The sequence below is a fragment of the Haliotis rubra genome, unplaced genomic scaffold (assembly GCF_003918875.1).
Source record: "Haliotis rubra isolate DU_JTF1 unplaced genomic scaffold, ASM391887v1 Scf275, whole genome shotgun sequence".
Taxonomy (NCBI): domain Eukaryota; kingdom Metazoa; phylum Mollusca; class Gastropoda; order Lepetellida; family Haliotidae; genus Haliotis; species Haliotis rubra.
Genome location: NW_025766836.1, coordinates 653,230 through 789,557, shown reverse-complemented (window position 1 = coordinate 789,557; position 136,328 = coordinate 653,230). Strand labels below are relative to the sequence as shown.

General features: G+C 40.6%; 11 protein-coding genes and 1 long non-coding RNA gene across 19 annotated transcripts; 9 read left to right on the top strand and 3 right to left on the bottom strand.

Annotated features, from left to right (window-relative positions):
- Positions 1-13,077: 13,077 nt before the first annotated feature.
- LOC124280883 (dynein light chain 2, cytoplasmic-like) lies at positions 13,078-13,368 on the top strand. The gene has a single exon (XM_046716873.1). The coding sequence runs from the start codon at positions 13,084-13,086 to the stop codon at positions 13,351-13,353; it is 270 nt and encodes an 89-aa protein (XP_046572829.1). The 5' UTR covers positions 13,078-13,083; the 3' UTR covers positions 13,354-13,368.
- A 6,566-nt stretch (positions 13,369-19,934) lies between these two features.
- LOC124280882 (dynein light chain 2, cytoplasmic-like) lies at positions 19,935-20,768 on the top strand. Its single transcript, XM_046716872.1, has one exon. It carries the CDS (start codon positions 19,941-19,943, stop codon positions 20,208-20,210), a length of 270 nt encoding a protein of 89 aa, XP_046572828.1. The 5' UTR covers positions 19,935-19,940; the 3' UTR covers positions 20,211-20,768.
- Positions 20,769-21,952: 1,184 nt separating this feature from the next.
- On the top strand, positions 21,953-30,658 carry LOC124280846 (dynein light chain 2, cytoplasmic-like). Its single transcript, XM_046716833.1, has 2 exons — positions 21,953-22,063; positions 29,821-30,658. The coding sequence occupies exon 2, from the start codon at positions 29,827-29,829 to the stop codon at positions 30,094-30,096; it is 270 nt and encodes an 89-aa protein (XP_046572789.1). The 5' UTR covers positions 21,953-22,063; positions 29,821-29,826; the 3' UTR covers positions 30,097-30,658.
- A 4,299-nt stretch (positions 30,659-34,957) lies between these two features.
- On the top strand, positions 34,958-37,843 carry LOC124280847 (dynein light chain 2, cytoplasmic-like). 2 transcript variants are annotated; one of them, XM_046716834.1, is made up of 2 exons: positions 34,958-35,078; positions 37,490-37,843. In XM_046716834.1, exon 2 carries the CDS (start codon positions 37,496-37,498, stop codon positions 37,763-37,765), a length of 270 nt encoding a protein of 89 aa, XP_046572790.1. In that variant the 5' UTR covers positions 34,958-35,078; positions 37,490-37,495; the 3' UTR covers positions 37,766-37,843. The 2 variants fall into 2 exon arrangements, with proteins under 2 accessions (XP_046572790.1, XP_046572791.1); XM_046716835.1 differs by having other exon boundaries at positions 34,982-35,078; positions 37,469-37,843.
- Positions 37,844-42,629: 4,786 nt separating this feature from the next.
- LOC124280844 (dynein light chain 2, cytoplasmic) lies at positions 42,630-54,136 on the bottom strand. Of its 4 annotated transcripts, none has more exons than XM_046716831.1 (3): positions 54,022-54,136; positions 52,545-52,808; positions 42,630-43,160 (listed from the first exon to the last, which is right to left on the bottom strand). In XM_046716831.1, the coding sequence occupies exons 2-3, from the start codon at positions 52,802-52,804 to the stop codon at positions 43,151-43,153; spliced, it is 270 nt and encodes an 89-aa protein (XP_046572787.1). In that variant the 5' UTR covers positions 52,805-52,808; positions 54,022-54,136; the 3' UTR covers positions 42,630-43,150. The 4 variants fall into 4 exon arrangements, with proteins under 4 accessions (XP_046572787.1, XP_046572788.1, XP_046572785.1 ...); XM_046716832.1 differs by having other exon boundaries at positions 42,630-43,321; positions 52,706-52,808; XM_046716829.1 differs by lacking the exons at positions 52,545-52,808; positions 54,022-54,136 and adding an exon at positions 48,569-48,674 and having other exon boundaries at positions 42,630-43,421.
- On the top strand, positions 44,810-45,453 carry LOC124280845. Its single transcript, XR_006899785.1, has 3 exons — positions 44,810-45,036; positions 45,256-45,371; positions 45,418-45,453. It is a non-coding gene; the product is annotated as an uncharacterized LOC124280845 (long non-coding RNA).
- A 4,441-nt stretch (positions 54,137-58,577) lies between the features above and the next one.
- LOC124280843 (serine/arginine-rich splicing factor 1A-like) lies at positions 58,578-62,929 on the top strand. Of its 3 annotated transcripts, none has more exons than XR_006899784.1 (5): positions 58,578-58,834; positions 59,677-59,891; positions 60,061-60,233; positions 60,536-61,062; positions 61,514-62,929. XR_006899784.1 is itself a non-coding variant. In XM_046716827.1 (5 exons), the coding sequence occupies exons 1-5, from the start codon at positions 58,659-58,661 to the stop codon at positions 60,927-60,929; spliced, it is 702 nt and encodes a 233-aa protein (XP_046572783.1). In that variant the 5' UTR covers positions 58,578-58,658; the 3' UTR covers positions 60,930-62,929. The 3 variants fall into 3 exon arrangements, 2 of the variants coding, with proteins under 2 accessions (XP_046572783.1, XP_046572782.1); XM_046716827.1 differs by having other exon boundaries at positions 60,536-60,662; positions 60,919-62,929; XM_046716826.1 differs by having other exon boundaries at positions 60,536-62,929.
- A 2,050-nt stretch (positions 62,930-64,979) lies between these two features.
- LOC124280840 (glutamyl-tRNA(Gln) amidotransferase subunit C, mitochondrial-like) lies at positions 64,980-73,785 on the bottom strand. The gene is made up of 5 exons (XM_046716823.1): positions 73,472-73,785; positions 73,087-73,137; positions 72,639-72,808; positions 69,932-70,035; positions 64,980-65,252 (listed from the first exon to the last, which is right to left on the bottom strand). The coding sequence occupies exons 1-5, from the start codon at positions 73,547-73,549 to the stop codon at positions 65,200-65,202; spliced, it is 456 nt and encodes a 151-aa protein (XP_046572779.1). The 5' UTR covers positions 73,550-73,785; the 3' UTR covers positions 64,980-65,199.
- Positions 73,786-74,120: 335 nt separating this feature from the next.
- LOC124280842 (TP53-regulated inhibitor of apoptosis 1-like) lies at positions 74,121-79,368 on the top strand. Its single transcript, XM_046716825.1, has 2 exons — positions 74,121-74,341; positions 77,989-79,368. The coding sequence occupies exons 1-2, from the start codon at positions 74,198-74,200 to the stop codon at positions 78,088-78,090; spliced, it is 246 nt and encodes an 81-aa protein (XP_046572781.1). The 5' UTR covers positions 74,121-74,197; the 3' UTR covers positions 78,091-79,368.
- A 3,759-nt stretch (positions 79,369-83,127) lies between these two features.
- Positions 83,128-85,716, top strand: LOC124280841. Its single transcript, XM_046716824.1, has 4 exons — positions 83,128-83,223; positions 84,270-84,462; positions 84,874-84,962; positions 85,532-85,716. Exons 1-4 carry the CDS (start codon positions 83,169-83,171, stop codon positions 85,630-85,632), a joined length of 438 nt encoding a protein of 145 aa, XP_046572780.1. The 5' UTR covers positions 83,128-83,168; the 3' UTR covers positions 85,633-85,716.
- Positions 85,717-92,475: 6,759 nt separating this feature from the next.
- On the bottom strand, positions 92,476-93,678 carry LOC124280875 (neuronal acetylcholine receptor subunit alpha-6-like). The gene has a single exon (XM_046716864.1). The coding sequence runs from the start codon at positions 93,676-93,678 to the stop codon at positions 92,476-92,478; it is 1,203 nt and encodes a 400-aa protein (XP_046572820.1).
- A 9,100-nt stretch (positions 93,679-102,778) lies between these two features.
- On the top strand, positions 102,779-119,634 carry LOC124280839 (nuclear speckle splicing regulatory protein 1-like). 2 transcript variants are annotated; one of them, XM_046716821.1, is made up of 9 exons: positions 102,779-102,839; positions 105,042-105,123; positions 106,829-106,897; positions 110,108-110,236; positions 111,851-112,058; positions 113,117-113,207; positions 115,016-115,162; positions 117,564-117,995; positions 118,095-119,634. In XM_046716821.1, the coding sequence occupies exons 1-9, from the start codon at positions 102,820-102,822 to the stop codon at positions 118,561-118,563; spliced, it is 1,647 nt and encodes a 548-aa protein (XP_046572777.1). In that variant the 5' UTR covers positions 102,779-102,819; the 3' UTR covers positions 118,564-119,634. The 2 variants fall into 2 exon arrangements, with proteins under 2 accessions (XP_046572777.1, XP_046572776.1); XM_046716820.1 differs by having other exon boundaries at positions 117,564-119,634.
- Positions 119,635-136,328: the final 16,694 nt, after the last annotated feature.

The following is a 136,328-nucleotide window of genomic DNA, read 5'->3' as shown; positions in this document are numbered from 1 at the left end:
ACTACAAAACACGATATTGACTTGAGTTTTCTGATAAATTACGATATTGACTTGGGTTACTAAAAATAGACAAGGAATCCCGTACGAAGGGGCTTCCCCCGCTTTTCAGCCAATCGGATCACTTGGGTAGATGGCCCAGCGTGTGCATTAAAAGTTTATGTTCCTCGCAAGCTCGGTCGATATTGTTTTACTCAGGTCAATAAAAACCGATATCAACCTCTACAAGAGTCTATAATTGTATAATATTTTCCTGTAAGTCCCTATGGAGGTTACACCTTTTGTTGAACGTTGATTGGCTGCTTCAGAAAATAAACGATGACATTAGTTAAAAACAATAATTACAGGATAAATATTCAGTTTTGTTTATTTATAAGTACATAACTGTAAAGTCTTGGAAATAACAGTTGTAGAAAACACAATGTGAAGCCTAAGAACGTCAACGTTATTGGTGACGTCACACATTGTGAGGTCACGAACCATTCTGAGGACCCAGAACCATAAGTAGTTGTGGGTGCTGATCAGAATGTGTAGGCCCTATATTTTAGCTACAATTATAAGTAATTCCCGGCAAAGAAAAATTATGACAACTAACAAACTGGGTTAAAGAGTTTAATTTAGAAATTTGAACAAGAAATTACTGAATGATATTTTCTAAAAAATAATACTCTTCCACGAGCCAGATGAGATTTGACTACCAAATTTAGGGGCAAACAGTCACTATGATTTTCATATAGCTTAAGGCTTGATGTGGGAAGACAGCCCCGACTGATACAATCCTTGGGCCAGCATTCGAAATTAACGTCGGTCCTTAGGCCCGAAGCCGACTGAAAACCACTCGGAACCACAGCTTTTGTTTTATGTAGGTCCTTATGCCGACAGCTCTTCATCCCCAATAACTAATAGTCCTTGAGCCAGACCTTAAAAATATTGATTTGACTACCAAACTGAGGGGCAAACAGTCACTATGATTTTAAGGTATGTACTCTATGAAATCGCGTGATGAACACCTCCCGTGCCCAGCTAAATAGGTTTTTGGTGGCCATTTTTAAAGATGGCCTCCATTTTCTTGAAACGGACCATCTGTCTACAAAAACAATGCTAAAGCTAAAGCTATAAGCATTAGACATAGAAATGTGGGTGAAATATGTTCAGAATTCAATTTCCCACATTTGGATATGTAATTTGTGGGGGTTCAGCATGATTAGGTTTTACAAATTGGGAAAAATGTATGAAAAAATAGGATTTTCCCCCCCAAAATGCAGATATTTTGTTATATTCTCGGGAAAATAATGATCACTAAGAGGAGAACTTACATAAGTTAGAAAGCCTATGTCTCTAAGTATACATTTGTTTCCATTTAATATTCAAATCTAAATTAAAATGGACTTTTAATCAGGTTTATAACGCAGGTCCCATTTTTAACTAAATGGCGGCCGTTCGCCAAAAATGGACTATCACCCCCTGAAAACAATGACCCAGTCCAAATTGTAAGCTTGAAGAAGGTTATGTTAGAGTAAAATGAGTTCAGTATTGAATTTCACACTTTTTTATATCTAATTGCAAGGATTTGTACATCATTGCATATATTTATATTTGAAAAACTGTTAAAAAGATAGACATAAGATTAACTTTCTTGGACATACAGAATATATTTCTGTAGGTTACAGATTCTGTACATTCAAACAATATGGTTCTGTCTTAAGGTTTAAATGTTAAGGGTTAAATTTTTTCAATTGATTGTGCGTCCTTCCAAATACGGCCTAGTGGTTAAAGTGTTGGCTTGTTACACCAAAGGCCCTGGTTCAATTTCACATATGGGTACAATGTGTGAAGCCCATTTCTAAAGTACTGTCGGAAATAGAAAAGAGCTGTTTTTAGGCTGTTACTCTGTATCCCTAAAATTTACACAACTGCAAATAGCAAATGTCGAAATAACCCACTTCGGCCTAACTTAGCATTCATTGGGATGCGTAATAGAATATCCAGAAAATCATGTTTACTCGTAAAATCGGGCAAAACTTAGAAAAAATACGAATAGCTGCTGGAAACAATAGATAAGACTATAGATGGCAATTAGGTCGCTCAGCCAGGTATGACGACGGGCCGTCGACTCACCTGGCATGAAATGCACGTGTTGCCTACAGGTACAAGGGGTCATCTCAAAGATATTTTGTGCCTTTTCATGTGTGTTGACTATGCCTCATCTATTGATTAACACCTGTCTTTCTTTCATGAAGTGTATGTTGAGATATGTAAAAGAGTATGATACCTGATAACCATAGAAACGCATCGTATTGAATGTATTAGGTGGCATGACCACCCGATCGCAAAGATCGACAGGACTGGATATTGTTTGTAAATTGTTATGACATGCCGTGTACTTCCCCAGTATAATTGCCCTAAAGGATTATCTTATCTTAGCTGATATCTCTATCCCAAAGCCCGACCCCAAAGATCGTCTGCGACACCCGTCCAGGTTTTGCTTTTGAGACAAACCCTCCTATCTGTTTCTTTTTATAGTGGCAGTGAGACTCCATGGTAGCTACATCCTTAATAGTTTCAGCATGAAAATTATTATTTTTTACGCCAGCTATCGTTTATAATGAAGATACGTCTAATTTCAAATTGGGCATTTAAAAAGTGTCCTTTGTAATACAATATCGTCGCACACTAATTTGCATAAAGCCATGGTCTGTTCCAAATAAATCGCTTTGGACTTAGAAAAAACCCGCATTGTTCATTTCTGCACTAATCTCTCCTCAGTAAAGTCCTTTTTCTACGTTTCTTATGTCCCTACCACTGAGACTTGTAATTAGGCCGAACTTAGTTTAACAGATATTTCGCACTTGCACATATCAACTACATAAATTGTAGAGATAAATGAGAAAATACAGTTTTTTTTCTATTTCCGATAGTCCTTTAGTGTTCCACGCCCGGCTATATAAGTGGTGTAAAGCATACTCCTTCACTCACTCCTACGAAATACCTTTCTCTAAATACCACATATTCACAAAATCTCAACAAGTGGTATCGTTGAAAGAGATGTTGATATGTAGATATTGAATTACTTCATGAGTCGTGAGGTTTACAATGTAATAAGCCTTACACAATAATTTTAAGGATTCTTCGCTGATTGCCATGGGTGGTTATTGACTATCATCATGATCATCGTCGTCATCATCATCATTGTTGTCGTCACCATCATCATTGTTGTCATCATCATCATCGTCGTCGTCATCATCATCATTGTTGTCGTCACCATCATCATTGTTGTCATCATCATCATCATGATCATCATCGTCATCATCATCATTGTTGTCGTCACCATCATCATTGTTGTCATCATCATCATCATCGTCGTCGTCATCATCATTGTTTTCGTCATCATCATCATTGTTGTCATCATCATTGTCGTCGTCATCATCATCATTGTTGTCGTCATCATCATCATTGTTGTCGTCACCATCATCATTGTTGTCATCATCATCAGAGTTGTCATCATCATCATTGTTGTCGTCATCATCATCATTGTTGTCGTCACCATCATCATTGTTGTCATCATCATCATCATTGTTGTCGTCATCATCATCAGAGTTGTCATCATCATCAGTGTTGTCAACATCATCAGTGTTGTCATCATTATCATCATTGTCGTCATTATCATCATTGTTGTCGTCATCATCATCATTGTTGTCGTCACATCATCATTGTTGTCATCATCATCGTCGTCGTCACCATCATCATTGTTGTCGTCATCATCATCATTGTTGTCGTCACCATCATCATTGTCATCATCATCATCATCATTGTTGTCATCATCATCATCATTGTTGTCGTCGCCTCCATCATCATTGTTGTCATCATCATGATCATCGTCGTCATTATCATCATTGTTGTCATCATCATCATCGTCGTCGTCATCATCATCATTGTTGTCGTCATCATCATCATTGTTGGAGCAGTCTACCAACTTGCATGCTGCTGGACACTTCATACCATTCAAGAGACATACACAATCCGATGGTCGACAGTTTTCTTGAACATTCCAATGAGTTCCAAAACAATTTCTCGAGCTGGAGGTCCTGTCATCCGCTTCAGTAGATTCCCACTGGTATCTTTCTCCCAGTCAAGTCCATCTGTGACGTCTGGAATGCTTGGAGAGCACATCAAAAGTATGGTAGTCGCCATGAAGATTCAGGAGGATTGCCATGACATCAAGGAGTGCAGCACTTTGTTATGGGGTGGTTTCAGCTAAAGACACTTTGCTTGCTAGCATGGCTTTGTTGGTCTTTTTAAGTGTTCCATCACTATTTGCCAGTGACCATGACAACGGTCCCAGAGGATGACAGAGGACATTTCTCATGTCCAATTTTCGGTTTGGGGCAATGAGCACCATCTTTCCAAATAAACTTTTGTCTGCCTTCCACACTATGTGTTTGTCAGGAACTTTTGGTGATTTCTTGTTCATGTCAGTGAATGTTTTCAATTTGAGTTACTTTAGTGTGTTATGAAAGCCTTCCCCCCTCCCCTAGTTTTTCCTTGAATTTGTTGTATGCATCTAGTCCTTTCTGGTGTGCAGTCAAAAGATCCAATGATACTTGAGATGTAGCTGCAGTCCTTGATGATATACAAACCAGTTCTGTGTGATTTCCAACAAATAGATTGGTCCAATACTACAGGGAATGTCAACAAGTGTTTGGACATCACATTCGTCCTTCTGTGTTCGTGTTTTCTCCAGGTCAGCATGGCACGTGCTTTGCGATTTGAACGACTCTAGATGACGAAGTTGCTACAGGGCTCTGCGCTCTGCTGTCAGATAGTATCAAGACACAGTTCCTGGTTTCATGCTGAAGCCTCGAGTTCCACCGGCCGTTTGTGTTGGCTGTTTCCTCTGTGGCTTGGTCAACAGCAAATCGTCCAAAAGGATTTCTTTTGCTAAGCTGAACTGAAAAACCTCTGTTATGGACATGGTTGTCCAATTCTGGAGATGTTTCTGTGCATAGTAAACAGGACGGCATCTTGCATAGTTTGTTTTGTTCATGGAAAAGCACCAACGTATCATGTCACGAATACAAACGAGGTGAGGTTCCAATTGCCTTCTTTTTCTACATGTATGAGCCCAAGCAAGATTTCCACCAAATCGATATTGGTCATCCAAATGGCTGCTAGGTGTCCCCTTTCATGGCGCAAAACATTGAGATAGGTTGTGAACAATGTGCAGATTTCCATCCCATCCAGGAACTTCTCTCAAGGATTTCTCTTTAGGTTTCATGACTTATACATTGATGAAGCTCACCTCGTTTTGCAAGGACAAGTTCAGTTTGTTGAACATCAGGGCGTGTTTGCTGAAGCCATTCCACGAATTCCAGCCTAATCAATCTCACCATTGCTTCATGAGTAAGTTTGTGAAGACGAACAGCTCGGTTGTAGTGCTTGCCTTCTTATACTCTTGATCGATCCTTCAGCAACTATTCCTGACTCTATAACAAGGTCGTGAAGTCCAGCAACTTTCCAATAATTGACATCAAAGTGCTAAGTGTGTGCAAGTTGCCCATCATTACCAATACCACGACATTTCTGAAGCGTTTATTGTCTCTCCGTACTAGCTCAGTTGCCTTTGCAAATAGGACTTGACCCAAAACAACTGCAACTCAAACGATGTTTGAATAGCGAGGATCCATAACAGATTGTGTTGTTGTGCTGAGAAGGTTGAGTCATGGGGAGTTTGAGAAAGATTGAGATCAGGTTTCAAGGGAGGGGGCCACTTCTTTTTTCCAACAGTGTAGAACCTTTTAGAGGGCTCAATACTACGTCTTTTCTCTCTGTTGAAAGTGACTGGTGCAGGTCTTGGAGGTGTGCGTGACACAGATGGTGGCTGGACAATTATCCCATTCACGCAATGTGTTGTTCCTGCTTCAGATGGAACTTCTTGTCTATCTATGTTGTTAAAACTGTCCTGAAAACTGTTTCGTATTTCTTCTCTCATGAACAAAGCTATATCAGTCATCTTCTTTTTGATATTCTGTCAGGTTGACATTATCAGATGCCTATGGAATCCGAGAAGGGAGATTGTCGCTATGTCGCATTGTCGCCCTCTCAAAAACAAGTAAAGTGAGGCAAAATAAACCAAAACGCGACACGCGACATCGCGACAACGCGACATATATTTTGTCGCATTGTCGCGCGTCGCGTTTTAGTCATATGTTATAATACATACTATACTCAATATTTTAACAAAGCGCGACACGCGACAATGCGATAAAATATATGTCGCGGTCGCCGCTTTTGGTAATTTTTAGGCTGTTTTTACACATCTTACATATGGCGACGCGACACACGCGACATATTTTGACCTTGAAAATTGTCGCTATGTCGCGTGTCGCCTTTGGAGGAATAAAAAATATTATTCAAAACGCGACACGCGACATCGCGACAGTGCGACAAATGGGCGAAATGTCGCGTTGTCGCGATGTCGCATGTCGCGTTTTGGTTAATTTTGCTTGTATTTGAGAGGGCGACAATGCGACAACGCGACAATGTCCCTTCCAGGATTCCATAGATGCCAGTGTTTCAGGCAATAATTTATCTGACATATACACGTCTACCTACTGTAAAGAAATGATTCAACAAACTCTGCCTCCAGGTTTCTCTGTTGATGATTTTTCGTGGAATCTTTGACAAATTCTGTTTCATTGTATTTAAGCAGAAAACAATGACATGAAAACAAGAAAATATTTTTTGCAGTTTTAAGGTCCAAACTCTTTGATACTGTAACGAAAATATTCCACATGGTGCGAACTGGAAGAACTGTGAACATATGGTTGAAACAATATCAACAAGTGCGAACTAAATATGTGTGAAATTCAATATTGAACACATTTAGAGAAAAATAGGACCTGCGTTATGAACCTGAGTAAAAGTCGATTTTAATTTGGATTTGAATATAAAATGGAACCAAATGTATACTTAGGGAATAGGCTTTCTAATTTCTGTAAGATCTCCTCTCTGTGATGATTATGTCTCTCAGAAAATAACAAAATGTCTGCATTTTTATGGGAAATCGTATTGTTTCATACATTTTCCCCATTTTTTTAACCTAATCATGCTGAACCCTCACAAATTACATGTCAAAATGTGGGAAATTCAATACAGAACACATTTCATCCTAACATAACGTACTTCGAGCTTACAATTTGAGCTGGGTCATTGTTTTCAGAAACTTACTTTACTGAAAGGCTGCCATTTAGTGAAAAATGGGACCTGCATTATAAACTTGATTAAAAGTCCATTTTAATTTGGATTTGAATATAAAATGGAACCAACTGTATACTTAGGGAAATAGGCTTTCTACTTTATGTAAGATCTCCTCTCTGTGATGATTATTTGTCTCAGAAAATAACAAAATGTCTGCATTTTTAAGGGAAATCGTATTGTTTCATACATTTTCCCCAGGTTTTTAAACCTAATCATGCTGAACCCCCACAAATTACATATCAAAATGTGGGAAATTTAATTTTGAACATATTTCACCCACATGTCTATGTCTAATGCTTATAGTTTTAGCTGTAGCATTGTTTTTGTAGACAGATGGTCCGTTTCAATAAAATGGCGGCCATCTTTAAATATGGCTGACAAAAACCTATTTAGCAGGGCATGGGAGGTGTCCATCACGTGATTTTAAAAAGTACATACCTTAAGCTATATGAAAATCATAGTGACTGTTTGCCCCTCAATTTGGTAGTCAAATCAATATTTTCAAGGTCTGGCTCAAGGACTATTAGTTATTAAGGATAAAAAGCTGTCGGCTATAAGGACCTGCATTATTTCGAATAATGGTCCAAGGTGTGTATCAGTCGGGTCTGTCTTCCAACATCAAGCTAACAACGTGAAATGAAAACTAAAAACAAACTGACGCAAGAAACAGCCAGTCACGTGGCATATCACGTGCATCTGATAAATACATCGTTTGCGTTTCAATGTGCGCGGCCACGACAGAATAATACGACCCACTGTGGTTGAATCAAGATAGGCAATCACCACACAGCCAATTTATCACACGAAACTTTCTATCACACTCTTGTTTCCTTTGACACGGTAAGGCATGGTATCAAAACCCATTTATAAAACAAATGTGAGTGAGTTTAGTTGTACGCCGCACTCAGCAATTTTCCAGCTATATGGCGGCGGAGCGAGTGAGCGAGAGAGTGAGTGAGTATAACCCGAATACATTTCAAAGCGGTTACACAACCATTCACTTTTTTATTGTGATGAATCTGCGCAATTTCAAAGCATAGCGAATAATGGATTCTTGTCAGTTCACGTTAGGACTGAGTGAGTTTAGTATTGCGCCGCTTTTAACAATATTCCAGCAATATCACGGCAGTTAGGTAGGAGCATGACGAGGATATATAACACATGGTTTACAAGCGTGTGTGATTCCGTTTGTACTCTAAACGAGAAAGAAATAAGTAGACTGAAAACAAGCATTGCTAATGACCGAAACACATGGCGACCTGATATCTTAAGGGGTCAGCAACTCTCGTGTCACGGTTATATAGGAGGTATATCACTTTCGGTGTATATCAACCACATTATAAGATAGTTCAGCTTCACGCAGCTTATTCTGAAGTTCCAGGATCATTCAAACGTTGAACATAGGTGCTTTGACACACAACCCGTCAGCTAAAGTCGAAATTTCATGCACCATACACCTAAATATTCGTCTTAGTCTGCATACAGTTCGTTGGTTGTCATGAATGAGTTTGGGGATGCGCCCGTTTAGCATGCCGGGAAGGGAAAGGGACACTGATCCAGAGGAATTCCCTGGGACTGGTTGTTGCTTTTATAATTGTTTATCCCCCGCGAGTACCCGGATGGTATCCCAGAATTCTTGACTGGGTTGCGATCTCTGATGCGCCACCCGTAAGTTCAATTGGTAGTATATGTATATGATATGTATATCCTGACAGTGATCAACAGAGAAGATGCAATCTCTTTTACTCATTAATATTTCCATCCTCATTATTATGATAAAAAATGAAAAGCAAATTGAAGTTAAACTTCATCTGCCAGTGGGAAAATATGTTAGGACTGAAAAAAAGCCCCGAAGTCAATATACGTCTTCAGATTTTTGTCATATAATCCTAAATAATTTATTCATATATTTTTATGCATTTTGGATCTTCATAAAATGTACACGATCTGTTTAGTGAATTTATAACATGACTGAAATATCTAGACATTTTATAAATTGCCTCCGTTTATCATATTTCACACACACGCCCTAAGAGCGACCTTGTTGTCTGTTGTCTGTCTCATCAAACTTCACGGCGCAAGAAATGAAGTGGAATGATTCTATTGGATGCTACAAGAAAAGAATATAAAGAAAATGAAGATATTCAAGTTAAAACCGAATACAATTATAGCAATAACATCAAGCCGTTACCTTGTTCGAGGAATGTATCCATCAATATCCACATAAAGAACGATGTGCCATTCATCTGCTGCTGACAAAGAAACATGTTCCATGTCCCTTTTAACAGTCAAATATGCAAAACATGTTTGAACCGTTATAACAGGAATGTGTTTTTATGGACAGACAACGTCTTTATTGCAATCGATGTGACGTTTCGCTGTTGATGCTAATGCCGTTAGCAAATCAGCTTCTTACTGCCACTCAAAGAAGTAATAACTAGTGATAGTTTCTCAACTGGTCACGTGACTGTTTCAGGATTTCCACATTGGTGTATAGTCTCATTGGTCACCCAAGATCGCATATGTGACAACTATTTGCATGATGTCCACCATTCTTTTGAAAGTAATTTAGTTAGACACCAATGAGCAATCAATCAACGTATTTTCCGGTAATCCTTTGAAGGAAGGGCGTTGTTTTTACAGACTCATTTTACGACAGCGTGTATTCAGTATATGTTAGTAAATCTACGCACATAAACACTACATTTTGATAAATCCGTTGGATAAAAGTAATGAATCAATCAACGTGTTATCGGCTAATTCTTTGATCGATGTTTGTTTTTTAACTCAGCGAATAATTCCTCTTGCTGCACATCCTTGCGCATATTACATAACACGTAATACATTTGCCACACCAGACCTTAATTTATAATGTTGAGTATTTACTCCAGACATTTTTTCAGGAAATCTGAGTGGTGTTACTACTAATTATACCTGTTATAAGTACATTAACTGCCCATAAAGTGAATAAACAAATAAACAGGTGTAGGTTTATACCACCAAACATGGGTTACAGCAAGAGAGTAGTAATCGCTGTATTGTATAGCAATTTTAATTGCCTTGATGCTGTTTTGAGCATATGAACGGAACTTCATTGTTGCAAAAGAAATACAACATGTGCTCTAAAGTTAAAAACTGTATACTTACCTAAGCAATTTGTTTAGACTTTTCTAGCAATGGCAAAGTTAGGTTGATTTAATTTAGGGATTCAAATAAATCAAACGTTGGTTTTTAATGTAATAGGTCAAAAGACATCACATTGTTACATGAACTAGTCACATGTCAAGGTAACAAAACACAGAAATAGGATCAAATCGCATCAGTCATCATACAATAAACGCATAAAAAAGCTTACTCTGCTAGAATACATTAGACTAGAACTACCGGGGATATTTTCAAATAACGGCATCTGATGGGCATCCACCGATCTCATTGTCCCATTGTTTAGGTTGAAGAAATTCTGCCAAGGTGGACATCTGCCCAGTCCCTGTGTCCGCCCCAAGCATGACAGCCAGTCAAATTGCAGCATTTAACCAATGAATTTCTGATATTAGCGTGATACAGATATGTAAGCAAAGGTAGCATCGAAATGAAATAATTTGGTTTCGATATCACAACTTGCCAGGCGATTTTCATAGGACTTCCATACAAATCAGGTAAGTGGACTAAACTGTCCATTCTTATATAAACACATTTAGACTGAAATGTTTTATCAATGTTGTAATATAGATTTCTAGTTCTATCGCTCTTATATCTCTGTTATTTACCGTCACGCCTATCACTGTTGTCCCGCGTCGCGTCCTTCTGTCCATGTCTGCCTCAATGATGTCTAAATGCTCATTCGCTGAAAATATGAAATTTTGATAGAAACAAATAGATCTGACTCAATCTAAACTGAAAAGGATCCCGAATAATATAGGAGATTCAAAACAGGAGGCAAATCTAAAATCGTTTCATTAGGGCTTTTTGCATTGAGAGAGGTTTGGGCGGAAGGGAAAATCATATAGTCGAGGGACAGACTACAGTGTCATCATATATACTGTACAAAATGGATAGAATGTTAGTGAAAATGCCACGTATTCGAAAATACTGTTTGAACTAAACAATCTGACGAACAATGAACAACAACTTGTGGCCTAACCAAACTGATCATCGGTTAATCTAGTTTTCTAACTGACTCTACCGGTATCTATATTGACCCGGATAGTAATGGCGGCGACACACCTAAACAGTTTTGCAGAACTGGGATTCGTCTCAACCATGACTTTCATTTTGTTTGAATGAAAAAGCCTTTACATATTTATATGAAAACAAAGGCACCTCTGACTGTTTATATTGATCCTTTTCTAGATGATTGTTTTGTTCTTGTCTGTAATAGATCTGCGTCGCCTGGTGCAAATAGAATCAGTCACCATATAGCTGAAATACTGCTGATGTGAGTTAAACTCTTAACTCACTCACGCACTCACAAACAGAATTGGTCCGCAGTGTCGGGATATCGCTGTGGTTAGGAACGGTTTGTAAACCTCAGTAACATTCATGATTCATCGAGTTAGTCCATAAATAATGTAGAATGGACCAGGCAAGCCAGTGATTCAGCTATGACGTAAAGTCGACCAGATCACTTATTACAGATTGTCTGGTCTAGGCTGAAATCTTCACAGACGGCGGTCCTATATAGCTTGATTATTGATGCGTGCGTGCAAACAAACGAACGAACGAACACAGGTCCCAGTGCTCATTTTATTGGTCTCTGATGGCAATCATTTGTAAACCCTTGCCTTTCGACTCCACACTTACCTTAGGGGCGGGGTAAGCCTGGTCAAAGTGTTCGCTTGTCACGAAAGCGGTAGCTCCATACGATTTCCTTATGTGAAACCAGTTGTAGGAATTATAACAATTTGTTGGAAATTGTGCAAAGTGCACTTTACAACCATATCCACTTATGTCTAAGGTTCGTTATAGGCTCTCATAATAAGGGAACCTTCTGGGGTAATACATGTTAACGATTAATGTTTCCGGGTGAACTAGTTCACGGAGGAAAGATCATTCATGAGAATGTTTATGAGTGTCTCCGGCGCGATATTGCTGGAATATTGCTAAAACTAAACTCACTCACTCACGAACATATACATGTACCTGATAACTTCACCCGTGTGGATTCCGGGTTAGATTTGGTCCTCAACATTTTCTGCTTGTCACAAAAGACGACAATCGAAAACGGATATTGCCGCGAGGTTTAGCGTCAAGCTCAGTTGTGAAACTGCAATTAGACTGTCTTGGTGTGTTTACTGATCACCGATTATAGTGTGATTATAATTGATTGCATCTCACCAGTAAAAACACTGAAGAATCTTAATCTGAAAGTGAGAGACGTACAGGTAGTTCATCCAGTGAAACATATGTTTTACGGAACATAAAAAAGGGGCAGGGATCTCGAATATGTTTGTGGACATTTCAATAAAACTGTGTGCTTAGTCTTTAAACTAAAGCTGAAATCGACTGTAAGGTCGATGTGGGTTATTTCGACATAGGCTATTTGTAATTGTGTGAATGTTAGGGATACAGAGTAACAGCTAAAAAACCTAAGTATTTTTGTATTTCCGATAGTACTTTAGTGGTTAAAGCGTTCACTCGTCATTCCAGGGTCGATTCCCCAAATGGGTACAATGTGTGAAACACATTTCTTGTGTCTCCGCCGTGATGTTGCTGGAATATTGCTGGAAGCGGCGTAAAACTAAACTCACTCACTCACCCACTCCTCGGTTTACAAATTAGACGCAAGCTGCATTTTGATTCGGAGAAACTGTTTTTGTTCTTCAGGAGACCATGACTGACAGAAAAGCTGTCATCACGAAGGCTGACATGAGCGAGGACATGCAGCAGGACGCTATTGATAGCGCCACTCAAGCTTTGGAGAAGTACAGCATTGAGAAGGACATCGCTGCATACATCAAGAAGGAGTTCGACAAGAAGTACAACCCCACATGGCATTGTATTGTCGGCCGCAACTTTGGCAGCTACGTCACCCACGAGACCAAGCACTTCATCCATTTCTATCTGGGACAGGTGGCCGTTCTCCTCTTCAAATCAGTTTGAGCAATGAACAATGAAGATTATGAAGACACTAGATAAAGTTACCACTGTCAAGTGCTGAAGTCTATATCTCCCATCTCGGATATAATGCATAAATATTTCACACAAATACCTTGAAATTCTTGGGAATATTGAAATACAAAATATTATATTGTCTGTATAAGTGAACAATGCAAAATCTTACAGACCATATACCATCCAATGAAGATATCATTTTGTGCCTTTCAAATGACATTTTGCACCTTTGTCATTTCTTCCTATGTCATTCCTTGATACGTCTTTAATCTCAGACTTTTATGAATGTTTGCAAATGATTATTGTGTTCGTCGTTTTGTTGTTGATCTTTCTAAAGTAAATAAACCTTTTGTTTAAAATCATGTCAACCCATTTCATATCCTAACAAGATATGTCAAAAGAAAATATTCAAATGAGTTGTTTATCTTTTATATCACAATTTCTGGTTCACCTGTTGTTGAGTTTTGGGGAAAATAAATGATTTAAAGCCAACTTTGCATAAATGTCTATGCTGTTCCATTAAGATATATTTTGATTCCGGATTCGAATAAATCCCAGCAACATTTGTTGACTATTATTGTCAAAGCAATGTTTCATTGAATGCTTGGTGACCTTTCACCGAATACACACTACTGGATCGTCTTGATCATGCTCGATTAAGGGGAGGTGGGGTAGCCTAATGGTTAGTGAGTAAGTCGGGCGAGCGAGCGAGTGTGTGAGTGTGTGAGTGAGTGAGGTTTTATACCATACTGACTGACTCAGTTAGGTTTTACGCCGCTTTTAGCAATATTCCAGCAACATCACGGCGGGGGACATCAGAAATGGGCTTCACACATTGTACCCATGTGGGGATTCGAACCCGGGTCTTCGGCGTGACGAGCCAACGCTTTAACCACTAGGCTACCCCACCGTCCCATACCATACTAACATTAAGAGGGGGCGCCGTGTAAGCGGAATGCATTTCAAGGCGGTTACACAACCATTCACTTATTCATTGTGGTGAACATGTTCAATTTCAAAGCATAGCGAATAATGGATTCTTGTCAGTTCACGTAAAGAGTGAGTGAGTTAGTTTTACGCCGCTTTCAGCAACATTCCAGCAATATCACGGCAGGAGCATTACGAGAATATATAACACATCGTTTACAAGCGTGTGTGATTCTGTTTGTGCCCCAAACGAGAAAGAAATAAGTAGACTGAAAACAAGCATTGCTAATGACCAAAACACCTGGCGTACTATTATCTTACTTTGATCATTGGATTGTCTAGTACAATATAACCGCCATCATGTAAAGTACAAATATTTGTTATTTTTGGAAAACTTTTCTCCTGTACCACCGTGGGTGGTTCTTTTTGAGAATAAAATGAATTGGATTGAATTGAACTAGATTATTTACAGACCGTCGCCATATAGCTGGAATATTGCTGAGTGCGAACCTCACTCACTCACTATTATCTCACTGCCGGCGTCAGTCAAATCTCGTGTCACGGTTATATAGGAGGTATATCACTTTCGGTGTATATCAACCACATCCTATATTGTAACACAGTTCAGCTCCGCACAGCTTATTCTGAATTGAGTGCCGGGATCATTCAAGCGTTCAACATATGTGCTGTGACACACAACCCGTCAGCTAAAGTCGAATATCATGCATCATACACATAATTATTCGTCGTAGTCTATTACCTGCATAGAGCTCGCTGGTTGTCATGAATGAGTTTAGGGATGCGCCCGTTTAGTTTAGCATGCCGGGAACTTAAAGGGACACTGATCCAGAGCAATTCCCCTGGGACTGGTTGTTGCTTTTGTTATTGTTTATCCCCCGTGAGTACCCGGACGATATCCCAGAATTCTTGACTGAGTTGCTATCTCTAAATGCGCCACCCGTAAGTTCAATTGGTAGTATATGTATATGATATGTATATCCTGACTTTGATCAACAAAGAAGATGCAATTTCATTTATTCATTTATATTTCCATCTTCATTATTATGATAACAAATGAAAACAAATTGAAGTTTAACTTCATCTGCCAGTGGGAAAATATGTCAAAGTCAATGTACGGCTTCACATCTTTGTCTTATAATCCTAAATATTTATTGATATATGTTTATGGATTTTGGAACGATCTGTTTAGTGAATTTATAACATGACTGAAATATCTAAACATTTTATAAATTGCCTTCGTGAATCATATTTCACACACGCATCCTAAGTTCGACCTTGTGTATGTTGTCTGTCTCATTAAACTTCACGGCGCAAAGAAATGAAGTAGAATGATTCTGTGGGATGCTACAAGAAAAGAATGTAAACAAAATGCAGATATTCAAATTAATACCGAATAAATTTATAACAATAACATCAGGCCCTTACCTTGATCGAGGAATGTATCCATCAATATCCACATAAAGGAACGATGTGCCAATCTGTTCCATATCATCTGTCTTTTAACAGTGAAATATGCTAAAGTTGTATAAATCGTTATAACTGGTGATAAACAGGGACGTTTTTATGGACAGACAACGTCTTTATTGCAATCGATGTGACGTTTCGGTGTAGATGCTAATGCCGTTAGAAAACAGCTTCTAACTGCCACTCAAACAAGTAATAACTAGTGATAATTTCTCTACTGGTCACGTGACTGTTTCAGGTTTTTCACATTGGTGTATAGTCTCATTGGTCACCCAAGATCGCATATGTGACAACTATTTGCATGATGTCCACCATTATTTTGAAAGTAATTAGTTATACAACAATGAGCAATCAATCAACGTATTGCCGGTCAATCCTTGGACTGACTGAGTTTTGGTTTTACGCCGCTTTTAGCAATATTTCAGAAACATCACGGCGGGGGACACCAGAAATGGGCTTCACACATTGTGCCCATGTGGGGATTCGAATCCGGGTCTTCGGCGTGACGAGCCAAAGCTTTAACCACTAGGCTACCCTACCGCCCCACAATCCTTTGAAGGAAGGGCGTTGTTTTTACACAGGCACTTTACGACAGGGTGTATTCAGTATACGTTAGTAAATCTAGATATATATACACTGTACACAACCTTTTGACAAATCCTTTGTGCAAGATAGAAGTTATTAATCAATTAACGTGTTATGTTATCGGTTAATCCTTTGATTGATGTTTGTTTGGTTTTGTTTGATAATTCCTCTTGCCGCACATCCATGCGCATATTACATAACACGTAATACATATGCCACACCAGACCTTAATTTATAATGTTGAGTATTTACTCCAGACATATGGGGACCTTTGTCGGGAAATCTGAGTGGTGTTACTACTAATTATACCTGTTATAATTTCATTAACTGACCATAAAGTGAATAAACAAATAAACAGGTGTAGGTTTACACCACCAAACATGGGTTACAGCAAGAGAGTAGTAATCGCTGTATTGTATTGCAATTTTAATTGCCTTGATGCTGTTTTGAGCATATGAACGGAACTTCATTGCTGCATAACAAATACAGCATGTGCTCTAAAGTTAAAACTGTATACTTATCTAAGCAATTTGTTTAGACTTTTCTAGCAATGGCAAAGTTAGGTTGATTTAATTTAGGGATTCAAATAAATCAAACTTTGGTTTTTAATGTAATAGGTCAAAAGACATCACATTGTTACATGAACTAGTCACATGTCAAGGTAACAAAACACAGAAATAGGATCAAATGGCATCAGTTATCATACCATAAACGCATAAACAAAGCTTACATTGCTAGAATACATTAGACTAGAACTACCGGGGATATTTTTCAAATAACGGCATCTGATGGGCATCCACCGTTCTCATTGTCCCATTGTTTAGGTTGAAGAAATTCTGCCAAGGTGGACATCTGCCCAGTCCCTGTATCCGCCCCAAGCATGGCAGCCACTCAGATTGCAGTATTTAACCAATGGAATTTCAGATATTAGCGTGATGCAGTTGTTGTAGGACGATATGTAAGCAAAGGTAACATCGAAATAAAATACTTTGGTTTCGATATCACAACTTGTCTGGCGATTTCCATAGGACTTCCATACAAATCAGGTAAGTGGACTAAACTGTCCCCACCTTCTTATATAAACACATTTAGGCTGAAATGCTGAATCAATGTTGTAATAAAGATTTCTAGTTCTATCGAGCTTATATTATATTTACCGTCACGCCTATCACTGTTTTCCTGCTGTCCATGTCTGCCCCAATGATGTCTAAATGCTCATTCTCTGAAAATATGTTATTTTGATAGAAACAAATAGATCTGACTCAATCTAAACTGAAAAGGGTCCCGAATGGTATGGGAGATTCAAAACCGTAGGCAAATCTAAACTCGTTTCATTTTGCATACCAGAGAGGGTTGGGCGGAAGGGAACATCATATATACTGTCGAGGGACAGTTGGACAGACTACAGTGTCATCATATATACTGTCGAGGGACAGTTGGACAGACTACAGTGTCATCATATATACTGTCGAGGGACAGTTGGACAGACTACAGTGTCATCATATATACTGTCGAGGGACAGTTGGACAGACTACAGTGTCATCATATATATTGTCGAGGGACAGTTGGACAGACTACAGTTTCATCATATATACTGTACAAAATGGATAGATTGTAGGTGAATATGCCACGTATTCGAAAATACTCAGTTTGAACTAAACAATCTGACGAACAATGAACAACAACTTGTGGCCTAACCAAACTGATCATCGGTTAATCTAGTTTTCTAACTGACTCTACCGGTATCTATATTGACCCGGATAGTAATGGCGGAGACACACCTAAACAGTTTTGCAGAACTGGTATTCGTCTCAACCATGACTTTCATTTTGTTTGAATGAAAAAGCCTTTACATATTTATATGAAAACAAAGGCACCTCTGACTGTTTATATTGATCCTTTTCTGTATGATTGTTTTGTTCTTGTCTGTAATAGATCTGCGTCGCCTGGTACAAATAGAATCAGTCACCATATAGCTGAAATACTGCTGATGTGAGTTAAACTCTTAACACACTCACGCACTCACGCACTCACAAACAGAATTGGTCCGCAGTATCGGGATATCGCTGTGGTTAGGAACGGTTTGTAAACCTCAGTAACATTCATGATTCATCGAGTTAGTCCATAAATAATGTAGAATGAACCAGGCAAGCCAGTGATTCAGTTATGACGTAAAGTCAACCAGATCACTTATTACAGATTGTCTGGTCTAGGCTGAAATCTTCACAGACGGCGGTCCTATATAGCTTGCCTATTGATGCGTGCGTGCAAACAAACGAACGAACGAACACAGGTCCCAGTGCTCATTTTATTGGACTCTGCTGGCAATCATTTGTAAATCCTTGCCTGGTCAAAGTGTTCGCTTGTCACGAAAGCGGTAGCTCCATACGATTTCCTTATGTGAAACCAGTTGTAGGAATTATAACAATTTGTTGGAAATTGTGCACTTTACAACCATATCCACTTATGTCTAAGGTTCGTTATAGGCTCTCATAATAAGGGAACCTTCTGGGGTAATACATGTTAACGATTAATGTTTCCGGGTGAACTAGTTCACGGAGGAAAGATCATTCATGAGAATGTTTATGAGAAAATATTCCAGAAGTACACCTGTGGAACTATGATCTGTGGTACCATATTCAACTGGAAAATTAACATGGATATTACCGTCCATGAAAAGAATCTGAAGGGGGAATAATATCCTTTAACGTATACATGCAGGGCGGTGGGTTAGCCTAGTGGTTAAAGCCTTCTCTCATCACGCCAAAGACCCAGGTTCGATTCCCACATGTGTACAATGTGTGAAGCCCATTTCTGGTGTCTCCGGCGCGATATTGCTGGAATATTGCTAAAGCTAAACTCACTCACTCACGAACATATACATGTACCTGATAACTTCACCCGTGTGGATTCCGGGTTAGATTTGGTCCTCAACATTTTCTGCTTGTCACAAAAGACGACAATCGAAAACGGATATTGCCGCGAGGTTTAGCGTCAAGCTCAGTTGTGAAACTGCAATTAGACTGTCTTGGTGTGTTTACTGATCACCGATTATAGTGTGATTATAATTGATTGCATCTCACCAGTAAAAACACTGAAGAATCTTAATCTGAAAGTGAGAGACGTACAGGTAGTTCATCCAGTGAACCATATGTGTTACGGAACATAAAAAAGGGGCAGGGATCTCGAATATGTTTGTGGACATTTCAATAAAACTGTGTGCTTAGTCTTTAAACTAAAGCTGAAATCGACTGTAAGGTCGATGTGGGTTATTTCGACATAGGCTATTTGTAATTGTGTGAATGTTAGGGATACAGAGTAACAGCTAAAAAACCTAAGTATTTTTGTATTTCCGACAGTACTTTAGTGGTTAAAGCGTTCACTCGTCATGCCAGGGTCGATTCCCCAAATGGGTACAATGTGTGAAACACATTTCTTGTGTCTCCGCCGTGATGTTGCTGGAATATTGCTGGAAGCGGCGTAAAACTAAACTCACTCACTCACCCACTCCTCGGTTTACAAATTGGACGCAAGCTGCATTTTGATTCGGAGAAAATGTTTTTCTTCTTCAGGAGACCATGTCTGAGAGAAAAGCCGCCATCACGAAGGCTGACATGAGCGAGGACATGCAGCAGGACGCTATTGATAGCGCCACTCAAGCTTTGGAGAAGTACAGCATTGAGAAGGACATCGCTGCATACATCAAGAAGGAGTTCGACAAGAAGTACAACCCCACATGGCATTGTATTGTCGGCCGCAACTTTGGCAGCTACGTCACCCACGAGACCAAGCACTTCATCCATTTCTATCTGGGACAGGTGGCCGTTCTCCTCTTCAAATCAGTTTGAACAATGAACCATGAAGATGGATTATGAAACCAATAGATAACATTACGGCTGCCAAGTCCTCAAGTCCATATCTCCCATCTAGGATATAATGCATAAATATTTCACACAAATAAATACCTTTGTTGAAATTCTTGGGAATATTGAAATACAAAATATTATTTTCTCTGTATAAGTGAACAATGCAAAATTTTACAGACCATATCACATCCAATGAAAATAATACTTTGTGCCTTTTAAATGACATTTTGCACCTTTGTCTTATCTTCCTATCTGATCCCTTGATACGTCTTTGATCTCAGACTTTTATGAATGTTCACAGATGATCAGTTTGTTTGTCGTTTTGTTGTAAAGTATTGATGTGTATCGTTCTAAAGTAAATAAACCTTCTGTTTAAAATCAGGTCAAACACCATTTAGCTGACACCAAGACGTCAACCCGTTTCAAATCCTAACAAGATATGTCAAAAGAAAATATTGAAATAAGTTGTTTATCGTTCATGTTACAATCTCAGTTTTACCTATTGTTAAGTTTTGGGGAAAATAAATAATTTAAATCTAACTTTGCATGAATGTGTATTCTGTTCCAGTAACTTTTCATAAAATATGTCCATTGCTTTGATTCCGGATTAGAATGAATCCCAGCAACATCCCAGCAATATTTGTTTGACGCCCGAGGCGACTTTTATTGTCAAAGATGCGTTTGGTGATCTTGCACCCTGTTGACCCAACACATATCACTGGATCGTCTAGTCCATGCTCGGTTACTTACATTACAAGGCGTGGATGCTGGAGTGCGGCAAGAAGCACAGACTCCCTTTCAGAATCAGCCTTGTACCTGCAGTGAGTGAGTGAGTGAGTGAGTGAGTGAGTGAGTGAGTGAGTGAGTGAGTGAGTGAGTGAGTGAGTGAGTGAGTGAGTGAGTGAGTGAGTGAGTGAGTGAGTGAGTGAGTGAGTGAGTGAGTGAGTGAGTGAGTGAGTGAGTGAGTGAGTGAGTGAGTGAGTGAGTGAGTGAGTGAGGTTTTATACCATACTAACATTAAGAGGACGCGCCGTATAACCGGAATACATTTCAAAGCGGTTACACAACCATTCACTTATTCATTGTGATGAACCAGTGCAATTTCAAAGCATAGCGAATAATGGATTCTTGTCAGTTCACGTTAGGACTGAGTGAGTTTAGTATTGCGCCGCTTTTAACAATATTCCAGCAGTATCACGGCAGTTAGGAAGGAGCATGACGAGGATATATAACACATCGTTTACAAGCGTGTGTAATTCCGTTTGTGCCCCAAACGAGAAAGAAATACCTACACTGAAAACAAGCATTGCTAATGACCGAAACACCTGGCCTACTATTATCTAACTGCCGCGCCAGCTAACTCTCGTATCACAGTTATGTAGCAGGTATATCATTTTCGGTGAATATCAACTACATCCTATATTGTAAAACAGTTCAGCTTCGCACAGCTTATTCTGAATTGAGTTCCGGGATCATTCAAGCGTTCAACATATGTGCTGTGACACGCAACACGCCGACTAAACTCGAAATTGTATGCATCATACACATAATTATTCGTCGTAGTCTATTACCTGCATAGAGCTCGCTGGTTGTCATGAATGAGTTTGGGGATGCGCGCGTTTTGCATGCCGGGAAGTTAAAACCTCCTACAGTAAACACTCGACTCAGCCAGTCAAACTGCAGTATTTAACCAATGGAATGTCTAATCATAGCGTGGTACAGTTGTTATGGGACGATATGTAACAAAAATTAACATCGAAATGAAATAATTTGGTTTCGATATCACAACTTGCCAGTTATCCGGAGATTTTCATTGGATTTTTCACACAAGTCAGGTAAGTGTACTAAACTGTCCCCACATTCGTATATAAACACATTTAGACTGAAATGTTGAATCAATGTTGTAATATAGATTTCTAGTTCTATCGAGCTTATATTATATTTACCGTCACGCCTATCACTGTTGTGCTACTGTCCATGTCTGCCTCAATGATGTCTAAATGCTCATTCGCTGAAAATATGTAATTTTGATAGAAACAAATAGATCTGACTCAATCTAAACTGAAAAGTATCCCGAATGATATAGGAGATTCAAAACCGGAGGCAAATCCAAAGTCGTTTCATTAGAGCTTTTTGCATTGCAGAGAGGGTTGGGCGGAAGGGAAAATCATATACATGGTAGTTTAGGTAATGTCACGCCAGAGGTCGTTCCGGACGATTTCCTTATGTGAAGCCGGTTGTCGGAGTTATAGTATGTTTTATTGGAAATTGTTTAAAGTGCACATACAACCATATATGGTCGATTCCAACGAAAAGTGAACAACGTAATCTGATTGCCAAATATTTCATGAATAAATCCCCTGAAATGATTTTGTCTAGGGTTTAATTCGTAATTTTGGTAATTTGTTTTCAAGTGGTATTTTTTTGCGTTACCTACGAATACAGTTTTCAATGACTCTGTCAATTTATGTGAATGCAACACAAGGTTATGTTTTGTATTACTTTTTACAGCATTAATATGTAAAGTACTCAAATGCAATGGCGTTACATAATATTTCTTAATCTGAAAAAATGTTAGAAAATCAAAGTCTGATTTGGTAAAAAAAATCAGGTTACCTACAAATACCATTGAATATGTTGCTGTTTCCACAAATGAACACATTAGTGAATGATATCCGAAGTTCAAGTGCAAAGGGCCTCAATATATACGTGTGCTACATCTGAACATTTTCTGTGCTGTGTTTACGAAGATATCACACAAAATAACCTGTATTCGTAAGTAAATTTTAACTCCCAAAAGTACCAACAATTGATCACATTAAAATAGATTGGTGGAATGACAACACGTGACATGTGTTCCATTTGGAAGTCATCATAGATGAGACCAGACAACATATTGGTAATTAGTAAGTGTATTTTACATTTTCTGCACGAATATTAATGTTCTATTCAGGGATGCACTGCAGTTCGTGGTTTAGACCTTATTATAGTGATATATAATGAATTCTTTTTGATTGAAATGTCAGAAAACAAGTTGATCTTGGTGATAAAAGTAAAAGTTTGCATGATATCACGGGATAAACGGTAGATTCGTATGTAACATGTGTATTCGTTGGTAACATTCCGTACTTGTAGGTAACATCAGTCAGTGTGTTTGAAGTTGTAACATCAGTCAGTGTGTTTGAAGTTGTAACATCAGTCAGTGTGTTTGAAGTTGTAACATCAGTCAGTGTGTTTGAAGTTGTAACATCAGTCAGTGTGTTTGAAGTTGTAACATCAGTCAGTGTGTTTGAAGTTGTAACATCAGTCAGTGTGTTTGAAGTTGTAACATCAGTCAGTGTGTTTGAAGTTGTAACATCAGTCAGTGTGTTTGAAGTTGTAACATCAGTCAGTGTGTTTGAAGTTGTAACATCAGTCAGTGTGTTTGAAGTTGTAACATCAGTCAGTGTTTTTGAAGTTGTAACATCAGTCAGTGTGTTTGAAATTGTAACATCAGTCAGTGTGTTTGAAATTGTAACATCAGTCAGTGTGTTTGAAGTTGTAACATCAGTCAGTGTGTTTGAAGTTGTAACATCAGTCAGTGTGTTTGAAATTGTATGTCTTGTTCAGGGCTGTCACCGATGCACTTGCGAACATAGGAGAATTGAGACTGTAGTAGAAGTAAGTTGCATAGGTTTAGTAATTAGATTTGTCAAAGGTATGTCTTATTCGTAGGTAACTCGTTTTTGTAGTTAAACCTTTCTGTAAATGTCTATCTAATAGCAATTGTCATTGCAAAATATGGGTAATTAAAGCAGAGTTAAAGTTCAGTAAGACGTATAATGTATTGATGGTTTTAGTGACATGTTTATCTGTACATAATTTTATATGGTATATGGTAATAGTTCAAGCGTTTTGAACATTTGTGATGTGCTTTCTTTGAATACAAATGTTAGTTGAAACATTTGGCAAATAACATTTCAGATGTAATGACTTTAGTTCAATTTCTATACTTCTCATCAACAGTTTAGACTCACTAGTGTAAATATAGCCACTTACTTCAGGCGACTGTTTTAAACTAAATTTTGCACATGGACTCATGTATTGTAAAACAAATTCGCAATGTTGAAAAGATTATTGTTATGAGTTCAATAAATGATAAAAATCATTACACCAAAACGCAGCTGTTCACATGTACGATATTTGTACATGCTTTTCAGCAATTTGATGCATGTTCCTCGTGCAATTCATCTGGATAAGGTTTGCAGTTGGTTCCTCCAAGTTAGTGGAGAAATCAATCTTTGATGTGACCATACATATACATACACACACACACACACATAACATATAGTGAGTGTTTCTAGTGTACTCTCAGTATTCTCATCACTTTCTTTATATATATATATATATATATATATATATATATATATATATATATATATATATATATATATATATATATATATACATATATACATACATACATACATACACAGTCTAAACATATAGTGAGTGTTTCTAGTGAGTCTAAACTTTTTATGAGAAGTATATTTCCATCAGTTAAAATGACATTGCTACACTGAGACAAAACAAAGAGAAAGCCTTAAACTGGTTGTGAACAATCTTCATTCACATGTCCTATGCATTTAGAAAACAATTTCCAAACTGTTCGATGTTTTTAATAAACCAGCTACGATTTAGTTTTACATATATAAACATTTATGAAATACAAGGAATTACGTGATATTTGTTACCTACAAGTAAATTTTTTTATCTTCCACCCAAACTTTAGATATTGATGCATTTTCAAATTTGTTGTACTTACCAAACGTTCCACTCGTTGTCTCTCAGATGAATAAGATAGATATGTAATAACGATTTGTTTGTGAAAAGAACACTAAGTGGTGCTATCTCACTTACATCAAACAAAGGTACCAAAATGGTTCTATTTTCGTAAAGCTTGAGGTTATAAAACATGAAAGAAACCATGGTATGGCTTCAGAGTTTCTATATTCATTAACATATTGTGCATGCAGAACAACAGTGAATTTGGATGTTAGGCAACATATAACCCATCTAATCACAAGATATACAACGTATGATGTTGGTATTTGTAGGTAATTTAGAAAATGAGCCTTCAACTTCACTGATCCACCAACTTGTCACTTTTAGAGATTAGTGATAGCAACTGATTGTCATAAGGGGCAAATGTGTTGACTTTACATTGGTAAAAGAAATTACAAGGTGCAAGCAATTCTATTTTGGACACCTTGTACCCAGCTGTGTACACTCTTCGTTGGAATCGACCATATCTGCTTATGTTAAGGATTGGCTATAGGCTCTCAAAGTAAGATTACATGGGTAATATATGTGAACGATTAATGTTTCCGGAGATGAATTATTTACGGAGGAAAGATGATTCATAAAAATTGTTTTGAGAAAATATTCCAGAAATATACCTGTGGAGATATCATCTATGGTAACATATTCAACTGAATTTTATCGTGGATATTACTCTCAGTGGAATGAATCTGAAGGGGAATAATATCCTTCAACATATACACGTGGGCGGTGGGGTAGCGTAGTTGTTTGAGCGTTCTCTGGCCACGCCAAAAACTCGGTTCTGATTCCCCACATGTTCCCCGCCGTGATATTGCTGGAATATTGCTAAAAGCGGAGTAAAACCTTTCTCACTCACTCTTTCCATGTTTTCATCCAATCTGCCTTCCATACATATTCGCATACAATTCGCATACAATCTGCCTTCAAAGCACGTTCCGAACCAATCTGCCTTTTATTCATGTTCCCAACCAATCTGCCTTCCATCCACGTTCCCAACCAATCTTCCTTCCATCCACGTTCCCAACCAATCTGCCTTCCATCCATGTTCCCAATCAAGCTCTGCCTTCCATCCATGTTCCTAACCAATCTGCCTTCCATCCATGTTCCCAACCAATCTGCCTTCCATCAACGTTCCAATCCAATCTGCCTTCCATCCACGTCCCCAACCAATCTGCCTTCCATCCACGTTCCAATCCAATCTGCCTTCCATCCACGTTCCCAACTAATCTGCCTTCCTTCCATGTTCTCAAACCAATCTGCATTTTATTCATGTTCCAATCCAATCTGCCTTCCATCCACGTTCCAATCCAGTCTGCCTTCCATCATTGTTCCCAACCAATCTGCCTTTTATTCATGTTCCAATCCAATCTGCCTTCCGTCCACGTTCCAATCCAATCTGCCTTCCTTCCATGTTCTCAAACCAATCTGCCTTCAAAGCACGTTCACAACCAATCTGCCTACCTAACATGTTCCAAAACCAATCTGCCTTCCATCCATGTTCACAACCGATCTGCCTACCTAACATGTTCCCACACCAATCTGCCTTCCATCCATGTTCCCAACCAATCTGCCTACCTAACATGTTCCCAAACCAATCTGCCTACCTAACATGTTCCCAAACCAATCTGCCTTCCGTCCATGTTCCCAACCAATCCGCTTTCCATCCATGTTACCAACCAGTCCGCCTTCCATTCATGTTCTCAACCAGTCCGCCTTCCATCCATGTTCTCAACCAACCTGCCTTCCATGCCTTCCATTCATGTTCTCAACCAGTCCGCCTTCCATTCATGTTCTCAACCAGTCCGCCTTCCATTCATGTTCTCAACCAGTCCGCCTTCCATTCATGTTCTCAACCAGTCCGCCTTCCATTCATGTTCTCAACCAGTCCGCCTTCCATTCATGTTCTCAACCAGTCCGCCTTCCATTCATGTTCCCAACCAGTCCGCCTTCCATTCATGTTCTCAACCAGTCCGCCTTCCATTCATGTTCTCAACCAGTCCGCCTTCCATTCATGTTCTCAACCAGTCCGCCTTCCATCCATGTTCCCAACCAATCTGCCTTCCATTCATGTTCCAACCAGTCTGCCTTCCATTCATGTTCTCAACCAATCTGCCTTCCATTCCATGTTCTCAACCAGTCTGCCTTCCATTCATGTTCTCAACCAGTCTGCCTTCCATTCCATGTTCCAACCAGTCTGCCTTCCATCCATGTTCTCAACCAATCTGCCTTCCATCCATGTTCTCCAACCAATCCTGCCTTCCATTCATGTTCTCAACCAGTCCGCCTTCCATCCATGTTCTCAACCAGTCTGCCTTCCATCCATGTTCTCAACCAGTCTGCCTTCCATTCATGTTCCAACCAATCTGCCTTCCATCCATGTTCTCCAACCAGTCTGCCTTCCATCCATGTTCCCAACCAATCTGCCTTCCATCCATATGCCTTCCATCCATGTTCTCAACCAGTCCGCCTTCCATCCATGTTCTCAACCAGTCTGCCTTCCATCCATGTTCTCAACCAGTCTGCCTTCCATTCATGTTCTCAACCAATCTGCCTTCCATCCATGTTCCCAACCAGTCCGCCTTCCATCCATGTTCCCAACCAATCTGCCTTCCATCCATGTTCTCAACCAGTCTGCCTTCCATTCATGTTCCCAACCAGTCTGCCTTCCATTCCATGTTCCCAACCAATCCGCCTTCCATTCATGTTACCAACCAGTCTGCCTTCCATTCATGTTCCCAACCAGTCCGCCTTCCATTCATGTTCTCAACCAGTCTGCCTTCCATTCATGTTCTCAACCAGTCCGCCTTCCATTCATGTTCTCAACCAGTCCGCCTTCCATTCATGTTACCAACCAGTCCGCCTTCCATTCATGTTCTCAACCAGTCCGCCTTCCATTCATGTTCTCAACCAGTCCGCCTTCCATTCATGTTCTCAACCAGTCCGCCTTCCATTCATGTTCTCAACCAGTCCGCCTGCCATTCATGTTCTCAACCAGTCCGCCATCCATTCATGTTCTCAACCAGTCCGCCTTCCATTCATGTTCTCAACCAGTCCGCCTTCCATTCATGTTCTCAACCAGTCCGCCTTCCATTCATGTTCCCAACCAGTCCGCCTTCCATTCATGTTCTCAACCAGTCCGCCTTCCATTCATGTTACCAACCAGTCCGCCTTCCATTCATGTTCTCAACCAGTCCGCCTTCCATTCATGTTCTCAACCAGTCCGCCTTCCATCCATGTTCTCAACCAGTCCGCCTTCCATTCATGTTACCAACCAGTCCGCCTTCCATTCATGTTCTCAACCAGTCCGCCTTCCATTCATGTTACCAACCAGTCCGCCTTCCATTCATGTTCTCAACCAGTCCGCCTTCCATTCATGTTACCAACCAGTCCGCCTTCCATTCATGTTCTCAACCAGTCCGCCTTCCATTCATGTTCTCAACCAGTCCGCCTTCCATTCATGTTCTCAACCAGTCCGCCTTCCATTCATGTTCTCAACCAGTCCGCCTTCCATTCATGTTCTCAACCAGTCCGCCTTCCATTCATGTTCTCAACCAGTCCGCCTTCCATTCATGTTCTCAACCAGTCCGCCTTCCATTCATGTTCTCAACCAGTCCGCCTTCCATTCATGTTCTCAACCAGTCCGCCTTCCATTCATGTTCTCAACCAGTCCGCCTTCCATTCATGTTCTCAACCAGTCCGCCTTCCATTCATGTTCTCAACCAGTCTGCCTTCCATTCATGTTCTCAACCAGTCCGCCTTCCATTCATGTTCTCAACCAGTCCGCCTTCCATTCATGTTCTCAACCAGTCCGCCTTCCATTCATGTTCTCAACCAGTCCGCCTTCCATTCATGTTCTCAACCAGTCCGCCTTCCATTCATGTTCTCAACCAGTCCGCCTTCCATTCATGTTCTCAACCAGTCCGCCTTCCATTCATGTTCTCAACCAGTCCGCCTTCCATTCATGTTCTCAACCAGTCCGCCTTCCATTCATGTTCTCAACCAGTCTGCCTTCCATTCATGTTCCAACCAACCAGTCCGCCTTCCATTCATGTTCTCAACCAGTCCGCCTTCCATTCATGTTCTCAACCAGTCCGCCTTCCATTCATGTTCTCAACCAGTCCGCCTTCCATTCATGTTCTCAACCAGTCCGCCTTCCATTCATGTTCTCAACCAGTCCGCCTTCCATCCATGTTCTCAACCAATCTGCCTTCCGTCCATGTTCCCAACCAGTCCGCCTTCCATTCATGTTACCAACCAGTCCGCCTTCCATTCATGTTCTCAACCAGTCCGCCTTCCATTCATGTTCTCAACCAGTCCGCCTTCCATTCATGTTCTCAACCAGTCCGCCTTCCATTCATGTTCTCAACCAGTCCGCCTTCCATTCATGTTCTCAACCAGTCCGCCTTCCATTCATGTTCTCAACCAGTCCGCCTTCCATTCATGTTCTCAACCAGCCCGCCGTCCTAGCCTTCACTAATTCTAGGCAAAGAAGTTATTGTACCTTCTCAATTTTACGCATGGAAAACGACAAGAAGAATCCAAATATCGTGCAGAAGCCTAGTGGTTAAAGCGAGCGCTCGTCACGCCGAAGATCCGGGTTCGATTCTCCACGTGGGTACAATGTGTGAAGCCCATTTCTGGTGTCCCCCCGCCTTCATATTGCTGGAATATTGCTTAAAGAGGCATAAAACTAAACCCAATCACACACTCTGTTTTCAAATCGTTCGCAAGTTACATTTTTGATTCGCAGGAAAACGTTTTTCTTCTTCAGAACACCATGTCTGAGAGAAAAGCCGTCATCAAGAACGCTGACATGAGCGAGGACATGCAGCAGGACGCTTGTGAATGCGCCACTCAAGCTATGGAGAAGTTCAACATTGAGAAGGACATTGCTGCATTCATTAAAAAAGAGTTCGACAAGAAGTACAACCCCACATGGCATTGTATTGTCGGCCGCAACTTCGGCAGCTACGTCACCCACGAGACCAAGCACTTCGTCTACTTCTATCTGGGACAGGTGGCCGTTCTCCTCTTCAAATCAGGATGAACAATGGACCACGAGGATGAATAACGGGGACAATAGATAAAGTTACGGTTTCATTGTCAAGTGCTCAAGTCTATATCTCTCATCACGGATACAATACATAAACATTTCACACAAATAAATACCTTTGTTGAAATTCTTGGGAATATTGAAATACAAAATATTATTGTGTCTGTATAATTTACAATGCAAAATCTTACAGACCATATCACATCCAAAGAATATCATTTTGTGCCTTTCAAATGACATTTTGCGCCTTTGTCATTTCTTCCTATGTGATTCCTTGATACGTCTTTGATCTCAGATGCTTATGAATGTTCGCTGATGATTATTTTATGTGTCGGTTTGTTGTAGAGTATTGATGTGTATCTTTCTAAAGTAAACAAGCCTTTTGTTTACAATCACGTCAAATATCATGTAGCTGACACCAAGATGTCAGCCCGTTTCATAACCTAACCTGATATGACGAAAGAAAAACTGAAACATGCTGTTTGTCTTTTATATCGGAATCTCTGTTTTACCTATTGTTAAGTTTGGAGGAAAATAAATGATTTAAATCTATAACGTTGCATGAATGTGTATGCTGTTTTGATTCCGGATTGGAATAAATCCCAGCAACATTTGTTTGACGTCCGAGGTGACTATTCCAGGAGTGAGTGTGAGTGAGAGAGTGAGTGAGTTTTTACAATGTTTTAATAATATTCCAGTAATATCACGACTGGGCACACCAGAAATGGGCTGCACACATTATATACATATGGAGACTCGAACCCGGGTCTTCAACATGACGATCAGACGCTTTAGCCATTAGGCTATCCGACCGCCCCGATGTTTCTGATGATATATTTCTTAACTACTTAATATTTGCAGCAAATTAGTCGGGGGTTCCGAAGCAGACACACCTACTGAAATGCTGGCCATGTGTTCTTGGGTGTAACAACAGCGTTGGCTGTTGCTCGTCCTATCAACCACCGGTTTACTTTACTCAAACTCTGTTTTGTATACACTGACTTAATCATTGTCTAACGCGATTGTTCACATTGATGCCACTGGATGGAACCACTACACGAGTGCAGTGTGATAACCCCGATTACATACAATAGATGCAAACATCTACAATAAATGTACACTGACTTACTCATTGTTCAAAGCTGGTATTCACATTGAAAACAACGGATCAAACCATCACATGAGTGCCCTTTGGGCTAAGTTACTGTCATTCGCTATGTTCGAAAGGGTCCCTTAGGTCAACATGAAATCTGTAATCGTGGTTCGAACCCCAGGTAGTCCCTGATTCGGTTTCCTGATTGTTGACTGATATTATCGTGCTCGTGGATTTCATGAGAGTCCAAGGTGTGTATCAGTTGGGGTTTCCTTCCCACATCAAGCTAACAAATGAGGTGAAATGGGGCTTAACGCTGTACTTAAGAATATTTCGCTCATATGACGACGTGCATGCATGACTGTTTGTACTAGCCCAGACTAAGCTGGTTTTATAGTGCTAGCTCACTGAGACACCATGCCGCAGTTAAGCATCAATACCCCACTCAGACAAATTATACTGACTCCGAGTTGACCAGTCCCTGTTTTACCCATTAATTCCGAGCGCCAGGTTAACGTCTTTTGGTATGACGCGGCCGGGAATCGACCCTCCGACCTTTTGTTCCCCGGGTGGACGCTCTAACCACTACACTACGGAGGCGGCCCACATCAAGCTAACAATGTGAAATGAAAACTAAAAACAAACTAACGCAAGAAACAGCCATTCCGGTGGCAAATCACGTGCATCTGATAAACACATCGTTTGCGCTTGTATATGCGCGACCACGACGGAATAATACGACCTACTGTGGTTGACTGACTGACTGAGTTTGGTTTTACGCCGCTTTTAGCAATATTCCAGCAACATCACGGCGGGGGACACCAGAAATGGGTTTCACACAATGTACCCATGTGGGGATTCGTACCCGGGTCTTCGGCGTGACGAGCCAACGCTTTAACCACTAGGCTACCCCACAGCCCCCACTGGGGTTGAACCAAGATGGGCAATACAACCAATTTCCCACACAGTGTACTTCGATATTGTGCGGTTAAAATACGGAGGTACCCTTTGATAAAACGCTATCACAACTAAATATACCCTCGCATTGCTTATTAATTCATTCTATCACAAATGCAATAGAAACAAACTGACGAAAGAAAAATATGGCAGGCCCCTGGCATATCACGTGCTTATGATGTACACATGTGCGCGGCCATGATAGAATAATACGACTTACTGTGGTTGAACAAAGATAGGCAACCACCATACAACCAATTTCCTATACGAAACTTTCTATCACACTCTTGGCTGCTTTGTCAAGGGAAGCCATATCAAAACCCATTTATAAAACAAATTGTAGTGAGCGAGTGAGTTAGTGAGTGAGTGAGTGAAAAGGGTTTGACACATTGTACCCATGCGCGGGGAATAGAACCCGGGCCCGTCGGCGTGACGAGCGAACGCTTTATCCACTAAGCTACCAGCCCCCAAAACAAATTGTAACATGGAATCACAGATTCACACCCAAACCAGATATTTACGGCGTTCTAAACAGTGTATTTATTCCCTGTGCGGTTATCTTCTAACATTAAGAGTGAGTGAATGAGTTTAAATATATATTCAAGCTATATGGCGGCAGTCTGTAAATAATCGAGTCTGGACCAGACAATCCAGTGATCAACAGCATGAGCATCGATCTGCGCAATTGGGATACGATGACATGTGTCAACCAAGTCAGCGAGCCTGACCACCCGATCCCGTTAGTCGCCTCTTACGACAAGCATGGGTTACTGAAGATCAATTATAACCATCACGGGTCTCGTCTCTAACATTAAGAGGACGCGCCGCATAACCGGAATACATTTCAGAGGGGGTTACACAACCATCACTTATTCATTGTGATGAATCTGCGCAATTTCAAAGCATAGCGAATAATGGATTCTTGTCAGTTCACGTTAGGAAGGAGCATGACGAGGATATGTAACACATCGTTTACAAGCGTGTGTGATTCCGTTTGTGCCCCAAACGAGAAAGAAATACCTACACTGAAAACAAGTATTGCTAATGACCGAAACACCTGCCGTACTATTATAGTATGACCAGAAATTATTGAGAATTTTAGGAATATAGTTAATTGGATTTCTAGTATAAACAACCTTGACCAGCTATCAAGTGCTTGGTTTCATTCAAGAGAGACAACTCCGTTCATTAGTTTGTGAAGAGTTATCCCCTTTGTTTACTTGCTAGCAGACGACATTTTCAGTGATCCTCAGTATGGATGATTTAGAGAAGAGGAAGTTGATTTTAGAGTATTATAACAAGGACATCAGATCAGCTAAAGTGATTTCAAGTAGAACAGGCATCCCTTTGTCCACTGTTTATCGTGTTTTGAAAAATATTGCAAATGGATATGGCATTGAGCACCAGGGAGGCGCAGGTAGGCCCAGAAAATTGACTGTCGGTGACAGGAGGCGGCTTGGTATTCTTGTTTCTAAAAACAAACGAAGGAGTTTAGAAAACTTAAGGCTGGGTATGATTGATAGAGGAACTGTGGCTGTGGGTAAGGAGTCAATTAGAATTGAGCTGCATGCAATGGGTTGGCAGAAACGTCGAGGAAACCCATCACCGATCATGAAATCTGAACAAAAGGTGCAAAGGTTGAACTGGTGCTTACAGCATAGAAATTTTAACTGGGACAATGTGATTTTCTCAGATGAAAGTTCTGTGTGGCTGTTTCCTAATACACTGAAATTCTGGACCAAACAAACTGAAAAACCTTTGTATCAGCGCCCAAATTTAGTACAGTCCGAAATTAAACGTGTGGGGTGGCATATCTGTGTTAGGGGCAACGCCCCTCTGTGTATTTGAAGGGAATATGAACAGTGAGTGGTACACAGATATTCTCCAAGGACCTTTACTTCCATCTGCTCACGTGTTCTATGGAAATGGATTTTTCAGCAGGACAACGACCCAAAACATCGTTCAAAGCATTCACAGGCCTGGTTTCGGACCCACAATATGACATTATTAGATTGGCCAAGCTATAGCCCTGACCTAAATCCAATAGAAAATGTTTGGGAACTTATGGAGGAAAGTGTCAATAAGAAAAATCTGACAAATATTGCTGAAATGAAAGAAGAGGTGGTCCGATATTGGGACAGCATGGACCACGACTTTCTAACTTCTTTGATCAGTAGTATGCCCCGCCGAACTGAAGCCTGCATTGCTGCCCATGGTGACTTGACAAAATACTAACTGTTCACCTGTCTTTAAATCTGGAGTTATGGGCACATTGTGTGAAGCCCATTTCTGGTGTCCCCGCCGTGATATTGCTGGAATATTGCTAAAAGCGGCGTAAAACCATACACCTCACTCACTCACTGGAGTTATGTTCTGCTAATATTCACATTTAATACGTGAGTAATGAGTGAAAAAAAAAAATTACAATCTTTAAATTCTAAATAATTTGTGGTTGTACTGTATCTTACTGCCAGCGTCAGTCAAATCTCATATCACAGTTATCTAGGAGGTACTAGTATATCACTTTCGGTGAATATCAACTACATCCTTTAAGGTAACACAGTTCAGCTTCACACAGCTTATTCTGAAGTTCGGGATCATTCAAGCGTTCAACATATGTGCTTTGACATGCAACCCGCAGGTCTAAAGTCGAAATTGCATGCACCGTAGTCTATTACCTGCTCGCTGGTTGTCATGAATGAATTTGGGGATGCGCGCGTTTTGCATGCCGGGAAGTTAAAACCTCCTACAGCAAACACTCGACTCAACCAGTCAAACTGCAGCATTTAACCAATGGAATGTCTAATCATAGCGTGGTACAGTTGTTATGGGATGATATGTAACCAAAAGTAACGTTTAGAAAGTTTCCATATCACAACTTGCCAGTTATCCCCGCGATTTTCATAGGACTTTTCACACAAATCAGGTAAGTGTACTAAACTGTTCCAATATTTTTATATAAACACACAGAAACTGAAATGCTGAATGAACGCTGTATTATAGATTTCTAGTTCTATCGCGCTTATATCTCTCTTATTTGCCGTCACACCTATCACTGTTTTCCTGATGTCTGCCCCAATGATGTCTAAATGCTCATTCTCTGAAAATATGTTTTTTTCTGACTCAGTCTAAACTGAAAAGGGTCCCGAATGGTATGGGAGATTCAAAACCGTAGGCAAATCTAAACTCGTTTCATTTTGCATACCAGAGAGGGTTGGGCGGAAGGGAACATCATATAGTTTAGGGATAATGAGAAGGACTGTGTTCGCTTGTCACGCGAGAGGTGGTTCCGGACGATTTCGTTCGGACGATGTGAAGCCGGTTGTCGGAGTTATAGTATGTTTTGCTGGAAATAGTTCAAAGTGCACATACAACCATTTATTACTCACCCGTGGAAGATATTGCAGTTTATTACATTCTTAAGTGTGAAATACTGTAAACATTGGTGAAAATAAAAATGGTGTGCTCAAGGGCTAGACAGTAGTTGGGTTGCGTAATAAAATGCAGACTTACTCGATGTCTCGATCATTTATAAACAATGATCAAAATATAATAAATAGAATATTTTGTTAATGTTGTCAAATAACATGTATTTATCATCGAATGGTCTGGCAAAGTTGATACGTTCACGAGTTTAACAAAATATCCTCTATGTATTATTTTACGGCAATATTACACTAGTGTAATACCGCTAGACGTACGACGTCATAATGGTTTACAGTTATGACGTCACAATGCTAATACCTCTGCCACAATGGTATTAGACCTTGCTTGACTCGTGGAAAGCTGAGAGTCATCACACTTCGTAGGCAGTTTCTAGCAGTTTATGTTGGAGAGTAATAAACAGAATACTAAACTTACGTGAAATACCATTTTTATTAAACTCGTGAAAGATTTAGCATCAAACTCGTAAATCATTAACTCGTTTAATAAAAATGGTATTACACGGAAGGTCGTTTAGTATCCTCTATATATCCGCTTATGTTTAGGATTGGTTATGGGTTGACACTCATAATAAGATAGCCTATACATGGGTAATATATGTGAGCAATTAATGTTTCCCGAGATGAATTGTTTACGGAGGAAAGATGATTCATGAAAAGTGTTATGAGAAAATATTCCAGAGATATACCTGTGGAAATATTATCTGTGGTAACATATTCAACTGGAATTAACGCGGATATTGCAATCAATGGAAAGAATCTGAAGGGGGAATAATGTCCTTTAACATAATTATGCATTTTTAGGCGGTGGGGTAGCGTAGTGGTTTGAGCTTTCTCTCATCACGCCGAGGACCCGGGTTTGAGTCCCCACATAGATGCAATGCGTGAAGCCCATTTCTGGTGTTCCCCGCCGTGGTATTGCTGGAATATTGCTTTCTAAACCTTTCTGACTCACTCACTTCTTCCATCCATGTTCCCAACTGGTCTGCCTTCCATCCATGTTCCCAACCAACCTACCTTCCATCCATGTTCTCATCCAATCTGCCTACCACCCATGTTCCGAACTAGTCTGCCTTCCATCCATGTTCTCAGGCAATCTGCCTTTCATCCACGTTCCCATCCATGTTCACAACCTATCTGCCTCCCATCCATGTTCCCAATCAATCTGCCTTTCATCCACGTTCCCATCCATGTTCCCAATCAATCTGCCTCCCATCCATGTTCCCAATCAATCTGCCTTCCATCCATGTTCCCAATCAATCTGTCTTCCGTCCATGTTCCCAACCTATCTGCCTTCCATCCATGTTCTCAGGCAATCTGCCTTTCATCCACGTTCCCATCCAACCTGCCTTCCATCCATGTTCCCATCCAATCTGCCTTCCTAACATGCTCCTCTCCAATTTGCCTTCCATCCATGTTCCCAACCAATCTGCCTTCCATCCATGTTCCCAAACCAATCTGCCTTCCATCCATGTTCCCATCCAATCTGCCTTCCATCCATGTTCCCAAACCAATCTGCCTTCCATCCATGTTCTCACCAATTTTGCCTTCCGCCCATGTTCCCAACTAGTCTACTTTCTTCTATGTTTCTCTCAATCTATCTTCTTTTCATGTTTCCCTTCGTAATTTATTTTCTACATTGCCTAAAAATATAACACAAGAACACCATCATGCAGTAGCCTAGTGGTTAAAGCGAGCGCTCGTCATGCCGAAGACCCGGGTTCGATTCTCCACGTGGGTACAATGTGTGAAGCCTCTTTCTGGTGTCCCCCCGCCTTCATATTGCTGGAATATTTCTTAAAGAGGCATAAAACTAAACTCGCTCACACACTCGGTTTTCAAATCGATCGCAAGTTTTATTTTTGATTCGCAGGAAAACGTTTTTCTTCTTCAGAACACCATGTGTGAGAGAAAAGCCGTCATCAAGAACGCTGACATGAGCGAGGACATGCAGCAGGACGCTTGCGACAGCGCCACTGAAGCTATGGAGAGGTATAACATTGAGAAGGACATCGCTGCATTCATTAAAAAGGAGTTCGACAAGAAGTACAACCCCACATGGCATTGTATTGTCGGACGCAACTTTGGCAGCTACGTCACCCACGAGACCAAGCACTTCGTCTACTTCTATCTGGGACAGGTGGCTGTTCTCCTCTTCAAATCAGGATGAACAATGGACCACGAGGATGAATAACGGGGACAATAGATCAAGTTACGGTTTTATTGTCAAGTGCTCAAGTCTATATCTCTCATCATAAACATTTCACACAAATACCTTTGTTGAAGTTTTTGGGAATATTGAAATACAAAATATTATTGTGTCTGTATAATTTACAATGCAAAATCTTACAGACCATATCACATCCAATGAAAATATCATTTTGTGCCTTTCAAATGACATTTTGCACCATTGTCATTTCTTCCTATATGTGATCCCTTGATACGTCTTTGATCTCAGATGCTTATGAATGTTCGCAGATGGTTAGTTTGTTTGTCATTTGTTTAAAATCACGTCAAACATTATTTAACTGACACCAAGATGTCAACCCATTTCATATCCTAACCAAATATGACGTGAGAAAATATTGAAACATGTTGTTTATATTTTGTATCGCAATCTCTGTTTTACCTATTGTTAAGTTTGGAAAATAAATAATTTTGATTTAACTTTGCATGAATGTGTATGGTGTTCCAGTTTGTCATTTTTCATAAATTATGTCCACTGTATTTATTCCGGAATACAATAAATCCCAGGAACATCCTAGGAACATTTGTTTGATGTCCAAGGCGACTGTTTTTGTCAAACATGTGTTTGAATGTTTGGTGATCTTGCGGTTCAAGCGTTCGCTCATGGGTGGAATGTGTGAAGCCCACTTCTGGTGTCCTCGGTCGTGATATTGCTGGAATATTGCTAAAAGGGGCGAAACACCATACTCACTCACTCACTCTTGGGTGTATCAAGTGCTTTGCCCAAACTCAGTTTTGTACATGCTGCCTTTATAGGCACGTCTCCGTGGGCCGTCCAGAACGTGGGTGATCCATCACGGGATCTTCACGGGCTGCTACATAAGATAAGACGGATAATTCTTTATTGTCCCAAGGGAAATTTGTTTTGCATCATACGTTCTCCAGTTTTCCTTTCATAAAGCAGCCATACATAACACTGCAATTGGTAATCATGAAATAATCAGGATATAAATACATCAATTTAGTACACAAACATAGATATTGAGTCTTTCACAGAATTTGTAGTTTCAAGACAAGTCATTCACAGAATTTGTTAATGCATCTAATACTAGCTGGAACAAAGTGGCGAACCCTGTTTGTTCTGAAAGTCGGCATACGCAGCCTGCGTCCAGAAGGTAATGATGAATATTCAGAAAAGAGTATGTGAGTAGGATCATTTAAATTTTGTTTGCCTTTTTTGAAATTTGCTGCTCATAACAACTGCCGATACTTTCGATAGGAAGCCCAATAATTTTAGACGCAGTGTTTACGATTTTTGAGAGTTTGTTTTTATTCTAAACAGACAGGTTCCCGAACCAACTCAAGAAATTAAAGTTTATGACACTTTGAATAAAGGTTTTGTAAAATAACATCATGATAGTTTGGTCGATTTTAACAAGTTTCAACTTCCACAAAAAATGCAAGCGCTGCTGTCCTTTTTTATTCTAATAATCTCAGTGTTTTCGTTCCAGGAGAGTTTCAAATCTAAGACAGTACCCAAATATTTGTATTCAGTTACTCTTTCGATTTCATTATCTTCAATATTTACAGCATTTATTGTTGACTTAGCTTTTCTAAAATCTATGATCATTTCTTTGGTTTTTTGCACATTCAAAAATAAAAAAGGTGCGACTTACACCATTCTACAAATTTTGGAATTTCAGCTCTGTAACCAAGTTCTGATTCCCTAATAAGGCCTACCAATGCAGCATCATCCGCGAATTTGACTGTAAAACATGTTTCTGTGTTGGATACACAGTCATTGGTGTACAATATGAACAGAATTGGTGAAATAACGCAACCTTGTGGAGTGCCAGTTTACAATTGATGATTTCACATTATTAACCTGTACAAATTGTTGTCTGTTAACTAGAAATGAATTAATCAATTTGATGATGTTAGAATTAACATTCATTTTGAAAAGTTTATCAATTAACAAATGAGGTTGAATAGTATGAAAGGCAGATGAAAAATCAACAAACATTATTCTCACATAAGTACCATAGTTTTCTAAATGCTTATATATACTGTTTAACACAGTGATTGTTGCATCATCTACCCCCCACGCCTTGTTCTGTATGCAAATTGTAATGGATCAAGAACATGGCTGACTTCATTCAACAATAAGATCTTAACAATACGTTCCAAACATTTCATGGCAATAGAGGTTAGGGCCACTGGTCTGAAGTCATTATTAACAGAGGGATTTTTCTTTTTTGGCAATGGAATAATTTTAGAGGTTTTCCAAAGAATGGGAATTGATATCTGAAATAGCTTTTGAAAAATAACAGCCAGTTGCACTGTACATTGCCCAAGAACAATCCCAAGCAAGTTATCAGGCCCACAACATTTGTGTGGATTTATCTTAGCGAATGAACTAATCACATCATCTGTCGATATAATTTAACATTTCACAAGGTGGAAGCGATTCCAATACAAGTTTCCTTTCATCTGAAAAAATCCCAGTATCAAATTGGGAGTAGAATGAGTTTAACTCATTTGAAAAAGATAAGTCATCGCTTGGTTCCAACTGTCGAGGTCTAATATTTGATCCAATGATATTTTATGCCACTCCATGCATTACGTAAATTGTTTACCGAAAATTGTCCTTCAATCTTTGTTTTGTATTCTTCTTTACATTTCCTTGTTAAACAAGCAATCTCTTTCTGAATCTCTTTAACCTTGACCTTGTCCCCTGCACAAAAAAAGCCCTTTTCCTTTCATTTAAAACTGATTTGAACTCTTTAGTTACCTAGGCTTGTTATTAGGAAATATTTTAATACATTTGACTGGCACAATGTTTTGTACATAGAAATTTATATAATCAGTTACAGTATTTGTAAACTCATTCAAATTATCACTAGTATGTTCAAACATATCCCAGTTTGTACAATCAAAACATCCTCTCAACTGTTCTAAACAATCTTTTGTCCATGGCTTTACATATTTTAAGACTGGCTTCTCTGACTTTAATTTTTGACAATACAAAGGAACTAAATAAACAGTATTGTGATCAGAAGTCCCCATCGGAGCCTTTGCAAAAGATTTGTAGGCATCTTTCACATTACCATAGCACAAGTCAATAGTTTTTCTAGAACTTGTCGGACATTTTACATACTGATGGTATGATGGCAGAACATGTTTTAAGTCACATGCATTGAATTTTGGTGCCTCTGGTGAAAAACCATTAAGTTTGTCTATAGTGGTGTGAATAGTGTTGGCAGCTCGTTTCACATTAGCATCCGGCGGAATATATACAGTGGTCACAAAAAACTTGTCCGAATTCTCTAGGAGGATAATATGGCCTGAGTGAAATGCACAAAAGTTCAGTGTCCGTGTTGCAGATAGATTCTCGAAGCGCGTGCTGCTTGCACCAGCGTTCGTTTACATAAACGCACACACCTCCTCCAACACTTTTCCCGGTCTTTGCCGCATCTATATCCAGCCGAATCGGCGATCCGAATCCACTGAGTTCCAAACTTGTGTTGTCCACAGACCCGTTCAACCATGTCTCCGTAAAGCACATGAGACAGCTTTCTCGGAACTCGTACATACACTTTACACAAGCCTCAATTTCATTTATTTGGCGACGTAGACTTCTGACATTTGATAGAATAATTGTTGGGAGAGGCGGTTTGTACTTCCGGGTTCTCACCTTTTGTCGAAGCCCCCCTCTCTCTTTCCTCGTTTGCGCCTAGCAGTGTTATTTCCTTTACTGTTATTATTTATCCTTTACTAATATTATTGTTGCATGCACATTCCGGTGGCAGATCAATTTTCAAATGACTTACATCAATCAATCCTTGGAATTGAAGGAGCTGCTCCCTCCCAAAGCGAATCTCGTCGTAACGGCCATGATGGTTGTCACAGACGCCACTGGTCGCTACGGAAGTAATTTGTTGGAAAAAACAGGTTACTGCCATTGCGGCGTAAATCCATATTCGCTTATTCATTTTCTCCATTGTTTGAGCTTCAAAACTGTATACGTTTATGATAACACAATGTTTCTTCTGGAGAGCGGTAACGATGCGTGTCGCTACGGTGCAGCACCATTAAAAAAATGTGTGGCATAGAAGCCTTCACTATCCGAGTTATTCTCCTGATCTAGTTCTGTGAGACTTCCGTGTGTTCCAAAACACAAAGAACGCCCTCGTAGGAACCTATTTGGACTGGAACGACAGGTCTGTATTGTCTGTAGGTCATGCTTCGGACAGCGAAGAGGAAATCTACGAAATGGAGATAGAATCCGCCCAAATCGTTGGCCTCTTACGCAAACACGGGTTCCTGGAGCTTAACCCGGACCTTCAAGTACCATACTCGTCGGTGTGAACTAAGTGGTAAACTTCGTAGATATCACGTGGACATTTATCCCACATGATGACGTCAGGGAACTGAAACGCTTTAACTGCACTCACTGTTCCAGTGTGAGTCGCTAGGTTTTCAGCCGCTTCAATTTTTAGGTAAATCGCGGCGCCAATCGTCACGACTCGCCCCTTTCCGTAACCTCCGGGTTATTTCGGAATAACACGAGTTGGTCACGTATGTCGCAGCGCTGCAGCTTAATTCCGCAGAAGGAATTTAGCTTTTCCCCCGACTTTTACAACACCCGTGTGGAAACCTGCGATTCAAACACACATCACCGTATCCTTGCACCGGTAAGGGGAGCCACTCTTCACAACCCTATATATCACTGGGACACCCGGTTCCCATTCACACAAAAACAACCAAGCCACCAAAAATCAATGCCCTGAGAAGACCCCATTCCATCCCACGTTTGGAAGTTCATACAAATTAGTACAAAGGCTACATTAATGACGCAATGTTTATTGGTCCACACATTGCAAATAGATAAATAACAAACAAGAGACAATTAAAATCTGAAATATATTCAAATGTACTCCAAATGTTCTAGTATCAACACGGACTGACTCGGACAACAATGTATGCACATATCAAACTGTTGAATACCCAAATAATCCGAATCCTTGCAAATGGACATTTGATATGTGAACCAAACAGGGTGTTAGTATGACCAAAAGCATAAGTAACGGGTAAACGTTGTTCTCTGTGTATATCTCGAAGCTTCCGCTCAGAACATGAAAATACTTCATTCAATATTCTGACTGCATAACCACAGTATTTTGATCTGCCAGATTGTAGACTCTCCAAACCAACTGAATAATTCGAACAGTTTAAAATTCAAATAATGTACTCTTCTGATGAGTTCAAAAGTACTGCTTTCTGAGTCTGAGTTGATTGCATACAGGATGGAGATGGCAGAAGACATAATATTGAGTTTGTAATCATGGAAGTTCGTAGGAGACAGGGGTCACCCTGATTTGAAGAGGAGAACGGCCACTTGTCCCAGATAGAAGTAGATGAAGTGCTTGGTCTCGTGGGTGACGTAGCTGCCAAAGTTGCGTCCGACAATACAATGCCATGTGGGGTTGTACTTCTTGTCGAACTCCTTCTTGATGTATGCAGCGATGTCCTTCTCAATGTTGTACTTCCCCAATGCATCTGATGCACTCTGGACTGCATCCTGCTGCATGTCTTCGCTCATGTCAGCGTTCTTCACCACCGCCTTCTTGTCCGTCATTCTGAAATGGGAATAATCTTCGATAAGTGAGTTCAGATAATCCTACGATATTTGCGATGATTATAGTGAGACAGTACCTTGGCAAATATATTGCTCCCGGGCTGCTAACACAATATTTACGCTGCGACTTCGTAAGTCAGTGTGCGCGCGGTGGTTTAGCCTAGTGGTTAAACGTTCGCTCGTCACGCCGAAGACCGGGTTCGATTCCCCACATGGGTACAATGTGTGAAGCCCATTTCTGGTGTCCCACGCCGTGATATCACTGGAATATTGCTAATAGCAGCGTAAAACTAAACTCACTCACGCATTCGTAAGTCTGTCTTGTTCTGTCTGAGTTACGATCATCTTAGCGCTTCGATCGTAATTTGCAACGGCACCCTGGGCAAAATCTGTTGGAAATATTGGCGCCTGGAAAATCGGTATGAAATATGCGATGCTTATACTATTGTAAGCCTACGTTATTCTCAAGGAGTGAGTGAGTGAGAGTAGTTTTACGCCGCTTTTAGCAATATTCCAGCACATTCACGGCGGAGGAACACCAGAAATGGGCTTCACACGTTGTACCCATGTGGGAATATAGAACCTGGGTGTTCGTTGCGACGACAAATGCTTTATAAACTAGGCTACCCCACTAACCCTCCTATACATCAATTATTCTCTGATTTCAAACTAATTGTGTAACCTCCACATTTTCTTTTCTTTCAAAATTGGGAATTTGTGTGAGGCTACACCACCGTACTCATTCTCAAGGAACGAGAGTCTCAGTGAACAGTGTAGATCCATGTTGATATGGTGTTAAGTCGCTTCAAGCAACATCCGGCAATAATACATTAGAGCACACCAGACACAGGTTACATAATGCACCCAATAATAGGACTCCAAGGTTATCGGCGTGACACGCACCCTGTTACATCTAGGCAACTCAACCGTCCCGTATATAAATTGATCCAGAGATGCATGGATCATGCATATTACATTCACCCATTCAACAATTCACTGTATTGCCGTAACAGGTGCTTGAAACATCGTGTTGTCGATACTAATGGATGTGCTGGATAATACGCCAATGCGAACCTCCCGTGGGTAACTGAGGCTGTCACATCGATCCTTGGAGTTAACTCAATCCATGTGAATTCACTTGCATATCATCCGACCAGGTGAAGGTGGATGGAAACACACGGGTTGGGGAGGTGTTGGGACCAGGTGAAGGTGGATGGAAACAAACGGGTTGGGAAGGTGTTGGGACCAGGTGAAGATGGGTGGAAACACACGGGCTGGGGAGGTGTTGGGACCAGGTGAAGGTGGGTGGAAACACACGGGTTGGGAAGGTGTTGGGACCAGGTGAAGGTGGGTGGATCCACACAGGTTGGGGAGGTGTTGGGACCAGGTGAAGGTGGGTGGAAACACACGGGATGGGGAGGTGTTGGGACCAGGTGAAGGTGGATGGAAACACACGGGTTGGGAAGGTGTTGGGACCAGGTGAAGGTGGGTGGAATACACGGGTTGGGAAGGTGTTGGGACCAGGTGAAGGTGGGTGGAAACACACGGGTTGGGGAGGTGTTGGGACCAGGTGAAGGTGGATGGAAACACACGGGTTGGGGAGGTGTTGGGACCAGGTGAAGGTGGATGGAAACACACGGGTTGGGACCAGGTGAAGGTGGGTGGGAATACACGGGTTGGGGAGGTGTTGGGACCAGGTGAAGGTGGGTGGGAACACACGGGTTGGGGAGGTGTTGGGACCATGTGAAGGTGGGTGGAATCACACGGGTTGGGGAGGTGTTGGGACCAGGTGACGGTGGATGGAAACACACGGGTTGGGGAGGTGTTGGGACCAGGTGAAGGTGGATGGAAACACACGGGTTGGGGAGGTGTTGGGACCAGGTGAAGGTGGATGGAAACACATGGGTTGGGGAGGTGTTGGGACCAGGTGAAGGTGGGTGGAAACACACTGGTTGGGGAGGTGTTGGGACCAGGTGAAGGTGGGTGGATCCACACAGGTTGGGACCAGGTGAAGGTGGATGGCAACACACGGGTCGGGGAGGTGTTGGGACCATGTGAAGGTGGATGGAAACACATGGGTTGGGGAGGTGTTGGGACCATGTGAAGGTGGGTGGAAACACACGGGTTGGGGAGGTGTTGGGACCAGGTGAAGGTGGATGGAAACACACGGGTTGGGGAGGTGTTGGGACCATGTGAAGTGGGTGGAAACACACGGGTTGGGGAGGTGTTGGGACCAGGTGAAGGTGGGTGGATCCACACAGGTTGGGGAGGTGTTGGGACCAATTGAGGGTTGGTGGAATACACGGGTTGGGGAGGTGTTGGGACCAGGTGAAGGTGGGTGGAAACACACGGGTTGGGGAGGTGTTGGGACCAGGTGAAGGTGGGTGGAAACACACGGGTTGGGGAGGTGTTGGGACCAGGTGAAGGTGGGTGGATCCACACAGGTTGGGGAGGTGTTGGGACCAATTGAGGGTGGGTGGAAACACTCGGGTTGGGGAGGTGTTGGGACCATGTGAAGGTGGTTGCAATACACGGGTTGGGGAGGTGTGGGACCATGTGAAGGTGGGTGGATCCACACAGGTTGGGGAGGTGTTGGGACCAATTGAGGGTGGGTGGAACACACGGGTTGGGGAGGTGTTGGGACCAGGTGAAGGTGGGTGGATCAACACAGGTTGGGGAGGTGTTGGGACCAGGTGAAGGTGGGTAGAAACACACTGGTTGGGGAGGTGTTGGGACCAGGTGAAGGTGGGTGGATCCACACAGGTTGGGAACGTGTTGGAACCAATTGAAGGTGGGTGGAATACACGGGTTGGGAAGGTGTTGGGACCAGGTGAAGGTGGGTGGAATACACGGGTTGGGGAGGTGTTGGGACCAGGTGAATGTGGGTGGAAACACACGGATTGGGGAGGTGTTGGGACCAATTGAAGGTGGGTGGGAACACGCGGGTTGGGGAGGTGTTGGGACCAATTGAAGGTGGGTGGGAACACGCGGGTTGGAGGTGTTGGGACCAGGTGACGGTGGATGGAAACACACAAGGTTGGGACCAGGTTAAGGTGGGTGGAAACACACGGGTTGGGGAGGTGTTGGGACCAGGTGAAGGTGGGTGGGAACACGCCGGTTGGAGGTGTTGGGACCAGGTGACGGTGGATGGAAACACACAAGGGTTGGGACCAGGTTAAGGTGGGTGGAAACACACGGGTTGGGGAGGTGTTGGGACCAGGTGAAGGTGGGTAGAAACACACGGGTTGGGGAGGTGTTGGGACCAGGTGAAGGTGGGTAGAAACACACCGGTTGGGGAGGTGTTGGGACCAGGTGAAGGTGGGTGGAAACACACGGGTTGGGGAGGTGTTGGGACCAGGTGAATGTGGGTGGAAACACACGGATTGGGGAGGTGTTGGGACCAATTGAAGGTGGGTGGGAACACGCGGGTTGGGGAGGTGTTGGGACCAATTGAAGGTGGGTGGGAACACGCGGGTTGGAGGTGTTGGAACCAGGTGACGGTGGATGGAAACACACAAGGGTTGGGACCAGGTTAAGGTGGGTGGAAACACACGGGTTGGGGAGGTGTTGGGACCAGGTGAAGTTGGGTGGGAACACGCGGGTTGGAGGTGTTGGGACCAGGTGACGGTGGATGGAAACACACAAGGGTTGGGACCAGGTGACGGTGGGTGGAAACACACGGGTTGGGGAGGTGTTGGGACCAGGTGAAGGTGGGTAGAAACACACCGGTTGGGGAGGTGTTGGGACCAGGTGAAGGTGGGTAGAAACACACGGGTTGGGGAGGTGTTGGGACCAGGTGAAGGTGGGTAGAAACACACCGGTTGGGGAGGTGTTGGGACCAGGTGAAGGTGGGTAGAAACACACGGGTTGGGGAGGTGTTGGGACCAGGTGAAGGTGGGTGGAATCACACGGGTTGGGGAGGTGTTGGTAACGGTGAAGGTGGATGGAATCACACGGGTTGGGGAGGTGTTGGGACCAGGTGAAGGTGGGTGGAAACACACTGGTTGGGGAGGTGTTGGGACCAGGTGAAGGTGGTTGGATACACACGGGTTTGGGAGGTGTTGGGACCAGGTGAAGGTGGGTGGATACACACGGGTTGGGGAGGTGTTGGGACCAGGTGAAGGTGGGTGGAAACACACCGGTTGGGGAGGTGTTGGGACCAGGTGAAGGTGGATGGAAACACGCGGGTTGGGGAGGTGTTGGGACCAGGCCCCGATTTCCGGAACAAACTTAAGTCAGAGTTTGACTTAAGTTAGAGTTTTGACTCAAATTTGAGAAAACGGAGGGAAATGCATTTCCCAGAATGAACTGAAATCGATATCAAACCCAAACATAGTAGACAATTTGAGTTTGGGAGATAGATTACTTAAGTTGTTTGGTTTTTTTTATTTTATAAATGCAGCTTAGATAAAAATTCAGCTGTTTCAAATTGTCAAACTTAGTTTAAAATTTGAGTACAAACTTAAGTTTGTTTCGAGAAATCAGGGCCAGGCGAGGGTGGGTGGAAACACACGGGTTGGGGAGGTGTTGGGACCGGGTGAAGAAGGGTGGGAACACACGGGTTGGAGAGGTGTTGGGACCAGGTGAAGGTGGATGGGAACACATCAACAGCATGAGCATCGATCTATGCAATTGGGACACGATGACATGTGTCAACCAAGTCAGCGTGCCTGACCATCCGATCGCGTTTGTCGCCTCTTACGACAAGCACGGGTTGCTGAAACCAGTTGTAACCCGGACCTTCATGGGTTACTACGTTCAACAAGTGTGGCAGTGAACGAGTTATTCTCCTGATCTGACTCTGTGAGACTTCCGTGTATTCCAAAACACAAAGCAAGTCCTCGAAGGAACCTATTTGGATTTGAACCATGACGTCATTGACTCTGGGAATCACGCTTTGGACAGCGAAGAGGATTTCTACGAAACGGAGATAAAATTCCCCCAGATCGTTGGCAAAGTGTACCGATTTGGAAGGGGATACTGTTGTTTAAAATATCATTTAGGCTAAGTCTTTCTTTATATGTGAACCTCAGGCCAGGACTGAGGGTACAATAACAACTACGAAATATACCTTACAAAATCAATAAGCCTTACTTCCATATGTATATTTACATATTTATTAAGTGTTAATCGTACCTTATGTCTTACCTGTACGTGCGATCCACCAGCTGAAATATACTCCCTCAACACGCCCCTGCAGTATCACACTGAGTGAAATGCATCCGCTATACGTGTCATTTAATTGGTTAGCGACGTGCAACAGATGGAGTGCTATTGGATGTCGTCGCGGTGGTTACTTAGGAGGTTTTAACATCCCATAATGCCTTCCCGCATTGTATATTCACATTTCACTCGAGATAACTTTAGAAAGTAAATTCGGCCCTTGGGAATATATGGGTCCTTAATAGCGAAAGTACATCCAAAACGTGTTTTTTCCCATAGTGGGACACGTAATCTAGAGATGTGGGAAAATGCATTATCCGTTTCCTAAATCAGTCTCAAGTGTGCAGGGGCGGTGGGGTAGCCTAGTGGTTAAAGCGTTCGCTCGTCACGCCGAAGACCCGGGTTCGATTTCCAACATGGGCACAATGTGTGAAGCCTTTTTCTGGTATCCCCCGCCGTGATATTACTGGAATATTGCTAAAGGCGGCGTAAAACTAAACTCACTCACTCAGGTGTGCAGTCGTTGAATATGAGTTATATAGCAATGAAAATATTGGTAGGGTTGAATATTTTTCGAAATATGTTTTTTATGAGTGTGTGTGAAAGTTATACACGTTGAATGATATATATGTCGGGGTATATACGCAGGGGCGTCAACTTGAAGGGGCGTCCATCGCTGCTATACATATACCGTATTTCCTCTAATATTCTCCCTTGATCCAAAATTAGATTTATTAAGGAATGGTCCCTAACTTTGACGTAACGCTCACAAACAATTAATTTACAGTACATCCAGTAAGCGCAATCAACTCCGGGTCTCCAATAAGCGCCGGGTCTAGAAGTCAGTTGAAACAAATAAGCGCCAGGGTGCTTAAAAGAGGAAATGCGGTATGCTTTATCCGTGGACTGCGAACACAATCCTGACGTAGAAGGGGACACCAGGTGTTCGACACGCACTGATTTATCAACATTCATTCAAATCAGCCGCATGTACCTTCACTTTAAAGTTAACGGTTTCCAAACTAAATGGTTTTATATAATAAACTAATCAACATAACAGGTGTGCATCATACTGTTGTGTACACAGCCTTAAAAATACCCATGATTATCCCCGTGCGATATCATTACAGATCATAGAGAATGCCTTGAAGACGTTGTAAGAATATATTTTACAGATGCTGAGTTAAAGAAACGGACGTAAATGTAACCTCGTCTTTAACTTTAGTGTCACGATTTTACGACGCTTTTAACAATATTCGTGCACAGGTTTCACATACTGGAGTGGACGGCTTGCCGTACGAACGATTCAACCTCAAGGTTCTCTCCAACACACAATATCTATATTTCACATTATTTGGAATCTTTAACCACATATACTAAAAACTCGTGTTTTGTAATTTCGATGGGAACTGATGTGGGGGTTCCATAAGATGTGTAGATTGTTTTAGGGTTGAGAACCATCACCTACAGCAGATGTGAGTGGGTCAAAGATTGTGTTAAGGTATAAAATCACAGGTTGCATTTGACCTACTTATATCAGTTAAGAGTTTGCTTCTGATAACCAGCTTGGTTATAATTTAAGTTGAACCTCATATTTCTTCATAATTAGGAAATTGTTTGCCACTCATAATACTATTTTATAAAACAAACAAATTCTGATTTGTTGAAAATACATTTGAGATTATGTTCCAACTACCACAAAATGAACAAATAAAATCCACCCTCTCTACACCAAAAATGGTCAAGAGACACCAGCATATCTTTATAATTTACCTTTATTGCACCTGAGTCTAGTTATGACACTACTTAGGCTATATCTCTGGGCCAAATCTAACAACAGGATGTTTTTCTTATAACTCAGCCACACCAACTATCTCTATCTCACCATTTGTGAATAACCTTGAAGTTTTCCCTCTTAGCTCAGTGGAGGAAGGATGTTGAACAGTTTCTTAACCATAAACAGTCAACAAACTCATAACTTGTGTGACAGTGATAACTCCACTGGCATGTAGTGCCAATAAAATCCCACAACTGGCCATTGCACCATACATGTTTTGAAATCTATTATCTACAACACTATATAGATTATTGAATATGGTTCAGTCTATCTGATGTTTAGAGTAGGTTCTTGCAAAAAATGTGTGAGAGACATAAGGCCATGAGCATTGCTTTTGTTCTTTTGAATGAAACAATTAGTTGGTACAAAATGGTTCAAGTTAAATCCCCACACCACCAGACCTGACCATCCAATCCACTATGTCAACCCACATAGTGACTGGGGCCATATTGACTATGGCCAATTCTTACCCAGAGACCCAGGGTTGGGGGTGGTGGCATGGGTTATTATTGAGAATCAGCTGAGCCTTTGTAATAACTGTTTGGCTCCAACTGATTAAGGATATTTTTGTTTCGTGTGTTTGAGGTAACAATAATTGTTACTTTTTTAATAGTAATAACTTCATAAAATTATAATGTTGCTTTGAAGACTTGTCGGATGCAATGGTGACCAACATTACTGATTCTGATAAACCTGAAGATTCGGTGTGATTCAAAAGCAATACTGTACATGTTCTGAGGACATTAAGTATATACATATGGCTGGTAGGGCTGTAATGATTCACTTAAGTTTTCAATGAATCAAATTGTATCCCTTCTTTAATTTATTGTTACATGTATTTGCACTCACTACAATCGAAAATTCATGAACAGTTCAAAAGAACTTAACTCACTCTAATTTAGGTATTATTTTTAAAAGCAAGATATGCAACATTAAAACACATATTATTCATGCAGAATAATTATCACTCTTATACTTGTTTGTTTAATTACACAGTAATGTGGTCACTGGTAATTTTCATGATACATTTACACCATCAACATGACCAAAGCCAAATAGAACAGATGCAGGATCTGAGAGCATCTTCACACATCTTCACACGAAAGGTAAATGTTCCAATAATGTGATTAATTGAAGGGTTTTACGTCAACTCACAAACATGTTATTAGTGTTAAGAGACCTTGCATGCAATAAGAGGGTCCTGTGAAGTTACGGTTTAGAGATCTAGGTTTTGATAATTTCTTTAGAGCCAGGAATGAATCATTGATCATGTGGACTGATGGATGAAACAATGCACATAACTGCACTGAAAGAAACACTCAAACACTTAGCAAAATCCTGTGTTGTGGGTACAGTGAATAACATTATGTGTCCCTCTGGACAAAGTGAATTGTTTTTTATGCCTCATTATCTACATTTGTGTGTACTGGAGGCAAATTTGCGTGTCATGTAAAACCCTGGATTGTATTTCCCATCAGCACAAAACCAGCTGATTGTTTTAAAAACATGCCCATTACTGGATCCACATGGTCCCATAAGAATCACGACCATTTTCAATTTTATGCATTTTATGCATCAATCCAATGACATGTTAATGCAGGATAAATGTGAAAACAAATAACAGGCAAAATGAACTCTACAAACAAAATATAATTTATTTAAGAATATAAAACAATGTTGAAATAAACGCAATAATGAACATTGACAGATCCACGCTGGATGGCGTTGCATTACCCGCATGTGCAGCAAACCAGTAAACTTTCACTAAATGCTTCGGCATTTCTATAGCATTGTTGAAATTTCAAGTCTAGGAGGATCATTTTGATTTTTGGCAGCTACACATCGACACAACACTTATTGTTTCACCATGTTTGCGATGCTGACATGTACACAGACAGCTGCATCAGTTCGAGAGATCATGCAACTGTTGTGTCCATGTATACTACAGCATTATTTCCAGTAGTTCCTGATTCAATACGGTCCCTTTGATCCAGCGATGAGCTTTTGGTTTTCCTCCAAGATAGAATCGTCGATATAATTTGCAAGTTAAGCACATGCCCAAAATACAGGCGCGATGCAAACAAGTAGAATGTCCATCGACTGTGCAGAAAAGTTCATCCCGATTTGAAGAGGAGAACGGCCACCTGTCCCAGATAGAAGTAGATGAAGTGCTTGGTCTCGTGGGTGACGTAGCTGCCAAAGTTGCGTCCGACAATACAATGCCATGTGGGGTTGTACTTCTTGTCGAACTCCTTCTTGATGTATGCAGCGATGTCCTTCTCAATGTTGTACTTCTCAAGGGCTGCTGTGGCGCAGTCTACAGCGTCCTGCTGCATGTCCTCGCTCATGTCAGCATTCTTGATGACGGCTTTTCTCTCAGACATGGTGCTGCAATAAGATGATAACCATGAATGTTTTGGTCAAGTTAGATAAACCAAAACATAGCATTACTAATGTTTATCCTGAGGCATATAAATGGTTAGAGTGCACTTGTTACTCTTTCATCACTTTTGACTATCATGAGGGGATATAAATTTAATGAAAGGACTAGTTCTGTTGATGAGTGAGATCAGTCTCACCCCTCTTTCAGCAATACTGCAGCAATATCACAGCGGGTGACATCAGAAATTGGCTTCACAAATTGTACCCATGTGGGGAATCGAACCTAGGTCTCAGACATGATGGGCGAACACTCTAACCACTGGGCTACTTAATGAGATATCTTAGGAATTGATGAGTGATATTTTGGTTAATTTATATCTACCCACGCTTCATGTGCTTTGAGCAACACGAAATGAAAAAAGGGTTATCCTTTGGAAATCAACTAAAGTTCCATAGTATGGTAAGACTTCCGCCCGTATCCCCCTCTAAATCTTAACGATGAGGAACAATTTCTTACAGTGGCACTTTTAGAAGTTGGATATGTCTTTCAGTATGTTCAGACAATTAAAGAAACATGTTAAAACTCATCCTTATCAGATAAGGAATATATGTTCAGGTGATATATGATTTGACTTGAATGAAATCTAAGTGGAGATACGGGCGGAAGTCTTTCTCATAGTATAAGCTTGGTACTGTTATTAGACGGTCGTATAATGAAATCCACAGTTACCTAATTAATCATTTTTGAATAACTAAGGCATGGCGTGTAACGGACCCGACTGGTAGTTAGAAAGATAAATCAGGTACGAAAAAAAGTCAGGTACGATTGCCACGTGGTGGCAGATTCACATCAGCTCACAGATGAGTTAGCATATTTCGGATAAACGTTGCATTTTTGCCAAGATCTTGGATCGAAGCTCTACCTTTGGCCTTTCCATAAATTATACTAATGGTCAATTTTAATTCAGAATCTCTATGAATACATGGAATGGCAAATCTCACTTCCACGGATGAAGAATTTTAAATATGATTATATACTCTGCCTACTCTCGAAATGTAAAATGCTTTGGATCAGACGGTATTTTTCTTGCACAAGGCCTGTTCATATCATTATGAAAGCTCGAAATTGTCTCTGATTATGAAATATACATTTGACACCGATAAAATAACATTCATTCAAATAGAGTTCATGGTATATGGTTTACTACATAATACGTACCTTTTTAATTGTGACCTGCGTCGATAGTGCAATACTAATGGATGTCAGCTACACGCTGTTTTGAATCAAAGATGTCACACACACCTTAGTAACTCTTCTCGCGGTATATATTTCCCCCGACGCTACGTCCGTTATTTTCATTGGTTGACTGGCAATCGCTGATTGGCTATAGTAGGAGAAATCACTAGGAGGTTTTAACATCCCATAATCCTCAGGTATAGCAACCGTATCCGTGGACACTGTTTTCGCGGGTGTGGGAACGAGTACTTTTCGAGACCGTGTCGAGTTAGAGCACGCCCTTTCAGCAAACAAACGTGGCAGCCAGGGTGACCAGTGGCCCATTTGTGTTGCATTAAATCAGTTTTAAATGGAATTACGTATAATATAGGTATCTGCACATTCGCACGAATGTTTGTTCTTTGTTATTTTTGTCCCGATGAAACGATTCAGTTCACGAATAGCCCTTATGCTCAGCAACACACGTTACAGTTGGGCTTACACTTTCTCAGTAAAGTACAGATTCTAGTACCTTTGTTGGATTGAGCCCCATCCGGGATTCGAACCCACACTCCAAGAGTCAGCTATCTGACCCACACACCCACTGCTGCTTTACATTTAACCACTTTCCAAATGACATTGTGTAGACTCGCAGTAATTAAGTTTGTAAGAGAAAAACAACTTTTCATTACCAAGTCAATAGAGGATATTTCATACTTCTCGTGAAATATGATGTATCTGTTATCGAGTGACGAGGACAACCTTATTTATATTGTCACGAGTAGTGTAGCCACAGGCCCCCACTGCGGGTCAGAAAATCGATAAACTAGGCCCCGGTTTAGTATCAACACCCCCTACTATATAATACATAAAGGTTCATCACAGAAATACGGTGACATGATCGAAAACCGGACAATTACGCACATGTCAATGAATATATCGTATTTTAAAGGTCTCACAAGTATCAAAAGCTTTTGTCCATATCTCCGATGTATGTAGGAGGCATATACATGGGCTTTCCGTGGGGATGCATTTGATGGTTTTATTAAATCGCCAAAGACCGAGTTGCTGTGCCGGAAGTATACAAAACTAGCTCGTCAGCGCTTGACTTCACTACCTCCGGCGATCTGATTGGCTAACACATTACACTGAATGAATGTGTTTCTTTAAAAATATTTGTACTCGTTTTTAAAATTATTCTTACCAAGATAAAACATCAGATAGTGACATCTTGGATGATAGACGTTTGAGTTTCCCTCTCATTTTCGCACGTGCATTTGTTGTCATTTTATTAACCAATTTGATTGCGCTGACGACCTAGTTTTGTACACTTCCGGCACAGCAACTCGGTCTTTGGCGATTTAATAAAACCCATCAAATGCATCCCCACGGAAAGCGCATGTATATGCCTCCTACATACATCGGAGATATGGACAAAAGCTTTTGATACTTGTGAGACCTTTAAAATACGATATATTCATTGACATGTGCGTAATTGTCCGGTTTTCGATCATGTCACCGTATTTCTGTGATGAACCTTTATGTATTATATAGTAGGGGGTGTTGATACTAAACCGGGGCCTAGTTTATCGATTTTCTGACCCGCAGTGGGGTGTCCTCAGAAAACCTAAAGGCAGGAGGGAAAAAATATAAAAAATTCACCAGTCAGAGTAATAGTCCTTCTAAATACTCAAAGTATTTTACTTTTGGCAATTTATGAAGTGTATATGGGGCAAAAAACAATCTAAAACCAATTTTCTTGTAAGTTTACATTTTTGGCCCATAAAAACATCAGGATTTTATTTTTTGAGCGGGGAAACTTAATTTTTATTTTTATTAATTCTTGAAAAAATACGACAGGCGAATTCGTAAAACAAGAAATAAAATTGGTCTGGCTTAATTTAAGATTATTGTTGTTTTGGGTTTGGAAGGGATTGTTGGAAATTGGAGCCGAATATATAGCTGGAATATTGCTGAGTGCGGCGTAAAACTAAACTCACTCACTCTCTCATTATAAATCAAAATGGGCATGGCAAGTACACCTTTATGATTCTATTCAAGTATATATAAGTAAACAACCAGAGATGGGAGTGTTCCGCTGTGTCCACATTATTGAGTCACTATAATCTGTCATGACCGTGTCGATGCCTTATAAAACTCTTTAGGCAAGTATGCTGGATCACGCACGCAATGATGATATTTTTTCCTCTTTTAAAAAGAACAGTCACGATTTCAGGTCTGTATTTCATTAAAAATAAGCATCCCAAGGATCGCTTATATATTGTCCGTCTTTATTTACAGAGCCAGTTTGTCCTGTCTCTATGTTTGGGTAGTGTCAGACAGTATTTGCATTTTATTCGAAAATATATTCGCAGCATAATATTTTACTGGTATGTTCCGATTGTGTAAAAAAACCAAAAGGGAGACCGTCGGGATGGCGTTGATCGAAGGGAGATCACTCACAAATATTATATTGATTCGTTTTCGGTGCAGTAGCTGTTTATTGTTGCTGTGATATGTACTGTAACATTATTGAGGCTCCTGCACTATATAATGTAGTCACATATTAAAAAAAAGAGAGAAAGATTGGAGGATATATAATTTCTTGTATTTCTTGATCTGGAAATCAGGAAAGTCTGGAAATCTGGAAAGTCAGAAATAAAATGCTTTAAAGCATAAAAACAAATTCAAATGATCCTTTAGATATAATTTTGAAATAATCAATAGATATCTGAATCTCAGAAGCAAGTCGACAATAGTTTGCCCAGGTCTAGATATATTTGCTTAAAGAGATTCTGGGGGCTCCTATAGCTGTGAATAGCCTGCCCAAGCAGTCAGTTAACTTAACTGGACCCACATTCCCAAACCTGTCACGTCTATGAGCACATATATCAGAACCAGATAACAGGAACAAGTTTGGCCCTATCACCGAATTCTAAAAATATCAACAGGATGACTAGACTTAGGCTTAGGCTCTTAATATATATAATTCTGATAGTAACAAATAATCACATTTAGATTGAAAAGGAACCCCAGTGAGATGGGTGATTCAGAACCTGGGGAAATCTAGACTTGCTTCATTAAGATCTTTTGCACTGCATGGCTGGCTAGGCAGTAGGGGAAGTAATGCGGTTCAGGGACTGTGAGACAGACTACAGGATATCGAGAGGACATGCGGTTCGTTCTTTCTCCACTTGTGTTCCAGTTAAATACAGCACAGTACCTTCTCTTTTAACGTAGTGATTAGCAGCAAATGTTAGTGTCACGAGCCCACGTTGTTTGTCGTAGTCTGTCTTACAGGCCCCGAAACAAATATATCCAAGAAAGCCCATGCAAGTCTAGAATATGTGGCAAATCTAGGTTACCACAGTTTCTCTGAAAATGAAGGGCTTCTTTTCATTGTATTTTATTAACATTTATGTACTGCTCTTTGCTGTAAATATGTTCATTTCTGAGACTAGATGTTAGTCTGGGCTTGTCGGAGCCCGACGTCTTATAAACACCCACGGAATCGTTCTGCTCATGCTTTCAACCTCTAGTCCACATACCCGTGAAGATCCGGGTTAGAATTGATCTTCAGTAGCCGATGAACCGCCTCCGTGGTGTAGTGGTTAGAGCGTCCGCCCGGAGAGCGGAAGGACGCGGGTTCGATCCCCGACCGCGTCATACCAAAAGACGTTAAAATATGGTACTTGTTGGTCCCTGCCTGGCGCTCGGACTTAATGGGTACAAAAAGGACTGGTCGGCTCGGAGTCAGTATAATGTGTCTGAGTGGGGTATCCATGCTTCACTGCGGCATGGTATCTCAGTGGGCTAGCACTATAAAACCAGCTTCAGTCTGGGCTAGTACAAGCAGACGCACATACACATACACACGCATGCACGTCGTCATATGAGCGAAATATTCTCAAGCACGACGATAAACCAAATTTCACCTCACCTCAGTAGCCGATGCTTGTCGTAAGAGGCGACTAACGACATCGGATGGTCAGGCTCGCTGACTTGGTTCACACATGTCATCGTATCCCAACTGCGTAGACCGATGCTTATACAGTTGATCACTGGATTGTCTGGTCCAAACTCGATTATTTACAGACCGCCGCCATATAGCTGCAATATTGCTGATTGCGGCGTAAAACTAAACTCACTCGCTCACAAGTCCACATAGCTCGGTTGTTTTCTAACCACCTTACTGAAGTGTGACGCCCGAGATTTCATAATCTCTTCTTCATTCTCAATAATGTCTCAATAACAATAATCGTCCTTATATTGGGCTTACATTATTTGAAATGATTGGTGTTTTTGTTTTGCTTTTTAAACTAATTTAGGGTGATCGTTGTTTGGTTTTGGATGGGATTAGTGGAAATTGGAGCCGCATATATTCCATCCCCAAAGTTCGTGGACTTAGTACACCAGGAACATTTCCTCGACGTGTTTCCAGTAAAATGTTGTTTACAGCGCGCACGAACGCACGTCTTTCTTCGCCATTCGCCACTTTCCGCTACTTGCTATTCGGCCTGTCTCGGAATAACTCGAGTTGGTCCCGAATGCCTTTACTATCCCACAATTCAGTGCGAAAACGACGCGTGGACGGCCATATTAGAACAGGAGAGGTCGAGGAGAAACACAGATAGTTGATCATGGCATACAGGGGTGGTATTCCTAATGATAGCAGAATTTACGTTGGAAACCTGCCACCAGATATCAGAACACGTGATATCGAAGATTTGTTTTATAAATATGGTAAAATCGTTTTCATCGACCTGAAAAACAGACGAGGTCCTCCTTTTGCGTTCGTCGAGTTCGACGATCCCAGGTAGTTATTTCACTGGTAAATTAGTGTTCCCAAAGTTTACCTTTGTATGATTTATTGGCCCAATTTATTGTTTGTCCTTTTATCATGTTTATCATTTGATTTCAATGCTATGTTCAAAAGGAATTTCATAAAACTCTACACAGTGGTGCCTTGGTCTTCGTGTAAATATTTTCCTTACAATTAACTATGCGGTATGTATTATTAACACTGGAATATTTTCATTGAGCTCTGTGGCGGAAATGTTGTATGTGCCCTGCTTGTTAGCTATTACATATATCACGATGACGTGTCTAAGCTGTTTCCTTTTGTTCTGCATGTGTATCACTTTGCTACGTAAACAGAACATAATTTGCAGAACAATTTATCGTACTGTGACAAACTTCTGGGTATACGTAGGAATTATGCACATTCGTTTCGTTATCGTACTCTGTAGTGGTTAAAAAGAAAAGTTCGTTGACTCAAAATTTGATTTGTTTCATTGAGTAGGTAATTATTTTTCAGGGAATATTCACACGCATTCATGAACTTGCTGTAGTGCAGTGCCTTTTGTCTTTCTATAAAGCTTCAGAGTTCTAGCCCATCTGTTGTTCGTGTAACAATATTTATATAGCCATTTCTAGAAAAAAAGAATTGCTGCCTACCAATCCCCTCGGTTGAATTCTCAAGTTTCTTTCTGAACTTCGAAAGGACTGGTAATTTTGGCTACATTGTAATTAATTTGACCCAACCTCTACAGGCCATTAATTTTACAGGCCAAGACAGTCTCCTAATCCAACAAAAGGGTTTAATTTTGACTAAACCTGTTCCTATGGGATAATCACATGTCTAACTTCTGTTGCCAGAGATGCAGAAGATGCTGTACAGCAAAGAGATGGGTATAACTATGACGGCTACACACTGAGGGTGGAATTTCCTAGAGGCACAGGACCAGGACAGAGCAGGGGTGGAATTGGCCCTGGGGGTGGCGGCGGTGGTGGAGGTCGTGGTGATGGTGGCGGAGGAAGGAGGCGAGGTGGACCTCCATCAAGGAGATCAGAATACAGAGTTCTAGTGTCTGGTAAGAAAGCACCCATGCAGTTTTTGTGAAACTTTCAACATTTTATTGTCCTCTGAATCTGTCATATAATGAATAAATCAATCATATAAATAAATCATTGAAGGTTGAGATTATTCTTACAAATAAGTTGAATAAATAGTGCCTCAGTCAAAAATATTTTACTGTCCAGGTTTGCCTCCTACTGGTAGCTGGCAGGACTTGAAGGACCACATGAGAGAGGCTGGTGATGTATGCTATGCTGATGTCTTCAAAGATGGCACAGGGGTAGTTGAGTTTCTCCGTAAGGAAGACATGAAATATGCTGTAAGAAAACTAGATGACTCAAAGTTCCGCTCCCATGAGGTAAGACCAGTAGAAAATCTCACAAATTTGAATATTTGTAATTGCCCATGACATACCAGTCAGTGTAATGTGATGCAGCTTCAAATTAGTAATAATATAGCTCATATGGTTTATTCTTTCAACCTGTTATGTTGCAATCAACTTGATCTGAAATGAACCAGTTGAATCTAACGGAGAATGTTACCAAACCAGTGCAAGCTAACAAATTATCTTGTGCATCATGTTGCTGTTTTTTATCATTAGAATATTGCTGACCATAAAGTGAAACAACATGCAGTAACTCTTTTCCACATGATTTGCAGGGTGAAGCAAGCTACATCCGTGTGAAGCAGGATTCCCGTGGAAAGTCTCGTAGTCGAAGCCCAAGCTTCTCACCACGAAGACAATCCCGGGGCAGCCCCCGCTACTCCCCAATGCGATCCAGATCAAGTTCGTATTCCCGTGGACGGTCGAGGTCACGCTCCCCATACTGAGCTATGGCTTCTCATTAACCCATTCACAATGATAAAACTGTTGACATAGCCACACAATGATGTATCATTTCATCCAATTTATGTTTGTATGTATAGCATCATCAGCATTTTTGCCCTCCAAATTAGCCCCCAAAAATTGATCAGAACCTTGATGTAATGCCAAACTCATTTTAAATGTCCAATTCTTGATATTTTTATCTCTCCTTCTCCAGATGCTGAATAGGAACTAGGAGGCTAACAAACAAAAATGCTGTAGTCATGTGAACGATGGCCTAGGGGAGACAACTCGAGCCTCTCCTAGTGACAGCAGCTAGAGTTATGAACTTTGGATAGGACTCATGGAGAAAATAGGCATGGTATGCTTTTATGACTGCTAATGACCATGCTCTGGTTTACTTTGAGCTACTATAACTGCTTTACCGCCACCAACTGTGTTTTGTGCATGAATATTTTATATCTTTTTAGCTATTTCTCAAGCATGGTGATGGTCCACTCATGTTCTAGTTCTCTTGAGAAAAAGGTCTAAACATTGTTTGGTTTGAAATTGACACTGAAGCACATCACAAGTTTGTAAGGTGAAACATTTTGAAGCAATCATGGCCTACCCAAATTTATCCTGAATTGAATTATGTTGGAATGACTTAAGGCTGCAGCATAATTTTCTACTCAGCTAATGTACAAGCTCTGGGGCTATTGCCAAATTGCTTTGCCCAGAGAGACTTTTAACTGATTATGTGTTGTGAAAAGTAATTTCATGAACTGTTTTTTTCCTGTGCTAATATGTGTTGTCCTTTTCCTTTTGTTCAGTTGGAAACATAATGCATTGACTACGTTGGAGAGAGTAGGATCCGCGGATCAAAGGGAAGGATTAGCATTTCATTAGGAGAGGAAACAGGATACATAGAAATGGCTCTTTAGGATCCTCCCCACGGCTCATTAGGATATCAGGATATCAAAATCTGGATATCTGTAGGAATTCGCTTTGGAACATAGGATTTTCCCTCAGTTTGGGAAAATAATCCGGATTTTGAATAACACGGTCAAGGAAATAGAACTAAAAATTGGCATCCATCTTTCAGGACATTTGAATCATGGTTTAGACAGGATTTTAAGCCTCTGGAATCTTGCCTGAAAATCTGATTTTGAAAGTATCAAATTACATGAAATCAGGATTTCCATTATCTAGGTCATATTTGGGAATCTTGATTTCAAGTATTCTGGAATCAAAGAATAGGAGGATACTCTGTGGATAACTCAAGGGACCCATGAGGAATTCACTGTGGATTTCAGGAGGAAAACGGAAACCCACAGTAAAAATTTGAGGCCCATGTCCATCGTAGGATTCTAAACGATATCCTTTTAACAGATATCCTGTTTTCATCATAGTTTTAAGAGGATCTGGATAAGATGAAGGCTCTGAAATCTCACTGGATTTCATTACCATCCTTTCATAGGATATTTTTGCCGTGGACTGGATGGATTTTGGATAAAATTTAAGGAAGGATAGGAACAGACAGCATGAGGATTATTAATGAGAGGGAAGGAGACTGGGAGCATAGGAACATTAGAGGAAAGGACAGAGTTTGGAGACCGAAATGTAAGGATAGGATCAGGATTCGCGCAGAGGATATCGAACTATAATTCTTGGAACATCTGCCAGGAGGAAAGCGGTAAGATTAGTTCTAATTATGTACCTTTGTTCATATCAGATATGTGCTCTTTCACTGATATTTGTCACTGGGAGAGCATGTCTGAATTTAGCAATGATGCATAACTGAACGAAACAGGATTGAATGAAGATATAAATCACAGAAGATTGGAGGATCACAATAAAAATCGTTTGGATGGAATCTGGAAGCTAAAGGGATGTTACACAACTCAATTCAATTAGGATTAAGTTAACGGTAAGTTAGACAGGAACTGCCAGCGCGAGAGGAAATTTGTTAATCGTGGGATAATTCAATGGGTAAGTTTTCCTGTTTACAATGTTTGAGTCTAATATCCAAAAGCCATTTCTTGACTCATTTCAGTTGATCATCTTGTTTCCTTTCCCACTTCCCTAAACTTGGCACATTACTCTCACTCATCTTGAATGTTGCTTTTCAGGACCATAATGTTCTTCAGTTTCTTATCACAACAGTATTTTTAAAGATAATTACACCCTGATGATGTTTTATGTTTGTCTTGTTTGTATTAAATAAAGGATGCAGATTTCTTAAAATCTATATTTTTATGTTGTTTTTCACTCGATTAACTTAAGTACATCGAGAACACTCCAACAGCATGGCTGGAATGCAATCACATAAAAGGCTGGAACTGAATGTCACCCTATCTTTCTCAATACATGAAAATACAGGATCCATTACTTTGATAAGATATGATGTCAAGTATTGGTTTATCTGGCCCTGACTTGTGCAATATTTTCAGACTGTCGTATGGCAGGAATATTGCAGAGTGCAATGTTTAGTCTTCCTGGCCAGCATTCCAGCCTTTTGGCACCTATCTGTAGACTAATAAGACAGTTCAGCAGTTGGTATCATGAACAACATCTCTTGCATTCAGTGTACAATTGTTTGTTGGTTGTTTAATGCAATAGTCTACAACATTCCAGCTGTATAGCAGGGGTCGGTAAATAGTCTGGACCGGACAATGTAGTGATCAACAGTATGATCATCGATCAACACAATTGGGATACAATTTCATGAATCAACCAAGTCAGCCAGACTGACCACCCAATCCTGTTAGTTGCCTCTTCCGTCAAGTATGGGTTCCTGAACAATAATTCTAACCAGGATCTCCATGGGTTTGGTACAATGGCAGTCACTTAAGCCTAACTACTTCGAAAGTTTGGGAGCTTATTCCAAAACGGCATTTAACACATACGTTGCAGCAGGTGGCATATTATGATTCACTGGATCTGCCTATGTATTAATTCCATGTTTTCTGGTGTTACTCATTGCCGATACAGAATTGCAACATCCCCACTTACCATCTGTGGGCAGTGCTTTTAGTGAGACATGAGTTTTGTGGACAATTTTTGGTTATAACCCACTTGTAAGGCAGATTTATTGGAATAGATGAAGCCGGTCACTGGTTCCCACAACCGCCTCCGTGGTGTAGGGGTTAGAGCGTCCGCCCGGAGAGTGGAAGCTCGTGGGTTCGACCCCCGGCCGCGTCATACCAAAAGACATCAAAATGTGGTACTTGTTGGTCCCTGCCTGGCGTTCTGCATATATGGGTACAAGGACTGGTCGTTATACTGTGTCTGAGTGGGGTATTCATGCTTCACTGCAGCATGGTATCTCGGTGAGCTAGCACTATAAAACCAGCTTCAGTCTGGGCTAGTACAAGCAGCCGCACATACACGCATGCACGCCGTCATATGAGAGTGATGCCCATTTCTGGTGTCCCCCGCCGTGATATTGCTGGAATTTGCTAAAAGCGGCGTAAAACTAAACTCACTCACTCATATGAGTGAAATATTCTCAAGTTGGACGTTAAACCCCATTTCACCTCACCGGTCCCCATACACACCGTGGTTCTTCAACTTTGATACTTGTCTGCAAATCGATCACCTCTTTGTCAACAGTGCAAAGGACTAAAAGGACTGGTAGCATACAGGCAGTCCATGTTTAGAAATTGTAGCTGTGTGCAAAACTTGGCATAAAGGGACTGGTTAGCTTGCAGTCAAATGTGAGTGTTTAGGGTTTGTATGGTAAACACCATAAAACCAGGAACAATGTGGACTTGTCTGTGCATCTTGCCATGTATGTACAATAATCCGGAACTCTGTGTGTCTCAATATCTGCCTAGCTGAGCTCACCTGTCTGCAATTAGCCATATCCAACACAGGATGTTGCTGGTCCCTGCTGCTGCTGCTGCTGTTCTTACAACAGGCATCTTGTGATAGACCTGGCCCCGATTTCTCGAAACAAACTCAAGTCTGAGTTTTGACTTAAGTTAGATTTTTTACTCAAATTTGAGAAAAGCAGCAAAATGCATTCCCATAATAAACTGAACTTGACAGTAAACTCAAACATAGCAGACAATTTTAGTTTGGTAGATAGGTTACTTGAGCTGTTTTGGCTTTTTGATTTTAGAAATGCAGTTGTTTCAAATTGTCAAACTCAGGTTGAAATTTGAGTAAAAACTTAAGTTTGTTTCGAGAAATCCAGATCTTTACCATGACAAAACAAGATGAGGTTTCAAATTGGCTGAATATCCTGAAGAGAAACTTCTCTTACTTTTTGCTGTTTGTAACAAAACAAGGACCTCACATCATAAGGTTTATTTTATTCCTACATTGTTTTCATAATGAAAATGGGATACAAATGAAGACTGTTTGAACTTGGGGGATAAAAATCCTTTTATTTCTTGCTGTCATACAAATCATGTAAGCAACGATTGACATATGATCTCACTCATCCACAGAAATGGTTCACAGTCCATATTCAGCACACAACACAAGCTTACACAGGAATATCAACTCTGTGTCATGAAAGTGACTTCTTGTAATCTTCGTCCTTGGATTCCAGAGGAATATTTCCTGAAAGTAAAAAATACTTTTAATTAACATTTCTCATTTGGTTTCCAGAGAGTGGATGTTCAGTGCCAGTCAGCTTTACTCGTCCCAGTTTTGTCTGCAGCAGGGCAGGATTAAAGAGATAATAACCTACTTGCACCAGGTGCAACCTAAGATAAAAACCTAGTTACACCAGCCAAATTCCAGCTGCACTGCTTTCATTGCAATGTGAAATGTAAGAAATAAGCTATTGAATTATTTAGATTTTTTATTCAGAAGTTTACCCACTCAAAAATTGACTTGCACCTGAACCAGGTTGCACTTTGTAATATTGGGTTGCACCAGTGCAAGCAACAAAGCACTAAATCCAGCCCTGTGCAGTGAAAAGCTGCATGCCAGAAGCCAGTAGTTGTCCATTTAGATCACAGGTAGCTCTTAAACATGATTGTAGATTGATCAGCACCTACCCACTATTGTAGGTTCACTGAAGAATAATACATCTGAAACCTGCATCACTTAAGCTTTCCCCCCACATTGAATTGAAATGGGCTTCACACACTGCACCCATGCGGGAATCAAACCCGGGTATTCAGCATGAGTGGATGCTTTAACAACTGGGCTACCCTACCTCGTAACAAAAACAGTAGCTAGGAGGAAAATACTAACGGGATACTAGCACTATATTTAACTGGCAAAGCCACTTTGATGCCAGTGTATTTGCATTACTAACACCTGTGCAGTAATCTAATTGGTTTAGACACTTGAAATGACACTGGATCCTGGAAGTCATTCAGTCTTCACTCTTCTTAAAGGGGAAATGTACACGAAAAAGTCATGTTTTTTCTTATGTGAACCAAAAAGGAATTTTTTAATTACTTAATATCAGTGTTTGAAAATATACACTAATATTTCTTACAATGAGTGTATAACCTGCACTATAAGTGCTGAAATGTTATGCCATTATGAGGCCTGAGTTTGCCGAGCTAAACAGGCCAGATTTACTGCCCTTTGATTATGACGTAATTGGTGCCAGCTGATTTAAACTGGTCTCCTGTCTAGTCCTAGACTAAGGCTTAGTCTCTGAATATATATAATTTTGATAGTAACAAACAAGCCCATTTATATTGAAAAGGAGCCCTAGGGAGACCAGAGATTCCTGAACCTGAGGAAATCTAGACTTGCTTTATTTAGAGCTTTAGCACTGCAGAGAGGGCTTGGCAGTAGGGAAAATAATGTGGTTCAGGGACTGTGAGACAGACTAGTCTAGTCCCAAAGCCAAAAGATGTAAATTCTGACATTAATCACGAAAAAACACGGATGTAAAATACGAAAGAAGCATTAGAACTGACAATGTAAGCAGCAACATAGAAATGATCGTGTGTATTTTCATTCATATCCTCACCTCAATGAAAACAACAAATATGTATAACAATGTTGACGTATGTATGACATCACTATCGGGAAGCAACTTTCTCAAAATGGCGTGCGTATCTTTGTGATGTTTTTGGATATGGTTTCGGCACCAATGTGAAGGTTGAAGAGGACGGACATATATTATCCGCTTTAAATGTAGGAATGTACCAAAAGCAGAATGCCTTCACATTCACCGATGGCACGCTGTGCATATGTACGCTGAGTTTTGGTGAAAGAAGTTGATTGGAAAGACGACCGACTCAGGTTGAATGTTATACAATTTGGTTAAGTGGTAACACTTTTTGTACAATGTAACAGCTAGTGTGGAACCAACCACATAGCCAGCTGACGGCCAGGCAACAGGTGGATTAAAACAGTAGCCTGCGCATCGAGACACAAGAACCACACCTATACCTGCACCACGTGAAATGGGTCTAATAAGGTCTAACGACTTCATTCGTTTATCATTTGGGCACCAATGGCATCATTTCCAAGGGACATAAGCCATGGTGTGTTCATTGTGGACATAGAACATTCGGTTAATGTGGAACCTTTCAATTGGTATAACGCAAAAAATATATTAGTTACTTCTGATATCTGTGTTGTTTTGGCTATAAAACAACTTGACAAACATTTCTTACGATGAAAAAGTGGAAGACAAAAAGGTTAATTTTCGTGTACACTTCCCCTTTAAGTGTATTTGTTTTTATTGTCAAGTTCAACAGAAACATTGTATCTGTCTCAACTGTTGGGAGAGGGAGTGAGTACGGTTTTACGCCACTTTTAGCAATATTCCATCAATATCATGTTAGAGGATACCAGAAATGGGCTTCACACATTGTACCCAAATGGGGAATCGAATCTTGGTCTTCGTCATGACAAGCGAATGCCCCACTGGTGGGATAGACTGGCACTTAAAATATAGGATTTTTCAATCTTTTGAGCATAATATCTTCTAATCTTGCAGTTGTTATTGACAAATTGGTTATTAAATGATGGAAATAACATTTGAAACCAGAAATCCAACACTATCCATTCCAAAAGAAATTTCTAACCAGTGATTATAGTTTGTCATGAAATGCATGTGGACCCGTTTTTTTGTAAATATCTCTTCATCCAATGACACAATCGATCTCAAACTGTGCAAGTGGATGTTTTGTCAGACAACCTAATCACATTGTAAATCACCGATTTTATGCATTTGTATTAAGAATCTGTCTATGTAATGCTAAACACTGCCGCTGTTACAGGTCATTGGCTCCCTCCCTCTGCAAGCAGTTTGCGTTCTGCTGTTTATTTTGTTCACAGTTACATAGACAGATTCTTTAATACAAATGCATAAAATCGGTGATTTACAATGTGATTAGGTTGTCTGACAAAACATCCACTTGCACAGTTTGAGATCGATTGGGTCATTGGATGAAGAGATATTTACAAAAAAACGGATCCACATGCATTTCATGCCAAACTATAGTCAATAACACCCTCAAACCTAAAAATTCATTCTGTTAAGCTTCTAAATCACTCATTCAAGACAGCTTACTTATCTTCAAAGCCATGCAAACTAGTGACCGAAGGAGTGACTACCCATCAAGACTTTGGAATACCATGACAACCAATCTGAACCACAGAAGTATTTGAGGGTACTTTCTTACAAAACATCAACTGTTAAATCATAATCACAATACCATGGAATTGGAATTCTGAACTTTGAATGTCTTGTCCTTTTAGCAAAGATATGAGTTAATGATGTGGCACAATACTTTGTGATCTTGTGACAATAACATGAATATACATGTAGTTATGAATAATCATACATAATTATGAATATATATAAGTACACAGGGGTGTAACTATGAATTGAAATTACTTCAAAAGTTAAAAACACCAGGTTGGAATTTGGTCATCGTGTGTGCATGCTGAACAAAACCAGTGCTTTTAAGGTATGTTCTGGAAAACAATCCTTGTGAATTGAGTCAATGTCAAAATTGTTGTTTTGTAAAAAAGAAAGGAAACAATACTGTAAAACTCCCTTTGTGGTAAAAGGCAACATATGACAGCTTTGCCTTTGATTGGTTTAAACATATTTTATTGTCCAAAAGACAACGGGATTAGGCACAAATGCACCACTTATTGTCGCCTTCTCTTAAATACAGTTGAACATGTTATTAAATACCGGTTAATAGGAATGTACAATTTACAGTGGAAGTTTGACATTGGGGAAACATGCAGTGCTGAGAGAGATATATATGTACACACACAGTGTTTTACAGGATATATACAGTGTGCTGGTAAGTGAAAAAATGTGCATCACATACATTTGCAAGTATTATACAGCATATCATTTATATATAGATAGAACTATAATTAGCAGGTTGGAAACAATAATATTATATCAGCTGGTGAATCTGTTTGTAGTTTCTATATACTTGTGTACCGACAGGAATATATTTTTATTCATGCCTTTGTATGTTTCATGAAAAAATATCAATTAGTCTGGAAAACACTTCCCAGTAAACTGAGTCAAAGTCAAACTTGTTGCCAACAAAAACAGAAAAAAACTAGACGTTCCTAAACTTCCCAAATAGCAGCAGTTGACAAACCTGTCTCCATAGATTCATGAACTACTTCTATCAATACTTAAAGGGGGAAATATTGCATACATTATTCAAGTATTCCATGTCAGGCCATTGGGTCGGTAATTTTTAAGACCTACCAGCCTAAATGAAAACCAACCAGTAAAATCAACATTGTCTGAAAGTATTCTTACTTAATTACAACAGCAGAAAATATATGTTTGATGAGCTTTATAGAACAACTTTATATGCACAACTTCAACAAGCTGACAATCAAGTTCACAAATAAACTCATCATGGTGTCCCTGAGTGTAAAGTCTAGAGATATTGTTTAAATATTTACCCGTCCAATGGTCAGGAAACTTTTCAAATTTTTCATGCCCGACTTAAATTTAACCCATCTTGGGCCTTTGAGTAAACATCTATTTCAAATTCTGCCAAGGGAAATTACAAATACTGATTTTAAAAGAATATCCATTGTCCAAAAATGTGTTCTTGGAACGACAAATGAATTAGAACAACGTGCTGCAATTCATTTTACAAAGAAACCTGATGAACAGTGTTGGAAATTGTGTAATATGAAACATATTTACTTCAACATCTCACGACACTTGGTGGCACTCTGTAATGTGTCATATCTACGTAATCCCTTTGGTACGGTATCCATGTCTGCAGTAAATGACCTTTAATTACTGCCCTCTTTAACGTACTTACCTGGTGGGGCAACAAAGTACTCTTCTTCTGTTTTAACTGCGTTGGAGAGTATGTCATCTCGGCAGTTGCCATCTGTGACATCATCATTTCGTAGATACAATTCTCTGGAACCAAATTGTCATAGCTTGTATTTCAAAGAGATAAGCACCCACAAGAATATCAATTAACTGAATGTGACATGGTTTTCCATATTTCCAATATTTCTCATTGGTGATTGGTAAACAAACGGTAAGCAAAATACTTCATTGTTGAAAGAAATACAAAAGTGAGTGAGTGAGTTGGGTTTTACGCCGCTTTTAGCAATATTCCAGCAATATCACGACGGGGACACCAGAAATGGGCTTCACACATTGTACCCATCTTGGGAATCGAACCCGGGTCTTCTGCAAGACGAGCGAACGCTTTAACCACTAGGCTACCCCACAGCCCCTAGAGAAGTACAAAAGGATGTCAGCCAATGTTTGCCACAGAAACATACTGATATAACCTGAACAACACTTTGATTTCAGTGAGGTGTTTATGTAGGGTGACATTACAAGCTACATTCCAATGTTTTTATAACCAATTCAATACAAGAATATAGTTCCAAGAAACGATGAGGGCTTCTTGGCCTTAGTTCTATCTATTGTATTTGAGGGCTGGAAGTCATCGTCCAAGACGGAGCCAGAACACGTTTTTGAGAGGCGAGCGGGGATCATGTACCTTTTTAAGAAATTCTGGAGAAGAAATAGTTCCCTCTTTAAAAGGCTGTATCTCAGTTGTTCTCACTATGGTTACTGGACATCAGTTATGGAAAGTTTGGAATGTCTAGAGCTGATGGTTCGAGCTCAGCACATTTTAGGAGCAAACTACTCAGAAAACTGCTGAAAAACATGGCCAAAAACTGAAAACAAAAATAACTGCCAAATGGTACATTTTAGCGACTTGACCTGTCCAGGCAAGATTGTTGGGAATTCCGATTGTGCATCTGTACAAGAGATTTGGAAGTGTTGGAACAATAAGTTCTTGTAGTTATTTGCTGTCAAACTTTGAAATTTTGGAATTAATTTTGAATTATCTCCCAGGGCTCCAGATAAATTTTCAACATCAGGAGTACGTACTCCTTAATGTTTCAATGCAGGAGTACTGGAAAATCTTAGAGTGCATTTAGAGTACTTAATGGAATTTAATGGAGTATCACTAATCTTGTGTTTCGTTTTATATATGCACCACAACATTGATACTCTTGTGTAAACAGGTCAATAAACTAAAAAACAATACTTTTTTCAGATAAATATGATTCTAAGACCATACACCATTGCTGTAGTGCGTATCTGCTACGTTTTCTAAATTATTTCCTACCGTATCTTGCACATTTTATATCCGTACATACGGAATATCTTCACCTCGGTGGGCATCTGTGTGATTTTTTGTAAGTGATTCAGAGCATTAGTTTAGGAGGTATGTTTGTTACAAAAATTGGCGGAATAATAAATAATAATAATAATCCGAATGATTAAAATAGGTCTCCTGCCTAGAGACAAGGAGCCCTAAAAATACAGATTGACTGTCCCTTGTGGATGAATATATGTCATCACAAAAGAGAAACTCAATCCTTTAGGACAAATATTTCATAACAGAAACTAGAAACTATGTTTGTTTTCCTATACCCTTCCTCCACAATAACTATGTAAGAGTTATTTTGGGCAGGATAAGGTCAACTAACAAACTGATACTAATCACTAGCAGTGTGCAAAATAGTTTCCAAATGTTGCTAGGCAGTCGGGCAAGCAATGCCTGAAAGTTACTACCCCACAAACTAATTCACTAGCATGAAATTTGAATGCAGCAAAAGATTACAAAAAGGTAAAATACCATCCAAAACAAATAAGAAAACACTCAAATATTTTGTTTATGCTCAAATAACTTAAAGGCCGGGGTTCAAACCTATACACACGATGGGGTGTGGCCTCCTTGGTGTCAAAGCTGTCTTTTGATGCAAAGCAATGCAGTATTCAAGTACATTCAATGAAATATCACAAAACTGACTCACCGGTTCAGGCTGATATTAAGTCATAGTATAAAGAAGTATGTTATGAAGACTTACAGCAAAAATAAATGGATGCAGAGAGTCTACAAAACATACATTTTAAAATATATTTCTCATTTTTAATCCAGATTTGAATTTCCCACTGTGTAAGTCAGGTGGCCAGAGGAGGTGCATTTCCATAGAAACAAGCCTATGAGTGGGGGAAATGTTTCATTCAGGGTTTCATATTTCAGGCAGGCTGGGAAAATGCCCCCATCCCTAAGGCATATGTTTATTCTAGTAGTAAATTCCAAGGATAACCTTTGACATCGCCAGGCTCTTGCCAGGCACCCATAGCTGTTACAGTCTTGTCACTCACGGGCTGATAACATCTTCACTGCTGAGGAGTAGCAAATGGGAAACTATTTGGAAACACATGGGGGGATTTGGAGGTTTGTGCCCCGGCCTTTAAGTAAGTCATCATAAAGCTGCTAATATGATGAAAATATTTATCAGGCCATAATCTTGCATGATTTAAAAGTGTATTATAACTTAACAAGTTGGAGAGAGTGATATTTTTACAAGTGACCCCATGAAAACTCACTAGCCAGTTGTGTAGAGATTTACTGGCTCGACTGGATTTTTACTAGTCACAGGCTAGGGGGCCAGTGGCTATTTCGCACACTAATAGCAAGGTACCTGTTTTCTAGAACTGTGTCTAGAGGTTCGACGCCATCTGTGTTCACCATGTAGAGAATGTTGGCAGATTGGATAGCAGCGGAGAGACATGCGATACCCTCTTCATTAGTGAACTCAACCAATGACAGTCTTTCCAACTGCTCCACCAACTCCTTGCTGATCTTAGGAACCTGCACCAACAGATACACTATGTCAACATGGATATTACGTTTATATCTCATGTTTGTGATATTGAAAGAGTAAAATTACATATATTTGAACCCATTTTGGGCAGTCTATTTGGTGAGTGTAATCTGATCTGATTCAGTAGGTTTTGACATAAAAAAAATGGACGGGTGAATTTGAAAGATCAACATGTATTTATGAGTCAATCAAAGTCCATATCCTTTACAAACAGCAAATTTGGTAACAGACTTTTTGTGGTGTAAATTCTAGAACAAATGCTCACCTCTGGCAACTTCTTTGGATCTATTTCAATCCATGTTGGATTTTCAGGAACCTAAAAACAATATCAAACATTAAAAATACATATGTAGAACTTTAGATCATAAAATTATATCTTTAATCAATTTTTTTTTTCAGAACGATTCCTGGGTATTACCATCAAACTGTCAAAGAAAAAAAATAGACAAATGTCTATTCACTGCCTTTAAACGCTGTGTCTGTGCCTTTAAACGTTTTCGTATTCCTGGTTAGCATGAACAACATGGACTTCAATTTCTGGTCACAATATGACTATGAGGTGATTTTATTAATGTTTCATTGTGGTGCCTGAGACAAAAATCAAGCTGCTGAAGATGATGTCTAGATGCATGGGAACAATATAAAACTACCTTCGATGCAAAGCGACGTTTCGCTGGCTTCGAGAGACGCAAGCAACGCTGGCACAAAAGGGCAGAATTTCGTATCATGGTCAATGTATTATTATTCTCCCACCTTCTTCCTTTCCAGTCTCGTCAAGAGCAGACAACTCTGCACAATATAGTGATGGTTCCCTGTAAGCTGGTTCCCGGCTCGCTTTGCGCGCGCCCACCTTGCGATATGTGAGACGGGGCCCAGCTTACTGGGACTCAAACAAATGATAAGTTACTTTCATTTAATTAAATACAATAAAGGGAATGTGACATTTGCAATCAATCTTAATAATTAAAAAATCAATCACAAATGCATTAAAATATATCAATAACTATTTTACAGGAAGTTGTAACATAAACAAGGAAGATGTTTAGATTGATTTTCTTGACCTCAAGCGGTTGCGCTCCTCGCCACAGTAAGCGACCGCAAGGAGGCGAAAGACAGGGTACCAGTCTTCATTGCCGAAATGTTAAGAACTAGAAGCTGTACGTCACAGAAGTTTCAACGTCAAACTGTAATATTTTGCATATTGTGCCCATACAGTCGATGCTAAATGAGCGTAGTTCGGCAGACAGCCATCAACGGATTGACGCCCGGCGTGTTTATGTTTTAAAATAGAAGGGGAAATCCACATTCTGCTCTGACGTCACTTCCTTTTTGCACTGCGGGGGTAAACGTGTGGCGACTGATGAAATGTGAAAATCATGAACAGCGTGGGTCAAGAATGCCAGGACCTGAAGAAGGCCTACGATGACTGTTTTAATAAGTGGTTTTCAGACAAATTCTTGAAAGGACAGAAGGAGGACGAGTGTGCTCCGCTTTTCCGGGTATATCAAAACTGTGTGAAGGTAATGCTATTGCTAATATTTAGAAAACACTGAAAACAATCATGTTTATTCTAAATCCTTTATCACCGGATAACAGGCTCACACAAGTCAATCAGTTGGGCTAATTAGCCGTATTTATGCAGAAAAGTAATTGGGATTAGCCGAGAGCTGTGAAAGGCTCAACAGGTAGACAGGCTCCTCCACCAGTTGCTAAGGTATTAGCATGGTTAGAAGTAACTAACACGCCCAGGTCACCTTTATGGACGATTACAGAAATTACTGTCTTGCATCAGGTTCTGTGTCCTCTGATGAAGCCTGATTTGTTACAAATTTTACTTCAGCTAGTTTATTTACTGTAATCATTACATAAATACTGTAATGATTCATCGACCAGAAGGAGGTGGTGGGGTAGCCAAGTGGTTAAAGTGTTTGTGTGCCAAAGACCCAGGTTCGATTTCCCACATGGATACAATGTATGAAGCCCATTTCTGGCGTCCCCTGCCTTGATATTGCTGGAATATTGCTAAAAGCGGCCAAAAACTAAACTCACTCACTCATCAACCAGAGAGCATATGATAATATAATCCTATATATGGTTCCTGGTAGTACAACCAACACCTTAGAATGGTGCTTATATAACTATGTTTCCTTTGTACCTGTTTTTGATATTACCCCTGGCTAAATATGTCGTGTTGCACTGTGTTAATATGTGTCACCATCTGATACAGAGAAATAGTGTGGAAAGTGACACCTCACCTATGGTCAGAGACTTGGGGACCATTCATAATTTATGGCTATGGGGAGTGATAATGATTTTTATGGAGAAGCATGTACAATGGGAATGCCCCCCAAATGTACAATCTCCCCCCCCCCTCATGTCATGTACAAAATCAATGACCCATCCCCTCCTTTCCCACCATAATGTTTAAGCATATTTTTTTCATATATACTATGTGCAAAATTGCTGAACCCCACCCACCCCTCACAACATGTGTACAAAATGTATAACCCCCTACCTCCCCAGAACAAAATGGGTGACCCCCCCTTCAAAATCATCATCACCCCCCTAGCCATGAATTATGAATGATCCCTTAGTTTAGATGGAGGTTTGAATGTTTGATTGAGGGTATTAACTGTTTATATTCTAACCACAGAGTATTTCCTACCAGAGGAGACATGCCATGCATGTTAATGTTAAACATGCACTTTACATTTATGGTCAGTGTTAATGAACAACCAAATTTTTGCATCACCCAGGAATTGCATTGAACTTATTTGCATTCATTCTTAATATGTTTTATAGGTCACATTATTTTGTGTCCAATAAAACCCAGCTTTATCAGAATAACAAGCCATTAACAAGCCTTTAAACCCTTGTCAAAAGGAGAGCAGGCTTAAACAAACTTGATTTATGTCTAGCACACTGAGGGCGGTGGGGTGGCCTAGTGGTTAAAGCGTTTGCTCATAACGCTGAAGGCCCATGTTTGATTCCCCTCATGGGTACAATGTGTGAAGCCCATTTCTGGTGTCCCCTACCATGATATTGCTGGAATATTGCTAAAAGCGGCGTAAAACCCAACTCACTCACTCACTCACTCGCATGATGTATTCCACTCCAACAGTTGATGATTACTGAGGTAGTTCACAGCTGTAGCTAACGACACAGTTAATTACAGTGTCTCTTCCTGGGTTGAATTGGCACCAGGTCAATTAGTATGTAGGCCCTTATTAAAACATTTCTGATGATAGCTCTCAATTGCAAAACAAAAGCTTTTCACTGAAAAAAGTTGCCCCTGTGAGTTACGAGATGTCAATGCTGATTCTTTAGTTCCCCAAACAAAGGGCAGGTAACTGCTAACAGCTGTGATAACCACGGGTTAATCAGATGAGGTGAGGTGAAATTGTGTTTTACGTCGTGCTTGAGATCATTTCGCTCATATGACGACGTGCATGTGTGTGTATGTGTATGTGCAGCTGCTTGTACTAGCCCTGACTTAAGCTGGTTTTATAGCATGAATACCCCACTCAGACACATTATACTGACTCCGAGCCGACCAGTCCTTATTGTACCCATTAATGCCGAACGCCAGGCAGGGACCAACAAGTACCATATTTTAATGTCTTTTGGTATGACGCGGTCGGGGATCGAACCCGTGACCTTCCGCTCTCCGGGCGGACGCTCTAACCACTACACCACGGAAGCGGTTCTTAATCAAATGAGAGCTGTAGGGATATAGAGGATGGTAACACTAATACCTAGCTGTAACACTGATGAATCATTTGGTCCCAAATTGATGCTGGTTTTAAGAGGCAACCAACTGAATCAAGAGCTATGGCTTCAGTGATTTGGCTAATTGCAATGGATGCCATTGTGCCTGAATGAAGTGGATCATTGCTTACAATATCAATCAATGTCTGGTCCAGACTCAATTATTTACTGGTTGTTGTCATATAGCACAAGCACACTTGATGACTGCTGCAGACAAACACTGCTGGTAAAAGGGTGTGTACTATTACAGTTGGCTGCATCCTCAATAATCAAGTGTCTTACCTCTCCGTGCTTTTATGACCATGGATCCATTCAGTGTGCGAAATGTATGCTGGTCCTGTGGTCCCTGGCTGGTAAAATTTCATCAGGACCGCAAAATGATAAGTTTGTAGTGGTCCTGGTGGCCAGTGAATTTTGTACTGATAGTTAAGTAAATCTACGAATGTTACTTTGGACCAGTGAATTACAGACAGGACCACTAATCAGGGATTTACAGGACGCGAATTCCTGTGCGTGCTATACACATAAAAATCGACAATGGATGCAACAAAATTTATTAGCGCATCCACAGGGATGCAGTAAAAGTCCAAATACTTTTTGTAAAAATTCCAATCAACTAACAATAAGTTATCACTGAGTTTGCTACTAGCTGAGTTATGGTATCATACGCAATTTATTTACTGTAATAATTAAGTGATGATCATGATACACAATACAATAACAGTATTAATGATAATAATAAAGTATCTGGACCCCAATTTTGTTGTCCAGGACCCCTGAAAATTAAGAGTATGAGTCCCAGGGGCCCTCAAATACAGGACTAAAGGTAAATCCCTGACTAATTATTGTCCACTCACTGGTCCTGTGGTCTAGTGGGAAATTTTGAAAGGTTTCTTTCCCTGTCCATTTTCTATGGAGTGTTTGTTCTGGAAATGATGCCATCTTACAGCTTTTATCTCACATATGAGTTTGAAATCAACATTCTCTAAAAATTACACATCTGTGAGGTTGGCATCTGTGTTTGTTGAAATGATAAAGAGTTATCTCCCCTTTATGAAATTATCAGAATTTTACAATTTCACACCTGGCGGGATTCTGGGTAAGAATATTGGACCAGAGCAACCTAAATGAATCAAGTGATCTAGCCTCATGGCTTGGTTGATTGAATTGAATCTTAATTGCATGGGTCAATGCCTGTGAAATCAATTATTGAATTATCTGGTCTGTGGTCAAATATTTACAGCCCGCCATCATATTACTTCAGTTAGCAGCCAGTACAGAAATAGTGTTTGCAGATTGTTGCCACTTTTTATTATTTAATGAGAGAACATAAGATGTGTCTATATACCTGAGTATGACGTGTTTGTTTCATGATGTTATTTTCTGTTTTGTTCACCAGAATGCTATCAAGGCCAAGAATATTGACTTGTGGCAGATAGACACTGCTGTTCTTGGAACTGAGAAGGAGAAACAACCCCCAGTGAAAAAGCCACGAGGTTGACAAGCCTGTAACACGTCACAACAAAACATGTGGAAGCAGACTATGAACACTCTTATCAGAACACTTTATGATTACTGCATCCAAACATCTAAACTTCAGTAGATCAAATTTTGTTAGAACTAGATTTTTCTTTTGTTTAGTCAAAAGGAAAGAATGAACATGATCATGACAATAGAATATGTTGCATATTTTGTCTAAAGAGCAGAATCTGTTCTGTCTCTTTTTCAATAATTGTTTGGTAACAAATAACCTCTTTCTGTTAAATGTGTGCGTGACTGCAGGAACAAGTTCCAGTGTAGTTGTACAGTGTTTGAAACGCCCCGATAACGTGGGCTGGAGGGTAGCCTAGTGGTTAAAGCATTTGCCCGCCATGCCGAAGACCCATGTTCAATTCCCCACATGGGTACATTGTGTGAAGCCCATTTCTGGTGTCCCCGGGAGCGTTATTGTTGGAAACTTGCTAAAAGTGGTATAAAACTAAACTCACTCACTGATTTATGTAATTTTAGCAATCCAAAGTAATTCACCAATATACAAGGGGTAACTAAACTATTGTAGGCTAAACATACTTTGAAAGATGTGGTCCTACGTTCTCGTACATACCTTACATCAAGCTACAAACAAACAAATAGGGCACACTTGGTTTATCTTCATCTCAAATTGATGAAAGACAATGAAAGGAGTTAGCGAGATGTGAAAGTTCTCAACATGATGATAATATGATGAGATTTTGTTGTGACTTGAAACCTTTTAAAGCCAAATAAGGAACTTTAGGGAGTATACTTCCAAGGGAGTCTAAAAAGACATTCGAGAGTGTGACTCGAAGAGTGGGATTATTAAAAGTGGACCTATGAATTTGTACATGGTGAAGGGAATGTGAATTGTTTTATGTGAATTTAGTAGTAGTTTGATAAGTAAGTTTATTTTGTATTTGAGTATAATTCAGCATCTCGAAAATTAGTATGAGATGTCTTGGCACATCCGTTAAGGTCATGATAATGTATATGATTATTATTACTTGATTTCTATTACTGTGAATGTCTTGATCTGTAGAAATAATGTAAGAAGAATGTTGGTCACAAATATATATGTCGACTAAAAATATGTGACACATTTTACATATATTATTTGTCAGATGTTTTTTTAACAAGATGCTCTTTTGTGTGTTCAGAGTTTTAACATTTGCAGTGTAGATACTCATATATTCCAGATATACTTTGTTTACATGCTTTTGTGATTTTACAATTACTGGGTGATTAAATAACTATTTTCACAACAGTTTATGTCTTTGGTATTTAGACCCGAGAAGAAGTACACAGCTGCTTCTCTCTGATCAGATAGACCCGTACAGATCCTGATTAAAATTGGTCTTCAACAACCCATGCTTGTTGTAAGAGGAGTGTGCGAAATAGTTTCCAAATTTTGCTAGCCAGATAGGCTAGCTATGCCTGAAAGTTACTAGCCCACAAAATTATATACTGGCCCGAAATTTGAATGTAACCACGGGTTTCATCATTAAGCTGCTAATATGATGAACATTTTTATCAGGCCATAATCTTGCATGATTTAAAAGTGTATTATAACTTAACAAGTCGGAGAGAGTGATATACAATTATACATGTATTTACAAAGTGACTCCATGAAAATTCACTAGCCACTCGGGCCAGTGACTATGGAGATTTACTGTCCCGACTGGATTTTACTAGCCACGGGCTAGTGGGCCAGTGGCTATTTCGAACACTGTGTAAGAGGTGATTAACAGGATTGGGTGGTCAGACATGCTGACTTTGTTGACACATGTCATCCTATCCCATATGCGTAGACCGCGTCATACAAAAAACCCGTTAAAATATGGTACTTGTTGGTTCCTGCCTGGCGCTCGGCATTAATGGGTACAAGGACTGGTCGGCTCGGAGTCAGTATAATGTGTCTGAGTGGGGTATTTATGCTTCACCGCGGCATGGTATCTCAGTGGGCTAGCACTATAAAACCAGCTTAAGTCTGGGCTAGTACAAGCAACCGCACATACACATACACATATGAGTGAAATATTCTCAAGCACGACGTAAAACCCAATTTCACCTCACCTCACCCATATGGGTAGAACGATGCCCATGATGTCAGTCACTAGATTGTCTGGTCCAGACTCGATTATTTACAGACATCTGCCATATAGCTGGAATACTGCTGAGTACAGCCTTAAAAAGAGGGGCGAAATGGTATACCGCAGTATTAGTAGAACCGCAGTATTTTGCCTTCGGTTCAGTATACCCTAATGCAATAAAAAAATTAGGTATTTTCGGTTTTTGTACCATCATTTTCTTAACCTTTTCTATTTGTCAAAATATATGCATTTCTGTAAGGTTTAGCTCTTGTCAATTTTCTGCAAAATGATAATATCTCATATACCGAGCTGAAATCCATTTCACCTCTTGTTAAAACATAAACAAAAGTGAAGTGGGAAGGGACTTGAGTATTCATGCATGAGGGACAGAGAATGTGTAAGTCTGAGTTTCAAGAAGGTTGTTGTATATTTCGTCATTTCCATTTAAATAATGAAAACGTTGAAAAAAGGTATAATCAGTGTTAAGGAAGCTGAAGCAATATGATGTCACCAGCTTTATTGAGAACAGTATGTTAGTAGTCTATGACCACAGGCTGAGAGCCAGAGCATCTAATGATTTCAGCGATTTGAGAGTAAAAACTTGAATATTTAATGCTGCTGAGTGCTGTTTTAAAAGTCTTTGTGGACCTTTTAATATGTACAGGGTCGGTGAGGTAGCCTAGTGGTTAAAGCGTTTGCTCCATACGGCTAAGGCCCGGGTTCGATTCCACACATGGGTACAATGTGTGAAACCCATTTCTGGTATCCCCCTGCCCTGATATTGCTGGAATATTGCTCAAAGCTAGTGGGTTGTCTGACCCAGATTACTTAAAGGTAGTTGCCATATAGCTTTAAGACTGCTGCCAGAATACTTCAAGCAAACAGGAAAATATGTTTAGCAGCCATGTTAATCACGCGATCCCAGAAATTCCGCTACCATGTCTGACCCAGTGTTCTTATCTCACAAGACAGAACTCACCTTGAGGCTCTAGATGTGTGTGACAAGCATACTGGTTGCTTTTGTAGTTCTGCAATATTCGGATGAAATGGTTGGGATCTGGATACATGTAGTGATATCGTACTGTGTGTTATCCTATCAGCTGACATTGGTGTAGGTCATTGTATCCGGTGGGAATTGTCGGAAGAGACCACTAAATGAATCAGGTGGTCAGGCTCGATGTCATGGTAATGCAGCGTTAAAATTGAAATAGCAAACCATCAAAATCTGTTTGGAAGAAAACCCTTGCCTATTTACAGGCTGGAGTCCACCCACTGGCCTTTTGTTCAGTTTTAAAAACAAAACTCATTAAACCGAGCGATTACCGTATTTCCTCATCGGGGCTTCGTTTGCTAGTACGGTGGCCCAGTGGATAGAGTTTTGGCTCGTCACACTGAGATTTGTGAGGCTCATTTCAGGTGTCTCACTGTTGTATACTGTTGAAAAGCGACGAGAAACCAAACTCACTCAATCAGTCACTGCTCTGTATGTCGCAACCCGATGTACATCTGGATCGACCACTAGGCTACCGAACCAGGGCCTAGATTTTCGAAGCTCTCTTAGCGCTAGGATAGTCGTAAGTTAATGTTAAGGTATGGCACTTACGACTATCTTAGCGCTAAGAGAGCTTCGAAAATCTAGGCTCTGGGCTAGATTTTCAAAGCTCTGTTAGCGCTAAGATAGTCGTAAGTGCCATACATTAACAGTAACTTACGACTATCTTAGCGCCACGAGAGCTTCAAAAATCTAGACCCAGGGCCTAGTTCCTCAGGGCGATCGTAGCGCTACGACAGTCGTAAGTCTATGGGAGTTACGATCATCTCAGCGCTACGATCGCTTTGAGGAACGTGGTCCATCTAATTTGCGCTGTGGGATTTAAGCAGCACATGGACATCTGCGATTTGCTGTGAATGATATAAAGAAATTAAAGACTGCTTGATTTAATTGTCTTAAATGCACTACCTCCAAATACATCTATGTTCTTTAATTGCAAAGGATCTTTGAATAAGGATTCCAGATTCCTGAAAATTATAGAACCTCTGCCAGTGCCAGTTTGCATCCAGTGGAGATTCCGGGTTAGAAATGGTCCCCAGAAAGCTCTGCTGGTCCTAAGACGCGACTAACTGAGCACGTGGACAGTTTCGGTGACATCCACCGATTGCATGTATATATGTATATGTATTGCTCATAATATCAGCCACTGGCTTGTCTGGCTCCGACGTTATTATTCCCATTCTGTTAAACAGTTATATCGGCGTTAAACAATACACAAACACTGTTTTGCCCATCACCAAATTCCCAGATGTACTTTACTTGGAAATGTGATACAACTTGCTTGGATGGATAGGTGGCAATACCGATAAGTAGCAACTTTGGGGCGGTGGGGTAGCCTAGTGGTCAAAGCGTTGGCTCGTCACGCCAAAGACCCGGGTTCGAATACCCACATGGGTACAATGTGTGCAGCCCATTTCTGGTGTCCCCCGCCGTGATGTTGCTGGAATATTGCTAAAAGCGGCGTAAAACCAAACTCAGTCAGTCAGTAGCAACTTTAGCCATGGTTCCTTGGAGTTACCCGGGTTTCACTGTACATGAATATATATTACAAGATCAATATGGTTTTGTTTAAAATTGTAGTGACAGACAGCGACTGTTACACCAAATATCCCATATATTTAATCTAATGAACCACACAGAAGCATATATGACGTTCGGGGGCGGTGGGGTAGCCAAGTGGGTAAAGCGTTGGCTCGTCACGCCGAAGACCCGGGTTCGATTCCCCACATGGGTACAATGTGTGAAGCCCATTTCTTGTGTCCCCCGCCGTGATGTTGCTGGAATATTGCTAAAAGCGGCGTAAAACCAAACTCGCTCGATATATGACGTCGATAATTTGAAATATATTTGCTGACAGCATGGGTCCTCTTCTCGACCCTCCTCGTCACAAGCTCATGGTCTAATTGTTCCAAAAAGTCAGCAATGATTTTGACTTTTGTCTTTATTGTCGGCTTTACCATAGCTGTTCATGGACAAGGTAAGACACGCAAGCACTATCTTGTTTCCGACGACTTACACGTAACGTTTCTTAAATCAAATATTTAAGATTCAGTTCGATGTATATATTCTATTACAGGCTCACGCATGTCTGTACTCTTACCCTAATTTTATACCGATATACTCGCCCCGACTCGCCCTCGTTTATAGAATGTAGATCGCATATTATAATACAGGAAAACATCGGTCCCTTTATTTATTGTTTTGTATTTGATTCACGCAGAAATAGTATGTCCAACATGTCACTAGAAACTATTCTAAACCCGGAATTCCCTTGTATATTACGACGAGTCGGATATTACAAACGTCCCCACCAAGAAGATTCGGGTTAGAACCGGTCTTCTGAAAGTCATGGTTGTCCCTCGTGAAGATCTGGATTAGAACCGGTTTTCAGCAACTCATGGTTGTAACTGGTGAAGACCCTGGTTGAGCTGTTCTTCTGCAACCCAATTCTAGTTTCCCCGTTAAGATCCGGATGAGAACTGTCTAAAGCATCCCATGTTTGTTTGTTGTTTACGCCGAAGACTGTAAATAATCGAGTCTTGACAAGGCCCTCCAGTCACCAACAGCATGAACATAGATTTATAAAGTTGGGATACGATGACATGTGTCAACCAGCCGATCCCGTTAGTCCTATCGATCCTGTCTGTCGCCTCTTACGACAAGCATGGGTTACAGAAGACCGATTCTAACCAAGATCTTCACGCCCCGCAACCCATGCCAATCGTACGAGGCGACATACAGGATCGATGGGACTCGTTTGATAGTTGATGCATGTCATCGTTTCCCAACTGAGTCTGTTTTCGATGCTCATGCTGTTGATCACTGGGTTGTCTGGTCCAGACTCGATTATTTAAAAACAACCGTCATACCGCTGGACTACTGCAGAGCGCGGCTTTACACAACCAACAAGACAAGTTCAATACATTGACACCAAATGCCATATTTATGTAAACGGACACCAAGAACTGATTTTCAAAGTCAGTTACATTTCTATTCGTCTATAACTATTCTCATCGTGTTTAGCACCATGTCCCAAAGAAGTGGACCACTGTATTCACCCGTGTCACGTGGTCCAGACGTTCGGTAACCAAGGATGTAACCAGTGCGCAGACGGATATGTGCGCATCTTTAACCCCAAGCACTTCAACCGGTCTTCTGGTTTCTCCTTCGGCATGCAGGATTATAAAGGTGTGATGGTTCTGGTCTCTCAGAGTGTGTAAGTAAACGCAGCTGAATTCTACTCCTTTGTTTGTTGTTTAACGCCTCACTCAGCAGAAATCCAGCTATAATTATGACGGCTGTCTGTCAATAATCGAATCTGGATCAGACAATCCAGAAATCGACAGCATGAGCATCGACAACTGGAATACAACGACATGCGTTAACCAACTCAGCAAGCCTGACCACCAGACCCCGTTTGTCGCCTTTTACGACACACATGGGTTGCTGAAGATCAATTCTAACCCGAACTAAACGGGTATCCTGTGTGGGTACAAAGTGTGAAGGCTATATATCTACTGTCCACAATACAATGTGTGAGTGTGCGCGTGTGCGCGTGTGCGTGTGCGCTCTCAAGTCACTCGAGCAAGGAGCAGATATATCTACCACTACTGTTGTTCCCTGGCAGGACGGAGCCCGAGTACTACTGCACTAAGGGTCCCCTGTGTCCAGATGGCTGGTACAGGCACACGGAAGAAGGGGAGCTTCTCTGCGCAGGTCAGGACTCACATCTTCTTAGCCCCCAATATCATATCTGAATGTTAGGTGAAGGAAACATGAAGCTCATTCCCTCCGAATATTTGTTGTTTTGCTATTGGAAGAAACAGTTTTATATGACACCGATATATTTCGCATCAATCACAGCCACAAACACTTGGAGGCATACGGAGAGACAGATACACAGACGGACAGACGGACACAAACACAAATGGATATACGCACGGACGGACACACACGCATACGCACACGCACACGCGCATTCATAGTCAGTTAATTGTTTATAAACCATCGTCACATAGCTAGAATATTGCTATGCCGCGGCGATAACACCACCAAACCAACACATATAAGGGTCAAGGGTCGTTGGTTAGCCTTGTGGTAAAAGCGTCCACTCGTCACGCCGAAGACCCGGGTTCGATTCCCCATATGGGTACAATATGTGAAGCCCATTTCAGGTGTCCCACGCCGTGATATTGCTGGAATATTGCTAAAAGCGGCGCATAACCACACTCACCCACTCTCACTATAAGGGTGAGCTTCTGTACCTATGTTTTTTGTGTTTGCAGGCTGTGCCCCAGGGTGCGTCAAGTGCAGCACGAGGAACGTGTGTGACGCATGCAAAGATTATTGCGTGTTGTCGCAAGGCAAGTGCACCATGTGTACTTAGCCATGATCAACTGACGTGTACTCGCATTCTCCTGGTGTTTGTATTTGTATTGACGGTTGTACATATAAACAGGCGGAGTAGGCATGTTGTCCTTGTCTCATCTTGATCTGGATTGACGTGCACCAATGGTGGATATGATGAGCAAGCTGCCATGACGTATTGAGGTGAGGTGAGGTAAAAGTCGTGCTTGAGAATATTTCGCTGATATGACCGCGTGCATGCATGTGTATGTGTATGTGCGGCTGCTTGTACTACCCCAGACTGAAGCTGGTTTTATAGTGCTAGCTCACTGAGATACCATGCCGCAGTTAAGCATGAATACCCCACTCAGACACATTATACTGACTCCGAGCCGACCAGTCCTTGTTGTACCCATTAATGCCGAGCGCCAGACAGGGACCAACAAGTACCAAATTCTAACGTCTTTTGGTATGACGCGGTCGGGGATCGAACCTGCGACCTTCCACTCTCCGGGGGGACGCTCTAACCACTACACCAAGGAGGCGGCCACCATGACGTATTGACGATTGTACATAAACATAAACAGGCGAAGTAGGCATGTTGTCCTTGTCTCATCTTGATCTGGATTGACGGTGCACCAATGGTGGATATGATGAGCAAGCTGAGAAGACGTCTGGGCGATTGTACATATAAACAGGCAAAGTAGGCATGTTGTCATTGTCTCATCAGCCATGACGTTGGGATATTAATGATACATAATCAGCAAGGACACACGACATGGACATCTTCCTCTCAGTCGGAGAGCGTTGGCTCGAGTCAATAACTCTTTTCTTACTTCAAAGGGGTCGAACCACCAGCCTCCCAGAATGGTTTGAAATTGAAACGGACCTAAATGTAATTAATACTACATTGAAGATTGAGTCTATAAATATTTAAACGAAAAGAGTTAATTTTCACTCTCACTCCATCAAGAAAGACGGGGCTATTGTCTTCTCCAGTACATACGCTATGTTCCTTCAATACTGGTTATAGATCTGTCTTTCGGAGACGCACTAATTGATAACAAAATCATTTAGTCTAATATAGGACATGGTAAGTTCTTTGTTTGTTAGCCCTTAGCAATATTCGAGCAATTTTACAGCGGTCTGTAAATAATCGCGTCTGTACGACAATTCAGCAATTTCTATCATGGTCATCGATCCACACGGTTGGGATACGAGGCCAGGCAACAATCATATAAGCCGTACCACCAGATCCATTCAGTCGTCCCTGACGGCGGCCATAGCTTGCCGAGCCTCCATTTCCCTACCTGGAACCCCCTGGGTCTCTGTGACCCGTGAAGAACTGGGGTAGAATAGGTCTTCAGCAACCCATGCTTCCCACAAAAGGCGACTATGCTTGTCGCAAGAGGCCACTAACGGGATCGGGTGGTCAGGCTCGCTGGCTTGGTTGACATATATGTCATCGGTTCCCAATTGCGCAAATCGATGCTCATGCTGTTGATAACTGGATTCTCTGGTCCATACTCGATTATTTACAGTAAGTGAGTGAGTAAAAATTTTAAATCGCATCGGCAATATTACAGCCATTTCTAAGATGCCTAGCGGTTAGAACAATCGAAAAATAAATACATTATGAGACAATAAAGGTATAGTTTTTTGATGACGTAACAATTGAATGACGTTTTCCCGTCACTGCGCCATTCTAGTGTGCCCCCTCGTAATCGAATCATTTTACATTACGTCACAATGTAATGACGTCACGATGCATGTCAGTTGTCATCGCCTCGTACGGCCTCCTTCAGTAAACTACTCCGTTGCATCCCGTTTCTTGGTTTGCAGTTGCTTCACGCAGCTAACATCACTGGTGGAAACATTACGTTTATGTTTTACGACGGTTAAAATGTGTCAATTCGACTCACAAGTTTTCAGCAACACGGTTACGTTCGCAATGTTTACATTCCCACAATGCAATCGTGGAATGTCGCTTGACTACTCAGCTTCATCTGGATGTACTGATCTAAACTTACGTTGGTAGTAGAAATGCGACGTTCATATTGCCCCATATGGTTTACGCTAATGACAGATGTAATTAAAATAATTCAGAGAAGATATTTCATCCGAACGTAAACCGTCATCAAACTGTTATGATTTGTTTTTTTCTGGTAACGTTCGTCTTAACATAGGGGGGCAGCCACATCAATAGAACAGCGCACCAGTTAGCCCTGTGCGAGGATTCTTAATTTAGGTTACCGACACCGTCATTTATTTTCTGCCTTAAATTAATTGTAATTATCCATAGAAAGTATTAAATTTAGCATCTTAGAAAAGATGTAAAGTTCGCTCTACCCCAGTGTGTTTTGTAATAAAGTATAGTTTTGCCCTGAACTATTATAACATCAAAGCACTCGGACTACCGTCCTCGTGCTTTAATTATAATAGTTCAGGGCAAAACTATACTTTATTACAAAACACATTGGGGTAGAGCGAACTTTATTTCCTAAATAGCGATCGATTATTTAAAGACCACCGCCATATAGCTGGAATATTGCTAAGTGCGGCGTAAAACTAACCTCACTCACTGTTGAGAGGTCAGCCGTGTTTTATGCCGCTTTTAATAATATGGAACGCCGCTTACATTCATAATAAAGAAGTTGTATGTAGAACTTTTCCCGTTGTTCATCACACCAACTTCTAAATGCCACCCAAAGACGTTTGGATGGTATATAGAGGAGACTAAAGGACTTCTCTGTAATACCATTTTTATTAAACGAGTTATTGATTTCGTATCAAACAAGCGAAAGCGAGTTTGATACTAAATCTTTTACGAGTTTGATAAAATGGTATTTCACAGAAGCGAGTTTAGTATTCTGTTTATTACTCTCCAACATAAACTGATAGAAACTGCCTACGTAGTGTGATGACTCTCAGCTTTCTGTGAGTCAAGCAAGGTCTAATACCATTGTGACAGAGGTATTAGCATTGTGACGTCATAACTGTAAACCATTATGACGTCATACGTCTAGTGGTATTACACTAGTGTAATATTGCCGTAAATATCTGCAGTATGCTAATATACCTCTGTCACAATGAGAGTCGTCACATGGTTGGCAGTTTCTATCAATTTATGTTGGAGAGTAATAAACGGAATACTAAACTCGCTTCTGTGAAATACCATTTTTATTAAACTTGCTTTCGCTCGTTTGACACCAAATCATTAACTCGTTCAATAAAAATGGTATTACACGGAAGGTCGATTAGTATCCTCTATATATCGCGGTGTGTCTGTGTAAATATGGTTTAGTCTTACACCGATTTGGCGAAACCCGCTAACATGGGTATGGCGCTGGAAAACCTAGACAAATCATCATTGGGAACTGAGTTTATGAAACCACATAGGTTTCTGTCATGACTTTCCGCCAGAGACTCATTGCTCCCACCACTCCCCTACCAAGTGTTCCCGAAAGGTGCTAGAGTGCCTGTGACCTGCCCCGCCGACTGTTCTCGTTGCTGTACAGTAAAAACTGACACCCTAATGGCAGGTCTAAGCAAACAACACCTAGACAAGATCGTCTCATTAGATTATTTGCACTTCGCAAAAGATTCTGATCTGCTCGTTATTGATGGAGAATTCGAACTGTAACACCTATACTGTTTAGACTATTATGTAGTCCGTCTGAAATCAAGGCGTCCTGTGACAGAAAACCTTTTTGGCGACTTAGCAGTGAGGGTCATACTTGTTGACTATGATCTTATAGCCAAAATATTGCTGAGTGCGGCGTTAAACAAGAAACAAATCAACTGTATCACACATGAACGGCGAGCTAATCCTTTATTGTGAATGGACTTCAAGCAGCCAGAATTGCAATTGTGCGCCCTGTCGTTTTACCATTCGCTTGAATTGTTGGCAGGAAATTTCAGTTGATGACCAATCAGACCACATTGTGCCAGATTGTTCTCCGACAAGTAGGCGAATGAACTGCCTCGCTGTATCCCTCATAGATTTTATGTGGTATTTTCTTTAAAAAAGCGTACGCCAGAGACCCAGCACCCGTTAATATGGCACACATATGGTTAGCTCTTCGCGTTTGACGGACAGTACCATCTGCAAGTTAATCAACAGAGTGCCGTGTAGATACCGTGCATGTATCTCTCAACATGGTACACACATCAGATATTGATCTTCGCGCCCAAAATTAAATTGCGCCGACATCTGACGTCATTCCACCCTTTGTATGACGTCATCTGTTTCCTTTGTTTTTGTCCTTTAGTAATTTAGTGCGTTTTAAAGAAACTCAAGAGGTATTGTTTATTCAGTGTAAGACAAAGATTACATTTGCTTTATATTATATAAATCATAAGTTTTGGACAAGTTTGCAATGAATACATAATTATTAACATACAATTATTATGTACTTGGTAAATACAATCTTCTAAGAATGTGGGGCGGTGGGGTAGCCTAGTGGTTAAAGCGTTGGCTCGTCACGCCAAAGACCCGGGTTCGAATCCCCACATGGGCAGAATGTGTTAAGCCCATTTCTGGTGTGCCCCGCCGTGATATTGCTGGAATATTGCTAAAAGCGGCGTAAAACTAAACTCAGTCAGTCAGTCTAAATATGCTGTCTCTAGGGCATACCACGGAATAGTTATTATCATTTCCAAAATCATAATATACTGAGTTAGTGTACATTTCATTATATCACTGATTGTTAGTCGTTCATCCGCCTTTAATAACCGACAGGATAGGTTAAGCCATGGACAGCTGGGGTAGTGGGCAAATAGAGGCAGAGCGTGGACAGACCAGCAGGAGTGTAAGCCAGGTACAAGGAGGGACGGACACTAACCACCTAGTCCAGACCATCTACTGCCCAAGTGTCAGCCTCACTTCTCCGTTTCCGCTGGTAGCTTCGGTCGGACACCCTGTAAACTGTTCGCCCTGCCCCACACACTTGTATTGCGACAAAAAACCCAAAACAAACAAACGAACCCCCCCCCCCCCCAAAAAAAAATAAATAAATAAATAGATAAAAAAAATAAATAAAAAAAATAAAATAAAAAAAAATAAAAAAATAAAAAATTAATAAATAAATAAAATAATAAAATAAATAAAATAAAATAAATAATAAACAAACAAAACAACAAACAAACCAAAAAAAACTACAAACAAACACAACAACAACAACAATAAACAACAACAACAACAAAAAACAACAACCCCAAAACCCCCAATCCATTCTCTGTACGCCACAACGACTCATGTTCATCCCTGATCATCTCCCTCTCAACCCCTCTCTATTGGTACACGATATATACCCTGAATCCATTCGTCTTCGCCACAACATTGGTTCGAATGACAATACGCAAGAGAACCCAGGTGTGCCAACAAATAACACAGTTCCCCATAACTGACATAAACGAGGTCTTTTCTTGCCTTCTCAAATGCAACTGGGACATCTTGCAGCAAAGGAACGGTCTTCTGTCTTACTGATATGTTTTTACAGATGGATTTAATAAACATTCCTTTGTAACTCTCTTCTGATTCGAATATCGATTAGAATATATTGATGACTATACTGGTTGAAATGTAGATCTATATCCACCTCGCATTGAGATGCTCACAAAATAACGACAGTCCGTAGTTGAGAACTGGTCGCTTCTGGCACGAAGCCATTGTGGCGACTGAATCTAGGGAGGGTATTTATCAATAGAAAAGGCATATACTGGTATTGGACACGAGCGGGATAATCGAGGATGACTCACACTCTTTAGATATTTTAGATTGGCCAAGATCGTTCCAACTGTCAGGAACTATTTATTTTAATACCTCGGTTTGTGCTTGATAAATGGGACTCTGTTTCTAGCAATCATCTATGCTACATGACGTACAAGTAAACGTATGCTACTTGGGGTACAAATATACGTATGCTATTTGACGTACAAATATACGTATGCTACTTGGCCTACAAATAAACGTGTGCTACGTGTCGTACACGTCAACGTTTGATATATGACGTTAAAATAACGTATGTTACATGATGTACCCATATACGTATGCTACTTGGCGTACAATATACGTATGCTACTTGGCGTACAATATACGTATGCTACTTGGCCTACAAATAAACGTATGCTACATGACGTACCAATATACGTATGCTACTTGGCGTACAAATTTACGTATGCTTCTAGCATACAAATAAACGTTTGTTACATGACGTACAGATAAACGTATGCTACATGACGTACACATATAAACGTATGCTACATGACGTACAAATATACATATGCTACATGACGTACAAATATACATATGCTACATGACGTACAAATAAACGTATGCTACGTGACGTACACGTAAACGCTTGATACCTGACGTAAAAATGGCGTATGCTACTTGGCGTACAAATATACGTGTGCTACTTGGCGTACAAATATATGTAAGCTACATGACGTACACATAAAAGTGACATCAAAATCATTAGAAATATTTGTTTAAAGCAGTCCATTGTACGATCAGACATATTTGTTACATGTCAGATTGGGACATATCCGCCACATATCAATTATAAAAAATTTGAAATCTTTATTGAGGCTTTCAATGTTGTAACCGTAATAAAAATCATTTGGGGAATGTTTGCAATAAAAGTAAAATTTACCATTTTTTTTAAACGAACACAAAATGTTCTTTGCAATTATTTTCATTCATATTGGTATTTTTTGAGCACCACAACATTTCCAGCAAATAATGAATCTTGTAAATACAACGTTTTGGCCTGTCGACCATAGTCATTCTTGAATGATCAGACATATTGTTTTTTGTCAAATTTGGAAATGTCCTCTACAACATGAGGTCAAATGTCCTTTAATGATACGATCCATTGCCTCATACAAATATACGGACCATGAGTGAGGTGGTGGCGGGAACAATCACCAACATACAGACTGAGAAGAAGACTTTGTCAATATATATTGATACATCAGCCCAGGTTGTCTGTTTACCTTTAGGAAACTGGCAGTCTTCCTTCTGTGAACCGTCTGCTCCAGAAATGGGGGCCGTCTTCCTCTGTCGTCTGCTTATATGGCGAGTCAGCCATGTTGGAATCGGTCTCTTCCGGTCTCTGTGGTAGAGCACGAGTGTCAAGATCGACCCAGCCACACTGGCCGCACTGATGACGAACATGGTGGTCAAGTAGACGGACAGTGCAGACAGTGACTCCGCTGTCTTCGGCATGTTGTCGCTGATGAAGCTTAGAAACACTGCCAGCGCCAAGAGCACGGTGATTGCATAGGACACCCTCTCCCCTGACTCAGCCGGTAGGAGGAACACGAGGACGTTGAGCAGTGACAGGAGGAGGACGGGAAGGATGAGGTTCAGGATGAAGAACGCAGGGCGTCGTTGGATGACGAAGGTGACATACACCATAGAGATGTAGTCATTGCCGTTAAACTTCATCATCGGGTACATATCTACCTTTTTCAGTTCCCATTCCCCGTTTTTACGGTAATTATAAAGGAGAACACCTTCCCCTACCTTCAAAATGATATCTTCAGATGATCTCCCCCAAGGAAAGAATTCTATCTCACATGTCTGGGTGTCATACGGGTACTTGCTGATGTCGACGGTGCAGGCTGTTATGAATGAGTCCGCGGGATACCAGTGCATAATGCCGTCAGAAGACGCTTTGGTGATGATGATATTTTGTCCTAGTGGACGCATCTCTTCAAAGGAATTGACCACAGCTAGGAAAGGAAGCCAGTGCGAGTCCGAGGGCGGATAGACTTGTCTGGTGCCATTGTATTCAGTCTCGTTCCACGTCATGAACTCGTCCTTCCATGAGATGTCCAACCACCCCGTACAGGACAACTTCTGCTCCACTTCATTAAAGCCGGTGATTGTGAGGATGTGGAAGGTCAAGGTTACATCAACTGGTTCAGACTGGTTTGACACTGGCCGAAGACGACGGTCAACCTTATTCTGTAGAAGGTTGAGGACACTTTGAACATCTTTTGAAGTTGGATTAGCAGCAACAGTCACAAACAAAACCGCAGCCCCGCATAGCCAGAACAGCTCTTTCATTGACACCATTTTAAGTCAATGTTTTCAAAACTTGATATAACGTAAACTTCTTCTCGATAAAAAAATCCTTCAATGGCTTTGATACTTCGTCAAAGTTCAGAGCATGATGGTTCCGTTTCAATAAAAATATCTCTGTTTTGGGATGCTTGTTTTCTTCCAGAAACTTCCTTCCTTCTAATCACTGCAGGAGCCTGAAATTTAATGTTGTTTTTCAGTGTAAATGGCAAGGCTTTCAACTAACCGTCCTTTGACTATATCTCCCTGCACTAAGGCCTCGACTGACACCCCACTCCCACATCCAATATTTATAGCTCGACGATTCAGTGACTGCGTTCTGACACTCAGCTGCAAGGACAAAGATTGCTTATCAATCTCCATAGCGTCTGTTTTCTGATCATTGTGTTTAGTGTCAATGGTTGGCCAACACATCTCTCATTGATTAGTGTCTCTGCAAAGCGTTCTATATATATACCCAACTGTACAAATTGACATTATTTAGTGAGTGTAAATATCCCACCACCTCAGGTGCATGGATGAGTATTAAAACTGTCACAATTAGTGAAACTTTATTATGGTAACCTACACTGATGTGAATAACGTTTCAGTTATGAAGTTATGAAGTACAGTCCTGCTTGACAATGGTGCAAGGGTCTATATCGAAATAAAGAAGTTGTTATCGATAAAGTTTGTCAATATTGTACAATGACGTGTCTTTACTATTTCAACAAGCAATTTTATTGACCAATTGTGATCCAATTGGGACCCTCACTTTGAAGAATGACCGATGTACCCGAAATTAATACGTTGGGTTCTTGTGAATGAAGTCTATAAGAATATATACATTGTCAGATGGTATAACATGATAGATTTCTGATAAGTAGGGTTTCCAGGTACATGCCTTTATTTTACTTCATTAAAGCGTGGTCAGATCAATAGTACATGGCATTCATCCTCAAAAGAATCGTTACAATAATTACAAGTTATTCTTTCGAATTGTGGGCTTTTCGATTGTCTACGTGCTTTGAAATTAAAATTACATCAGGATTTAGTCATATATACGTAACGGCCCGACGGTATTTGCACAAGTAACAAGTATTCTACAAATGTACATAAAATATACAGATAACATATCAGCCCATATGTACAAAACTATCAATAAGAATGCGATATCTCATGAAATTAGGCCATGTTCATTACGTTTCAAATTTATGCAAGTATAACAGTTCTCATATCGGTGTACACCACATTTGTACTATCATATGTAAGTGTCCAAAGAATGTGGAAGCCACATGATCACGTATGCCTTTGCCGTCATGTCGTCCTGCGTAGGCATCAATGGGTGGTTGGTCGTCCCCGTTGTCCCTCTCATCCTGAGGTTCACCCATGGAGATGGCAATGTTGTGCAAAACAGCACAGGCAACAACAATACGGCACACACGACTGGGGGTCATCCTCACCTTACAAAGAATAATTTACTGGCATTATTCATTGGATCTTTGAACACAGAATTTGTTTAAAGTTGAATTTTTATTTGTAAATTTCAAAATATCACATTAACACGATTATCATTGTTCAAAATTATAGCTTGACATCTGAAATTTTCTTCATGGTAACAATAAGTCATAAAATAGTCAGCATTAAGTACATATATATTTATAACATATCCTGTACCTCAGAGTAGAGAACATGAAACCGTCTCTACCACCGACCAAACGTTCTCTCAATAGTGACCCTTGTAGCTCACAGAGAGTCGTTGTAACGTTGTTGTTGTCGTCCTTGTGGGTTGAGGTAGGGGGTCAGCAGGAATGGTCTGCAGGGGTAGCCATTGTCTCCCAAAATGAAGCAATCAGAGGTCCTCTCCATGAGTGCGCAGAGTGACGAGGTTCTGAAGATGTGACTGTCGCGAGCAGCCCCGGGCCATTTGGCACAAATGTTTGTGAATTTTCCTGTAAGATTACATAAAAATAATTAATCTTTTGTTTGCTTTATTTAGCAAATAAAGTTGAAGGATGAATACACAGAGAAGGGGACATCAATCAAAATTATTCAGGAAATAAAGTTCGCTCTACCCCAGTGTGTTTTGTAATAAAGTATAGTTTTGCCCTGAACTATTATAATTAAAGCACGAGGACGGTAGTCCGAGTGCTTTGATGTTATAATAGTTCAGGGCAAAACTATACTTTTATTACAAAACACACATTGGGTAGAGCGAACTTTACATCTTTTCTAAGATGCTAAATTTAATACTTTCTAAGGATAATTACGATTAATCTAAGGCAGAAAACAAATGACGGTGTCGGTAACCTAAATTAAGAATCCTCGCACAGGGCTAACTGGTGCGCTGTTCTATTGATGTGTCTGCCCCCCTACGTTAAGACGAACGTTACCAGAAAAAAACAAATGATAACAGTTTGATGACGGTTTACGTTCGGATTAAATATCTTCTCTGAATTATTTTAATTACATCTGTCATTAACGTAAACCATATGGGGCAATATGAATGTCGCATTTCTACTACCAACGTAAGTTTAGATCAGTACATCCAGATGAAGCTGAGTAGTCAAGCGACATTCCACGATTGCATTGTGGGAATGTAAACATTGCGAACGTTACCGTGTCGCTGAAAACTTGTGAGTCGAATTGAGACATTTTAACCGTCGTAAAACATAAACGTAATGTTTCCACCAGTGATGGTAGCTGCGTGAAGCAACTGCAAACCAAGAAACGGGATGCAACGGAGTAGTTTACTGAAGGAGGCCGTAAGAGGCGATGACAACTGACATGCATCGTGACATCACTTACATTGTGACGTAATGTAAAATGATTCGATTACGAGGGGGCACACTAGAATGGCGCAGTGACGGGAAAACGTCATTCAATTGTTACGTCATCAAAAAACTATACCTTTATTGTCTCATAATGTATTCTTTTTTCGATTGTTCTAACCGCTAAGCATCTTAGAATACCTATTTATGGGCATGTCAGATACTATTTGTGTGTATTAACATTAATTATGGCTGAATTCTTTCATTAATATTTTGGTATGAAATATAGGTAGATAATATATCATCCTTATATTTGATTTTTCCTAAAAGTTCTTTCTTACATATTAACTGTAGGCCTATACTAATGACATTTTCAAATAATTGGGCAAATTGTTTCATTGTTGCCTTTTATATATATGAATTCAAATTTAAAACTTTCAGGTACATTGTGAACAGAAACAACAGTCGAAATTATTTAGATACATTTTATGGGCGCTTCATATACATGTACTAAAATATGACGTTTTGCCACTAACACTTGTTGTTCCACAGTCAGTGCGTGACCCTGTTTGTCGGATGCTGCAAATCACCTTGCAAAATATTACAAAGGTAAGCTATAGATACTATCCCAAATCGGTAGCGTGTTCGTAACTCTTCGTCAGAATAATTTCCAATATGGAAAGCCAGTCCACGATACACCCTATCCTTTCTTTGCTGAACTGGCATCATGAAAGCAGCGTTAGCCATGAACGCCATTTTGCGAGTTAACCACACTGTTAAAAAGTTAGCGGCGGTCCTTAGGTGTGTTAACTTAACGTCACGTTAACATCCCGTTAAAAGTTAACAGAGTTTTGAACAACAAGATAACCCGATGTTATTAGTTAACAGGCGGTTAAATGTACTTAACGGCTGGTTAAAAGATAACCGAGTGACAGACTACCTGATCCATGTGAACCCTACCACAATCAGGGGCGATGAGGTAGCCAAGTGGTTAAAGCGTTGGCTCGTCACGCCGAAGACCCGGGTTCGATTCCCCACATGGGTACAATGTGTGAAGCCCATTTCTGGTGTCTCTGCTAAAAGCGGTGTAAAACCAAACTCACTCTTTCAGCGGAAAACTTTCTCTTTCGGTTTTTCTTGCGAATTCTTCAGTTTCTTTCTGCTCTGCTTCTTGTCAACTCTAACTCCCGCCGATGACATAGAAAGCCTAGTTGGCGGTGCATGTCCCGGCCCCAGATTTCCACGAGTAGAAGATTGAGTCCAATTAGTAAAATTTGCATATGCCGAGCTATGAAACTTACTGGACTCAACAGGCTGGATGAAGACACCATTACGCTATGTTAATGAATAAACATACCTGGCAAAAAAGAAGCAATTAGTTATAAACCCACATATTGACATTGTCTTTATTGACTCAGTTTCCTTTGAAGTCGTGTTTACTCAATCGTGCATGCAAAAAGCATATTGTTTCTCCCTCGACACAAGGCTGCGTCCTAATGAGACCTCTTGAAACCAAGCGATCATTACCACTTCAGCTAGTAGTATACACAATAGGGCTACGGGACCAGGTCCTCCCAAGGGCTCAATTTAAAAAAAAATGAGCCCTTGAGGAGGACCTGGTCCCGTAGCCCCATTGTGTATACTACTGAGCTTGTCCCCAGAATATATGAGTTGCCACGACCTGTCAAATATCTGGTCATGAAAGAGTGAGTGAGTTTAGTTTTAATCCGCTTTTAGCAATATTCCAGCAATATCACGGCGGGGGACACCAGTAATGGTCTTCACACATTGTACCCAGGTGGGGAATCGAACCTAGGCTTCGGCGTGACGAGCGAACGCTTTAACCACTTAGCTACACCCACCGTTCCTGGACACCAAACAAAAAAATATCATATTATATTGTAGGGTTTCCTAAGAGTTGAACTTCTGTTCTGCATCTCAAGTATAACAGTGACTTGCTTACATCACGATGCATAATGGGGAACGCAGCATTCTTTACAAAGTCTCAAATATAGGAAGTGTTTCGTAACAAAATCGACTTGCCTTTATGTAAAACTGTTGACTAACCTTATCATTGATGTTAGGAACACGAGTAATTGATGTTTTTGTTTTGATACAATATTTCTGCATGTTTGACTCATGTTTATATGTACACGTAGAGATCATTCTCGTATCGATCTTATAAAACTACCGTGATGCTGAAATCCCTAACGAATGACACACGTCGCCTCCGCGTATGGTAGATAATTATATGATATATGACCTATAAGCTTACATGTACTGAGAAGACCTATAAGCTTACATATACTGAGAGAAACAAAAAAAGGAACGCAAGAAAACTCAAGCGGTCTTTTAATATTTTCCAGTTTTCATTTTGAATAGCGCTGTGGGAGGAAATCTGAGAATAAATAAAGGAACACTGCCATAAAGTGGTGCTCCCTTATTTGTTTCCCCCAAGGATCATACAATGTTGGAAGACCTCTTGACGACCTTAGGGGCGGTGGGGGTAGTCTAGTGGTTAAAAGCGTTCGTCATCACGCCGAAGACCCAGGTTCGGTTACCAACATGGATGCAATATGTGAAGCCCATTTCTGGTGTTCCCCGCCGTGACATTGCTAAAAGCGGCGTAACACTATACTCACTCACTCTTGATGTCCTGGCACGGCATAACTCTGCACAACGAGGGCATGACGTTTGATTGGTGTATCAACCTCGTAAATGCTGCTTTCCATAAAACAAGCCTTATTCTTTCCTACTGGTGTGATTGAGTAACAGTGGGAAAAATACCTGCTAGTTATTGGTGAGTAATCAAGGCCAAATATACCAAATGACAAACTAACTAATATTAGATAATAACCAACAACTGTTGATGTTTTAACAGAGTTCATCAGATAAGAAGACGTTACAGTTATTATAGAATATGATAATTGTATTAGGGACCGTTCATTATTTATGGCTAGGGGGTGGTGGTGGTGTGGTGATGATGATGATTTTAAGGGTGGGTGGGTGGGGGTCATCCACTTTGTTCTGGGGAGCAAGGGGGTCAACAATTTTGTACACACGTAATGAGGTGGGTGGGGTGTGTCAGCAATTTTGTACATAAGAATATGTTTAAAATTATGCTAGAAATGCTAGAAATTATGGAAAGGGAGGGGGTCACTGATTTTGTACATGACATGTGGGGGTCACTTATTTTGTACATACATTTAGGGGGCATTCACATTGTACATGCTTCTCCATAAAAATCATCATCATCCCCCCTAGCCATAAATTATGAACGGTCCCTTATTATAGAATGTTACAGTAAAATCAAAACCATAATACTTACAGTTCAACCCACAGTTCTTTCCAATATGCGTCACTCGTTAATCAGGAGATAACCATTCCCAATGAAATCGTCTCACGTATTTATGTTCATGTTCCCAACACAGCTATCCTAGATAACTCCAGGGTATACGTGTGGAGGGTTATCGGAAGTTGAAACGTATACCCTGGAGTTATCGAGGATGCAACACAGACTGCCTCGCTGGGTCTGTTGCGCCTGCGCTACGCACTCAGTGTCGGAGCGTAGCGCAGGCGCAACGGACCCAGGGAACCAGGCTGGTTCTTAACAGAGGTTGTCGGGAAAGTTTGGATCCCAGAACAAACGGCTTCTGAACTCTCAATTTGAGTCGAATCCAATAAGGTAATAGTTTTTACAACATAGTTTTATTCAATTCAATTCAGATGGGGAAGAAGTACATATTGCATTTCGGACCCTGTCAAGAAATACATTATACATATTATCAACGTCTTAAACATATATAATGTAAACTGTAGAAACCGTTTTTACAATAATAGAATCAGAAATACATTATACATATTATCAACGTCTTAAACATATATAATGTAAACTGTAGAAACCGTTTTTACAATAATAGAATCAGATAAGCCCTAGCCATGCAACACAGACTGCCTCGTTGGGTCTGTTGCGCCCGCGCTACGCTCCGACACTCAGAAGAAGAAGGGGAAGAAGTACATATTACATTTCGGACCCGGTCTGGAAATACATTATACATATTGTCAACGTCTTCAATATATATGATGTAAACTGTAAAAAACGTTTTTTCAATTATAGAATCAGATAAGGAGAAAATAAATATATCATATATTTACGGATAGCTCATACAATAACTTCATTTTGAAAGACCTACATTACCAAAAATACGTGTATCAGTATCTAAGATGACACCACTTTCTGAAATTTCAGAAATAATTGAGAACGGAATTTGGTATACCAAGTCATTCGTGAAAATAATAAGAATCAGTTTCACATTTTGAACCACAATGGCATTTTTGAGTGTCTGTAAGATTTCCACGAAGGAAAATCAGAATTCTGGATATCGTTGGCTGGTAGGGAACACAGTTAAGTACATTTGCGGCATTTTCCCTTGAAATTGGGTGGACGTATTTTCAAGTTACGATAAGAGTGTTATTGTTTGACATGAGATCATAACAGAATGATCTTAGCGAAAGGGAAATCAAGGAATGTAGCAGGCACTTGAGGTCCCGGATGTAGACCCGTGTCAAGATTCAGGCTCCAGAACGTCGTGGAGTTCATTGCTGGAAGGTTTCCGTGCACTTGATGGTCGTCCATCTCCACTAGGTCCATCTGCAGCGTTGTCGTCCCCCACCACTGTGATGACTTGAGCAGGTTGACGTCTACGACGATGTGGACGGTATATTAGCACTGCTAGTGTTATATACAACACTATAAGAAATGAGAATACGCTGATTGTCAGAGCTGCAACCAAGAAACAGAATCAAATGAAACTCCAGGAAAATGCATAGTTGTATACAAACTCTTTCGTTCTGAAATCCGAGTAACATTATATTCCCAACATCCTGAGCTTGTCATAAAATTCTACTAAAAATGTATTGAATTGTGGGACTATATCAGATTATCATACACAGACGTCATGGGACGTTGCTCATGACATCATCAATCACTTGATATTCTGGGACAGGATCGATTATTTACAGGCTGGAATAATGTTGACTGGGGCGATAAACAACACACACAGTGAGTATTTAAGTGCGGTGATCTCATTCAATAATCGTATGTACACATTACAAAAGAGGGGCGGTGGGGTAGCCTAATGGTTAAAGCGTTGGCTCGTCACGCCGAAGACCCGGGTTCGAATCCCCACATGGGCACAATGTGTGAAGCCCATTTCTGGTGTCCCCCGCCGTGATGTTGCTGGAATATTGCTAAAAGCGGCGTAAAACCAAACTCAGTCAGTCAGTCAGTCATTACAAAAGAGACTGCAAAAATCAAATTGTTTCGAGAATGATGTTCATGACCATGCATGTTTTATATTGTTTTCAAAATACCGTATTCGTGCTTGCACTCGCTCCGGTACATTTAAAGTCGTACGCCGTAGCTAGTGTCGCAATGTAAAAAATGTGCCCATTCCATGAAATATGCTCGTGATGTTGATCACTGATTTCCTGTCCTGGCTCAATTAATTACAGATCGACGCCATATAGCCGGAGTCCGGCGTCAAACAAAACACAAACAAACAATTCTATATGGATAACACTGGACCACCCAGAAACAGGCTATTATGTTACCAAAACATCGCACCCACATAGACGCACGCACGCACGCACGCACGCACGCACGCACGCACGCACGCACACACATATACATACATACATACATACATACATACATACATACATACATACAGTGGTCTTTTTATCTTTTATGATGGGGATGCTGTAAATCCAACTAGGGTCCATGCAGGAAGCAAAGGCACTGTACGTAAGTCCCCATGGGCCCTAGTATGGTGATCTACCTTCAGTTGTTGGCGATCTATAGCCCATTTTTATACTGCATTGTCCTAATTTGAAATCCAATTTTAGAGAGAGATGCTAGTTTTATTTAATTCTTGATACATTGATATTCAAGTAGGTTTGCCTGTCCTTCGTTGGCAGGTTTCATCAAGTTGGTACACATGGTCTAGTGGGGTAGGGGTCAGCTATTTTGTACAACACACACACACACACGCACGCGCGCACACACACAAGCGTTAATTATGAAAGGTCCCTAATGTGATTGACCTTCAGATATATATATATATATTCAGTTCAACGTACCTAAATTTTGCTTTTCTAAAACTGATATTGCATTCCCAAGTGTCATGGCGATGAATTCATGTCCACTAGGTTTGTTCCATCTGCTTTATGTCACATGCCTCTTTTTGAACAAATGAAAACTTGCACATTTACGAAATCTAATGTTGCAAAGAAAACACCAACAAGGAGGCGTGGTCCGTTTGGCACAGCATACATACATAGAGTTATCTGCCCCTGTCAAGGGACGTCACTCGAACGAAGCAACATGGACGGCAACAAAAAGCAGTAAGTGCACCGGGAAGATGCAATGGCCATAGTTGAATAACAGCCTGTAGTTAACACACCTGTGGTTAATGTTTACAATGCAAATCATTCTGGTTAACGTGTTAGTATTAGATTGATGTTTGAATAGCTGTCTGAGATATTTGAGTTTATCATGTTTATGCACCAAATCTTATCTGATCACAGAAAGTGTGGATTGAAAACTGAACGTATGGGCTATATCTTGCCAATCTTCCCTATTCTTGGGATATTTATATATAACACTGTACACCTTGGAAAGAGTTCCTTCCGTTCCCCCAACCCTAAACCTAACCCTAACCCTAACTTAAATTTTGGACTTTTAGTCATTTTGTGAGTGCTCTAGTAATTGTGTTAAGTTTTGTTCATAATTTTAGTATATTTACAAATATTATTTGGGATGGGGGAACGGGAGGAACTCTTACCAGACCTTTAATGACTCAAACTTTGAAAACTTTCTTTTTCCTGTATACTGAGTAACTGTCATATAAAGTTGTCCTTCAGTTATTTTACAAGTTTGGAAGAATGTCCTATCTCAAGTTGATAAGATCGGGAAAGTGTTCTAGACTAGAGCCAAGCGAAATCACGCATCTGTGTTATGGACCATATTTGTTGTTTCATATGTTTGAGATTTTACAAGTGACAATCGCTGGTAATGAAGACACATCATAAACATGATAAAGCATAGCTGAGAGCTGCGATGAGGTCCTACACAGTCAAGTCATATCTTGACTGTATAGGACCGCATGGAAGCTCTCGACTAGATAAAGAATTGATGTGTGGAAGGAAGACATGACTTCCATTTGTGCTAAATTTCCCCAGTCATGGAGGTGACTAAAATACACTGAAAATAGAACTCTTGTTAGTGCTGTCAGAAATTGAGTAACTTCTACATTGTACTTAAGTGATGATGCTCAACTAATGTGAAAGATATTTTTTTATGAATAAAGATATAAAATGTGAAAAATGTTCATTAATTTTGGAATGTTATCATTTCGACTTTTTCACTATAACACTGAAACTGTAATGGATAGCAGTTCATAATTGTTTGTAACAGTGGTTCAAGGCTACTCATTCTTCATGATGAAAGGGTCTATATAACAAAAAAGAGGTATGGACATGTAAAAATTTTTTGGAGAAGACATTTATAGATCGTCTTTGAGAGGCATTTTAGAAGTTGTATAGGTGAAGGAAAACCAAGGTCTATGGATAGTCAACTTCCTTATTGCAATGAGTGCGACGTTTCGGTTTAGGTACTAACACTGTTAGGCCAAATAAAAAAAATGTTATGGTTCATACACCTCTTTAAAATTCACGGTAGGTAGGTCGGAATTTATTTTCTTACTTTTTTATATTTTAGAAGTAAAGTACAAACTAATAACACGTTTATTAATGTGTAATTGTTTATTCAATCAAGCTTGCAGCGATCATATCGACTTTCTCTATCAGAATGACCGATATCTGTTGGTGCCGGGAAAAAACAATGGGATCTGAAATCATATTTTATTCATTCCACTTAAAAAAGATAGGGTCGGCACCAGAATTCAAAGGTGGGTCAGGTAATCGGAACCACAAAAGAATTTTTTAGGCCTTATCAAGCAAGTTAGTACCTACACTGAAAAGAAGTTGACTATCCATAGAACTTGGTTTCCTTCATTTATAGATCTGTTTATACTAATGTTGCTTTTTTTTTGTAAGTGTTAGTGTTGGGAATTGGTTAGAATCTCATAATTGATGATTGGTTCATTACAACCGATCAATCATCGAAAATAATTGGTTTGCGTCATTTATCAAATGTTCCTGTTATCTTTGTTAATGCACACACAAAAAATAAAGAAAAAAACATGTAGTAATTTGGGTCTTTTGCAAATTGCACAAAATCCATTGGCAGATTTCGCATATTTAAAGGATGATTAGTATGTTAGGAACACAGATTTCCTGGATTCTTTAAGATAAATTCAACCATGCTGGGGAACGGGTTTGTAGTGCTTATGAAATGTAAATTTAATGACACAGACAAAACCAACCTTGTGTAAAATATTGTTGATGCAAACAAGTGTTCCAAAATTGGTTGTGTTCGATTATGAGAAAACACAATGGCTTGGTCTTTTATGGCACTGCGACCAATCTTCGATTATTTCAATTAATCAACCAACCACTAGTAAGTGTGACGTACATTTTTTTCAGATATGGTTTACTTATACCCAAGAACAACAAGGCAGCCTCCATACAGCGAAGACCGAATATATTTGGAGATGACAGCGATGAGGTACATCAATAAGTTGGGGATAACCTAGACTAGCGCGCGCTAAGTCTCTGAATATATAGTTTTGATTGTAACAAGTAAACTCATATAAAATGAAAAGGAGCCCCAGGGAGACCAGAGATTCAGAACTGGGGAAATCTAGACTTTCTTCATTCAGGGCTTTAGCATTGCAGGGAGGCCTAGGCTGAAGGGAAAATAATATGGTTCAGGGACTATGAGACAGACTTGGGGTAAGCCCACCAAGTAGCACATGAGTGTTGACATTGTAGCTTTTCCCATTGAAAAGGCCGATCAGGGTTCAAAATGAACAGTGGTGCCACCTTTATCATTAGGTAAACTGCAGTTCTTGAGCCAAATAGAAGATTTGTTTTGCGGACGCGTTGATTTTGCAGCCCTTTCTTGAAAAATGGCTTTAAATTGTAATCTGTCTTTTGGAAGGACAAACAATTTAATACAATTCCTTGATTATGGTGAACATTGTTAACTCTGCTGTCAAATAAATACTTTGGTATTATCATTTTTTTTCATAATAAGGAACAACATTTATCAAAGTGAGAATGTAGCATGGCACAATGTAATCCTTTCTATCGTCCCATTATGAACTTTAAGCTTCTTCTTGGAGTAAAACCATGTCAGCTTTCTAAAATAATTAAGCCTAATCTTTTCCATCATGTTGGAATTTTACCTAAAGGAAAAAACCCTCAAACCACATAACAGTTCTACTGATGTGTTTACCTTTTGGGTGCTTATATTCATGGTGCTCAGAAACAACATCCTCGATAATCTCCAGGGTATCCGTTCGGATAAATCTCCACTAGTACCCTGGATGCATCCACGGCTAGGCCTGATAATTGCATTACCTCCCTTTGCTGGCTTTTTTTATTCAATCAGGTGTCTACGTTGGGAAGTTGAGCGTACCAATCAAAAGGCTTTTATCAGAAATACACATCCGCTTCTTTCATCTAACTGATTAAACTTAGCAACCCAATTGTTGCAGAGGAACCCTGAAAGAGGTAGAAGGAGTTCTTGCATATACTTTTTGAAGGTTTCAGACCTGTCAGTTTGTCTGTATGATTTTGTCTGTATGATTTCTTCCTGAAATCTGAGTCGCACAGTGTGCAAACATTTGTGTCTGTCTCTGTTGACACTGGCAAGTTTGGTTGTAATGGCTTAACTGATTGGCTACTGTGAGAAGGCGGAGCCAGCAAAGGGAGGTAATACAATTATTTGGCTGAGCCGTAGATGCATCCAGGGTACTAGTGGTGATTTATCAGAATGTATTCCCTGGAGATTATCGAGGATGAGAAACAAGAGACCCTCCACAACTATGTAAAAGCACAGTCTTTGTTATTGCCATTTATAACTGGCTGCTTGTTATTATTTTGGAAATATGGAGATACTGCTCTGAATGATGAGAGCTCTATTATTCCCAAATTATGAAGCCTTGATACTGATGGACTGATATGAGAGTTCACCTGACATACCGGTATCCTCCAAGTCCTAAGAGATGATCTCTCAGATGTATTGTATCAGAGTGAAAGATCAGACTTTGATGAAACTTGAGAATGAATAAATTAGAAATCAAATCAAGATTAAGTCAAGTGCTATTTTTTATTATAATGTATACAGTCTTCATTTGTTATTTTTTTTTAATCAACCAGATTATGTTATTAATGTTTAGATGTCTACTTTTTTTCCATGGTTACAGGACACAGGCAATGCAGAAGTCAACCCAATGCAGCGATATGCTACCCAATCCACCAAAGTTAAGAAACAGGTTAGTATGGGAGCTACAATTCAATTTGTAATATTCAGGGGTGAAAATAACCCATTGCCCGACGTCCCAGTCCAGTGTTTTTTTCTGTTAGGCAAGCAAATTTGTATATCACACTGTACCGGTGTCCAATTGACTTTCCAATGTTAATTATGTTGTTTATTTAAAAAAATGAGCAAGAAAATATCAACATTTTCTCAGCCACATGTTACATAACTTTAATTGCTAGTGGTAGTATCATACAGCAATATAACGACCACTATACTATAGTAAGATATTGAATTTAATTGGTAGTTTATTATGGTTCATTAAACTATGTCATCAATGACATGTTAACGTTATAGGATTCGCATGGCGTGTATGGAGTTTTGTGAAAGTAGTTCGTGGATTGACGTAATTTGCATAGTTATCAGATTTAGATACCAAGTTTATCAGATTGCTTTATGCACCGATAACACCTTCCATTAGATGATAATGTGTGTTATTACACACTGTCAATATGGAAATGGTCATCATAATGTTGTATCTATATATTTTACTGGTATAGTGGGAAAATTAGCAGGGCAAGTGATTTTACATGTGCCGCTGTACCGGTGTACACTAGCAATTGTAATGTTATTTCCACCCCTGAATAACCAGTTGATAGTAGGGATTTCACCTCAGAATTGTTATCCTGCAGTCTCTGTCATGGTATGTTTTGTCATAACTTCAATGATCAGGGATCAGACCTGGTGGCTTGAAACTACAGTCAGTTTGGGTTCAAATGAGAATGAATAAATCGAAATAGGGATAAGTGCACAAAACATAAATAAGACACATGGTCCTGAAACATCTGTACCCAACAGGATCTGAAATCTGAGGTATTATGATCGATCATAGAAAAAGTTGTTCAAGAAACTATCATTTAACATTGTTCTATTTTCATGGACTGCCTCCTTGGTGTAGTGGTTAGAGCATCCACCCGGAGAGTGGAAGGTCGCGGGTTCGATCCCCGACCGCGTCATACCAAAAGACTTTAAAATATGGTACTTGTTGGTCCCTGCCTGGCGCTTGGCATTAATGGGTACAACAAGGACTGGTCGGCTCGGAGTCAGTATAATGTGTCTGAGTGGGGTATTCATGCTTCACTGCGGCATGGTATCTCAGTGTGCTAGCACTATAAAACCAGCTTCAGTCTGGGCTAGTACAAGCAGGCGCACATACACATACACACGCATGCACGTGGTCATATCAGCGAAATATTCTCAAGCATGACGTTAAACCCAATTTCACCTCACCTCAAAATTGAACACATTTAGAGAAAAATAGGACCTGCATTATAAACCTGATTAAAAGTCGATTTTAATTTAGATTTGAACATAAAATGGAACCAAATGTATACTTAGGGACATAGGCTTCCTAATTTATGTAAGATCTCCTCTCAATGATCATTATTTGTCTCAGAAAATAACAAAATGTCTGCATTTTTAAGGGAAATCGTATTGTTTCATACATTTTCCCCCATTTTTTAACCTAATCATGCTGAACCCCCACAAATTACATATCAAAATGTGGGAAATTCAATACTGAACACATTTCATCCTAACATAAAGTACTTCGAGCTTACAATTTGAGCTGGGTCATTGTTTTCAGAGGGTGATGGTCATTTTTTCTGAAAGGCCGCCATTTAGTGAAAAATAGGACCTGCGTTATAAACCTGATTAAAAGTCCATTTTAATTTAGATTTGAATATCAAATGGAAACAAATGTTTACTTAGGGACATAGGCTTTCTCATTTGTGTAAGTTCTCTTCTTAGTGGTCATTATTTTTCCAGAAAATAACCAAATATCTTCATTTTCGGGGGAAAATCCTATTTTTTCATACATTTTTCTATGTCTAATGCTTAAAGTTTTAGCTCAAGGATTGTTTTTGGTCCGGTTCAAGAAAATGGTGGCCATCTTTAAAAATGGGTGCCAAAAACCTATTTAGCTGGGCATGGGAGGTGTCCATCACGTGATTTTATAAAGTACATACCTTAAGCTGTATGAAAATCATAGTGACTGTTTGCCCCTCAGATTGGTAGTCAAATCAATATTTTCAAGGTCTGGCTCAAGGACTATTGTTCCCAGCTATACTCCACAGGTGAAAATCCTCGAGGAACACAAATATTCCTTCGATGGTTCTTCATCAGTGTTGGGATTGTGGTTGCTAGGTACTCAGAAACAATTGGGTATAAAAATATCCTCAGGTATGAAAATGCTCAGCCATTATTATTGTCATCTGGAACTGACTGTGCTTGTTTTTAAGATTTATCAATGAGAAATGCTTTTGTAGTCAGTGTCACTGACTTTGTTGATTTCATGTTCTTTTACCCTGATGATGGTGGTCGTTGCTCTTAAAACCGATCACTGAATTGTCTGATCCAAACTTAATTTTCACAGGCCATTAAGATATTTCATGGAGTATTTCTGCATAAAACAACATTTACATTCACATCTGCCAACATTATAGACGTTTGGCTCAAAAGCGGACCGATGAATTGCAATCTAACTCGAAAACTAATAAACATAACATACTCAATGAAACGCTGATCATAATCAAAACATCATACCCACTCTGTGAGGTTTTTGCAGAATGTTTGTCCTAAATATAATAAAGTTGTTAAACAAACTATTATTAAAATATTGACACAGTTCACTGTTTGTTACGAGGGAGGAGTGCAGAGAAAGGGACAGCCAGGTGTTCGAGAAGCACGTTCACAGACAAAGTTATTGATTCATTAACCTGTGCTGTGCCATCTCCATCCGTTCTCGAACATCTGGCTGTCCCTTTCCCTGCACCCCTCCCTATTATGATCAGCGTTTCATTGAGTATTTTATGTTTATTAGTTTTCGAGTTAGATTGCAATTCATCAGTCCGCTTTTGAGCCAAACGGACTATAGTCATGAGACATGTTGTTTGTTTGTTGTTTAAGGCTGTACTCAGCACTATTCCAGCTATATGGCGGCGGTCTGTAAATAATCAAGTCTGGACCAGACAATCCAGTCACTGACATCATAAGCGTCATGTAGGATATGGTGACATGGATCAACCAAGTCAGATCAATTGATTCTGTCACCTCTTACTTCAAGCATTTTGGTGCTGAAGACAAATTCTAATATGTGACATGTAGATGTAGTGGAAACAAATGAAAGGGCCTAAACTGTAAAAAGAAATGTCCTTGTAATTTTCAGACTCAGATTGAGATTGACAAGGCGTTGTCAGAGGATGCCACCGTGTATGAATACGACAGTATCTATGACAACATGCAGTCAGAGAAGGAGAAGACCGATGTCAAAGTCAAAGCGAAGGTGGATAAGAAGGTGAGTGTTGCCTTGGTTACGATTGTTGCTGTGTTTTGTTATCCATTATTGAAGCACTGCAACTAAACATGCTAGCTTTGTGCATCAATTTATTCCATAACTCATAATATCAGTCACTGGTTTGATTAGTTTTTCTAACAGGCCTGATTTTGGACCGTTCTTTATTTATTTTATGGCTAGGGGGGAGGGTGGGGAGGGTGATGATCATTTTTATGGAGAAGCATGCAAAATGTGAATGACCCCCCCTAAAATTTATGTACCGGTACAAAGTAAGTGACCTGCATGTCATGTACGAAATCAATTTCCCCCCCTTCCCATATTTTTAAAGCATAATTTTAAAATAGTTTTATGTACAAAATTGCTGACCCCACTAGAAACATGTGTAAAAAATTGCTGACCCCCCTACCTCCCCAGAACAAAATGGGTTACCCCCCCTTAAAATCATAAAAAAAAAAGGAGTGAGTTTCAATGACCATCAGAAAGAGCTATGATATTTCTCAGCCTTGAGGTTCAAGTCGACCTGCTGCTGCTGGTTTCTAAACAATAACTTAAAAGACATTGATGGATATTTAGAAGACATAATATTCATTGTTTTAACGATGATACAGACAAGATGGGTATCTACATAAAATGTGCAAAAGGCATCTCGGTTACCAATTTAAGTTTACATTGCTTGAATACAAACGTGAATATAAAATAATGTTAAAAGTCAATAATATATCAGTAACAAGAAGAAATAGTAATAGTAATGAGTTCGATTCCCCACATGGGTACAATGTGTGAAGCCCATTTCTGGTGTATCCTGCCATGATATTGCTGGAATATTGCTAAAAGCGGCGTAAAACCATACTCACTGACTCACTCACTATTTTCAGGTGGTTTATCAGTATTTCAATTTCATTTCCAATTTTGTGTACTGTGCATGCATTTCCATAGCTCATTCAAGCAGTTTGCAATTAGTTGTATGTGTCACTCACTTGGAGCATCATATTTTCAAATGCAAATCAGAAGTCACCTAAAAAGCATTTTAAGAAGAATTAGATGAAACAATATTGAAGCATATCCTGTATACATTAAATAATTCTTGTATCCCGGGCTGTTATGTTTGGGATATCTGTGTTTCAAACATAGGAGTCCATCAGTGGGTCAAAAACACTTTTTTATATGTTTTCTGAAGCAGTATCATAGCAAAACCCAGGCAGTATGTTGCAATAGACTATTGCTATCGCAATAGTTGTTTCCCCCTCAAAAGTCACCCCTGATGGTTTTGCCTGCAGTGTCGAAAATGTCAACCACGATGTTAATCTTCGATGGCAGCCAGCCATACTGTAAGGTTAATTACATGCAGCTGATCTGCACATGACTATGCTGATGGCCATGATAATAATAGTCAAGCTGCTGTTATTTCATTTGTATCAACAGCAATGTTTGTTTGTTTGTTTAATGCCAGGGTTGCTTAAGACCAGTTGTGACCTGGATCTTCATGGGTTCAACAGCAGTGTAAAGATTTAGACATACAACTTTGAACTTAATATTTGGACATATAAACCCCATATCCCGCCGCCCAAGTGCCTGTGGTACTAGGTTCTAAATATTTCTGTGTGTTGTTTTTAGCCCCGCTACATCGCAGGTCTGCTGAAGCATGCCGAGATTCGCAAGAAGGAGGACGAGAGACGTGTGGAGAGGAAGGTGCAGAAGGAGCGGGAGGAAGAGGGGGATGAGTTCGCAGACAAAGAAGCCTTTGTGACGTCTGCTTACAAGAAGAAGATGCAGGAGCAGCAGGAGGAGGAGGAGAGGGAGAGGAAGAAGGCAGAAATGGAGGGTGAGTTGTGGAGGAAGAGGCTGGAGTGTGGAGGATAGAGTTAGGATTAGAGTATGGAGGGTATTGGGGATGGAATGGGAGGACTTGGTAGGAGCAGGGGGGGATTGTGGAGGTTCGGTATTAAAATGTGGAGTGGAATTGAGGACTATGGAGATATATGGTGGACTGGGGTGGTTTGTTTGTTTCTTTGCTGTTTTACGTCACACTCAACAATATTCCAGCTGTATGACGACTGTCTGCAAATAATCGAGTCTAAGCCAGACAATCCAGGGATCAACAGCATGATCATTGATCTATGCACCTGGGAGACAATGACATGCATCAGCCCAGTCAGTGAGCCTGACCACCCGATCCCGTTAGTCGCCTCTTATGACAAGCATGGGTTACTGAACACCAATTCTTCTTTACGGGTGGGGTGGTTTGTGGAGGTGGAGTGTGGAGACGGGGGATGGTTTGTGGAGGATGGGTAGTAGGAATACAAAGGGTGGCAGAAAGCGGTGCTGCATGGAGAACAGAGTAGGGTGTGGAACACTGGTTTTGAGTGTGGAAGACAGGGAAGGGGTGTGGAGTATTGGGAAGTGGACTGTTGATGACAGATTTTGTGTTGTCTGAAGCTCTTCACCAATACTGACACAAGCCACAGAATGTTGCCAACCCATGTTATTTCTCTGAAGCTTTTCACAAGGCTAATGCAATAATACAAGCCAACATAGCTTATTGTTGACCCATGCTATTCCCTAGCCATGCTCCACCAGGGGCCCGTTCCTCAAAGCGATCGTAGCTCTTGGGTGATCGTAACTCCCATACTTTAACATAGACTTACGACTGTCGTAGCGCTATGATCGCTTTGAGGAACAGGGCCCAGTACTGATCTGAGTTTCTTGTTGCCACACGTTCTAATACAATAATACAATTCCCTAGCCATGCTCCACCAGTTTTGATCTGAGTTTCTTGTTGCCACTTGTTCTAATACAATAATACAATTCCCTAGCCATGCTCCACCAGTTTTGATCTGAGTTTCTTGTTGCCACACATTTCTTTTCTCTTTTTGTTTCTAGCAATGCTGGATGTGACGAAGCAGAAAGATCTGAGTGGGTTCTACCGTTACCTGTATCGCCAGACTGCTGGAGGGGACGGTGATGAACCAGAGTAAGATACTGTTCTCTTTTGAATGTTGCCTTAAGTCTTCTGTGGAATAGGCTTTTTACTTTTGAACAAAACCAGTCTTTCATTCAGACACTAAGATGTTTTTTGTTTGTTGTTTAACGCCCCACTCAGCAATATTCAAGCTATGTGGTGGAGGTATAAACTCTGGTCTGGACGAGACAATCCCGTGTTTTAGTCTCTTCTTGCTTCAAGCAAAGGTTCCTGAAAAACAATGTTAACCAGGGCCTAGATTTTCAAAGCTCTCTTAGCGCTAAGATAGTCATAAGTTAATGTTAATGTATGGCACTTACGACTATCTTAGCGCTAAGAGCGCTTCGAAAATCTAGGCCCAGGATCTTTATGGGTCAGACAATATGAGGTGCCAGTACCTTTCTTAATCCTTCACAATTTGGGGTGGCATGCTGGGGTAGCCTAGTGGTTAAAGCGTCTGCTTGTCACGCCAAAGACCCGGGTTCTATTCCTCACTTGGGTAGAATGTGTGATGCCCATTTCTGGTGTCCCCCGTAATATTGCTGGAATATTGCCAAAAGCAGTGTAAAAACATAATCACTCACTCACCTTAACAGCTTCCATAGCAGTTGAATGAATCTATGATTTGTCATCAAAGTCATCAAACATGGCACAATGATGATGATGACAGTTCTTTATGAAGGCAATATTTATTGACAATGAGTCACAACTTTCGAATATGATCCTTTCAATCCAGTCTGAGGTTCTGTTGAGATATCTCAGTTGGCATATGCAGTGCAAGATGACTTCATGTCTTGTTTAGATGATATGGTTATCTTTAAGACTATCTCATTCTCAATACTATTACAGCAGATGCATCTGCATTCATTCCATATAACACTAATCATGATCATAGTACTAGTACAGGACTTAAAAATGTAGCTTGAATGGCTATATTTTAAGGGGAAGTAACTCCTGTCACTTTCACCAAGACTGTTGCTGTTGGTATCCAAATTGTGTAAGGTGCAGCAGTTGCTGTGCAGAGTTGCATCCCTTAGATGAGCCAGAGTGAGTGAGTTTAGTTTTACACCGCATTCAGCAATATTCCAGCTATATCGCGGCGGTCTGTAAATGATTAAGTCTGGACCAGACAATCCAGGGATCAACAGCATGAGCATCGATCTGAGCAATTGGGATCCGATGACATGCGTAAACCAAGTCAGTGAGCCTGACCACCCGATCCTGTTAGTTGCCTCTTACGACAAGCATGGGTTACTGAAGATCAGTTCTAACCCGGACATTCACGGGTGGATGAGGCAGAATACTGGGTGCATATACCAGATTCTTCATGATGTTGTTTCGTGGTTTGTCAGAACTGTACCAGAGCTCTTGGGATTTTACCAAGGTGTTAATGTCACACTTTTATCTCAAAGTGAAATCAGTAGGAACATGGTCTTAATTGCATATAACAACTCCAGAGAGAAGAAATGCATAGATTTTGACAAAATGATTGGATTTCCAGACATTTTAGAAAAGGTTTTAAAAGTTTAATTAAATGAGGGTATGAAAACTGAAAATACTGAATTTTTGGATTGCATTATGGTGTACCGAACCAAAGACTAAATACCACAGTTCTACTAATACTGCGGTATACCGTTTCACCCCTACTAACAGAATTGGGTGATCAGGCTCACTGACTTGTTTGATGTATTTCATCATATCCCCCTTGTGTAGATCAGTGCTCATTCTGTCAATCATTGGATGATCAGGTCCAGATTATTGACAGACAGCTGACATTACAGTGCATCACTAAACACAGAATATTTATTTGTTTTTTCAAGGAATAAGGATGATATAAAGATCAAGAAGGAAGGAGAGAAACAGGAAGACGTCCAAGTGAAGAAGGAGAAAGTGTCTGAGAGTGAGGACAGTGACTCCAGTTCCAGCTCACAGTCAAGTTCAGCCTCGGATGATTCCAGAAGCAGAAAGTAAGTCAGATCATCCTCGGGCCACTTAAGCGACAATAGGGCCTAGTTGTTAAACCGTTCTCTCCTCTTTCCACAGACCTGGGTTCGATTTCCCTCTTGGGTACAATGTGTGAAGCCCATTTCTGGTGTCCCCCGCTGTCATATTGCTGGAATATTGTGGCGTTAAATTAAACTCATATACTCTCACTCGAGTAACAATAGCATGAATTATGGTAGTTTATCTTCCCACCAAATGGACTTCATGAAAAAGATTAGAATAAGCTGCATCACAGAGCTACTACCTTGTTATCATATGTCACGGTATGGCTTGCTTACCATTTCTCAACTAGTTGTAATATCGGCATATTTTTATCAAGGAAAGACAACTCTGGTCAGTCATTTATCTATGGTTCCCTGATTTCCGTATTTTTGGCCTGATTTATGCAGCTTAATCATGTTAATATGATACTTTTGACAAGGCTAATGTTATTTCATTTCATATAAGAATAGCTTTAACTTTAGGAATATAAAACAGAGGTACAGATAAGCTGCATATCTGCGTAAATTATGCAAATATTTATGTGAAAACTCACTTCCTGTTGAGTCTATTGCGTACAGGTACCCTTGAATTTTTGTAAATACTCAATAAATTTGATCTTACATGCGTACACACAAAAATGTAAAATCTTGCCTACCGGTGGATAGATAAAATAACTGAGGTTTATTGAGAGGTTCTATTTCAACACATGAACTTAGCAACTTGCAGTCATTCTAGTCATTTCTCATATGACAGATCAAATATATATAACAATCACGTAAACCAACATTTAACCGTTATTATATTTTATAATTAATTGAAAATGGCAAAATGCCCAATTGAGTTTGAGTAAGGTGGGTACAATTTAATTGAGATGAACACAAGCGAGTACATAATTCAATGGCCCACAAAGTTATCTGTAGCTCTGATAAAAAGCCTCACAAATTCCCAATTTTGAAAATACACATTCAGTTTGAAATCAGAGAAATAATGATTAATTGGATTGTATTTTATTACTGGTCAAGCCAAAAGCACCAGACAAGGTGGACAGTAGACCATACACTGAATCCATGATGTCTGTCAGTCGGGTGAGGGAGTTTATAAATAAAGTACAGTCATATCAATGATTATCTGTATTTTATCTGTGATTTAAGTGAGTGAACTTAGCCGTCTAGAATTGACTTTGCAAATATACCTCTTCATGACCTTGAGACATTTACTTCTGGAAAGCATAAACATTTAGAGATGACATGTCATGTAACATCCACAACTCTATTGTGTAAATGTGACTGATATCCCATTGTGTACATTAGACGATTGACGGGTTCTCGCAGCCATTTTGATAATCCTTATTCGGCTAAACTCAATATTGTCAATCATGATAAATAGGCAGACGATTATGGTTATGGCTCCTTCAGAGTAATTTAGAGCACCTGAAATGCCATGGCTCAGATATGATTTCAGTGAAGATAAGTGTGTCATCTTAGAATATTGTATGGATGGGACTGTCTCTGATGTCTGTTTGATCCCCAGCCACATAGCTAAAGAATTTAAACTAGTGGCACTAGTTGTTGTCTTCTCTGGCACTGGGTTGGTTGGTTCATTGTTGTTAAAAGTCGTAAACCAGCTACATGGTGTCGGTCTGTAAATAATCGAGTCTGGACCACACAATCCTGTGAAAAACAGCATCAGCTTCGATCTATGCAGTTGGGATACGATGACATGTGTCAACAAAGTCAGCGAGCCTGACCACCTGATCCCATTAGTCGCCTCATTGGTTGCTGAAGACCAGTTCTAACCTGGGTCGTCACAGGTTCTCTGGCAATAGGCATTAAGGGGTAAATATTAGGGGTGGGTATTGCAGAGAATTTTCATATTGCGATATATGTATTGCAATATATTGCAAGGATTAATTTTTTTTGCAAAAACTACTTATAATCGAGTTAATGCTTGATTATAAGCAAAAACACAACAAAATCACTATGATTGATTACCCTTTTATAAAAACTTTTAATCATGACAAAATAAAAATGTAAGTAACATTTGGCACTAGTGAAACAGGGAAGAGAACAATTAAAAAAACGGAAATATCCGAAAATTTCTGAGTGTTAGCCAATTTTCCGAATGCATATCAAAATACCAGTTTTCGATCAGCATATCGCAATATGTATCGTTTCATGTCTTAACCGGTAAATACCGGTAAACCGGTTATATTGCGCAGCCCTAGTAAATATATATGTGTGCAATAATCATTAATCCCATTTTCACTTCTTCCTCACCACCATGGCAAGAAGGCTATTGCCTCAGTCATGTATTAGTATAACCTTCCTTCCTTGACATATATTCTGGGCACATTAATATTGCATTACATTTTGTTTGTCATAGGAAAGTCCATGCAAATGGATCATTAAAGAAAAGGCAGACATCTGGAGAAAGAAAACGAAGGAAAAGAAGCTCGTCAGGGTCTTCGTCCGAAGAGAGAGGTCACAGAAGGTCAAGGGACAGAGGCAGGAAATCTCCAGACAGGTCAAAGTTGGACAGAAAAAAATCTAAGAGAGATATCTCAAATGAAAGAAGTAGAGGTGACAGACCAAGAGATAGAACTGCAAAGGAGAGATCAGGGTCGAGAGACAGATATAGAAAAGACCGCTCAAGGTCAAGAGATAGAAGTAGAAAAGACAGATCAAGATCAAGAGATAAAAGTAGAAAAGAAAGGTCTAGATCAAGAGATAGAAGAGATAGAAGTAGAAAAGACAGATCAAGGTCAAGAGACAGAGCCAGGAAAGACAGGTCAAGAGACAGAAGTAAGAAAGAGAGGTCAAAGTCAAGAGATAGAAGTAGAAAAGACAGGTCAAGGTCAAGAGACAGAAGTAAGAAAGACAGGTCAAGGTCAAGAGATAGAAGTAGGAAAGACAGGTCAAGGTCAAGAGATAGAAGTAGGAAAGACAGGTCAAGGTCAAAAGACAGAAGCAGAAAAGACAGGTCAAGGTCAAAAGATAATAACATACAAGATCTATCAAGGGAATCAAATGAAAAGAACAAGAAACAAAGGTCAGATTCCAGTGAAAGAAATGATAGGTCAAGGTCAAAAGAAAAGACCAAGAGCAACAAACAGAAATCAGAATCTCCGCAGAGGAAGGTTTCTGAAGAAAAGTCGGTAGAGGCAACCACCAAAAGTGAATCTGAAAGTGAGAGAGAGAGGAGCACATCTCCATTTACTGGTCCACAGCTGCCCTCAGACGACAAGGTTGATAGTAAGCCTGAGGAAGACTTGAAACTGAAATACGCCAGACACACAACAGGAGACAAGGCAACGGAGGCCAGGAGGAGGTATCTGGAGAGGAAACTGGCAAAGGAGAGGGCACTAGGAAACATACAGAGCTGAGCTTAGACCATTGTATGCATTGGCATGTGTAAAATGTCTAAAGTTTAATGACACCTTTGATGAATGCATGGTTGAGGAGAGTATCTGTTTGTGTAGTTTCCTGCAGAAAGTAACCTGTGATGTTATCTCTCTATGTGATGCCAAACTGGCAAGATCAGTATGTTGGGAACAGGTTTTACTAGCCACTTTAATTGGCGCTGAATTGGATAAATGTAAAACTTGTGAAAATTCTAGCAAACTGAGAAATTATAAACATTATTTGGGAAAATGGTCTGGTTTTGTACACAGTGATTAGTTCCCTTTGATCTTGATGAGAAAACAGTTTTAGGGGACAGATCAAAAGTTCTAATTTGGATAAATAAACATAAATTCTAAAGTCATTTACCCCAGAACTCTATACATAATCCTCTGAGACTCTCGTGAAACAAAACAATGCAGGCGTGTACACAGGTCCATAATGATGTGGAAACTAGGCTCTGATATAGGTTCTTGCCCCAGCAAGATTGGATTAGAGCCCAAAATGACAATGATTTAGTAGGGTCAGAAACTGTTTTCAACAAGAATATTTCTCAGGGAAATTTGATATTTTCTGATGAAGTAAACTTTTGTAAGTTGGTCAAATTGATGACATCATTATCATTATCAACATCATCATCAACTTTAAAATTGTTGATCATGATCAGGATCCAGAAATTGGTGAAGAGGGCAATAGTCCGCATTTAAAAAAAATATAGGTCACATGTATTTTTTGTGTTTCACATCTCTCCAGCATCTTTATTTATAACAAAATGATCACACGGATCACACATGCTCTCTTTTGAATATATATCGTTCTGCTTTGAAAAATAGATTTACAAATTTTTGGTTTTTATGAAACATAAATTGAATTTGATTGTATTCACTATTCAGGGAAGGGATATATTTTGCTTTGGTTCTTCATCTTCACATTTTTAGTCTTATTGCAATAAAGATTAAGCAGGTGTCTTAACTTATCACAATATTGATGGTATGGACCTTTCCTCTTTTGGAAGATGTTTCAAATAAATAGGAGCCATTGGGCAGCAAAGTGTTTGATGTGTTCTCTCATGACTTCAAATGTCAAGTGGGGCGGTGGGGTAGCCTAGTGGTTAAAGCGTTGGCCCGTCACGCCGAAGACCCGGGTTCGATTCCCCACATGGGCACAATGTGTTAAGCCCATTTCTGGTGTCCCCTGCCGTGATATTGCTGGAATATTGCTAAAAGTGGCGAAAACTAAACTCAGTCAGTCAGTCAGTCAAATGTCAAGTATCATCCCAACATGAGTGTGATATGGAAAGTATCATCCCAACAGGAGTATGATATGGAAAGTATCATCCCAACATGAGTATGATATGGAAAGTATCATCCCAACATGAGTAGGATATGGAAAGTATCATCCCAACATGAATATGATATGGAAAGTATCATCCCAACATGAGTATGATATGGAAAGTATCATCCCAACATGAGTATGATATGGAAAGTATCATCCCAACATGAGTATGATATGGAAAGTATCATCCCAACATGAGTGTGATATGGAAAGTATCATCCCAACATGAGTGTGATATCATCCCAACATGAGTATGATATGGAAAGTATCATCCCAACATGAGTGTGATATGGAAAGTATCATCCCAACTTGAGTGTGATATCATCCCAACATGAGTATGATATGGAAAGTATCATCCCAACATGAGTATGATATGGAAAGTATCATCCCAACATGAGTATGATATGGAAAGTATCATCCCAACATGAGTATGATATGGAAAGTATCATCCCAACATGAGTATGATATGGAAAGTATCATCCCAACATGAGTAGGATATGGAAAGTATCATCCCAACATGAGTAGGATATGGAAAGGCAACTTTCGAAAGCATCCATCTGTAATCTTACTGGGATAGCAAAATATACACACTCACTCAAAATTGATAGCCTCTTTTGAACCTTTGTTTCTTTTTAATCAGCAGACAGCCTATGGAAACAGGGGCGGATGCAGCTTTTTTGAGAAAAGGGGTGCACAGTTCATTTTCACCCGTGTCAATGGCCATTTCATAAACTTTCATGACAAAGGTGGGGGTGGGGGTTTATGTGCAGGTGATTAGGCGACTCTCTGTGAGGCTCACTCGCTCTTTCTAAGGTGTGAGGGCGGTGGGGTAGCCTAATGGTTAAAGCTTTGGCTCGTCACGCGGAAGACCCGGGTTCGAATCCTCACATGGGTACAATGTGTGAAGCCCATTTCTGGTGTCCCCCGCCGTGATGTTGCTGGAATATTGCTAAAAGCCGCGTAAAACCAAACTCAGTCAGTCAGTCAGTTCTAAGGTGTGATACAGAGAAATGTCTCAGGGTTTTGCTGTGCAAGGCGATCTAAGGACTGTGGTCGTAATTCCTATACCCTAGCATAGACTTACGACTGTCGTAGCGCTAACGCAAGGCCCCGTTCCTCAAAGCGAAGGACCCGTTCCTCAAAGCGATTGTAGCGCTACGACTGTCGTAACTCCATGCTTTAACACAGACTTACGACTGTCGTAGCGCTAACGCAAGGCCCCGTTCCTCAAAGCGATTGTAGCGCTAAGAAGATCGTACTCCATACTTTAACATAGACTTACGACTGTCGTAGCGCTAACGCAAGGCCCCGTTGCTCAAAGCGATTGTAGCGCTACTACTGTCGTAAGTCTATGTTTTAAAGTATGGAGTTACGATCTTCTTAGCGCTACAATCGTTTTGAGGAGCGGGGCCTGGGCTTCACGACATTTCTTGTGTGTAAAAATAATGTAAAAATAAGCCAATTTTTTGTAAATTTACATCTTAAAATATTATCCTTCAGATTCATGTGTTTTTGTTGGTGAAGGAGTTAGAGTAGATTACGAGACACAATCTCATTGGAGGGAATCTGTAACCAGGAAGCCATGATTGTGGCAGGGGTGACATGGATCAGGTATTCAGGCTCTGTGACCTACGTCATCATACCCGGAAGTGGAATGCTGTGAATCGTACAAACAGGTTAACCAGCAGTGTTTCTTAGATAGCATCATGTGAAGATCCGGGTTAGAAGTGTTTTTCGGCAACCCATGCTTGTTGTAAGGCGAGTAAAATGATTGGGTGCTCGCTGACTTGGTTGACACATGTTATCGTGTCCCAATTGCGTAGGACGATGCTCATGCTGTTGATCACTGGATTGTCTGGTAAAAGCTCGATTATTTACAGACTGCCGCCATATTGCTGGAATATTGCTGAGTGCAGTCTAAGTAAACTTAGGCTCAGTATTATTCGTTCCACTGCTATACTGAGTCAAACAAAACCTAGTAGAAGGTCGCGTCCTATGACCTATGACCGTCCAATGCAAACGCGAGACGGCCGAACGGATTTTACCAATCAGACAACGACTACTTGTTAGGGTTCGGCGGGACTTGCAAAACGGTTTTTTGGATTTTTTCTCCCCTGGTCGCTGACACTGATCTGTCAACAAACGAAAACCCGCATAAAACGCAGATATTTGACCTGCAGTATATACGCTTAGGGGTTTCCTATGGCATGGTTAGTATGTGCTTATATTTTCGCAAGATGACATTCTTGAATATTGACGGGGCGGTGGGGGTAGCCTAATGGTTAAAGCGTTGGCTCGTCACGCCGAAGACCCGGGTTCGAATCCCCACATGGGTACAATGTGTGAAGCCCATTTCTGGTGTCCGACGCCGTGATGTTGCTGGAATATTGCCAAAAGCGGCGTAAAACCAAACTCAAGTCAGTCAGTCAGTTGAATATTGACAAAAATGCTATTTTCAGCGACTGTTTACTCATTGCGTGTATCACTCGGTAGCGATCGTGCGGAAAATAGCATTCGGAATCGTTCGAGTTTTTGAGGTAAAGGTTAAAACGGTATGTGCGAATGTTAACTTTCGCGATTTGGTAAGCTGTAGTCTGATTGGTCAGTCCAAAAGGTTAGCTGACGCGACCTTCTACGAGGTTTTGTTAGACTCAGTATGGAAGTGTAACTAATGTAACGCCAGAGAGCAGCATCGTGCTGGATTCTAGGTGCAAAAAGTATCATTATTATTATACTGAGCCTAGGTTAACTTAGACTGTTGCTGAGTGCGACGTTAAACAACAAACCCATACATTAATCACCAAATGTACGTGTTGGCGCGGTCCACAAACTTATCTCATAAGCGATAGAAGACATGTACGAAGCTACTAAAAAGCTACACATGGAAATGATGACGTCACTTGTTACAGGCAATAGTGTAGTGAACGACCCTTGCATGCCAAAAGTTGTAGTGGATGAGTTTATTTTTAAGCCGCTTTTAGCAATATTCCAGCAATATCAGGGCGGGGGACACCAGAAATGGGCTTCACATATTGTACCAATGCGGGAAATCGAACCCGGGTTTTGGCGTGACAAGCGAACGCCATAACCGCAAGACTACCCACTGCCCCGAAAGACAATAGTAGAAACTGGTTCGGGGAGCCATTCCATGAAGTGCTCGGTTGTTGTAATTCAGTGTAAAAGTTTGTTAAGAATTAGCATTGATTGATCTTTAGTAACCCACGGGATCGGGTGGTCAGACTCGCTGACTTGGTTGACAGGATTGTTTGGTCCAGACTCGATTATTTACAGACCGCCGCCATATAGCTGCAATATTGCTGTGTGCGGCGTAAAACTAAACTCACTCACTCATTTGGTGCATTTGCAGGCCCAGGGTATTTAACACAATAAAATGGCATTACAATAGGATGGTTACATATGTAATCCGATGTTTCCACCTGTTCCGAAAACAGCCGAGTCAACAGAAAGCTTCATTAACCTTTCCTTGGGGCTAAAACAATTTGTGTCCTGGACTGCCAGTTATATTATAGATACAGGGGGATGCTCGCCACGTAGACAATGTACTAAACCAAGACAGTAATTACAGGGCTTGTGTGGGAGGGGAAGGCCGGCTGTCATATTGGTCTTAGTGCACTTCGGCTCATCCAGCTCCCGTCAGACACATTGTGAAGTGCAGACAATCCTGGATCAGCGTAGGGAGTGAATAGGAAGCATTTTATACCGCTTTGGGCAGTGTCGTTGCAACGTCTCATCTTTATGGAATCGAACCCAGACAGGCGTAAAGTGCCATGGCTTTTGTAGTTCCGGGCCGTTACTTTAGCTTGAGTGAGTCAGTATGGTTTTACGCCGCTTTTAGCAATATTCCAGCAATATTACGTCGGGAGACACCAGAAACGGCCTTCACATTGTATACCCATGTAGGGAATCGAACCCAGGTCTTCAGCGTGACGAGCGAACGCTTTAACCTCTAGGCTATTCCACCGCCTCTTGTACCGGAGATATAACACAAGTTGCACATTCTGAAACGTAAGATCCGCATGAGAAACCATCGCGTCGAGCAGATCTACGTTTGCCATCCTGGACGTGTAAGCGAGGGTACGTAAGTCCCAAAACATTTCAAGTCAATTTAAGTGTACCAGGTTTTTAATCGTAGTATTTCTGTGTTTTTAATGTATGGCTAAATCTCGGCATAAACGCCAATGGCTGAAGGGATGGTGTAAATCCAGCTGGGATCCATGCAGGTAGCAAACGTTATGTAAGTCCCCATGGGCCCTAGTATGGTGATCTACCTTCAGTTGTTGGCGATCTATAGCCCGTATTTTATATTGTATTGTCTTCTTTGATTGGAATATTTTAACTTTGCTCGCTAGTTTTACTGTCCATCGTCGACAGGTTTTAATCTTCAAAATGTTTCCACTTTTTATTGTATGGATTGTTTTCGTCACGATATGGCTGAGATATTGCCGATGTGACGTTACATAGCAACTCACTCACTCACTGGACGTATAAGAACTAACAAGGTCTTCATCAAGACGAGCCCATTTCTGGTGTCCCCGCCGTTATGTTGCTGGAATATCGCTAAAAGCGACGTAGTTTGAGGTCATTGTCTGTCCGCTGTAGATGTAGACGTCCGCCACGGGGGGTCAAAATGAATTGGACATTGGCATAGATGATCTGAAAAGTAAGTGAGTGAGTGAGTATGTTGGGGCGATTGTGTAGTCTTATGGTTAAAACGTTCACTCGTCACGCCGAAGGCCAGGGTTGTGAAGCCCATTTAGTTGCTCAGTGACGCTGTGTGCAGGAGATACGGGTCATTCAGTGAGATTACTGTAACTAAAGTACTTTAGTCAAAGGCTTGCTGGAAGAGGTGTATCTTTAAAAGAGTCTTCAAATGAGGTTTGTCAGGGACAGTTTTTATAGGAAGAGGTGGATCGTTCCACAGTAGAGGAGCTGAGACAGACAAGGCTCGATCACCCATTGATGATTTCATGACTGGGACTGACAGGCGAAGATGGTCGACAGAACGGGTTTTGTTGGTATATGCTGACAAGGCTTCTCAGATACAGTTCGACACATTTCTGGTTCCCTCGCCGTGATATTGCTGCAATATTGCTAAAAGCGGCGTAAAACTCTACTCACTCACTCACTCACTCATTACTGTTGGCACTTTGCCATGCACACTCATCATACTCACTCACTTTAAGAAAGAGAATATTTCGTGCCGACCATGAATCCCAACGGAAGCCAAGTTTCCTGCCTGAAAGACTTTTATTGGTTCATTGTCAAATGGAAATCAGGACTGAATGGCTCCGAGGGATATTTAAGGAGGCAAAACATTGAGATGATTCATAAATCATAACCTTAAGTGCTTTTCTCCATCATCAGTGTTCAGCTGTAGCAAATGTAGATAATTAAGTTTGTCAGCAATTAGGTCCCCGGAAGGTTATGAACTATATTTCACCAGGAAACTTTCCTATTATTTTAGAATGGAAGTGAGTAGTGTTACATGGTGTTCACAGAAAGCAAATTATGACAATTATAAGCTGGGCGATTGGGTATAGCCTTGTGGGTAAAGCGTTCGCACGTCACTCTGAAGGTTCGATCCCTACATGGATACAGTGTGTTCCAATCCAACAAATGAGGATGCCATCATGTCCGGAACATATCTCATAAATTATACACGCTAGCTTCATCAAACTTGGTACACATATCAACCATGATCCCAAGATGTGGCTTTTGGGGGTTAGGCCCAGATGCGAATTGTATTTTTTGCGGTTTCCATGGAAACATGACTTGGTGGGACTATGAGGTTGTCATCTTGTCCGGAGCAGATCTCCCAAACTATACATGCTAGCTTCATCAAACTTGGTACATATGTCAACCATGATCCCTAGATGTGCCTTTTGAGGGTTAGACCCAGATGCGAATTATATTTTTTGAGGTTTCCATGGAAACATGACTTTGGCTGTGGCTATGAGGATGTCATCTTGTCCGGAGCAGATCTCTTAAAGGTCACATGCAACGTAAAACACAACTTTGCAGATTCTGATACCTTTCGGTATGGACTTACCGAAACAAAGCGTCAAAAATGCAAATTCAACTTATAAAGTTGAAAAATAACGCGATGAAAAAAAACGCGCGAAATCGGAGTTCAAACGTTTCACTAATTTTCCCCAGACTTTTCTGGGGAATACGGGTTTCAACAGCTGGGCTGCGCTCATAGCACGTGCGCAGTGAAATAGGTTCGCGCAACTTGGAAGCGGGCTGTCTGGTGAATACTCGGTGAAGGCTTTGGTGTGAGCTATTTTCATAATGTTTTGTTGATATCTCACAGGCGCGAGCTTTTTGTATGTTATGACAGTAAATAAACTGTTTATATAATTTCATTTGTCTATTTCACCACACGTTCTTCTTACCGAGTCACTTTCTTAGTTCCATACTTAAAAGCAATGTCATTATTTAGAGTTGACACAATTTCTAACTGTGATATAGATATGTCGCTGTCACAGACAAAACTCAATGTCTTGTTTTATTGACACCTGTGTGTCTGCCTGCCTGTCTGCTAATGACAATATTCAATACACAACTGCGATCACTGACCACATGGAATTTGAACTTAACACCAATCAGGCTATACACCATAAACAAAACGCATTGATTTATGGCCCGAGTTCGGTCTCTGTCACATTATGTAATTACACAGACAGGCAGGTGTGATACTTGAACACATGACATGTTATGATGTCTGTTGATTGCAAAATGTTATACACAAATAATGAGCATGTATTTACAAACCCAACATCTCTATATATACACACACAATGAGCCGTGAAGACGGCATCTGCTAATGAACCAGCCGTTACACTTGAGTGCACACCCACCCGCTCTGACTGGGTTCGGTATCCCGGCTGCTTCGTTTCGAGGGAGGTAAACCCAAGTACAAAATATTGCACTTTTGATTTGCGATTATACGCTTATAATTTTGTTTATTTGTTTTTTTCATAATCAGCAATGCATATTACATGTCATGAAGAAGTGATAATTGTGTTTTAATTATGTTTGATTTTTTTGGTTGCATGTGACCTTTAAATTATACACGCTAGCTTCATCAAACTTGGTACACATATCAAGCATGATCCCTAGATGTGCCTTTTGGGAGTTAGACCCAGATATGAATTTTATTTTTAGTGGTTTCCATAGAAACATGATTTAGGCTGTTACTATGAGGATATCATCTTGTTGCATTTCCATGGCAACAATTTAGGCTTCAACTGAATTTGGTGGTATTGCTCCTTTCTGGAGCAGATCTCTTAAAAACCTTTCAATACTCTCCTTCCACTTTGCTGTATACACTCCAAAACATTTGACATAATCATATCTAGTAGACATATTCACAAAGATTATTTTGCCGTTGTGGGGGATATTGATGACTTTGTCTTCTTGTTTATCCTGCAGTGATACTATTGGAGAGGCGGTGGGGTAGCCTAGTCGTTAAAGCTTTCGCTCCTGACGCTTAAGACCCGGGTTCGATTCCACATGGGGTACATTGTGTGACGCATTCACTACAATTTTAAGCATATAAGGATAGCAGGTATAAAGTGACACTGAGTATATTCGTGAACAATTCATGTGAAAATATCCTCAAATACACCTTTTACTGTGATTATGTTTTATTCTCTGAATATTGAAAAACAATAAACATTATCCTTCATGCTTTGAAAATAAAAAGTGTAATAGTGTTAATGGGGCTGAAAATAACCCAACGAGTCCCTTAATGTCTGTTACGGGTGAGCGAAACTATTGTTGAGTGATATCTCTGGTTGGGATTTCTACAAAATATAATTACGATGAACGATATTAGTCAGCAAATGTGATATCTCCTCAACAGTGGATCGCACGAACATTTTGGATTTAAGAAATGAAGAAGAAAACAAAGACTGAATAAACTGACACCCAAAAAGGCCCCAGCGTATTATCTTGTTAGAGTCGGTGTGAAGAGAAATGGCTCTTCTGTCCTTATTTGACCAGGGCTAGTGATGTGGATCCCGTCTACTCGGTCAATTTCTGCCCGCACCCCCCGGGGAAAGAGGGGCTTCATTCGGTAATGACTGATAGATAATGAAACAAATAATTTGCTAAATAATCGCATAATAATATTTCGAATAAATTTACACTAAAAGCTCAAATTATGTTGGATGACTGAAGGAATGAAAACAGTAAGTGAAACTGAAATAGAAGGCGTGAGTGAAGAAGTGAGTGAAAGAGTGAACGAATAAGTGAATGAATGCAAAACGAGTGAGCGAAAGGAACGAGTGAATTATTGAGTAGAGTAGAGTGGTGTGAATGAATGAATAGGTGAGTTGAGTAAGTGAGATGAATGAATAAATTAGCGAGTGAAGGGTTAAGTAGTGAGTGAAAGGAACGAATGAATTAGTGAGTTAAAGAGTAGAGTAGTGAGTGAAATGAATGAATAGGTGAGTTGAGTAAGTGAGCTGAATGAATAAATTAGTGAGTGAAGGGTTAAGTAGTGAGCGAAAGGAATGAGTGAATTATTGAGTGAAAGAGTAGTAAGTGAGATGAATGAATAAATTAGCGAGTGAAGGGTTAAGTAGTGAGTGAAAGGAACGAATGAAGTATTGAGTGAAAGAGTAGAGTAGTGTGAATGAATGAATAGTTGAGTTGAGTAAGTGAGCTGAATGAATAAATTAGTGAGTGAAGGGTTAAGTAGTGAGTGAAAGGAACGAACGAATGAATTGAGTGAAAGAGTAGAGTAGTGAGTGAAATGAATGAATTAGTGAATAAAAGAGTAGTAGAGAGTGGAATGAATGAATGAACGAACGAATGAATTAGTGAGTGAAAGAATCGAGGAGTGAGTGAAATGAATGAGTGAGTGAAAGAGCAGAGGAATAAGTGAAATGAATGAGTAGAGAAGGAGTGAGTGAAGGAGAGATTTGGGCAGTAACGACTGTGAATGTTTACACATACAAAGAGGTACATTTCTTCTTACCAAAGTTTCGTTTATCCGAACTTTTGCTTATCCTGATAGTTCATCGGTGAACGATATTGTCCGGCTTAACGTGGTTCCAATGTTTCCATCTACCACCCAGACCTCAGATCAAGTCTATCAGAATTTATTTATCTAACTAAACAAGATTTAACTTTGCAAAACTAAAGGAAATCCTTTGTCACTTTCATCAGTTGTCTCCCTTGAGGATGGTGGCCAGGGCCCCGTTCCTCAAAGCGTCGTAGCGCAAAGTTGATCGTAACTCCCATACTTTAACATAGACTTACGACTGTTGTAGCGCTACGATCGCTTTGAGGAACGGGGCCCTGGCATTGTTCTCCAGCCATTTTGCTGGTCGTAGGAGGCGGTCAGATGTATGGGATGGTTACCCTGGATGATTCTGAACTGGGATAAATCGTTATATCGTCCTTAAAATATCCGTTAAAAATTGTAATGGAACAAGTGGTTGGTATCGTATTTAAAATTTGATTTTAAGTCTGTCAGATACACAGATCGAACACAACCTTATTGAAGCTGCGTGGCTTCATTGCATGGAAGGATGGACTCATTTGAATACATGGATTTTATTGGTTTGTATGGTATGACATAGCGTTGTTTAATTTGAAAATATGTGCGAGTATTATGTTCGACTAGTAGACTTATGTCTGTAAAATGAGATCGTTATAAGGGACCGTTCATTATGGTGTGTGTGTGTGTGCGCGTGCGTGCGTGCGTGTGTGTGTGCGTGCGTGCGTGTCGGGGGTGTGTGTGATGGTATATTTAACTGGTGGTGGTTCACCCACTTTGTTCTGTGAAGGTAGGGGGGTCAGCAATTTTGTACACATGTAGTGGGGGTACTAATCTCTCCAAAATGTTTTGTTCATTGCCATCAAATGTCAAACGGGTCATTATGACTTTTTTTTCATATGCATATTGCAACGTAGGAATTTTGATGAGATGAGCAACCATATTGACACGCAGAGATATATCCAGACCTCATCGGGGCGGTGGGGTAGCCAAGTGGTTAAAGCGTTCGCTGGTCACGCTGAAGACCCGGATTCGATTCCCCACATGGGTACAATGTGTGAAGCCCATTTATGGTGTCCATCGCCGTGATAGTACGGGAATATTGCCAAAACGGCGCAAAACTAAATTCACTAACTCAACTCCAGGCCTAATCTATATCAATATATACAATTGCTCGTTTGGAGTTGGTGAGATTTGTGAGTGAGTGAGGCTTTGACCAGCATTTTGGTCATATCATGGGAGATGAGAACTTAAAGTAATGCAGGGCCCCGTTCCTCAAAGCGATCGTAGCGCTAGGACGGTCGTAAGTCTATGTTAAAGTATGGGAGTTACGATCACCTTAGCGCTACGATCGCTTTGAGGAACGGGGCCCAGGTCTCAGATTAAACTAACGCATAGTCTCTGAATATATACCGAGAGAGATAAATAAAGGACCACAGGAAACTTCAAGCGTTCCTTTAATATTTTCCAGTTTTCATAACCGCCTTAGAATAGCGCTGTGGCGATGAAAAGTGGAAAATAATAAAGGAACGTTTGAATTTTCCTGTGGTCCTTTATTTGTTTCTCTCAGTATATATAATTTTGATAGTAACAAATAATCCCATTTAATTTGAAAGGGGCCCCGTTGAGGTGGGACATTCTGAACCTGATCCTGTACCTGAGGAAATCTAGAGGTGCTTCACTGAGGGTATAAAGCGTTGCAGACAGGGCTGAGCGGAAGGGAAAATGTATTGCATTTAAGGGAATATGAGACAGACTACTGCCCATGTGGGTAATCGAACCCGGGTCTTCGGCTTGACGAGCGAACGCTTTAACCACTAGGTTACCCTACCGCCCCGATTAGGTCTGGAAACAGTCCTAAACGACACAGCTGTACACGGAATTGTGGTGCGGGGCTTCTCGTGTCCCCTCGTTGGTAAACAATTTCGGGTTGTAACGTAGTAAAGTGACCGAGTGAGTGTAGTTTTAAGCCTCTTTTATCAACATTCCAGCAATATCACGGCGGGGGGTACCAGAAATGTGCTTCACACATTGAGCCTATGTGGGGAATCGAACCCGGGTTTCGTCGTGACGAGCGAACGCTTTAACCACTAGGCCACCCCACCGCCCCAAAAGACTCTAAAAAGGAGAAATATGTGTTTTCATTGCCAGGTCATGAAACCATTTTGAAATCTGCATCCTATAAGTTTCCTTTCCACATTCCTGAAATAATCTTTGATATTCTTGAAATTGTAATTATCCCATATTCGCCGTACATTACTGTAGATATTTAGGACACTGACGTATCTCCAAGTCCATGATATACATTCTATTTTCATCCCTAATTCGCCTTTCTGTTGATGAGATGCTATCGCATGACTGTCGCCTCCTTAGACCCAGTAAGTCTTCTGGTCGTGGCGGGCGCCATAGCTACTCTCCCAAGGGAGTTGAGATTCCACTGAAAAGCTCTGATCGGGATCGGCTGAAACTTCCAAGCAACACTCGTTTGACATGTCAAAATCTCGTTGTCTCGCGAGATTTCGTCTGTCTGCTGAAACGTCTGAGCTTCAAGTTGAGATTGGGGTTTACCAAACAGTACTAGCTAAGCTGTTTATACGCCTTGAATGGGTGAAATATAATTTAAACATCATGCAGTGACATTGTCATTTTAGCAGATTTAAACACAGGTGACGCTTCAAGTTGTTGTAACAATACGATAGAAAATGAAAGTTACACTCAATTCTAAAATTTCTTAAAATTAAACGAATAGCTTACACTCTGGTCGATTTTAGTTCCCCAGCATTTTTGGTTTTAACTAATGGTTTCCTTACAATTTTTTCCTCGATATATTTGATTCATTTCAGCTATTAAACAATATTACACAGATTCCACAACGTTTCTTGACCGTAGGGATAGATTCATTTTCCATAATATCCATGATAGATTATTGTAACAGTTCCTTCGTCCATTTGCTTTCAAATTTTTGGATAGGCCTATTGTTGGTATGTTTGGACATGTATTCTTCAATAGATATAATGTCATCAAGAATTTTCAGAAAACTTTCAATGTTCAATACATTGTTTTTAAACTAGTAATATATATGTATCTTTAAGCTGCTAGACTGACTGACTGAGTTTGGTTTTACGCCGCTTTTAGCAATATTCCAGCAACATCACGGCGGGGGACACCAGAAATGGGCTTCACACATTGTACCCATGTGGGGATTCGAACCCGGGTCTTCGGCGTGACGAGCCAACGCCTTAACCACCAGGCTACCCCACCGCCCCTTAGGTGCTAGAAGAATATGATTCAGAAACTTATGTCCAGTACCAATACCCAACAGTATCTAACAAACTGAAAAGTTTACATCAATATTCCAGGTTCTATGTGTGTTCAGTAGCAAGTTAATCCAGAACTCTTCCACACATGTGCAGGCAACAAAGACATGCATTATACCCTCAAGTGGTGTCGTTACAATTACTACCTAGTCTTGCATATTTCATGGAGGATGGGTCTGGGGATGTCCTAATTAGTTAGTGAGGTTTTTATTAGCAATATCCCAGCAACATCACGGCGGGGGACACCAGAAATGGGCTTCACATATTGTGCCCACGTGGGGAATCGACCCAGGGTTGTCGGCGTGACGAGCGAACGCTTTAACCACTAGGCTACCCCACTGCCCTTTCCACACTAGTATGACAGTTCAGGGCCGTCGCTGAGAGTCATCGTGACGTAGGTTGATTTTTCCATTGTGTTAAAGAGTGCTTTCAAAAAGTTTCATGGTAGACATGTGGAGGAAATTTCCAAATTTGATGCAAACTAATTTTTTGCGGATACCCGTATCATCAATATTGATAGTGATTTTAATGGGCTTCACATATTGTGCCCACGTGGGGAATCGACCCAGGGTTGTCGGCGTGACGAGCGAACGCTTTAACCACTAGGCTACCCCACTGCCCTTTCCACACTAGTATGACAGTTCAGGGCCGTCGCTGAGAGTCATCGTGACGTAGGTTGATTTTTCCATTGTGTTAAAGAGTGCTTTCAAAAAGTTTCATGGTAGACATGTGGAGGAAATTTCCAAATTTGATGCAAACTAATTTTTTGCGGATACCCGTATCATCAATATTGATAGTGATTTTTAAAAACATGCTCAGTCATCATATCTCATGGTTTCAATCACTGAATTGTCTGGTCCAGACCTGATTGTTTGCAGACCGCGTTGTAAGCAGTTATACTCTTAAATGCGGCGCCAAACAAACTTAAACCCTTTCATATTCACAACTGTACAATCCACTCGGCTTTAGCAGAAATGTATAATGGATGTGGATGTGGTTTTGTCGCTTCTATCTGCGGGATGTTTACCACATCAGAGGCGGATACAGCTTTTGTAGGAAGGTGGGGTCCACAGTTCAGCAAAGGGCGGGGGGTGGGGTGGTGTGGTGTGAGTGCACAGTTCGTTTTCACGACTGACTGACTGACTGAGTTTGGTTTTACGCCGCTTTTAGCAATATTCCAGCATCATCACGGCGGGGGACACCAGAAATGGGCTTCACACAATGTATCCATGTGGGGATTCGAACCCGGGTCTTCGGCGTGACGAGCCAACGCTTTAACCAATAGGCTACCGACAAATCGGGGACCATTTCATAACGAGTCTGGGTCTTTTTGATCAACAAAGGGCGGTTGATCTTTAACAGGAAATTTGTTGTTTTTTTCTTATCAATTATCATATTTTATCTCGTCGTGTGACCTGCAAGGTTAATATTTCCATGAACGTTGCAGGCTTGACTCAATTGTAATTAATTTAGGTCTCGAGATCATATATATTTGCATCTCATGTTTAGCACCTTAATGCACGGTTCAAAAAGGACGTCTTTCATCTCTGGACCATTATGATCCCGTGGCACTAGCAGAGTTGGATTGTGGTGAACAATGCGCTATTACGTCATACTGAGGGAGTTGTATTATGAATATGTATATATTAGGTCCGCAAATCAGAAACAAATTATTACTGACAATTGAAAATGTGAGGATTACGTCTGTGTTCTTTCGTCGTCAGCTTTTATATCTGTAAGATATGAGTGAGTGAGTTTGGTTTTACGCCACTTTTAGCCATATTCCTGCAATATCAGCGGGGGAACATTCGCATGTGAGTGAGTAGGGTTTTACGAAGCTTTTATCAATATTCCAGCATTATCGACGCTGGGGACTGTCCGCACTAGAAATGGGCTTCACACATTGTACCCAAGTGGGTAATCGAACCTGGGTCTTTGGCGTGATGAGCGAACGCTTTAACCACTAGGCTACCTCACTGCCCCCATAAGATGTAATGGAAGCGTTAAAACTCACTCACTCACTCACTCACCCACCCACCCACCCACCCACCCACCCACCCACTCACTCACTCACTCACTCACTCACTCACTCACTCACTCACTCACTCACTCACTCACTCACTCACTCACTCACTCACTCACTCACTCACTCACTCACTCACTCACTCACTCACTCACTCACTCACTCACTCACTCACTCACTCACTCACTCACTCTTATGATTTAACTTTCGGGAGATAAACCCCAGGTAGGATTAATCAAGAATCCCAGAAAAATACCGGAAAAGACTTGACTGACTGCGAGGGACCATTGAAACCTTTGACCGATGCGGGGGACTACTGAAACCTTATCATGTCCAACCTTCCCCAAGGGAGATTCCTGCTGTATTGGTCAAGTGAGGTCGTTGATCCATAATCATATCACGTATGTTAAAGGTCTTCCTGTTCATCGTCGAGGTTGTATCCTCTGCCCACACCGCTGCCCACTTCAAGCAACCACAGAGGAAGGAGCAACATCCTCTACCGTAATGTTGCATGTTGGAGTAACCTCTCTCAGGGCAAAGCAGGATCATGTACTTCCAGGTGGTGCATATGGTTCAAATACAGCTTGTAATCTGTACTGTACGTAACTACAAACAATTTTGTCTGCAGACACTACTCGCTTTTGTATGGGGCTGTGGGGTAGCCTAGTGGTTAAAGTGTTCGCTCGTCACGCTGCAGACCCGGGTTCGATTCCCCTCATGGCTACAATGTGTGAAGCCCATTTCTGGTGTCCCCCGTCGTGATATTGCTGAATATTGGTAAAAGCGGCGTAAAACTAAACTCACTCACTCAGCACATTTGTATTTGAACTCATAGCTTTTCAGATGCCTCCCTACCTTCACACACACACAAACACACACACACGCACGCACGGACACACTCACGCACGCACTCAGACAGACATGAACACACAGAGAGAGAGAGAGAGAGAGACACACACACACACACACACACACACACACACACACACACACACACACACACACACACACACACTCTCTCTCTCTCTCTCCCTTAAATATAAATACAGACCGCCTCCGTGGTGTAGTGGTTAGAGCGTCCTCCCGGAGAGCGGAAGGTCGTGGGCTCGATCCCCGACCGCGTCATACCAAAAGACGTAAAACTATGGTACTTGTTGGTCCCTGCCTGGCGCTCGGCATTAATGGGTACAACAAGGACTGGTCGGCTCGGAGTCAGTATAATGTGTCTGAGTGGGGTATTCATGCTTCACTGCGGCATGGTATCTCAGTGGGCTAGCACTATAAATCCAGCTTCAGTCTGGGCTAGTACAAGCAGTCGCACATACACATACACACGCACGCACGTCGTCATATGAGCGAAATATTCTCAAGCACGACGTTAAACCCAATTTCACCTCACCTTATATATACACACAAGCGGGATCGTGAGTACGGTTGAGGATGCAATGTCTCAACTGTGAGTCAGATGTTTACAGACATACCTCTGCACGTCACTAACCACTACTACTACACACATACGCTGACACACACACACACACACACACACACACACACACACTCTCTCTCTCTCTCTCTCTCTCTCCCTCTCTCTCTCTCTCTCTCTCTCTCCCTTATGTATAAACACAAGCGGGATCGTGAGTACGGTTGAGGATGCAATGTCTCAACTGTGAGTCAGATGTTTACAGACATACCTCTGCACGCCACTAACCACCGCTGTAATGGAAAGTATTGGGACTGTGAACAGGGTCTATTCAACTACTCCAGTAATTGCTCAGTGTTCTGACATCCTCATCTGTGTCGCCAGCCTCCCTCCTCTGTGATATTACCTGCTCCAAATAATTACCCTGTAAACTGCAATGCTAACACCAGTGGAATTGTTTCATACAACAACGATACATTGACAGTGATAATCTTATATCAGCACCATTCGCCATTAAGAGGGACGGTGGGGTAGCCTAGTGGTAAAAGCGTTCGCTCGTCACGCCGAAGATCCGGGTTCGATTCCCCACATGGGTACAATATGTGAAGCCCATTTCTGGTGTA

Excerpts from the sequence above, each read along its gene's own strand:
- LOC124280844 (XM_046716828.1), bottom strand. The coding sequence starts at position 43,765 with ATGATCGTAACTCAGACAGAACAAGACAGACTTACGAATGC. Across the intron at positions 43,422-43,724 it reads CAAGACAGACTTACGAATGC|AATGACGGACAAGAAGGCGG; the intron begins GTGAGTGAGTTT and ends TTCCCATTTCAG.
- LOC124280847 (XM_046716834.1), top strand. The coding sequence starts at position 37,496 with ATGTGTGAGAGAAAAGCCGTCATCAAGAACGCTGACATGAGCGAGGAC.
- LOC124280875 (XM_046716864.1), bottom strand. The coding sequence starts at position 93,678 with ATGGTGTCAATGAAAGAGCTGTTCTGGCTATGCGGGGCTGCGGTTTTG.
- LOC124280883 (XM_046716873.1), top strand. The coding sequence starts at position 13,084 with ATGACTGACAGAAAAGCTGTCATCACGAAGGCTGACATGAGCGAGGAC.
- LOC124280841 (XM_046716824.1), top strand. The coding sequence starts at position 83,169 with ATGATTTTGACTTTTGTCTTTATTGTCGGCTTTACCATAGCTGTTCAT. Across the intron at positions 83,224-84,269 it reads CATAGCTGTTCATGGACAAG|CACCATGTCCCAAAGAAGTG; the intron begins GTAAGACACGCA and ends CATCGTGTTTAG. Across the intron at positions 84,463-84,873 it reads GTTCTGGTCTCTCAGAGTGT|GACGGAGCCCGAGTACTACT; the intron begins GTAAGTAAACGC and ends GTTCCCTGGCAG.
- LOC124280839 (XM_046716820.1), top strand. The coding sequence starts at position 102,820 with ATGGACGGCAACAAAAAGCA. Across the intron at positions 102,840-105,041 it reads ATGGACGGCAACAAAAAGCA|ATATGGTTTACTTATACCCA; the intron begins GTAAGTGCACCG and ends CATTTTTTTCAG. Across the intron at positions 110,237-111,850 it reads AAGCGAAGGTGGATAAGAAG|CCCCGCTACATCGCAGGTCT; the intron begins GTGAGTGTTGCC and ends TGTTGTTTTTAG.
- LOC124280882 (XM_046716872.1), top strand. The coding sequence starts at position 19,941 with ATGTCTGAGAGAAAAGCCGCCATCACGAAGGCTGACATGAGCGAGGAC.
- LOC124280840 (XM_046716823.1), bottom strand. The coding sequence starts at position 73,549 with ATGATACGAAATTCTGCCCTTTTGTGCCAGCGTTGCTTGCGTCTCTCG. Across the intron at positions 72,809-73,086 it reads ATCCAAAGAAGTTGCCAGAG|GTTCCTAAGATCAGCAAGGA; the intron begins GTGAGCATTTGT and ends CTGTTGGTGCAG. Across the intron at positions 70,036-72,638 it reads GACACAGTTCTAGAAAACAG|AGAATTGTATCTACGAAATG; the intron begins GTACCTTGCTAT and ends ATTTGGTTCCAG.
- LOC124280842 (XM_046716825.1), top strand. The coding sequence starts at position 74,198 with ATGAACAGCGTGGGTCAAGAATGCCAGGACCTGAAGAAGGCCTACGAT. Across the intron at positions 74,342-77,988 it reads TATATCAAAACTGTGTGAAG|AATGCTATCAAGGCCAAGAA; the intron begins GTAATGCTATTG and ends TTTGTTCACCAG.
- LOC124280843 (XM_046716826.1), top strand. The coding sequence starts at position 58,659 with ATGGCATACAGGGGTGGTATTCCTAATGATAGCAGAATTTACGTTGGA. Across the intron at positions 58,835-59,676 it reads GTCGAGTTCGACGATCCCAG|AGATGCAGAAGATGCTGTAC; the intron begins GTAGTTATTTCA and ends TTCTGTTGCCAG. Across the intron at positions 59,892-60,060 it reads ATACAGAGTTCTAGTGTCTG|GTTTGCCTCCTACTGGTAGC; the intron begins GTAAGAAAGCAC and ends TTTACTGTCCAG.
- LOC124280846 (XM_046716833.1), top strand. The coding sequence starts at position 29,827 with ATGTCTGAGAGAAAAGCCGTCATCAAGAACGCTGACATGAGCGAGGAC.